This window comes from Aphelocoma coerulescens (assembly GCF_041296385.1).
Source record: "Aphelocoma coerulescens isolate FSJ_1873_10779 chromosome Z unlocalized genomic scaffold, UR_Acoe_1.0 ChrZ, whole genome shotgun sequence".
Classification (NCBI taxonomy): domain Eukaryota; kingdom Metazoa; phylum Chordata; class Aves; order Passeriformes; family Corvidae; genus Aphelocoma; species Aphelocoma coerulescens.
In genome coordinates this window covers 43,442,111-43,572,019 of record NW_027184085.1, presented here as the reverse complement: position 1 = coordinate 43,572,019, position 129,909 = coordinate 43,442,111, and the positions used below count along the sequence as shown (strand labels likewise).

Sequence of the window (129,909 nt, the reverse complement as noted above, 5' to 3'; positions counted from 1 at the left end):
GTATCACCTGGACTGAATGGGAGGGGGAGTAGGTGCTGAGCTAAAGTCCTGAGGTGAGACTGTTTTGGGTTTTGGTTGGTTTTTTTTTTTGTGATATTACTCCATCACTGTGGTTAAAAGTGCAACCAATTACTTCTAGAATTTCACTGCTGCTCCACAGCTAGACTTAACACATCAGATGGCCAGCTTAGAATTGCATCTTCAGCTGTCCAGTAGCTCCCAGCTGCCAGAACCAGGATGGCCTTCTAAATGTGGCCTTAGCTTGGCATAGTAACTAAAGGACTTTCTTCACTGGGAAAGTGTGTCCTGGAAGGGACAACTAGGAGAACTGACCGTGGAAAATGCAGTTAAATGTTGCGGTGGGTTGACCACGGCTGTAACATACAATGTTACTCTGTTGCTTGCTCGGTCCCTGCAGCACGATGGGAGAAAGCAGTGAAAGGACAAAAAAGCATTGATATAAATTTAGTTCATTAAGCAAAGAACGGGAAAGAAAAAAGCAAAGGCAATCAGTTACCAGCAGACCAATGCCCAGCCAATCTCCAAGCAGCAACTTCTTCGGAACCACACCCACCCCAGTTTTATTGCTGTTACATTATATAGTGTGGAATGTTTCTTCAATCTGTTCAGGTCAGCTGTCCTGGCTGTGTGCCCTCTCATCCTTTTGCCCAACCCCAAATGACTGCTGGGGTGGTAGAGTGGGAAACAGAGAAGGCCTTGACCCTGTGCAAGCACTACTCAGCAACAGGTAAAGCTTTGTGTTATCAAAACAGTTTTGGTTGCAGATCTAAAACACAGCACTTTGCAGGTTGCTGAAAAGAAAATTAACTTCATCCAGCCTAACCCGGTATACAGGTCCACTTACCCAACAGTTAATCCAAGACTTGCTCCCTGCATTTCTGTACAGCATCTTCTCAGGGTGGTTACTTCTTTCTGAAAGGGCTTTTTTTTGCAGTAGGCAATTAGCCTGCTTCACAGTGCTCCCTTTCATGGAGGGAGCAGGGGATGTTAGCTCTTACTCTTTCAGCACATAATGGGGATATAAAGCAGAAATGAGCCCTTTCTGTATTAGTGTTCTGGCAATTGAGCAGCCAGTGTTGGAGACAACATACTTAATGTGCCCTCAGGGCATGCACTTTAGTGGTTTGCTCTGAGTGGTTATGATGTATTCTATGAATGTATGTTATAGAGTCAGAATAAAATGCATGTAGCAGACATATACTCATCACCATCTAGTGAGCATTTAGTTCAGAGTGCATATTACATGCTGTATTGAATATGGCACAGTCATTTTAAGAAACAATCTTAAAATTTATAAGTAGATACCTAACAGCATTCCTGTTTTTTAAATCATGGCTTGGCCTGTGCAGATACTGTTTACTAAATCTAAATATCACTAGCCCATTGTTTCTTGAACAGCTTGTGTCACATTATCAACACTGAAATCCTATTTCATCTTTGTGAAAAAAACAAAAACAACAAAATGACCCTCGTGTTTCCCAACACAAAACCCAAGAGAGTTATTTGAAGCATTTCTTGCACTCAGCTTCTTTGTTGGGATGATGAAAGTTTACTCTAAATATTTCATTTTCAAATGCTCTTCCAACTATTTCATCTCTGCTGTTATTTCCATCACATAACAAGATTATGGAGACTAGTAAATCTATATTTCTTGTGTTCCGTAGCAAATACTGTTCTTGAGGTACTTTTTTCTTTTATATTTAAAGAGATGAGAGAAGAGGTGAAACATGCCTCTTGTGATGTGGGTCATGTATAAAAGGCAAAATTTCTGGTCTGGGATGGAGCTGTGATGAGTCTTGCAATCTGATACAATCAAGCCAAAGCTCCTCAGAGACTAGGATTATGAAAATATTTCTCGGGACAATTGGTAGCACGAATTGATCTGAAAATACCTTTTTGGAGGCTAAACTATGTGGCATTCGACAGACATCTGTTAAAATGGAACTAGCAGAAAACCAGCAAACACCCATCAGATTCTACTCCCCTGTCCTCACTGAGGTCAAGTCATCATATTTGAGTGTGATGAGCAGAATCTGGTGTTAGAAGCATTTGGTACTTTTCAATAGAAACATGGGACTTGCCTTAGAACCAAAGCTGCAAGAATTCAGAGTAAAAGTACCAGCTCACTTTAACAGAACTAGCCTGATTTTGTCAATGGCCTCTCTAAGTATGTGACTTACAAGTAGATACCTAACAGCATTCCTGTTTTATGCTGGCAGCATAGGGGGCTACTGTTCCTCAAGTGTACCACCTCTCCTCTCTGGCTTGAGTGGGAATAGGGACACCTTATTTCAGGAAGGTTTGGTGAAATTAGGACTTACTTATGAAATTAGGAATTAGGACTACTTATGAAACCCAGCAGAAGTCGTGCACTGACTGGAGTTCCCACTATAACCATGTTTTTTAACTCTCAAATACCACGTGTGCTCCATGTTAGTATTAGCTGGGTCCCTCCCTGCTGCTCAGACTGAAACGGGAGAGTATCTCATTTGAAAAACAGCGCCACAGACAATTTCACAGTGTCTCTTTGGGGAGTGAGGGAAGAGAAAACAGAAAGGTAGTTTTGTTTCTAATGTAGGCTAGAAAGCAGCTGCCAGAAGTTAGGTGGAGCCATGGAGAGCAGGTAGAAAATATTCCACTGAATTTTTGCAGTAGTTAAGAAAATTCACATTCCAATTCAGATATCTCACAGCAACATTTCCGGTGTCCTGCTTTTATTTTACTCTGGAGCTCTTCAGAGCAAAATGAAGGTGGAGTCCTATACCTGCAGAAGAAAATTATTTCTATATAATGGATTGTGTTGCTGATTACAGAAACTACCCTAAGGAAAAAGGAAAATCTTCTGAACAGATTTTAAAGGCTTGACAGTACTTGCATTGTCATAGTCCATCAAAGCTTCATCTGGAAATGAATTTTTCATCCTACTTCACTCATACTTCTAACAGGGCAATCAAACCCCTGGACTGGCTTAGTGATTTACATTGAATCAAGATCAACTAACAAGTGCTCCTTTTTCCAGTGGAATGCCACCTCCTTTGAGAATGGGAAAAGTAAATGTGACACTGTTTATTGTTGTCTGGAGAACTTAAAGTATTTTATACTGCAAGCTGTGAATGCAAGAAGATAAAAGAAATTAACAGTGCTGATCTAATCTTAGATTTTCTGTGTAAACTGACATTGTGCCAGGATACTGATGCAAAACTGTATTTTAGTCTAAGAAATGTATAGATTTTTTAATGTATCAAAATAAAGTTTTCCTTTTAAGTAAGAAAGAAATTTCTATGTCTTCCATGCGGTGTGTGTAAGCCCTGCTCTTCTTAACAATACAATCTCATGTTCCTGAGAAGCAAGCCAAATTTTTGCTGAAGTTTTACTTTACTCTGTCCCTGCCCTTTAGTTGAGTAGCTGCAGTAACACTGGACATACTGTCCTGGTGCCAAGAAAAGCATTCTGATGTTAATGTTTTCTGAGATGAGCGTGTGAATGGGGTTTGGTAGACCAAAGTCAGGATATTTTTGCTGTCTTTCTTCTCACTGATCCTCAGTGATCCTCTCACATCTGCTCCTCAGCTTCTCTCCAGCGTGTTGGAAATTGCCCCTTTAGGCCAACAGTGTCACCCATCACCATGTTCCTCAGCCTCTCTGATAGGCTACAGGGTGTGCTGAAGGTCAGTCACGTACAGAAGCTGTTGGAAAGTTCTTCGCTGTGGAAGGGGAAGTTGTGGTCACACATGCAGAGAAGTCCTTGCTCATACCCAGGAAGCAGGACTCTCAGGGCTCATAAGGCTCTCTGGAGCATACTGGCTCATAACCTATGCTTTGCCTTACCAGGACAGCTATGGGGCAATGCACAGTAGGGAGGCATGAAGGAAATCTTGTTATGCATTATCAGCCATTCAAGTTGCATATCCCAGCACAGCACCTCTTGTGGCACTTCCTTGTTCTTCAAGGTCCTGTACACACTCCCCACTGCACAGCTGTTCTAATGAGCTTGGATGTCCAAAGATGAATGGTGAGTAGAAGCAGTAACAGAGGCACATACAGTCATAAAGGTTCCTTCCCTTCTCTATCCCATAGGCACAGCAGATTTCTGCTTTTTGCTGCCGTTTTCTTTTTTTGCACTAATGCACTAATAAGCCAAGCTGAACCATGTCTTCTGCTTCTATTACTCTTCACTGCAAACCACTTCAGTACTGCCTTTGCATAAGATGATTTACTTTATCTGGAAACTGCTGCTGCTTAGGCTGATGCCGTTGAGGCCGACCAGTCAATACCATCAGGAGGAAAAGGACTGGACAGCCCATCGGGTAGGACCTCTGCACACAGGCAGGGTCCCATGCTATGAACCCAAAGTGTTCTGCTGCGTGTCAGTGTTCTGCAGTTCCTGTGAAGGTATGTCCCCTTGGCTCGGAGTGTCTATTTCATGGTTTATTAACAGTGAAGCTGCTTGGCTAGATGGGCTTAGTTGCCTGGAGCAAAAGAGGCTCCAGAGATACCCTTCATCAGCAGAGGTGTTAGGGTCAGGAGGCACAAAACATACATGTTGTAAAAACCCTGTCTGGTTTCCACTGTATTTTGCCTGTGTCAGAACTGCAGAACAGGAATTGTTTAGCTTTCTTCACCTTCTCTAGCAGTGAGGGACTGAAGTACTGTCTGCAGAGATTGGTGCTCTGAAACGAGTTTCATGACTTCCAGGAGAAAAAAAAAAAAAAGCAAGCACCTAAAGGTGGGCTGCAGAAGGCTAGGGAGAGAAGCACATGCAGAGAGAACAGAATGGGACATGGAAAGGAAAGGAAGGAAAACTTCAGGTTACTGTGGTGGTGTGTGGAAGAAAACTGCTCTCCTGCTGTGAGCAGGGACCTGGAGACAGAGGACTGGAGCTGCAGATGCAGGATTTTTCCTTCAACCACACAGCAGTTCCCACTGCCAAGACATTCTGCATGCAGTGGGCATGTACCTCCGTTTACTTAGCCTTGGGACTCAGTCCCTGGCACTGGCAATTGCAGAACAGCACAGGCAAATGCCTCCTCAGATCCCTGCTCCCTGAAAAGCCCTGCTGTCCCACTGGAGATGAAGGACCAGTCTGCTTGCTAGCAACACAATACAGGTCCTTGGCCACTGAACAAGCTCTTCTGCGTGGAGAGGATGGGGCCCTCTCTATGCAGCATTTAGTGTGCAGCAAAGGGGATCCTTCTCTGAGCCAGGGAGCCCAGATCCTGTGCTGCTGGAGTCTGGCATGGCTCCTTCTCTCCACCGCAGGCCACTAAGGAGCTGACCCAGTTTTAGTCCCTGGTATTTAGATGTTTAATGAAGATTAGCTAGTGCCTAGGGAGAGATTATTTAGAATTTCTAATTACTGTTTAAATTAAGAATGTGTGAAATGGATGGAGCTTGCACTCCTGCACACAGAAAACCTAAAAAAGCTGGTTTTCTGACAGATTACTGCAGATTACTGCATAATCTTCATCTAGTGCTTACTCTTGTTTACCTTAGATACACTAAAAATAAAATGGAAGAAAATACAGCACCAGAGCATATTCTGAGACCCTTGCCAGAGCAGTCAAAGCTAGAAATAAAGCCTGTGACAGAAGCTACTGAATTGTAGTATCTCACTACCTCAGCTGACAGTAATCAAGTGGGAGACAAATAAATGGGTGAGCAGGTATTTCACACTGCAGTCCTCTGAAGAAGAAATCACAGACCTGAACCCTGTGCCCTAGGAAAATAAAAATGCTGCCACGTCTCAGAAATAGTGATAAGATGTCCCCTGTTTTTCCTTACTTTTCTGATAGCTCTTACTTGTATTCTAGTTTTAACTATTAAGTCCTGAACACAAACCTTAGACAAAGAACATTTGCTAGTCATTGGCAATGCCAGATGAGTAGGGTGGTCTGGCTACTTCTCCTGATTGCAAGGGCCTGCTGTGTACCCCCACCTTTGCTTCCAGGTAAGAAAAGGATGGCTCAAAGATATGGACACCTGCCTGGGGCCAACACACTGCTGCTCCACCACAGACCTCCTCTGTAGCCTGGGACCTACACTTGCTCTCTTCATGCCTCGCTTTCTTCAAGGAAGGGGATGCCATGAAGGCCAAGTACATTAAAGATCAGTCGGCACTCAGATACTGCAGGAGGATGGATGGATGGATGAAATAGGGGCAGGTAAGGCTATGTGTGAAATTGGGAGCTAAAAATGCCTCTCTGCAGCTGCAAGAGGCAATGAATTGGGTGGAAGTTGCAACCCGTGCAAGGGAGATGATACAGATGTGAACACCTCAGACTCATTCCTCTTCTGATAGTTAAAATATCTGAAAACTCAGTCCTCCACTAGAAAATCATCTCCAGTCCTTTACTGGGTCTTGGTAGTTCACTGTGCCTGCTTTCTGCAAGAAGAAAAATCCACTTGTTGGAAGGGTGCTGGGTCTCTTTCAAATCTCTCAAAATTGCACTATCTCTAGTGACAACAAGAAACCTAACTTTAGTACCTAGTGTTGAACATTGCTGAATGAAGGAAAAGCATTTCAGAGCATGAGTTTGCTGCCTGTTCTGAAAGGTTGGGTAGGAGGGCTGCGGAGGAGTTCTTCCTTCTTATGGTCACAGAAGCTCTACTGCCTCCAGGCGAGGAGCATCACAGCTTGCTTTTGAAAGCTGTGGTGTTGGATCTCTGCATTATGGGACAACATTAGGACAAGAAAACCTCAGAAGGATCTGTATTGCATTGCAGCAGGAGACCAGCCTGCCAGAAGAGCATGTGAGGTTCATGCTGTTTATGATGAAGATGAAGCTTGACAGCTTTATAAAAATATAATTTTCTCCCCCAAAAGACCAGCATAAGTGCTTGCAGGTCTGAATTTCCCAGAAGATGAACAGTTTGAAAAGCTATTAAGCTTCTTGAAGAAATAATAAGGAATCAAAGCTTGAATGAAGAGTGTAGGAGAACTATACAGTGTGCTCATGGGCCAGGGCCCCCCACCGTTCCATAATCACCATCTGAACTTAGTTTAAGAATAGCACATAACAAGGCAAGTAAAAAGCACACATTGAGGTTTTGAGCCACAGGGGCAATGAACTCTTGTTTGAAATAAGCTAAACATTTGATAATGTGGTCACACACTGTGGTGGGGCTCCAGAAGGGCTCCAGCCATGACATGGTGAAGGAACTGGGGGGAAGGAGGGAATGGACTGATGACCTGCCAAGCCAGAGGCAGGACATCAGTTGGGGTAAGTCCCAGCAATGGGGAAACCTTGCTTGGTGTCCAGGCTGCTGTGGGCCAGCCTTCTATTTACATGTACCTTGTAGCTCTGCCCACGCCCATTAAAGTCCTGCAGATCTTTTCCAGCTAATCTTACTGGAGGGATCAGGGTAGAAAAGCAGTTAAGTATGGAAAAGGCAATGGAAAAGCTAATCTGGAAAGGGCAGTAAAGTAGCAATGAAGTGCCAGAACGCAGAGACCCTCCTCTGAAGTGGAAAGCTCAGAGGGGATCCAAGAGCATTATCTATACCATGCTTCTGGAGGGATGGCAGTGGAGTGTTTCTTTGCAGGGTGAGTATTTGTGCTTGCCTTTACCAATTACAGCTGCTGTAATGAACACAACTGTTGCTGGAAATAAAAAAAAAAACAAACCCAAAACTAAGTTGCTTTGGCTAGAATTAAGCATTTGCATGGAAGTGTTTGGAAAAGTCCTATGAAGACAAATGATCTCTTTCTGTCTGATCTCATTGGATTTGCAGCAGAAGGAGAAGACTCCCTTGAGTGTCTGCAAGGGGGAAGAGCTGTCCTTGCTGCTTGTTCTGATACAAAAAATGTTAAGAAGGTCCGGTAATAAATGATGCAGTGCTGCAGGCTAGGACACAGAGCACCTTGCTGTGATAGTGCTAAAACATTAGGCACGGGGTACTGAGTATGTCATATGTCCAGATATCCCTATGGTGTGCTTGTGCAGGTGGAAGCTGTTAAAACTTATTAGCACTTCACACTGAAGTAGTCTACTCTTTGGAAAAAAAAAAGAGCAGCTGCTCCTGAGCCAAAGGGTTAAAATTTTTGTATCACAAAACCTAGACAAATACAAAATTTTTGTTTTCGCTCTTGCAGATGAGTCCTGCCAACTCATTCAGCCTAAGGGCACAGCTCAGTACCAGGCATAGGCAGCATCATAAGCCTAAACAGCAACAGCTTCATCTGCTATTCTGTTCCTTCCTTTGCAGTCACAATAATAAAATCCAGGGGGAATTAAAAGTATCCTGGCTGCAGAGCCCATCATCCAACCATTGTAATATGACTGTGAAATACAGAGCCACAGACTAGCAGGCACAATTAGCTAATAAGACCGGTGCTCCATCATAACCCCATTTTAAACAGGCTGCTGATGGAGTAATTTTGACACCAAAATAGCATCACAGGAAATGCATATTCACTGAAACTCATTGTGCGTTCTATTAAGCAACACTACAAAGAAGCCAGCAAATGATTTTCACTGGGGGCTGTCAGCAGGAGCAATTTCTCTGCTCAGACCCATGCTGATGAGAAAATTTTCCATGTCCCCTTCCCCCAAGCAGAGCCAGAATGGCATGGTTACACATGCCAGCTGTGAAGGTTTTAGGCTGCCCACAGCTTCCCTCACAGACCTCAACTGGGAGAAACACCATGGCTGTTCGGCAGCACATTGGCTCTGCCGTATCCTCCATAAATAACTCAGCTCAGCTCAACTCAGTGCATTGAGCCATGTTTATTCCTGTGGGGCACTAGGCCTGTTCTTACCCCTACGCATGAAGATCAGGAAACCAAACCAGCTATGCTCGACTGTTTGAGTCAGCTCCTAGAAAATGGAGGACCAGCAGCTCAGAGCTCATTAGGGAATGTAATTTAATGTTCTTTAATGCCCCGACAATGTACAACTGCTTCTCACAGCATGCATGGATGCACAGCACTCCCTGGGTTTGGAAGCTCCCCAGCAATGGTGCTCCCTCTCACGGTCCTAACTGGAGACAGGGCAGCTCTCTGAAAGGAAAAGGCAACATTTTTTTCTGCTCTAATTTCTCCTGTAAGAACAAACTGCTCTTTTATATCTAATCTAGGTTTTTAACAAACCAGCAAAGGGCAGTTCATCTTATTAGAGCCCATGACATGAAATCTTTCACCACAAAAACAATCCTAGTGCAATGAAGTCTCCAGTCTTCAAAGGCACCTCTTGGGCCAGCTCCAGCCCTGGAAAGCCTTATTCTGAGATGAGATGTGGTGCTGCAGCTGGGTGGTATGGCTTCCAGTGACCCTTCCTGAGACCTGTTCTCAGTGCCCCCTCTGCATTCTGAGCCTGCCCGGAGGGTGGACTCACAATGTGCCAGGGTTGCTGTGAGCTTTGCCAGCCTCTTGCCTAAAGGACTGTTGCCAGCTTGATGACTTTCTGACAGATGTCAACCCTGTGTGCCCCACTTCTCTCCTCCTCCAAGGCAGGGCTGATTTGTGTCAGCATTTGTCCCCTCCACAGCCTGTGGTGCACACACCTGACATGATTTTTTACTGGACACAGCCAGCCTATGAGTGCTGCCAGAAGTGTGAACAGATGAGAAGCTCACCTCCTGACTGGCCCAGTCCAGAGCCAGAAGACTGTGCACAAAGCACTGGCATTGACAGTACCTGACCTCCCCCAGCTCCTGTCCTTTCCTCCTCCTTATCAGACTGCAACCCAAGGTGATGCACCAGAGGTTATTGCTCTCTGGGAGGTAGCAGAAAATTAGCATTTGGGGCAAAGGTGATCTGCTGCCTCCGAGTTTCAGTTACAGTAAGTGTAGGACAGGATTATAACACCCTTTCATGCTCCCCAGCTTCTTGTCCTTAAGGAGATTTATGGCTCATCAAGCCCAAAAAGTGCTGTGGTTTTTTTCCTGCTGCGAATCTTCTTTTGCTGTGCAGCCAGAATTCACTGCAAGATCTGAGAAGTTAAAGGGTCAGATCCTTCATCCATTACTGCTTCCTGAAGTGGTCACACAAATATATGCAACACTGCCTTCACAGAAGTGCAGAAATGTGACTTCTAACCTTTTTATGACTCTCTTTTTCTCCTTGAGGATCACATCCCTGAATCACCTTTCTTACCTCACCTCAATCGCTGCAGTCCTATTTTTTTCTATTCTTTGAACAGACAGTTGATCTTCATGCCACACATGAAACTCACCCTGTGCTTTTGCTGTCCACATGCTCAGCCACTTCCCTTCCTTGAAGGAAGGTGTACACTGTACACAGATGCTTTCTTGAGCACTATGACAGTCTGATTTCCATTTCAGGTCTCTGGCAACAGCTGCACCCTCTCGAGGAGCTGTGGAGCTTCTTCACTGATCAGGGTGGCCACCTTGGGCATGGGAAATCTCCAACTAATTGCAGCATGGTTCATTCTCCCCCAGAGAGCAGGCAGACACTGTGGGGAAGTGGAAGAGGACTGGCTAATCTCTTTCTTTACTAGAAAGTGCTGATGATGTTCGGCTGCAGTCATAGCTGGCTGTCCTAGGGAGGAAGATGTGGGGCTGTCACCAGCTGCTCCTCAGGCTTTCAGACCACCCACAGCTCCCAAAAAGAGAGCCAGGGTTGCTCTTGAAAGAAATAAGATGAAGGTGTATTTACAAACAGACTGTGTGATTTGTAGATAAGGAAGTAACAGGAGAAACGATCAGTTTCAGAAAATACTACTAATTTACATGGACTGCTGCTCAGCCAAGGTCGTGCTAAATTCCTGAACTTAGAGAATAAGAACAAAGATTAGTAGAATATGAATATCATTTAATATACAAAAAGGGGGTTGCATCTTAAGAGAGGCATACAGTACACGGATCAGGAAGTCCATACCTTGCAAGTACCTTAGCCAATGGGGAAAGGAAGAGGGTGATGCTACTGGGAAATTAGGAAAAAAAGGAGGCTGCATCCTCCAACAGTTTGAGACACCCCAGGGGGAAATGCCCCATGGCCTCTCTCTTTGTTCATGAATAAAGTTACAGGAATCCTCTGTCTCCTTTTTGGACATAAACCTCTGGCAACGTGATTTTTTCTGCACACTGTCCATGTCACAGCCTCCAGCTCCGTTGCGCCCAGGCTAAGGTCTCTGTGTGCACAAGAGCTTCCTCCTCTGCAAAGTTTTCAGGTGCCAGCACCCCTGTTCAATGTTAACTGGAGGGTAAAAATGGCAGGTCATGGACTATGTTCGGTGCTACAGCAATCCTTCTAGGCACTGATCACAGGCAGGTAACCCACTGCTCTCCTCCAGACAGGTGGACTGACGAAGACACAGTGCCATCAGCTGGGCATTTGCAGAGTCCGGGCCACTTTCCTGCCAAAAGGCAGGGGCTTCATTTTGGTGACTGCAAGCTTTTTTAGCAGACAACAGTGCGTGCAGAGCATATGCCTGTCGTAGGTGAGGAGGGCAAGCCAGTCTGCAGTGCAAAAGCAGGATTAGAAGGTGCTGAGTAGGGCAGCACTAATTCTTGCTAAGAAGCAGCTTTAGGGAGCCTTTTGTCCTTCATTCCACACCTTGCCATCCACCAGCACTTACTTGCCACATGAAGGCAGGCATGGCAGCAGCAGTGCCACTGGCACTAGCAGCAGTGTGCCATGGGGACAAAAGCCTTTGCCTGCAATTTGGGAACATTTTATAATGAAAGGGGAGGTGCAGGCAGCAAGCTGGATGGACATTATTCCTTAAGCTTTAACAGCTGGGGGACTGCAACTGACTCTGCAGCCCAGCAGAGTGCATACAGCCTTGAAAACCTCATTAATTATGCTCTTTCTCTTCCACACTGAAACTGGTCTTTCCAGTTGTGCTGGAGTATGCCAGCACATCTCTCCCTGGAGGTGAGAGCTCATATTTCCTTCTCCCCACTAATAATAATAGGCAACAGCAGAGCCTTTTCACAGGTGTGCTTGCTGTAATGCCATGCAAAAAACCTCCCTTTTTCTGCTCTTTCTCTTGCTGCTGCTTCTGATCCTCCCCAGTTTATCTCCTCACTCTGCCTGTCTTCTTTCTGCTCCTGGATGGCTGCAGGCCTTCTCAAAATCTGGTTTTAAAATATGAAGTGACTTGCGGACTGTGTGGCTCTGGGCCATGCCTTCATAGGCAGTGGCTGAGGAAATGTACTTATTCACTGCTTTTTGACATGGTCAAAGCTTATTCCGATAGACACTTTGGCATGAGAGGAGCAACTTCAGAAACTGACAAAATGATGTGGTTCGAAGAACTCAGCCTTCATCTTCATAGAGGGATGGCTCCTGAGCAATATACTTGTTTTTCACATAATGCACCTTCTGTTTCTTTCCAGCAGTTCTCATGAACTCCCTTGAGTCTGCTTTATTTGAAGGGTGTATAGCAGTTTATCCTACTTATATCGATATCTCTTGTGTTCTGAAGAATTCCCTCTGTCAGAGACAGGGAAGGAGCAGGAGGTGCATGGGTGGGGCGGAGAATTAAATTCACAGTAGTTAAGCGAAATTAAAGGCCAAATTCTAATCAGCTGGGTCCTTTTGAAACTTACCTCTCCCAACAGAAACAGTCGGTATCAGGGGAACAAAATTCACAGCAGGGCAGTGTCCCAACGACGGCACAAGCCTGGTGATACGTTTTAGTACCAGCACCGTGCTGAAGGCTGCTGTAACACCGTGAAGCTGCATTCCAGCCCAGTGGCTGTTTGTGGCTGGATTTCTGTCAAACGCCATCATTATGAAATTACTATTTCCTTTCAACACTGCGGTGTTGGAATTCTATTTTTTTCTCTTTTTTTCTTTCTTTTCTTTTTTTTTTTTTTTTAATTTTTTACTTTATTTTTAGAACGTGGATTAGTGAGCTCTGTGATAAAGCAAAGTAAACACATATACACAATACTCAGCCATAGAATGGCTGGGGTTGGAAGGGACCTCAAAGATCACACGGCAGGACAGTCCAGCCTCACATGTGATTGCAATTGTTGCGATCCCACATGACAACCAGGGTATGGGGACAGGCTCCCCACTGCGGGACACCCCGAACTTGAACCCGCCGCCCCAGCGCTGCTCACTCGCGGCCCGCCCCCGCGTTGGCTGCCAGCTCCCACTGAGCATTCCCAGCGGGCATCCTGGACGAAGGAGGGCTTGTGCCGCCGGCGGGAGCCTGCGTCCCCGTGCTGCTCGGGGGGAAGGGCGGACCTGCCCGTCTGTCGCAAAATGTGGAGTGTATCAAGATTGACTTAATGAGGATGTGCTTCGGCGTAAGATCTTTGTATACTTTCAAGCCTAATCAGCAAGAAAGGAGACGTAATCAGTGGAACAGGGAGCGGCTAGCATCGCCTGGTTCAGGACATCCGGGAACTAACAAGCTGTGCGGATGTAGTACATCAAGATGTTAATGTTACATACATTGATAACTTGGCAATACACTCAAGCTCCATGTATCCTATAGCTGAACTATGTGCATTATGATACTTAAAATCACGCCTGTAGATAAAAAAATCCCTGACCAGGTGAAAACCTTTCCCCTGAGCATGCGTAGAAATTATCTGGGGTGTATTAAGGTATGGAAATTTCCGAGTAATCGTGATAGCGGAGCTGTACTTGAGAAGTCACTGACTCCTAACTTGTGTGTGTAAATAATGTAGCGGCAAGGCCGGCACGGCGCGCTCCATCTCTGGAATACCACGGAGCTCGCGCAGCTCTGAAATAAACAACCAGTGCCTCTCCTGAGTGTGTAATTATTGGCTTGTGCCGAGGAATCCGATTTTGTGGAGAGCGCTCCCGCGGCCGGGGGCGCTGCCAGGGGCTCCGCCGGCACCCTTGGCGGTGCGGGGGGCAAGGGGCTGCCCCGCCCCGCTCGCCCTGGGTCGCAGCGGGATCCCGGGGCAGTGTCCGGCCGCAGGCTCTGCTCCGTGCCCCGTGCTCCGGGCGCCGGCCGTGCCGCTGGTGCTGCTGCCCCGCAAAGTAGCGCGGCTCTGGTGTAGCGTGCCTCCCTGTAGCGTGTATCTCTGTCGGCAGTAACTATGGTGCATGCATAGACCCTTCTGTTTTCTCACTGGTGTAGTTGAAGGGATCTAATTATAACAGCGTTTTTGTATGTTTTTCCTATGTCTGCTGCCTTATAGTTTCCTCTTTCCCTTACTTGCTATCTACCTCCTCGGGGAAATCACTGAGGAGCAAAGATGTGCCTGGCCAGGGGCTGGGCTTTCCAGTCCAGAGCTGGGCTGGAAAATGAGCAATAAAAAGCAGTGAAGTTTTGGTGCTGTGATTTTTTTCTCATTAGTTTTCTCTTTCAAACCAAAAGAAAAATGACCTAATCTTAGAGCCCATCATCCCTTCTTATTGAAACAATTAATTTCTTTAAGAAGCAGCAGAAATCTGTTTATATGTCTGCTTCCACCCTAAGTCAAGGACACCTGATCACAGTGATGATGTGGCTGAGCCCAGCTGCCCAAATCTTCCACCTGCCCAGCCCCAGATACCAAGCTGATAATAGGGAGCCCCTTTACTGAACCACCTAACCCCAAAAACCTGTGAGAAGGGAAAGTGCATTCTCAGACTTTAGAAGCAAACATAGGAAAACCCACAACAACTGTTGAAGCTCATACCTTACCATCTGCTCCAGATCAGGATTGCTGTGTTTCTCCAGCTTACCATGAAAAGCATGGTTATTGAAAGCTCCTGGCATCTTCTTTTTTTCCCGTTAAAATGGTAAGAAGATAGAGATATGTATTCATAACAACTGGCTTGTTTTGCTTCTGCTCTGAGTAGATGACTGTGTTAAACTGGGCCCTTGTGAATTCTGGCTGCCATCCTGCCTGTCCCCCTCACACCTCCCTCCAGCACAGCACCCATCTAAGAAGGATGTTTTTCAAGGGCTCGATTCAGATTTGTGGTTTCCACTGTCAGGGCACCATTACTTGATCCAGGAACTTATTAATGCTAGCCACAAGATTAGTCTGGTTTTTGGCTTTATAGGCAAGTCATGGAAAACCCACCCATAGGAGACAACCAGTGAGAGGACAACCCATGTTTGATGTCCTAACTAGTGCAACACGCTCTTATCTAAATGCAAGATATTTTTCCCAAAATTTACTGCTGGAAATTCACCCCCAAAGCAAAAACCCTGTGGTACTTGTAATCATCTCCTCCACAAGGCCCCTGTTCCCAATGGCACACCATAGCCTTTTGCTTAGAAAGGAGATGTTCTACTGGCCCTGTCAATGCCACCACTGGGTACAGTGTGCTTGGGGCCCCAGGGACATGATCAATATCTTTTTTTAACCCATGAGTTTTATTGGGTTTTTTTTCCCTTGATGCTCCTTGCCCTCTCACCAGGGTGGTGGGAGGGTGGAGTGAATGAGCAGCTCTGTGGTGCATAGCTGCTGGCTGTGGTTAAACCACGATGCCTTGTTATTTTGTGTTCCCAGGATGGAGGCCCATCCTTGTACACGTGCAGATGAAACAACTCTTGGCAAAGCAAAATTGCAAAGAGAACTCTCTCTGGGTTTAATATTCCCCTACTGCTAAACAGGACCAAGGGGATACTTTACTGGGCCCTTTACAAAGGCAAAATGTCCTTGTGCCCATCTTCCCTGTCCCCAGTGGGGAGGTAGAGAGTAAATACTCTGGCTTTAAAACCAGACAGGGAAAAAGTTGGTGCAGAGACTGGCCTGAAATGTCTGGATGCATTTGGCTACCCCAGTGATGTAGACAAGAAGCATTGTGAATGGCAAATATGGGCTGTCACGTCACAAAATTTAAAGGGCAGACCATTGTGGCTGACTTACATGGCACCTGTCACACTCATGCAGTCAGACTTTAAAGTAACAAATAATGCAGTTCTAAAATGAAAGAGAAATGTTTGAAAAAATGGCACTAAATTATTCTAAAATCCAGAGGCAAGAACAAGTGATGGGACAGCCCGTCCTACACAGAGGTGGATCCTGGGCTTTCCAGAGTAATGAAGAGGTTGTCATTAACCCACCTAGTTGATCAAGGGAAGCCAGTTAGTGTGATCTTTTTCGATTTCATAAAGCTTTCAGTGCTGTCTCCCACAGGACACTTCTGGAGAAAATGTCCAGCACACAGGTGGATAAACACATCCTGTGGTGGGTGAGCAGCTGGCTCAGGGGTCAGGCACAAAGGGTTACAGTGAATGAGGTGACATCAGACTGGTGACCTGTCACTTGGTGCGGTTCCATAGGGCCATATCCGCAGCCCTGTGCTCTTCGACATCTTCATAAATGACCTGGATACAGGACTGAAAGGGATACTGAGTAAGTTCCTTAGTGATATTAAAATGGGAGGAGCCATTGACTCCCTGGAAGGCAGAGATATCCTGCAGGGAGACCTTGACAAATCAGAGGTCTGGGCAACTAGCAACTGTGTGAAGTTCAACAAGGGCAATTGCTGGATTTTGCACCTGGGATGGGGCAACCCTGGATGTATTTATAGACTGGGACACGGGCTGCTGGAGAGCAGCATTGTGGAAATGGATCAGGGAGTCCTTGTGGAGGGCAAGCTGAACATGAGTCAGCAGTGCCCTGGCAGCCAGGAGGGCCACCCATGTCCTGGGGTGCATCAGGCACAGCATTGGCAACTGGGCAAGGGAGGGGATTGTCCCGCTCTGCTCTGCACTGGGGTGGCCTCACCTCGAGTGCTGGGGGCACTTCTGGGTGCCATGATATAAAATAGATATAAAGCTGTTGAAGAGTGTCCAAAGGAGGGAGCTATGAAGATGATGACGGGTTGAGAGGGGAAGCCATACAGGAGCAGCTGAGGTCACTTGCTTATATCAGCGGAGAGAAGAGGGTATTCAGCATACTAGAATCCAACTTCATGAGGAGAAGAAGGAGGTGCACACACTGATCTGATCTCTGTGGTGACCTCTGACAGGACCCGAGGGAATGGCCTGAAGCTGTGTCAGGAGAGGTTTAGCTTGGATAACCAGGAAAATGTTTTTCACCCAGAGGGTGGTTGGGCACTGGAACAGGCTCCCCAGGGAAGTGGTCACAACACCAGCCTGACAGAGCTCAAGAAGCATTTGGACAATGCTCTCAGGCACATAGTGTGATTCTTGGGGTGTCTTGTGCAGGGCCAGGAGTTGGACTCAATTATTGTGGTCCCCTTCCAACGCAGGATATCCTAGGATCCTTTTAGAACTTTAAGAGTCCTGTATATCTGATCTAACCTTGCCTTCTGTCAGTGTGAAGCCATTCCCTTGTGTTCTGTCTCTACATGCCCATGTAAAAATTCCCTCTCCACCTTTCTTGTAGGTACCCTTTAGGTACTAGAAAGCTGCTCTCAGGTCTCCCTGGAGCCTTCTCTTCTCCCTGCTGAAGATCCTCAGTTCTCTCATTCTTTCTTCAGAGGAGAGATAGTTCATCCCTCTCATCATTTTTGTGGCACTCCTCTGGCCTTGTGGAAGAAATCTTTGTCAATGAGTGTGATGCCTACTGCTGGCACTGTGTTTGCTGGGTTTTTTTGTTCAGATGATGGACAGGTACCTGGTAACTGCAGGAATAGCCTGAATTCAGACCTCGGGTTGTCTGTCAGTTGAGGGACCAGGGGCCATTGCTCTACAATATGTAATTCTGACTTTAGTTGGGAAAGACATTTTTAAAACCAGAAATGCGTCTCATTAAAAGTAGTTGCAAAGTAGTGCTTCCCCTCAGAGTGCATTTCAGAGGTGATGTACTTGGCAGTGGAAGTTATCAGTGATAAGACTTTTCACTGCCTTTAAAAAATCTGAACAAGGCTATCTCCTTTCAAAGCCCCAAGGGCAGCACACGTTCCAAGAGGTGATGGCATCACTGCTCTTTATTTCTCTCTCACTTCCAATTACTTATTTCCCAGCAGTCCAGCGGCATCTCTCCTGAGCAGTGCAGCTGGCCAGACGTCCGTCCTAATGGAGTAACATAACAAAAACCTCAGTCAGAATATAACTGGAGACGGAATATAACATATATATAACAGAATATAATTTTGGAGACGGAAAACGTAATGGCATCAATTGACAGCTCTGCACATTCAATTAATGCAAAAGAAAAATCAAAGACTTCTGTAGATTAAGTGTTTTTTATGGATGTATATAAATATATGCATATCTTTTTCATACAAAGGGATTCAGCAAGATTTGTTCATTTAAAATTTTTGTCATTTTTGGTTTTAGAGTTTTACATTCGATTTCCCATTTCATTGTGCAGGCAGGTAAGACAGGCAGTGATGGCACAAGGACAGTTGCAGTGGATCTGTAAGTGTAGGTTCTGGTTAACATACAACCTGGTCCTGCAGCCTCACATGGTTATTTCTTAGCCTTAGCCTTGACTGTGGTCATGATCCTAAACCTGCTTTTTGGGAGTATCTCACCCAACTCACTTTTTGACTGAAATCTGAATCTCTTCAAAACACATCTCTTTAAAAAAGCCACAACATAAAAAACCCCATCTATCCTGTGGAAGGAGTAAAATGATATGTCATCTTATGACTGACTGGCTCATCACAAACACCCTCCTCCACTGCTCACATAGTAAAGAACTGCATAAATAAATGTAGTTTATGTTTATATATAAATACATATAGTAAATAAAGTGTGTAAGCAGACATAACAAGCAACGTCAATCCTTGCAATACAAACCCGAGAAACATACTCATAGGCACACAATAGAGCTGTACAACTCACAAGAAGTTGAATCCGTAAACTCTCTGTCATCTGTCCTGCATACCCCGCCAGGGCAGACAAGGCTAATCCTTGAAAACACAAGGATCAATTAAAAAAAATGAAAATAACCTCCCACCCTACCAACGGACTGCAGTTCCTAAACAAAACAGGACTGTTGAATTCTACACTGCCTTTCTTTTCCCGATGAGAGCAGATCGCAGTGCAGGGCGCTGGGGCCCCGCACAAGCCTCCGGCTCAGGCAAGGCTGCCCTCTGGTGTTTCCCAGCAGGATATCCAGCCTACCACGGGGGCTGCGAGCCGGGGATGCCAACATCAGAGCGCTTCCCACACAGCCCTCCCTCCTCAGGCCAGCTGACCAGCATCACACGGCTCCATCACTGGGGAGTACCCCCGGCTCCCTAAAATAGGACAAGAGGAAGCAGCGACCAACCGTGCTGACTGACCCACCCCGCGCCCGGGTAGCACAGATCACCCGTGCCATCGACATCCTTCAAAGACTCACAGCAAGCCAAGGGGCCTGTGCCCACACTTGTCTGTGCAGACCACAGGGCTGTTTTCTTTCCCTTCTCCTGACTCTTTTCAGCTGCTTTCAGTAAAAAAACCTCTCATATATCTCCAAACAAAAGCAATTGATGTAGTTTTAAGAGGAATGGTGGAAGAAGGTAGCTCTATCAAAATATTTCTTTGCGTGAGGACAAGCGGAGACCTCAGGGCAGCCTTTGTTGGCCCTTCATGTTGATTAATTCATATTTACACTGCTTTGCTTCATTTGAATGGAGCTTGTTGTGATTTATTTCTCATGTATTTTCAGAAATGTAGCCCTGGCCTGCCAACACGGACAGGAATTCCACAGGCTGTAGTTTGGTTTCAAGTGTTTGTTCTATTCTTGTAGTAGACAGCTGGTTGCGTTGTGATGTTTAATAAATCCCCTTTTTGCTGTGTGTGTCGGTACGCAAGCAGAGCCTGCCCGCTGGGGGTTGAGACAAACCCCCCCCGTGCAGGTAGCTCGGTGTGCAAGCTGCCGGTGCCAGCCGCAGGTTGTGCCCTGGATGGCAGGAAGCCAGCCGGGAATGGGGGAGGACTCTGCGTCTAACGAAGGGCACGGGCCCTGCGGGGTGGGCATGAGGGAGAGATCATCCCGAGACTCCGCAGGAGCCAGTGGACACGGAGAGAGCCCGGACTGAACACCAGCGTCGGAATGCGCGCGGCAGCTCGAGCCGTCCTCGTGTCGCTGCACCACGAGTGAAAACGCTCCGAGAGGGGAGAGCTCTGGGAATGCGCTGTGGAAAACCTGCGGCCGAGCCGGTGAGAGGAACTGGTCAGACTGGGGGGGTGTGGGGTGTGCAGGGAGCCAAGCGGGGCGCCCGTCGGGTCACTGGAGCCGCCCGCTGCGAAGGGGCTGCGGTCCCAGCTGCGACAGTCCCCGTTTCACCTAGGATCTCCGAAGCAGGGAGGAGCCGAAGGGTGCGTGCTGAAATTTCCTGAGTAGATCCAGTATCAGTCCTAAGGGTGGACTCGAGCCCCTCCGCTAGGGCAGCATTTTGTTCAGATTTGGTGACATTCCTGCGGGGGAGTGCGTGTGTGTGGTTGAAGTCCCTCGGAAGGCGCACGTAGAGGGTGGGGAAGAGTTTTTTTGTCCGGTGCTGCAGCGTTATCCCAGGAGCCGCAGTCCCGCGGGGCGGGAGGAACGGCCGCTCTCACCTGGAGCTTGGCGGAGCGATGCCATCACGGGGACCGCCGATCACACCGATTCCCTTTCCTGCGGCAATGGTTGCCGGGCGATTCCCATATCCCAAGGTTTATTGCTGTGTCCGAAAGACGGCGCCGAGGACTAATTGAACGAATCTTACTACCGTGCATTCTATCAGTACTAATTAATGAATATTTACGCATGTGTAAATTCCATTTAAAGGACGTAAAATCAATTTTGAAAAAAATATCAAAATAAACCTTTTTGAGTGCACAATAAATGAAGTCCATCCTCGGGGTAGGGGGGTGGTTGGTGGAAAGATGTCTTGAGGAAATATTCATCCTAATCAAAAGAGACAAACAAAATAAAGAAATTCTCATGCAAAAGTGGATATAAGATAAAATCGGTCTTGAAAGGTTTCCAGCAGTCCATATGTAGGCTCTTTCTAATATGACTTGCAACCGTGGTTAATTGGGTCTGTGAAAAACAGACACGCTGTTATTTAGTCATTATTCTTAACCTCTGACTTGACTCTAGAAGAAATGAAGAGGCCCAGCGACAATGATGCAAAGAACTTGCATTTCCTGTGGCTCAAGACAGTATTTTTACTTGATTTTGGCTAACTTAATTTCTTTGCAGAAAGACATTGGAAAGAGGTTTCTAAGAGTATGCAGGGAGTTATTTAATTTTTGCATTATGTCTGCTCTGCTGTGTTGAGGAGATCTTGTATTTGTTTGGGGTCTTTTGGTTGGTCTTTTTTCCCTCCAAACTTGTATTTCTGTGTAGAAAAGCCTGATTTTATTAATGTAACATCAAGGAAATTATTTTCCATTTTCATTTAAATGGAAAATCTCAGGAACCTGTATTCATAATACAAACATTTTAAATAATTAATAGCTGTTTATTAAAATTTTAATCTTATTATTGCAAGTTTTTAGGTAGTTACCAAGAAATACTCCTGCTAGCTATTCAATTTGAAACAGTCTTTCTTGGTTATGATGGAATGCTATTACCATCTGGCAGCCTACTCAGTGCCTGTGTGAAATGGCTGAGTTGTCTAAGTGTGCTTTGTGTCTCAAGTGTTGCCAAATGAGAGAATGAACTGGCAAACTTAATAGCAGACTGAGCTCAGGAGCCAAAACCTAAATGATCTGGGAATTGTGGAGATGGGAGTAGCAGTGTGAAGAGGAAATCAGGCATGTTACAGATCAAGAGGGAAAAACAAATAAGAGCTAAACTGTGGCCTAATTCAGCATGAGAACAGAAGAAAGTGTTTGCTATGTTGAAAACATTGTAAAAGTGGTAACAATGCCTGAGAACATTCTGGTTTGAACTTTTCCCTTAAGGTAAGCCACGTTTTAAATGAGATTATTTTATATCCACTTCTGCTCTCAGACACTGACTATTGTGTGCTGTCCAACTTGCTCATGAATTGGCACTTGAAAAACTGCTGTACAGCAATTGCTTACACAGCATTATTTTACATTTCTCACTGATACTAATTATTTTTGTCTAGGCCACCAGTGTCTTAAGTTAGCTGAATATTTTACTCCTTTAGATCATAATACTGATTCTGCCTTTAAACTGCATAAGTTATTAGATTAATAATGCTGTAGGCATTAATAAAATACAAAACAGGCAGTCAGAAACATAACCAAAATACAAGCACTGCATATAGACAACAGTTCAATGTTTGTTAATTATATGATGTAATATTTAAGTACAATATTTTATGCTCAGTATCAATTTTTTTTTGTGGAAAATAAACATTCAATGTCAAAATACAGTTGTAGCATTTAGTGGCCATTATTTTCCACAGCTTACACCAGAACTAACACAGATAATCTGTTTGCAAGAATCCATCACTTCTGGCATGTAATTTCTTCCTTTACTTACCAGTAGCTATCCTGCTGAAAGAGAGTTCTCATCAAAACTGGGCTGAAATGACTGTAAGTTCCAGCTGGTTCTGTAAGTGAACACCTAGGCCCTGTTAAAAGGTGCTATAAAGTTTTGCAGGAAGAAGCAGATCAGAGAATATAACATTAGCACACCTGCTGGATGTACTCTCCTTCACTGCCCGTACCTGATTACATTTAAAAATTAAACTAGTGCCATAACACATTGAAACACAGTAACTGGTAATAATAATAATAATAACAATAACAATAACAATAATAATAATAATAACAACAACAATAACAATAATAATAATAACTAATGCTACCTTTATCTAGGGCACGTTGATATCTCCCACGGGATACAAGGTTTCTGAACTTGGAGTGAGATTTTAAAAGAGCAATAATATTTGTTACATAATCCATATAGATTTACTAATCTCCAGAAAAATACTCCAAAGTCTACAGGTGACAGGCATGGTAAAAAAAAAAAAAAAAAAAAAAAAAAAAAAAAAAAAAAAAAAAAAAGAGGCATTATTTTTTGTTTATAAAGCTATAGAAAAAGCTTCTAACACACATTTTTAGCTATAGTAATGCACTTAAATAATAAATATTGCACCTAAATATACCAGAGTGCTTTCAATAAACTATGCTGCACATTAAATCAAGTGAAATGAACTGCCCCCAAAATAATTTTATATTAATTGTAGGTTACATTTAGCTGTAATCTAAGAAGATTTTGACTTAGTTTTCTATACACTGTAATCAAGAACCCCAGACTAGATAAATTTTTTGTAACATATAATTTTCATGTAACTTTTCTAATGAAACAAAGAAAATCTCCCCAGTTACTGAGAGGGATTATATGACCAGATAAAGACATTAGAGTTGGTGCCAGGGGAGTGATAGTTGGTCCTTACCAGGCATTATAAAAGACATAGACTGCTATCAAGTCACTAAATTCAGGTTATCATATAACCTTAAAACGTACACATCAGTTGTAAACTCTTCAGAGCAAAGAATCTTTTTACTCTGCTTTGAGGGTCTTTCTGAGGGTAATAGAGCCCTTCAAAACATCCTTTATTTTAATTAAAAAAATAATTTATATGCCACTAAGCCATAGATCATTTATTATAGAATAGAATCATAGAATAGAGTCACAGAATAGAATATTTTCAGTTGGAAGTGACCCATAAGAATCATTGAGTCCAGCTCACTGTTCCTTTCAGGACTATCAAAACCATATGAATAAGAGCATAATCCAGATGCTTCTCTAATTACCTGTTGCAAATTAATTAAACTAAACCAAACTAATCTACTGAAAGAAATTACTTCAATAGTACTAAGGAACCAAAAGTACTTTGAAAGCTTGTTTCAGAAGGCGTGTGGACCCTACATGTAATTACATACCAAGTGGGTAAGTAGCTGAGCTTCAGAGCAGTATCAGTATTTTCACTCATTTCAGTCACCACAAGGTGGTAGCATTTCTGAGCATTACTCATACTGCCTGCCTTCTCCTTCCGAGCACAGACTTCTATAAAACACCAGCAGCCTGATTTTTAATCACAGAATGGTTGAGGTTGGAAGGCTCTGGATGTCTTCTGGTCCAGCCCCTCAACTCCAGCAGAAACACCTAGAGCCAGCTACCCAGATGGCTTTTGGTCATCTCCAAAGTGGGAGACTCAACACCACTCTGAGCAACCTGCACCAGTGTTTGGTAACCCTCAGATTAAAGAACTGCAACATTTTCCTGATGTTGTTATTGTTCATATTAACATATTAATGTTCAGGAGGAACCTCCTGTGCTTCAGTATGTGCCCATTGCCTCTTGTCCTGTCACCGGGCACTACTGATAACATCACAGCTCCACCTTCTGTACACACTGCCTTCAGGTATTTGTACACAGTGAGGTGATCCCCCTTGAGTTTTTCTTCTCCAGACTAAACAGTCCCAGCTCATTCAGCTTTTCCTCATAGGAAATAAACATCCATAAAGATCTTTGTGTTGGCCTGAACTCTCCACAGTACCCAAAATACTCTCCACGTGCTCACAACTAGACGCAGCATTACAGGTGTGACATCAACAGTGCCGAGGAAAGCGGAAGAAGAACTTCCCTTAGCCTGCTGGCAGTGCTCCTCCTAATGCAGCCCAGAACATAAATATTTTCTAATAATAAGAATAATATTAAAGAGCTCCAGGAAGCTCAGAGAAAAGTCTGGTCACTAATCACTGTGAAGATATATTACAGTACACTCTCTGCTCATTACTGTCTCAATTCTTCCTCACACTTTTCCCCTCTATAGTCAATTCTTTTCCAACATTCAGTCTTCAGAAAAAGTTAAAATAAAGAGGAGCACAAGACAACAATTCTGCTCCTGGTTTCACAATTAAAAGCCAGTAGCTTATTCATTTGCACAGGTGAAGAGCAAGTTATATCCCACCAGACTTAACTTAAAAGTTAATGTTTGCAAAATGTCTTAGAAAAGAAATTACATCTCTTTTGTTTACAGTTTAGTTCAAAATTGTAATTTAATTTCTGGTTTAAGGAATAAAAGATATGCTAATAAATTCCTCTCCATCAATGGTGGAACTACCTGCTATGCTTTTTAAGGCACCAGTACTTTTTTCACTATCAGTACAAATGTCTTGATAAACTAGGGAAGCAGTAAGATACAAAACATGTAAGGAACTAAATGTGATAAGGAAGACACTGTACCTACACAAGAGGAAAATATCTAATCAGCAACTTTGTAAAGAAAAGGCTGCATTGGCTAGAGTGATCAAATCAAAGGACATAACTTACAAAGTCAGCACGTGCAAACCAAGATTGTTTATTCTCCAGCAGCCTGCATAAAGCAAGCTCCCACTGAAGTTACACTGGGTGTAAAACACAATGGCCAAGATGATTTGACCTGCACAAAACCTGGTTCTTTCTGCAAGTTTAAGAGCTTCCCGAACAGTGTAGAGCACAGAGAGGAATTCAGCTATGTTTGTATTCCTCCATGAACATACAACCAAAAATGCTAACAGGTAGTTTTAATTACCTCTAGCAGCAGCAGTTCATACCACCCACCTAATTAAGCATGGCAGCTGCCTCTGGAAGTGCCAATCTCTTCCTACTAATGATAAAGTTTTCAAACCTGAGTGCTTTGAGTTGCACCTAAATCAGATGTACAGACAACAATGATGTAAAAGTCCTCAAAAAGGACTTCATTTGCACATGGGTCTTCCTTCATTCTCCCTTGGGCCTGCAAAGGCAGAGAATGAACACATAGTTGTGTGAGCAGCAGAGCATGCTTCAGCATAGAAATATCTCTGGGTGAAGAGCTCTCAATACCTGAACAGTGAACCAAACAATACTTTAAAGGTAAAGAGAGCTGGGAATTGTGAAACACTTTCAATAGGAACTCTTAGACTGCTGAGGAGGTTGTGAAATAAATGTTGTTGGAAGTTGTTTTTAAAAATTCATCTCAGATGTGCCCTAAGCTTCTAGCCACTGTATATCTTGTTATGGAGTTGAGAACACTCTACTGTACTTCAAAAAAAGCAGTCATCCAGCCATGATCAGCATTCATAGGAAAACCACGTACCTTCACACAGGCCTCAGGGATTGGTTGCATTTGCTGTTCTCACAAGCTGTATGTGTTGGTGAAATAAATATCAGGTATACCTTATTTGCTGTTGAATTTCTTTTAAACTGAAGACATACTAGATTACTTCTTTTGGCCTCTCCACACTTTATGCTTTGTATTTTTGTTCAAAACCAGGAGGAATTTTATCTCAGGACTAAAAGTAATCTCCTCTGTATGCATCAATAAGGTCTAGGTGACCTGCCAAAACTCAAGATATGTAAGGTTATTGTGGTAAGAATAGAAACAGATGGCAGAGTCAGGTATTTTTCCACACACTTTCATCTGCTTCACAGTTCAAAGCCTTCAGTCACCCCCCAGTGTTAATCTTTCTTCCATGTTTTCTCCTTCTCCTTCGGTACTTTACATAATGGTATCAGACTTCGGCATCTTGTCTGGTTTTTTTGTGTTGTTTCTTTCTTGTATCAGCAAACACCCAGTTCAAAACAGTAACAGTAACATTATTTTCACTGGTTATTTCAAATTCCTGTATAGATGACTTTTCTTTTGTTTTGGAGGAAGATATGCATTCAATTTTGAAAATGATATTCCTTAAGAAACTTACTTTCACAAAGGAATTCTCTCATGGACTGTACAAAAGCCTTAAACTAATTACAATAGTTGAAACGTAGTATTTAAGCCAGAGTCAAATTACCATTACAGAAATTAATGCCAAATATTATAGTAAGATTTTTTAGTACTGAAAAGCTTTTAAATATATTGTTTAGTAGCCCATGTCACAGATGGGTGTGGAACAACAGTGCCCTATCAAATAAGAGGACCCTTAAAGAAACTGGGGGACCGAGTATTTCATATGCAGACCACAGTATTTCTAGCAATAGGAAAAAAGTCCTATAAAAGACAAAAAATCCTTCACATGTTAACAATTTCAACAATAAATTGGGAGGGCACTAATTTCTCTGTTCAAAGCCTGGAAGCCTCTTAGGTGCAAGGATATTAGGACTTTTATTTGCTAATAATGCCAACCCTTTTTTTTGAGATCTGAAGAAGGAGGGTGATACTTACATGCTTTTGCCATGCTTTGGCCATGCAAGGAGAACAGAAAATCTCTGCAAAGAAGTTCAGAAGTAAGTTTGTTAATATCTGAATATATGAACCACAGTAGTATTTACGTAAGTGTCTTTACATACCACAAGCGATTCAGTCTATCACCTTAATGCTGCCTTGTGTTTAGCTTATGCAGCAGGACAGAAAGAGATAGACATGATTTGAATGTAAGCAAACTATTTGGCAAAGACATGCCTTACCATTTGTTCTCAAGAAACTTTAAAAATTTATACTTTTAAAACTTAGATCTTGTTCTTCCCACTGGTCACTTTTTCCAATATAACACCTCAGTGCTGATCAGGTTTTGCAGTCTGTCCTGCTCAGCAGCTGAATACATTTCCTACCATCAGTGTTCCTGCCCAAGTTGGTGTCATGCAGAGAACAGTCCTACAGCCTCCAGAGAATCCTTGTATTTGGGCTGATGTACAGCACCATAAATTCATTATCCTACTTTTCCCTGAACATGATTTAACTTGCACAGGAACCATCACTGCCTATGAACAAATCTGTTCTCTTTTGAGTTGAAAAGCAAGTTAAATATTCAACATGTTCTCTGGAAGATCAACTCAAAGAGAGAATATTACATAGGGTAGGGAAGGCATTAAAAGAAAACCCAGCCCTCCCACTCATTCCTCTAGAAGATACTGAAGTAGAAGTTTCTTAATATCCAGCCTCAAATATCTGGAGTCTTGACAGCTAAGCAGCACAGGCACCTGAAAACCTTTCACACCCTGAAACCTGAGAAGTTTTTAACCTGTGGAGGTATTAGGCAGTGCAGAAGCTCCAAGCCTCAAGCAGGTAAACAAACTGCCAGAAAACAGGCAAATGTTAAAAAAGTTCAGGGACAACTGGAGGGTTGCATGGCATCCTAATCCCCATTCTACATGCTGATTTCAAAACATTCTAATGGTTTTAGGTGCACTGCTGATATTACCTGGCATTGCCAGTGCTCCCTCAGGCCTAAAAACAATTGTTATTCTGTTTCCTTTCCTTGGACTAGATGAACTATAAAATTTTTACACATGTCAAAGAAGTTTGACTTCTTCTAAAGCTTTCTACAAATAGGGTTTTAATTAAAAGAACAGTTACAGAAATGAAACAAGAGAATTCTGTTACTATTGGCATGTTATACAAAATGTGCTATTTTAAATCAGAAGCAAGACAAATACAGGTGGTTTCAAAAGCTTTAAAGAAAAATTTTATCTTAGAAGCAGAAAAATATATTTATATTTAGAAGAAAAAACCTAAAGGGTTCCTTTGCAACTTGTTAAAAAAAATTCTATGCCATTTTGAAGAGTAGCAATAAGGCACATTTTACCAGATACACCTTGATTAAAATTTGACAGTCAACACCAAAGGAAGCTGCTGGGAATATATTAATGTTCTTCACACACAGCAGGGAGGAATAGTCATGAGCAAATTTCAGCCCAAGTATTCTGACCTGTTAGTACCTAAATATACTGAAATAGTACAAATCAAAGATTTAAAAGTTTTAGGATGAAGGATCATCTTTCCTTAATTGCAGATAGGTTACTTCCAAACAGACATAAAGAAAGATTTTTCAAAGTAAAGTGTTTGATATTTCTTTAGTTTACTAACGAAATACTGTGATTCAAAAATTACTATGATTCAAGAACCATGTTTATCCTGTCTTTAGAGGTCCTACAGATATATCAACATTCTGAAACTCCTCAAGTGAAAGAGAAAGGTGAATGTGAGTTTTAAACACCTCTTGGTTTGGTTTGTGGACTTAACACTTCAAAAATTAAAAAACATGGGGATATTTTAAATTTTAAATTGGAGTGTGTTTAATGTTGGATAATGCTTAGTTTAGTGTTTGTTTTACAAAATTTTTTGTTGTTTTGCCTTGAGATTTGTTTTTGCTTGGAGTATTTACTTGAATTTTATCAAATTCAATGTAACTCACCAAAGATTTCTTTCAAAGGTTTGGAGGAATATATTTCAATTAAACCATGTTGGCATTCTGTATTGTAAATAACTACATACACAGTTATTTTTAAACTAGATCACCCTGGAATATGGAGTAATGAGTAAAGCAAAGTGTTTATAAAGTGATTCATAGCCTTTTAAATACCAGAAATCTGATAGCAACCTGGCTCCTATTACTTTTTTTACTACACAGGTATATTGTCATACTCATTTATCCTCCACATAGGAATTAAAAAATTTCCCCAGAACTTTTTCTGAAAGCAACACCGTAATCAAGTTTAGAAATTCTTCCAAAATAACTAATTTATTTATTTTTTTTCTTGACCATTATAAAAATAACAATTGCAATATAAATTTTGGGCCCATTTAATAATAGATACTGATTTTGTCTTTGGTATTGTCTGCATCTTAGACCTCAGACATTTCTGCATATGGTGATAGTTATAGCTCTTGAAATAAAAGTGCTGAAGAAATGTAGATTATGTTCTAAAACAATCTCCAGCATAGGCTACTTCTTACTTCATGACATGTAATTCCTACAGTCCCGACTTTAAATTATAAACAAAGTTGCAAGGATTAGCAGTACAAATCTTCCAACATTGACAAATACTACTGTCACCTACTTGTACAAAACAGATTATATAAAACTTCTGCTTTGTGTAGAAGCTTATTTTCTACATACTTTTTACTTCCTGTTAGTTGGACAGATGCACTGCCATGTAAATATGAACAATACATATGCATTTTATGTAGATTACAATAAAGGGAATCTTTAGCAAAAAATCTCAGTGCTTTTACCTCTGGACATAAAGAAAAATAAAGCCAAAACCATAGCATTGAGCTAGGTACCTCAATAAGAAGATCAGGAAAACAAGAAAATAATAATGAGAAAAAATACCAATATCAATAAACTAAGAGTCTTGCCACATTGAGACAATAATTTTAAATATATGGTATAGACAAGGACCCAGTAAAAATGGACAGAGTGGGATAATCTTAACACAAGTACCACTTCCATTACAACACCCCCTAATCGTTTTATAGTTTGCCTTGAAGCCTGAGATATTTTTCAGAAAGAAGAGCAGCAACGGTGTGGCAAAGAGGTTAAGGGCCTTCAGAGACTGAGATACTTATGCAGCCTTACATTGAGGTTTGTGAGAGACATGATGGGGATGATGATATGTGGCTTATTCTGCTTCTGAGTGTTAGAGTCAGTAAATGAACATTTGGAGTCTGCCTGTGGGGAGGAGAAAGTGAAAATTATTTTTTTTAGCAATAAGTCTTTATATTATCTTCTGCCAGACCTGTCAAGTGGCTCTTCTACACATGCAGCAGTATTTAGCAATTTCAATTGAAAATACTTTAAAAATATGCTCTGTTGAAAAACAGTTTAAAAATAAATGAACTGTTCATTGTAGAACCCGTACTAGAGAAGCCTGTTGAATGGCTGATCCTTTACCTAGGTTATATTTAGAGATACCTCACACATAATTTTTCTAGTTTTGAAACTTCAAGATGATGATTATTGAATTTTTACTAAAAATTACTATGGAAACCTTTTTCAAAACCACTTGTTTATGAATACGATAATTGCAAAGCACACAAATTAAATAATTTTGTTATTATATAAACACAAAGAAAGGTGGACTAACCAAATTGTGAGTACAGCCAAAACTCCTTTAGAAAAGGGTTTTTAGCAACTCCCAGACACAAGCTTTTTCACATTGCAAGGTAAGAGCCCAAAATGAATAATAAGGCTTTAAAGCCCTGCAGAAAAATTGATGCAAACAAATACTTTATTTTTGAAGTATGTAGGCATAGTAAAGACTTCTGAACTTTAATTTCAGGAAAACAATTAGTATGAAAATTGGAATAACTCTCAAGCCTTATGGTGTAACCATGACATGTTGTTCCTCTCCTTACCACCACTGCCCTTCCCTGAGTTCTCACAACGTTTGGAAAGCAAAGTAATGCTGAGGGACAGGGCACAGGAAAGGGGACAAGATGTGCAGCACATCATTGGCCTTTCTGTCCTTCCTACTGCTCCTTCCCCCTTGTTTGTCTTCTTTCTTGCCCCCATTGTCAGAAGATGTCTAAAAAAATAAAAAAGGAAAAAGAAAAAAAAGTTAACACCCTCTCCCTCCCACAAGCTGTTGCTCTTTAACAGCTGAGGGGTCTTCAATGAGCTACTTACAGAAAAGAATGCATGATAGAAGAGACTTTTTGCTTGTGCCTGAGCCTGTGCTGTCTGGGCGGACTCTGTAGTCACTACCATAACCAAAGTGAAACTCTTCTGCAGTTTGTGTTTTTTCTTGCTCCAGCTGGGCAATTGTCTGCTTTGATTATTACACAAGCTAGTCCAGCAAAAAATTCCTGCCTTGACATAATGTAGCAATTGCAAAAGCAACTTGTAAGCTGATTTCCCCTGGCCTTTAGTTTTCAGTTAGGATGGTTTGCAAACAGACTGAAATGTAGGAAGGCATACTAACAAAAAAGTATTCCAGTGAGACAATTTTGGCTGGTCATTTTTGTGCATCATTCCATGATCAGCTGACCTGGAGAAATCTTCCAGAATCCCTTTTGCTTTCAGTGGAAAGTAGAGCCCACTACCTTATGTTAATGCCCTTTTCAGTGCTGTCAACACAGTGGTACCTGAGCAAACAGTATTCTAGTGAAGACAAAACAGGATTATCTTGACATTTATTAGTACATCACTGACCACTAACACTCATGCTGCAGGTGGTCTGTCAACACCATTGAGACAGAACTATGAAGCTGCAAATAGCCAATAGGCCAATTATTATTAGGTGGTTAATGGACTGGTGTACAACAGGCTACTAATGTAGATTTCAGCAAGTCATTTATAAAAAAATGGCCCCTGCACCCAGACATACCCTTAAAAATTTCTTTTTCAACACCTTGGCACGAAAACATTTTGCAACAAGATAATTCATATAGATACAAAAAGTTATTCAACTCTACCCAGATGAAGATTTTGGCAAGGAAGTCCATTCCAGAAATAAAAGCATAACTATTTACTCACATAATGCTGATTTTGAAACTGCCTATACTTGCCTTGTGGTTACCATGTTCTTTTTTTCTTTTATTGCCAGACTAGTATTTGAAGACACCTACATACTTACCTCCTCATTTTAAGATAACCACTTAATAACACAGACACACCCCAGGCAGTTAGAAACTAAGAAAATGGCCAATTTGTCTGAATGTTCATGGCTTAAATCTTACAAACACCATAAAATGACACACACAAAAGATTTTTTTTGGCATGTAGTAGTGACTATATCCCGTAAATGTAAAGTTAATTATATTAAAGTACCTGATTGAGTAACCTTATTTGTTCCTTGTTAACTGTTTTCCTACATTTGTTCCCCATTAGCCTCATGAGGTTTATCAGTCGATGTGATTGAATCTGACAGATCTCATCTACAGTTCATATGACAAGTTACCTGAAAGAACATAAAAGACTTTTTTTTTTCAGAAACACTTTTTAGAAAACTGCTAAAGATATGAGGCTCCACCACCTTCTTAGAACCTGTGAGAATCGAGTAACAGGTAGTGACGTAAATTTGCCCTAATGGCCCTGACCAGCAACAACTTGGGATGTTCTCCCCTCCAACCAAAGGCTCCAAAGAGTCTAAATTGAGGGCTGGGCAGGCCCTGAACTGAGTTGTCCTGCCCTGTGGATGGACACTGTCACATCACTGTCCCTAGTCCTGCCTCTGGCCTCATGTCCCATCCTGGATCTGATCCATTACTATGCTTTGTCTGGGACTGCTGGCAGCCCCTGTATTGAAGTACCCCAGACCATGGTGTGTTCAGGTGCAGCCAGACTGCCCTCTGGTCAGGGAGGGTGCTTCTGCAAGCAAAATTCATATGTGCCAGAAACTGTTATTAGCAGTGTTAACACAACAACACAGCAGCTTGATCCAGCAGACTTAATACAAGACCATTTTGATTTACAATCACATTGAACAGGATTTACGTAGAAGATGCTTGAGGAATGAGTCTCTTGCACCACAAAATGACTGTGGTTTCAGGATTCAGTAATGCTGAAACGTGTGCAGATAAGTACAAGTACCTGTAACTCTTAAGTACCTTAAATTCTTTTCTCTGTCTCCTGTTGTAAGTTTGCTTCTTGGGCTTTCAAGAGAGTCATTTTTCCTCTTCATTTCCATACCACAGAAAAGGAACATGTGAGAAGAAAGCTAAGAAAACGAGTGAAAGTTTTTGCTACTCAATTTAAAGAAGTCAGTATTTTAGCATATAGCCCAGTTATACCAGATGGCAAAGTATTTCTGAAAATGTTCCATACAGAAGACCTAAGTTCTTAAAACATAGAGGCAGTATCAGAAATGGGAGTACAAGTACAGGGAAGTACTTCCAGCAAGAGGAGGTCACAGGAATGAACTGTTATACCAGCTAACATTGATAATACTCTTGTCACGGTCATCAGATAAAATTTCTAATGCAGTCAAGCACGAAACAATGGAAGCACAAATAAGAGGCAGATGTTCTCTGGCGTACTGTTTAACTGTGTTGAAAACATGAAAGCTCAGAAACAGAGGCAAGTTGAAAATTATCTTATTCTTGCCTGAAGGCACAGAAGGCAAACACCCTGTTCTAATCCTTTGAAAGATGAGTACAGCAGCCCTTTCACCTAGAAATTCAGCATAATGAAAAGACTGAATACTTCCAACTGGTAGTTACTGAAAACACCCTGATCTGAAAGATGCTTATTTTAAAAAGTTTCTTTTAAATTAAAATTTGTCTCCCTAGCACATACTCACAAAGCAGAAGCAAATAATGGAAATGGTAGGCATCTAGCTCATGATTTCTTAGAGACAGTTACAGATAGTTGAAGTTTTGCTCATGATTTTCATGCCTCATCTGCTCCATACTATTTTGACATAGGCCAACATGCCAGAAAATTTCCCTGACAAGCACTGGAAGATCTCTTCTAGGATCTTATGGTATCCTAGTCAAAGCCAGGTAAGATTGTATAAAAGTATACTTTTGTTATTTGACGCCTCTTGAAAACCAAATTGGGATGCTGTGCTCCGCAGTGATAGTCTAGAACAATTATAAGAACAAAAAAATTAAGGTATAGAACTTCCAAAAAATGTTTAGGTGTTTTCCATATGAGTCAAGTTCAACTAGTGCTCAACAAAGTGTCTATTTAAAGAATGTGAAAATCATGGCACTTCATATTGAGAAGTCTGGTTCCTTCTCCATTCAGTTAATGACCTGTCTGGGGTTTCCCCACGCTTTCAAGTCTTCTCTTTTACCTTACACCTGAGACAGCACAAAAATATCATTTATAAAGGATTTGTATTCAGATTCTAATTTTCCTCTGGCTCTTATTTAATCTTTCTGTATAAATGATTACCTATTCTTAAGAGCCATGTAATGTATGCATCCCTTTGACAGGTCAGTGCTGTGTCCTATACCCGATAAGCAGGGCAAGAGCTGTGAAATGGGAAAAATCAAAAGCACTGGTTTGAGACTATCAGACTACAGTATGAAGTCGTTCTGCATAATTGTTCTGCCTCAAATGTATAAACTGGTAGCTTGGTTAATTCACATTGCTTCTGGATGACAGTGGGACTGAACCCAAACTCTATAATTTCAGGACCAAAAGACTCACTGTTGTGAACTTCTTCCATCAGCAGTCCACAAAGTAGTTCTAGGAGTGAGAAAATTTGAATATTTCAGTATGCTTCTTTGGAAGCTTGTGGCTAAATTTTATTGGGGTACTAATGCATATGGCTCCTAGTACAAATACATTTTCATGAATTCAGGCGAAACAACAAATTTACCTTTAGAGCCTATTCAAAACTAGGTAAAATTAAAAATAAAATGGGGCAAGGGGGTGTTAATGATCTAACTCATTAATAGTAAAGCTTTCTATTAAAATTTCTTCTACCTGAGATGGTATTTCTCTACATCTTTTCAACCTTTGAAAGGCTGACACAAGTCTGTTGACATGCTTTAGTGAATGACTTGAGACAAGACACTTTATGTAATGTAAGTATTTCAAATGAATGTCCTCACACAACTACAGAATAAACAAGCATTCCAAAACCTATAAAAATTATTTTTCATTTCCTATGGATTTGATTCCTAAATGTTCTCCTTTGATGGAAAACTTCCATAATGTCTGGTCTGCGCCATGACGACAACTTTAGACTTTACCTCCTCAGGTCTCTGTAATAACTGTAGTATGACTACACCATTCATTCCCCAAATTCCCATGGGACATTATTAGTCAAGGGTTAGTTTTGTGTGGCTTTTTCAGCATTATGATTTGCTTACTGGCCACTCAGACATCAAATTCTGATTTGCTTATTACTTGTTTGATTTTAGGTTTAAGATTTTAGCCTTTGCTAGACATATGTTTCACAGCTAACCTCTGGAAATTAATAGACACAATTACTTAGATATTATTGTTTCACTTTAATGGGAATGGAATTGAAGAGTGAGATATGAAGATCTGGAAATTGCATTTTCAAGGTATTTTTATTTTTAATTTAATCTCCTGGATTATATTTTAAAACACAATATATATTTTTAAATACATTTATTTAAGAATATAAAAAAAAAGAAGAATTCAATAGTGGTGGACAATCTGCAAGGCAATATTCAGAATGTGAGGCTGTGTTCTTCCTCTTCCATATTACAGCATTCTGACACTTTGAAAAGCCAGGAATCTATTTTTAAGTCATAAACTTTTTTTCTTCTAGGCATTTCTATTTAATCTCTTTCTGCTGTAAATTTCAAAACTTCTATTTCAGATGAAGAAAAGTCACTACTTTAAAATTACTTTAAGAGGAAATTAGAAATTAGATGACACTTCAGAATTTATGCTACTGTTTTCCCTAAGGGGACCCAAAAACTCCATAAATCTAAAATACCTTATTTAAAACAACTTTTGTCGTCCCCACCCCCCCCGAAACTGATACTTATGTCACTAAAATAGCCCAAGCAAATTCCCTTAGGCATATTAACCATGTTCAGAGTTAATAAAAATAAATGTACAGCACCATATTGTGTTATCTGGATATTAAAAGGCATAATGTGCCAAAATGGTAACATCAAAACTACAGGTTTTTTATGCTACAGAAGCATTTCTGTAATCAGTGCATATTTTCTTGCAATATTGAGATTTTGTTACAGGGAAATGCTTTATCTTTAACCACAAAAAAAATCCCCAAAACTTCTCACATATGAGTTCCACCAGTAGAAAATTAAACTCCTTTGTATTTCACTATTGGGTCATAGCATACTCTCACGCATCAAAATGTTTTTCTGTTGAAGTGAAATTGAGCAGAATAATTACAGCATACTAAATAATTCAGGGCTCAGTGGTTTTTCTGTGGTATGAGTTTATGCGTCCTGCATAATGTCAAAAGTAAATTAAATTCCAGCTCATGACATTTAACAAGAAGCTGAAGAACAGGTAGTTTCTTGGCATACTGCTAGGGTTTTATTTACTTTAAAATAAATATCACTACATTTAAAATACGAGAACTTTCTAGAGGTTTTTTTGAGTTAACCTTTGCAATAGTTTTAATCAAGGTTTCTTCGTAGTATGGACGTATCACTTGCAAGTGCATGATGTGTTAGTAATTTTATTCTCATAATAACATACATTTTTTCCCAGACTACTATTTTCCCAACAACTTACTCAATGCATATGGCAACTCGTTCTCTTAACTGTTCATATGTTACACTCAACAACCCATGCATGCAGATAGTTGCATCTTCACTGCTGATATTAACTAGTTAACAAGAAAAAAAATTAATTTCTTTGTGAGCTCTTCAAATTCTATGCTGTTTACTTAAAAAAAAGAAATTAACAAATGTGCATGTGTTTCCATTGGATTAAGAACTGAAACGATAGAGAGGAAAAATATTGAAGGTGAACTTAACTAATTTCTAACCCACCTCCTAACTTTAGGTGCTAGATCAGCTACCATTTCACTTAGCCTAGAATAGAAACTGCAGATCCTTATGTCTTAATCTGTAGTTGCTTGTGTAACCATCAAACCAAGGGTCTAAGAGAGCCTTAAGGTGTAAGGTTAGGCATGTGGCTTGACTAAATAACCCAGTTTGGGGACATTGTAAGAGATTAATCCCATATCCCCAGGGAATTCTGGCACAGGCAGGGTTTGAATTGAATTCCAGCATGGCTTCACCTGAGTTATGTGACTTTTTCATTGCTTATTGATATTTCTTGGCTTGCCTTACCCATTTTTATAACAGACCAGAAAATTATTGGAAAACAACTCATGCATTAGAGAATTGTCCTGTCTCCCTTCAGGAGGATACAAGAAGTAAGTTATTGCTGATGTTTACAAGAAACTTGGATACTGAATAGAGAGGACTGATATAATTCCTCTGTAGAATTAATGGGAAAAGAGACAATTCAGAGATCACAAACCCACAATTTTGCTTTGAGATGACATGTTGCAGAGTCATACCAGAGTCTTTATGTTAAGGTCTTGCTCATCATTTCAGTTCTTGGGGATTAGCAGCACTGATAAATAGCATCTAAGCCACAAAATTCTTCCTCTCTGTTCTTGTGACATGACTTTGGTGACATACTAGTCAGAAGTCACTTTAGTAAGTGCAATGTTGCCTGGCTGATTTTTTAGCTCGCAGCACAGTATATTTAAAATATATTTCTCTCATCCACAGGCAATTCTTATTGATCTTACTTTTGTGCTCCATCAATTACCTATTGCTTTTCCTCTCACTCTCATCCATACACCCAGAGCTTTTCATTGACCTGACCTGCCTTGCCTTCTGCTTTCTTTCTGCCTTCTTCAAAGCAATCTTTGCAAACAAGAGTATTTTTCAACCTCTATTTTCCTTCAAATCAACACATAAATATGCATCATCCTAAGGAGTCACGGCCTTTCCCTTTATTCATTATTTATGCATATTTCTGCAGCAGTTAACAGCAACCAAACTCCAGTCAATCAAATAGCTACAGAGAGTTTTTATATGTTAAGCACATGTTAATGCAGCATTTACTCTACCTATTAGTTACTTTTAAACAATTTGTGATAGTGGCCCTTTGAGGTATCTCCACCTAAGAAAAGTAAGCTGGAACTCTGTAGTCTCACAGAATGTCTTTCTGGAAGAAGTGATTCTCACCAGCTGAAAACCAAAATATTTCTGTCTTCCTGTAAATGTACACCTAGCTAGGACAGAACATACACATCCACTGTACTTTCCAAGTAAGGAACACTGCAGTATCAATAAAAAACTGTCAGCCTACTGAGAGTACTGCCTTTAAAGAGGCATGAAATCTATTCATAACCTAGTTTTGCACTATTTAATTTGCTTGAATTTGTTTTCAGTGCACGTCCAGTCAGTGTTCATATAACAGACCTGTGTCTGTACATTCTTCATCTCCTCGATCTTAGTGGTAAAACAGAAAAAAAGTACTAGAGAGAGTTGGGAATACAACTCAACTCTTCAAGTGTCTGCTCTCCTTCACTGCTTCGGGGCCAAGCCTGCGGGCGGGGCCAAGCCCCGGAGACCAGGGGGTCCCCGACTTCGCGGGGCGGGACCGGCCGGCAGAAGCCACCTGCCCCCAGCGCCTCCCACCGCCCGCCCGGGACCGCGCCCGGAGCTCCCTCAGCCGCCTGGGCCCGGGGCGAGGCTTCCTACGCTCGGCCGTCGCCGCCTTCCCTGGGAGTCAACCCCGGGCGGGGTGAGCGGGAGATCGCGCCTTATGCAACCGGCTCAGGGAGCGGCCGCCGCCGCCTCGCCGGCAGCAGCAGCCCGGCGCTGTCCGTGAGTCCCGGGGCCGAGGGGGGAGAAGGTGTCCGGCCTCAGCCGTGCGCGGGGAGCGCAGCACTCCCGCCCCGCTCCCGCCAGGCCGTCCGCAGGTGCGGCGAGGCTGAGGCGGGCGGGGGCTCCGGCCGTGCCGGGGCTGAGGCGGGCGTCGGGCGCCGTCGGAGCTCGCTGTCTCCCGTGCTCCTGAGCGGTGTTGGCCCGCGCGTCCCGCTGTAGAGGAGAGGGCGGGAAGAGCCTCAGCCCGTGCCAGCCTTCGCCTCCGCGCCCTGCCGGGCCGTGTGCCCGGCCGCCCGGCTGCGGGGAGATGCGTGGCTGGGACGACCTCTACCCTCTCCCAGTGCCGCCCTCCTGGGTGCCGGGGGCTGCCGTCGGGATTCTTTCCTTGCACTTCATCCAGAAACTCCTCTTCCCCTACTTCTGGGCCGACCTGAGGTACCTGCTCAAAGTGTTCACCTATGGGCTGAGAGTGGAGATGTACCGGCTGCAAGGGAGGGTTGTCACCGTCCTGGACAAGTTTGTGAAGCTGGCAGAGAAGCAGCCCCACAAACCGTTCCTCATCTACGAAGGGACCGTTCACACCTACCGGGATGTGGACCGGAGGAGTAACAGGATAGCGCAGGTCTTTCTGCAGCACGAGGCTCTGAAGAAGGGAGACACGGTGGCCTTGCTGATGGGGAATGAGCCAGACTTCATCCACGTGTGGTTCGGACTGGCCAAGTTGGGCTGTGTGGTGGCGTTCCTCAACTTCAATGTCCGCTTCAGATCTCTCCTGCACTGTGTCAGTAGCTGTGAGCCCAAGATACTGGTTGTGGGAGCAGGTAGGGTATACTCCCCATTCCTATATCCAAAGCTTTTAATGTCACATCTCCCACATGTCTGGCCCTCCAGATCCTTTATTGGAAACCTGATATACAGATATTCACAGAATCACAGAAATACAGGGTTGGAGCAGGCTTCAAGATGATACAAAGCTTCAGCCTCTCAGGCAGAATCAATTTTATCCATACTTTGTGAAAATCCATTTTTTAAAAAATGTGTATTGCAGGAGAGTTTTCAACATCTAAGTACAGCCTGTTATCAGTGTTCAGTTGCTTCAGTAGTAGCCTAAAGTGTCTCTGAAAACATTAAAATTACCTATTAAGTATAATTTTCCTTTACTTCTCAAATAGTAAAATTTAATCTTATTTAAGTAATGTACTTTATTCTCTTGTACTATCTCCCCATCTTTCTGTTGATCAAACACACTGTAAAACTGGAAAGTCTAAGCTTGAACTGTACAACCTCTGCTGTTCAACTGTTTGCAGAGGTATGACAGTTTTCCAGGAGTAAAGTTTTGGGAGTAAGGCACATAGGAGGTTGATTCATAAAAACCAACTTACTGTTGGTGTTGGATTGTGGAAGAAATTGCTGTGTTTGAATCTGGATGGTAGTGTGTGTGGTGTAAGTTTCTTGAGTATTACATTTTTATTAAATGCTTCAAAAGAATTTAAAATCTTGTTGTAGGCATCCTGGGCATTGTACGTTCAAATTTGGCTTCAATTAGATAGATGTGTAAACTGAAGACAGATCCAAAACATAAACTTGCTATAGCATTTATGATCAAATGAAAATTAACCTGCAGTGCTCAACAATCACACAGAACCTTGACACTTGGTTGGAGGAAAATATATCAAAATATTGCATATTAATGTCATCCCATCTCTCTAAAATTAATGTTTCAAGTTTACTTTGCCTTTTTCTGTTGCATACCTTCTTGATTTTACTCCTGTTACACAAGTTGTTGGGTTTTGCACCCATGATACCCGAATGACAGAATTTTCTTCCATCTGTTTTCTGCTGCTGTGAATTTGTGTTTTAAAAAATGCATTTAAGATTTTTCCCTTGCATATTTTTAAATTATAAATCTTGTCGTTCTGATTCTGTATGGTATGCTGGTTTAAGATGCTTGGTAATTAAAACAAGCCAATTTAAATATAATCCAAATACATGATAACAAGACTTCTGAACTGACAGCTTTTCATTTTGCCCTCTTACTTAATTTTTTAAAAAAATCTTGTTTAGGCCCCTTCTTAGGAATATGTACTTTTGAGTGTATGGATTGAGGAAGGGAATTAATGTTCAGGAACTTCGTGCTCATTGACTGTGGCAAGGGAGAAACTGTGGATCAAAGCTTGTATCTAACAGAAGTTTTTATTTAAATTAGAGGTAACTAATGGATGAAAAAAGCATTTGCAGAGCAGGGCAAGGAACTGTGTTTCTCCACTCTTAATTTTCTACCAGCAGCTGATAGTAAGAGCAACCATGTTGAGCTAGGTTCTTCTGGGAGTCTGCCTCTGCTCACAAGAGGTGTGTGCAGACAGATGGTACAACAGAGATACCAACAAATTAGTCTTTCATATGTTGTTTTACATTTTGGACTTCTTACTTTATTAGTGACTTTTAGTGTCTGGTTTAAGTCTGTCAGTCCCATGAGCCTTCTCAGTACTTTTCTTCAGGACTTAGAGGTTCTTTTTATCTCTATCTGTGGAAGAAGTTAAAGTTGCTAGGTCCTCAGCTATTGACCATCTCATATGGGAGCCTCTCCAAAGGAGTATAGATTTAGCAAATGAAAGTTTATACTTAGTCCAGTGACTGTGAGGCCTAACTCATACCGCTCTTGAAAGAAACATATTGTAACTAATTATTGTAGATAGTAATTTTCCCCTAATGTTTATAAAAATTGCAGAGCAATGTTTAATACTGGGGTTATTCAGTCAGTTTCATAATTCTTAGAGGGCTATTAAACGTCTTTTCATCCAATTTTAGTGTGAGTTTCAAGGGATTCTTCCTCATCAATAGACATGAGTTGTGCATTTTCCTATTGTGGCACCATTTTCACAGGAGTGTGGATAGTTTGAATGTAGTATTTTTTTTCCAAAGTATTTACACTAAAACCAATCAACTTGTTGTCTAATATCTATCATTGCCATAGACAGGCATTGTGTTTGGCAATTAAAATTGTTTTTTTTAAATCAGAGAATAGTGTGTAATGGCAGTATTTCTGGATAGTGAAATTCTTTTAAAAAATATGTGGGTTTTTCACCCCTCCACAAAGAAGCACAGGTTAACTTGGCAATTCTATTTCTTGCAATAGTTACAAACTAGATCTTCAGTGTTTTGGATGACCTTTGATCTTATTCACAGACTGCAGCACAGCAGATATTATCCCCTTAACAATTTGACTGCCTGTGCTCAGCAAGACCAAATTTGCTCTTGAAATTCTTGTCTGTAATAGCACATTAGAACAGGAACTTGTATAGAGGTTCTACTGTTATATCATGCTGTGTATCTAGTTAATATTAAGGTTTCATTTATGCTGAAGGGAATCTTCCACCTTTGGCTGTTATCTGAAACAATTCCCACAGATAATTGTTTATGGCTGAATCTTCCCTGCTCCCAGTGATGTAGTGTAGCTGCATCCCAGTAAATGATGATGTAGCCTCCCTTTGTGTGAGATGATTGCATCTTGAAGCTTTTTTTGTACCTAATTTTCAAAAATGCTTTTATTTTTTACAAATGTGATACCTCCAAACAAATAGGCTGGATACTATTTATGGTTGCATTTTCTTCCATACCTTGTTCCATTTTTTCATAGGGCCTCTTGTAAAATATCACTCTCATGTGCCATTTTTTACTCCTCACTTTTGTTGTGTGCCTGCATGTTTTTCAGACATTGTGGTTTGGTAACCTCGTCCAATTAGTATCATCTTGTCTTTGCTTCAGCACTTGGAATCAGACTTTCTTCTGGTCTGACAGTTCTCTCATACTCTGATTCCTTTTTTTTAGTTCAGAGTGTTTCAGTAGTATTTAAGTTTTGTGGGTTTGATTTTGCCTTAATGTATTCTATGAACCCAGCAATTGAATGTTTTATTCTTAAGTTTCAAATATAAAAACTTCATTATTTCTTCCTCTTGTTGATTTCTTATATGCAATCAAGTCAATTTTTTGTCTTCTCATCCAGGGTCTGGTTAAATGGCAAATACAGATTCTATGATTTGCCAATATTTACTCTTTCTATTCCTTTCCAGTAATTCCACTTTCCCCTGTGTCAGAGAGAGTTTTTTACTTTAACTACCCTCATTTGTCTGCTATGTTCCCCAAGTATTTAGCTCTTGCTTTAATGTGTTACTTAACTTCTCACACTTGATTCCCAGAAACACTGTCTCCCACCATTTTGGAGAATGTTTCCTGAAAGAGATTTAAAAGCTGGAGTTTAAAACTTCATTTTTAATAAAACAGTAGTTAACTAACTTGTAAGTTAATGAGGAACTTGTAAAAGAGAAAGGAAGAAATATATGCTCTGCTCTTTCAAAAGGTGTTCATTCTTACTACATTTGTTACCAGACTATGCCACCCTTAGTTGTTTGAAAGCTGCTGGTTAAACAGAGGAGGTAAGGTACTGCTTAAAATGAAGATATCTTTTAAGGAACTATGTCCTTTCTGGGGAATATATATTTCTATTGACTGAAGTCTTTCTTGAAGAAGGGATTGCATTGCAATCCCTTTTGTATCACTCTATCTATTACAGTGTAACAGCAATACTACTATTTTTTTACAGTAGTACAGTACTGCTGTACTACTAAACAGCACTTGCAGTCCAGTGCGCTGCCAGAAATGCACAAATGGAATTTATTTGCCAGGGCATCTCTAGTCTGTTCCTACTGGGAAGAGTTCAGCTCAGAGTAGGACATCGCAGATTGCCATCATGACTTCTGGTGCAAGGATTCAGGTGTTAAAGGATTGCTTTCTAAACTGCATGAGATTGATTTACATCAGTCCTGATAACAAAGCCTATTAAGGGAGTGTACATGCCGCGTGGACACGTGTGGGCAGTCTGCTCTATGTGGCTCTGCTTGAGCAGGGAGATCAGACCAAGATGACCTCCAGAGGCCCCTTCTATTCACAGCCATCTTGTGATTTTGCAGTTCTGTACAGAGGTAGGTCTCCCAGTTGTATTGCAGTTTTCTGGCTAGGGTTCTTTACTCTTGAGGCACTAGCAGTGCTTTCTGCCTCTGCTAAGTGTATTCTGAACTAGACAGAAGCATGTCTACATCCCGGAGAAAGAGAGTTTTTTGGTATTTGTAAATTAAGGTCATATGATGTTACGTACAAGTAGAAGTCTCATCTCTCATGTTAGTCACTGAATGAAAAAAAAGAATGGATTCTATCAAAACTGCCTTTTCTTATCCATTTGGAGTAAAGAGCTATTTAAACCTAAACATTTAAGACAAGGGGACCATAGAAGACATGTGGAAGACACCCTTACCTGCTCTATTAGACACCATATCTTTTTGATCACTTGCTCTTACTTAGTCTCTGTCTTGTCCCAGATGGTCTTTGAGTGGAAAAAAGAGCCAACTGTGATTTGCAAGGTGGTTTATGTTTTACTACCTTTACTGCCTTCAATGATGCTTCAAGATACCAACACTGATCCTGAGCCACAGCTGACTTTTCTACTATTATTACTTTGTGACAAGGCATGCCCAGTCACTTGGGGGATCAAGTACAAGTGGCAACTATTTTCTGAGGCCCGACAGTGTGGGGAAGAGTTTGGACTTGATATAACTTCCTGAGCATATCAGCCAGGGTACACATCAAAATTATGTAAGAACTGTTTCATAGAGTTTTCTTTCTTAGTAACTTTCTGTTCAGTACAAGCTGATCTCATAATCTAATGTATTCCTTTCATCAGTGTGGGATTGCATCCTTGCCAACAGCCTGCATGATTTCTTTGCTAGAAAAGAACATAAGAAACCTTTGTGCAACTGGAAGCCTGGGACAGTAATTCAAAATATATTTTCCTTGCTTTCTCAAAAGATGTAACTGAGTTATGTATTCATGTGAATATAAAGTAACAGTTTTTTTGAATAATAAACTTTTTTGAATAATGCTTTAAAAGTAAGAGAAGAAGAAAAGCAAACAAAAGTGGAAAAATGTATCTATCCTGATCAATTCCAGCTATTTTTTCCCAGTAGAAGCCAAATACCAAATGGTGGACATTTGTATGCAAACAATGTAAACAACACAAACGGAACTTGCCAAATTTTATATGAGCAGACATTTCTCCCAAAACAAGTAACCCAAAATCTGAATATACTTTCATAAAAAGTAAACAAGTACTTGAAAGAAACTCCAAGTTTACATAGCCGAGTTGCTTTACTGTAATTGCTTTTCTATATGAAGTACACATACAAGGTAGCTCTTGAAATATTCAAATTATAGCCCTTCTCAGAGGGCTGTGTCTTCCTGACAGGTGGAAAAGATTATATGTAAAGACTAGACAGCCCTACACAATGTCTGGCACAGAAGTTTTCTGTTTGGGGAACAAAATGTTAGTTGACTATCATTAGAATTATTATTTGGAAATAATGTTAGTACAGTTGAGAGTCATCTACAAACACCTCACCTTCTGTGTGTTCCAGAAGTAACTTTCAGTTTCTGGCCTTTTGAATACAGCTGTTTTAAATTACCTTTTTTTTTATTCAGGAAATAATTTATTGTTTCTGCTGTTCTCTGCTATCTACTGAGAAGTTTCTTTCATGTTAACGTTTAATTACAAGCTGTTCACATACTGTTCCAACTACTAGATTCCTGAGCATAGAAGAAAAATTATGCTGTGTAATTATTTAATAGTTCAATAGTAGTAAAAAACTCAGAGCCATTGATTTTAAGAGTGAATGTTTAGAGAAACAATAAACAGCATGTATGTTTAATCTGAAGATTAATCTTAACTTCTTTGGGTAAATATGTTTCAGTCTACTAAAAGGGAGCTGTGTCCTCATGTCATTCTTGAATCTTAAATGATGATATGTCTGCAGGGTTGAGGTTAATAGTTGCCATCTTTCTTCCTTTGATGCAAGAAAAGGGGAAAAAAATAAAAAGAAGAGGCAAGTCCTCTTCTTTCTGACAGACTTGCATTGTAGATGGAGCCAGTGCATTAATAAAGAATGACAGAGAATGCTGTATTCTCCTACTACTTTTGAGAACAGAAATAGAGTTCCAGCTGCTTTTAACACCTCTGTTTCTTATGCTAGGTTCTCAGTCTAACTTGCACCTACACAAGCTATCCTTAGTATATTTGAGAGACATATATGCATAATAGGAGGGAAAAAATCAGTATAAGAAGGTAATATGTATATAGTTGCTCCATCACACTTGATTTATGAATAGGTGTTAGAAGTAGTACAGTTGTATTTTTCTGTTTATTGCTTGAAAAATATACCGTAGTTCTATTATACAACAGCAAGACAGAATTAATAGGCCAATGAACCTTGACATTCACAGCATCAGGTTTCCTGCAGTTAATACTACTGTTCTTAACATTATTTTTTATTCACATTTTTTCACTCTGTTGCTATCTATAGTGGGGCTGTACTCCAGTGATTCAAACAGGAGGCTATCCATCTTTCAGATTTATAAAATTGTTTGGGTGATTCTTTCCTGGAATCATTCTGCAGTAAAAGAAAGTTTGAACAAAAATTTTTGATGTTACACTACATCAGATCGATTTGCTACATGTTCATAAGTACATAAAACTTGTACTCTGTAGGCTTTAGGTATATAAAACATGTTTAGCTGACGATAGTAGGCTATATATCTGCAGTTGCAATACAGATTAGTATGTTATTAATTAGAATAACTACATCAGTCTGTCATTAGGAAAGGAGTTTTCTGAAAGATTAAAAATAGTTGTTTTGATGTAAAATTTATGCATACAGTATATTTGTGAAATGAGTTACGATTTGACACCAGGATTTCAAATGCTGACTCTGGCAACGCCTCATTGTGAGGTTCTGGGTAAGTCATGTCAACTTTGTTTGTTTATTCATCTATAAAACGGAGATAATAAAATAAATTTATACCCACAGGAATATTTGCAAGGTTAATTATTTAGACTGAGATGTATCAAATTACTTAAGTGTAAATGAATTCTGCTGAAAGCAGTATTGCTCTTGTTCTTGATGTGTTTCCTGGATTAGTACTTTAATGACTGTGCAGTCTTCTGAGAAAGAGATGCTGTAAAAATGCTTCAAAATATAAATACCAAATGGATTATTTAAGGACTGGCCTCTATATATATTTTTTTCTTTTTATTTAGTCTGGGAACCTCTCTCATTGTTTCTTTCCTGATAAGCCAACAAAATAAACCTCAGTTAAATTGCTGTTTGTTTTTAAATTTGTCACTTCTATGCTTTTGAAAAAAACCCAACTTCTCAATGGGAGGTTGCTGTTGAGGGCATCCAAGGAAACCTGTACTGTAATTACCGCTTATGTATGTATTTGCATTGCATTTTCAATGGATTTCTTCAAGATTTATTTGAAGTTGAAATTTAACCACACTTCATTCTGGTCTTAACAATGACTAAGGGTTACCTGAAATCATGTGGGCAATAGGAACTAGTAATCAAGATTCACAGGTTTGCCTTGAGAGCTAGTTGACAATTTGACTATGCGGGATCAGCAGTATTTTTAGCACATTATATCCTGTTTTCAGTAAATTTTCATTCTAGTCCATTGTTATTTTATAGAAGCTCTTTATATCCATGGAGGTGACTTGCATTTCTCTTTCTATTATAAAAAGTAAAACTTCAAGAGGAAAAACACTTTATTCTCTAGTTTTGTGAAGACATAATGTAAGTAACATTATTTCATGTTAATTTTTAAGATTTGCTTGGGACATTAGAAGAAATTCTTCCTAAACTAAAGAAAGATGTTAGTGTTTGGATTATGGCCAAAGACTCCACGTTTCCAAGTGTGCATACCCTTTTAGACAAAATAGAAACTGCATCTGAAGACCCTGTTCCAGTTAATCGATGCTCTGCCAACAACCTCAAGTCAGCTGTTCTGTACATTTTTACTTCGGGAACAACAGGTACAGGTCTGCTAAAGAGTCTTTGTTTTCCTTCAGCGTTCATCTAGAAACTTGATTTTTCTGAAACTCTGATATCTCAATAGAAAAATGTCACATGTCTCATCTAGAAGCATTGTTATAGAAAACCACATGTATTTCTTGTAAGTAACTGTTTCTATTTGGTGGTTTACAAGTTCCTCTTCTTTATTTTCTCTTGTCACACTGTACAAATACTATGGGAGTCTTTACCTCTCGTTACTTCACAGCTAAGGCATTCATGAAACACTGCTTTTTTGGTCAGTTTACAGCCATAGTAGATAGTATTTTGTGACCATGTAACACTGCCTAGCTAAAACTATTAAGATTTTACCTAGAACTTTAAAAAACAATCTTGAAACAAGGAAATAGACATTTGTTTCTCTTTCATTAAATCATGGTTCATGCATGTAACTGTAGAGACAGAAAATAGCATTACTAGCCTTTTAGTTTAGAAACTGAATTAGATGTCTGAATTGTGCTCCAGCAGCTAAAAAGCTAAGACTTAAAGAAACTGATCACTGACATGAAAGACAGCATTATGTTTTTAATATGAGTAGATTGGCATTCTCATTCAGTTGAACACAACAGTTTTAGTCACATGAAGATTGAAAATGTGTGTGTGGTTTGAGGCTTTGTTTCTTCATACAAATAATAATTCAATTTATTTGCTTCAGGTTCTCAAGAAAAGGTAGGAAATAAGAACATCAGTCTCCAGTAAAAAAGTTAAGAAGTTATAAATATTGTCAAGAGATGAGGTGTTGTTTGTAATGTTGCTAATAGAAATATGGTTGAGCTTGCTTGTTAAGAGTTGGGAGTTGAATTTAGCTAAAAAATACTACAGAGTTGTCCAGGTGGGATGATTTTGTTCTTACAATTGCAATCAGAATATCTGTGTGATATCTCAAATTTCAGTTATGTAGAATTCAAAATATTTTTGAGACTTAGTATATAATACATTATTTTACATTGAATTTCTATTATATACTATGTAACTAAAACAGTAAGATTTGTTTGGTCTGAAGAGTATTGAATAACTAATTCTGAGTAACTGAGCATTTTTTCCTGTTTTGATAAGCCAGTGATTAAAAAACTAGTTAAAACTAGCTAAACTTAGTTAAAAGGAGTATTTTGTACAGTCTATAATAGTCCCTCTGTAAAGGCAGAAACAAAAAACCCAAGACTGAAAACTTCTTGCTATAAGCAGTTCATTGGCAACATAGGCATATTCCCTTTTCTCTTTAGGGTAGAAAAGTGGGGTAGCTAGTGGAGTAGCCTTGAGGTGTAGCTAGACTTTGCACAGATTACACTTTCAGCTCTAGCTAAGTCTTCAAATGAAGGATAGCTTTACTAGAATAGGTGAAAAAACTTTATGAAACATTAAATTTCTGAAAAATTGAACAGTTCTCACTGTTCATCATCAGCCTGACTCAGACTGAAATTTATGTGTTTGAGAACATATATGATGCAAGATCACATCCCCTACTCAAATTAATAGGTACCAGAGTAGTAGCCCAAGAAGCCCTTGCATGTGAGTCTGCATGTTGCTGAAGAGAAATGTTGTGCTGAACCTGAAGAAACTCATTCAGAAGAACCTAGCTGATGTGGTCTTTTCACTGATTTTTTATTTTTTTTTTATTAATTCCTTGTAGTCTTCATAGAGCTCTAAAACAAATAGAAAGATTCTTACATAAGCACCTGCTGTGTGTTCCACTCCATGTAGATCCCATACCTTTCTTATTTATCTTACAGTCACTGTGACTCTTGCCTTAACAAGACCTGGTGTGATGCCTCTTTATATTAAAAGAAGTCCATATGTAGAGTAAATGTTTTTGTCCCTTCTTACACTATATAATTTGATAGCAGGCAAGCCACTGAGTTTCTTCTTATTTCCACTTACATGAGTGGATGTGACATCAAACTAAGTAGCAAAGAGATGAGGTTACAAACTGGCTAATCTTTATGTGTGCAGAAACATGCAATATTGTATTAAACAGCCAGTTGTCCATTTATGGCCATCTGAAAAGACGGCTGACAATTTGGTTACAGAAGAAAGAAATTGATTCTTTTATGATTTTAGAGACTTTATACAGGGATTCTCTTTAAGAGGAGCCTTAATGCATTATTTTGTTGTTATTACAGGTCTTCCAAAGGCAGCAGTCATTAGTCATTTGCAGATTCTTAAAGGAGCTGCTGGACTGTGGGCTTTTGGTGCTACTTCAGAAGACATTGTTTATATTACTCTGCCTCTTTATCACAGTGCAGCTTCTCTTCTTGGCATTGGTGGATGCATTGAACTGGGTAAGGCTTGTTTGATTTTGTGGTTAATAGAGAATTAATTATTATAAAAATGTATAGAACACACTTAGGTTCACTACCCCTAGGGAAAGTAATGCTTCGCTCAAATGAGTCTTTTTTGGAATAGCTGTGTATTTTGGGGAGAGGGGGAGTTTTGTAATAACAAAGGATCTGTACAAAGCTCTCTTTGTGGAGAAGAATTAGTTATCATAATTTGCATCACAAATATTTTAACTTTTTAATATTTAGGTAAAAAGGAACTTAAGGACATACGCAATATTTTGGCAGTGTGTATGGTGCATTAGTATATGTACAGTCTAAGCATAGTACAGTAGAATAGACTTAAAATGTATTTTGGTGAACTTAAAATATTGACAAAGACATTTATAGTAAACAATCAGCTTTTTCAGATATTTTTAAACCATCTAGAACCTTTTTCCATTTAATTTTTGTACTGTTTTGACACTGACAATAAAACACATGTATTAATGAAATAAGGTAGGTGTACTCCCTGACTCTCTTATAAAAGATTTATTTGGAACTCCATGGCAAATATTTTCTGTTTCTTTAGGCATCAAGTACAAGTCAGAGCAAGGCAAAGATCATTATACCACATAGTTCTCTGAACGAGGCTGTCTTAGTTCCTCAAATGTTCTGTTTTATAGCTAAGCTGCCGCACAGAGAAATTGCCTAATTTCCTTTTCCTTACTGTTTCCATAAAGGTGCAACCTGTGTGTTAAAAAAGAAGTTCTCAGCCAGTCAGTTTTGGAGTGACTGCAAAAGGTACAACGTGACTGTCATCCAGTACATTGGAGAACTTTGCCGTTACCTTTGCAATCAGCCAGTGGTAAGTGGAGTCACAGTGATGCCTGTTTGTCTGTCAGTGCATTTATTGTTCTTAATGTGGGTATGTTAAAAGGGAAATTGAACTGTGTTGGGCATGTCATTCTGCCCTTCTTTTTATGTGAGGTTCTGCAAATATTTGGTGATATGTAGATGCTTAATAAAAATAATGGCTTGAACCATGAAGAACTAAAAGTATTATAAGGAGCGACTTTGAGACTAAAAACTGGCTCAGTATCATTTGGTGAAAAAATACTATTTCATGGAATTTCACAAGGTAAGTTCAGAAAACCAGGATTACCATTTGATGGCTTTTCTGAATTTTCAAAACTTGCATCTGAGCATGTCATTTTAATAAATGACTTTGCACAATTATCATTAAAAACAGCTTTTATTTCAAATATTAAATAAAAATAAATAAAAACCTCCAAGTGCCTGTATAACATTAAGCAAAAAGAAAATATCCTCTTTTAATTTAACAAAATATTCAGGATAACTGAAAGAATTTTGTGAAAATATATAGAAGTTGGATGTAATGCAACTGTTATCTCTTTGAAAAGCCTCCCTTTGCCACTATCATAATTCCATTTTGTTATTTCAAAAAAATAATCCGTGGTTTATCTCCTTTTCAGTGAATTTTATTAAAATTTCTCATCCCTTAGAAAAAGGTATCAGTAACTCAAAGTATTTAATCTGAAAACTATTAACATTCTCCTTAAGCAGTATTCTAAAATAAGAGAATGCAAATTAGTCTTGTTTTCCAACAGAATAATAATTTGCATTAATATCTTGAGTTGCTGACCAAAGAATGGAAAAGGTCATTGGATTGCTTTTCCCTTAGGAAATTTTTCAAAAGTATGTTTAAGCAATGTAGTTGTGGGTCATAGATCCTACTGCACTATCCATGCATGCCTCAATAAAGAGGAAGTTCTTGAATTAAAGGAAGCATGGCTGATGGCCCAGTGAAGGCCACTGGCAGTGATGAAGAAACAGAATAATGATAACTTCTCTATCTAATTTTTTTTGTTATTTTTAGGGGTTTTGTTTGTTTGTTTTTAATTTTTATTTGTTTGGGGGATTTAAACTTTATAGTAAAATATACAAAAAATTCCTGAATAACAAAAAATCAAATTAGAGATCATAAGAAAAATCAAGGCATAGGGGAGGCATAGTTTTTATAAATTGTGATTCTTTCCTCATTGTAGGCTAACTTGATTTTCGCAAAGTCATTTCCCTTCTCTCCAAAACTTCACAATTTTTGCCATGTTCACAGTCTGAGATAGAAATTGTTCCCCTTTTCAGTTCCCTTACTTTACAGGGAAAGCATGGCTTTTTTTCCCCACTCCTTTTTATCTTAAAGCAAGAATTATAGATTAATATACTTAATTCCTGAAACAAACTCTTCCATTTTTAAATCCTTACCAAGTCACCATGAAGTTAAAGCAATTTTAAATTGTGCAAATAAAGTAATTTATACCATCCTTAACTATTTATATAGTTATACAATGGTTATACAATCATTAACTATTCATTAACTGTATAACTGTTCTATTTGTTAATTTACGTGCATACTCTGTAGGAGCTGGCATGTCTATTCTGTGAGGCTTCTGTTTTGCTTGCTTGCTAAGCCTTCTCCAGAAAAACTAAAATTATAAAACAGATTGGTTTGACAGCTAGGTACTTTAAGAAAAATATTAAGTATTTGTCATGTTAAAACTGGCAGAGAAACATGTTCACACAAATAAGTGGAAGGTTTTATGATATGTTATGCAATGCACTCTTAGTTTTCAAGTAAGTAAAATAATTTCCTAAGTTGGTTTCTCTATTTAAGTTTCATTAATGTCGAAGTACTATATATGCTAGCAGCTTGAGAAATATATGTTAAGTTTAAACTTCTTTGAAGATACTTTGTGGGTAGTGTTCTCAAGATTAGAGTGCTACAAAGCCCTTCTAATCAACACAGATTGAAACCATAGTGAGTACCTTATTTTCTTAATTTGTTTCTTTAACACTAAACTTGAAATAAATGGTATATTGCTTACAGCTGGAGTCCACACTGTGGCCTCTTATTTCATAAATTTTGAATTGAACTTTGGGCAAGTCTCTGTGGTAGCATATTGACTCTTGGCTGAGCTTTCCTTACTGGTTTTGTCTTATTTGGTCGTTCTGCCTCCCACTCACATCTGCAACAGCTCTTGAAGACTCTTGCAGTAGGATTTTTCTGAGGTTATTCTGCATCCAGTTTGGTTTAGTAATCTGTTGTCTGGAAAGAACATTAGTTAGAAAAGGAAGTTGCCTTTTTCCTTAGGTACAAGTACAAAAAGACCTGGCATTATGTGACATTCATAGATTTTGCTGGGCTTTTAAGTGAGCAGTCCTCATGCCTGCCCTCTTCCAAACACTTTTTCTCCAGTGTTTTGAATATAGTGAACATACGATGACCAGCATTGATGGCTAATAGCCATCAGTAGCTACAAAATGGGTCCTGCTCTAAGCTACTACCGTGACTACTCAAGTGAAAAAGAATATTCAGAAAACTGATAAGTTGGTCTTGCTGGCTGACATTGCTCAAAGTCTCTATTAACAGTGATCTGCAAAGCTACAAGAGTATGGCATAGCAAAGCTCCCTGTATCCTCTTCTTAGCAAAAGCCTTGGAAAGCCTTCTCTACTAATCTGTGGATATGTTTTCCTAGAGGCTTGCAACTAATTTAAATTTTAACATCTGAACTGCAAATTAAATCTTCCAAAGGCAGTTGCAGATTTATTTAAAATTTGACGTAATGATCTATTTAATAATGCATTGCATCCTGAGGCTTTTGGAAAGATAGGAATGATAATGCAGCATCTCTTTCCTGCTTTTCTGTGGAGAAGACCTGAATCCTGAAATGTGTTACAAACAGAGTGTAGAAATCAGTTGCCTCAATCATTATGTCCTGTTTTCTACTTTCATAAGCTGTGATGCAGTATGACAGTATTTGTATGATTTGTGATACCTTGCATGAAATAGGTGAACTCTCTATTAAAACCAGTTCATTTCTACTTGTATTCAAAGTCTGTTTCACAAGTAATTGCATAATTGCTTAGAATTTCCCATTTAATATGTGTCCTGGTTTATGTCCGCTTGGTATTGAGACAGTGTTATCCTCCAGCATCAGTAACAATTCTTATTTCCTTGGGGTTACCTAAGAGTATAAGACCATGTATATCAGCTTTCAGACTTTGTTTTGTTAAGCTGAGGCAAGACAATCTCTCTACTAGATACAGTTTGGCCAAGGGATCCCATCTTTGGATGGGATTAAGCTCTCTTAAGTGACTTAAGATGCTTAGGGATTTATTTTGTTAAAACTCTTCTGTGTTAGAACAATAGTAGTTTAGAAGGAGAAAACAAGGAATTCAATGCTACTGGGATAAGGAAACAGAATGAATATTTATATCCCTGCAGTTGACTCAAGTATTGTGGAAAGGGGTGTAAGAATGGGGTTTATCTAGTTGGACAGCACTAGTCTCTCACCTAGAAGCAGTTTTCCTTAAAGGAAGGCAATTTAATAGTCACGTTAGCAAGGAAATTTAGTCAGCAGACACTTTCCTACAATGCAGATTTTACTTGTAATTACATTTTATTCCCCATTAAAGTTTAGCTCAATTTATATTCAGTATTGGAAATTGTTCTTTTTAATATCCTTAAAATGTAGAGTGGAAATTTGTCAAGCCCCTTGCAAGTTTTTGGCATAAAGATTTTATTGAATACCCCAAACCAGTAATGTGTCACAGTTACAAACAACCACATCTTTACCTTCCATGAGAAGGCTCCTAACAATTTTTACATGTCATTAAAATTTGATTTATGGGGGGGAATTTTGTAATTTATTTATTCTTCTACTGACCTATCCTTTAAAAAAAAAATTGAAACCATTTGCATGTGTCGTAAGACATCATTATTAATCCAAGGTGTTGCTGATTTACTGCAGTATTAACAGTGCCTAAAATGAAATTGAACACTGTTTTTACATACTGTTAGAGAAAATAGAACTTTTAGACTAAGAGTATATCCAGCACATCTGAGATTGAAGCTTAGAAAGAGCCATGAGATTTGGAAGCTGGTATTTTTTCCCTCTAGACTGTATCAATTGGTCTTATAAAAAACAGACTGTATGTCACAGCAAACTTTGTGCTTTCAACTGCCATAACCACAACAACAGTATTATTTTTAAAAAGTGGCTTTATACATACATTATAAACCCACCTGTTTTTCCTACTGCCTTTTGATACTTATATGTACTGGCATACCTCTCTTGGTATCATCCACAGATGATCCTGTGTCTGTTTTCTCATTCTCCCCACTAATAATGGTAAAGGTTTTCAGACGTTCTTTGTGGAAAATGTCTTCTGTAATGCCCGAGGAAGCATTAGTTCTTCATATGCAAAACAGCACTGAAGGCTAGTTACAATGTCAACTACTGGTTCTAGCATGGTGGATCAAGATTTTTCTGAGTCTTTAAGAGGTTGTACAACTTGACCAGTTTATCTTCTTCCAGCTTTCAGTTTTTCGTAGACTCGCCTTTGGGGTTAAACTAGTGGAGTCATGCAGAAAACGTCCTTATATTAAAGCCTGGAAATCACAGTCATGCTTTCACAAAGGGAAGCTTCATATTCCTCACAGAATACTGTGTGCAACGTGCATTGCAAGAAATAATCTGTGTGTGCTTTAATTCTCTGAATTGATCTTTCAAAAGTTGTCTGTAATTTGTTTTGACTAGTGTGCTCCTGGGGCAACCACCAAAACCAAAACAACCTACTTCATATTACTGGGTGGAACACAGACAAAAGTGACATTTTTTTGTTGGTAGATATTTTCTGAGGAAATGGGAGTACAACTAAACAAAACATTTAGAAGAGCTAAATGAAGAAAATTTCTTTTAGAATATAATTCTAGTAGATTACCAGGAGATTGATTATTAAAAATGGGGTGAGAATGAGCTTACTATTTAGTATCTCTAGTGAGCTACTAAATAGTAAGCAAGCAGTTTCTGAACTAAGATATGTCCTTTTCCTACTGTTCCTGTTCTTTCTTATGGTGCATCTCTTCATACCCTTCCTGTTTTCTTTTATTTGTATTTTTAAATTTGGGTATGTGTTTTGCAAAAAATCTAGTTGCAGTTTATAATTATGCATTACTAAATAATGAACATGGATGTGCATCTTGAAAAATGTATTCCATCTATAACAGTAGGATATCTCCCATCTTACTGTCTTCTAAACTACCTGATGCCCCTTTTTCGGGGCTAATGTATCAGTAGAGGAACTGGTGAATGTGTTGTTACATACACACCTTGTAAATACTTGAATCCAAATCCTGAGTCATCCGTCTTACCATATTTTATAATTAACAGATGTTTGCATTCTCAGGCCCTGAGATTGCTTTCCATTTCATCAAGGCCATGATACAGAGAGCACTTCATGCCCCCTTTCCTTGAATTATCTTTGCTTATCTCCCTTTGGATTTTCCTTATGCAAAAATAATAAACGTAGGACAATGAACTTGTTTTCTTGTATTTCTTTAAAGCAGCTGCTCAGCACATTTTTTATGTAGCTGCAATTATGAATCCTTCTTGCACCAGTTAGTATACTGTTGATAGCACTCTAAAAGGCATTTACCAACAGCTTAATCACGTAGATAGTCGAAGTGGTTTATTAAGAACACTTAAGGAGAAAAGACTGACGGATGAAAAATCCCAGGTATGTGGTATTTAATGTAATAAGGCAGATCTTGACTTGTCAATTAATTAATATACAAAAGAAACAAGCACGCAAGATGGAGACATAGTGTGTCAAACTGATTTATGATGTGTGCAGATGTTTGGTACACAGTTCAAAGATCTTGGCAGAGTGAATGGAAAAGAATTCCAGGTATATGGTAAGAATGTGTTCTTGCTTATTAATGCATTGATGTCAATAAAAAAGGCATTGAAAAAGTGCTTCACCTTTGCTGTTAGAAATAAGTGGATATATACTGAACCCCCATTTTATTTCAGACTCACTCTGAATTAAGAAAATAAAATCACAGTGCAGGAAAATAAACAGACAATTCTAGAAACCTTGGAAAGCTGTTACAACATTCTATTCTAAAATCTCTTGTCCTAACTATCTGTGGAGAGCTATTAATACATTCAGAAACATGAGCTGTAATTGCATTATCACAGGACGTGCAATTTGAACTTATTTGAACTTATTTTGTGGTAGCTGACCAGGGGAAGGCACTGAGTGCTTTGTGAACGAGATATTGTGAGGAAATACAGCTTTTAGTGTAGGAGGTGTTAATTTGGTACTGTGTTTTTGCAGTGGGCTACAAATACACATGCACACAATTTCTGCATGCCAACTGTTGCAGGGCAGCTGGCTGACATGCCACAGCTTGATCAGGTGTCAAGAATGGCACAGGGATAGCAGAGCTTTTCTGCTGGAAGAGAGATGTATTAGGTGACTCCTTGGAATTCCTTCCACTCCTTAATTCTATTTATTGCACCAAAGGGAAGCTGGTTGATGAAATGCCATCTAAATATGGTGGAAATTCAAAGCATGACTATTTGGTCTAGTCAGTTTAAAGCATAAGTTTCTGCATATTTGTTTTATGTCTTTTTTCATTAGGACACCCTAAGTGTTCATCATTCAACCATGTTTTTGTAATTTGTTGGAATTATCATCTCTTTTCCATTCTTTCTCTTACTTGCAGCATTTTATTTACTGCATAACTATTCAGCCACAGTGCCCATGGATACCAACATGCCTGTCCTAAGAGCTGGACTTTGGCAGTGATAGGACAATAATATATATGATGATGTTTATGTTAAAAGGAGGTGACAGATATTAGAATGGCTAACTCACTTTACTGTGGCTCACTTTACATTGAAAGCTAGTTACAGATAAAGCTAAAATGAACTAATATATTAATTATAAAAATAGATAAAATATAGCTATATTAATTTACTCACGTGTAAAATGAATGTGAATAAAACTCACTGCTTGAAGTTTCCCTAATTTTAATAATTTTTCATGCTTATTAAACCTGCTGGGAGATTAAATTACACATAATTTTAATTTTTATGGTTGAAAGACTGTTAAATGCATGACAGTTTTAATGTCTTCACCAGAAAGCCCTGCAGTACTCTTCAGGGAATCTTGTATCAACAGACAGGTGCAACTATGGTGAGCTGACTAGATCACAAATACAGCAGTTGTAGCAATGCAGTCTAACATTGAATCTATCTTAGTTGTGAAGAAGGGAATTACTGCCCTACCTTTTTAGAAAATTTGTTTTCTGTGATCAGTCCTTGATAACATCACATACCTTCTTTATATTTTTGCAAAAGGCCTGAATGCTGTAAGAGCATCTCTTCCTAAATTGAGATGGCCTTACATTGTATTGTTGATGTTGATGATAGGTGCTAACATTGCAAGGAAAGTAGGATGATGACGTGTCAGGTCTACTCTGCATCTTTTCCACTACACAAACAACTTCCTGCCGTATTAATATAAACCAGCCAAAGTAATGTGAGGAACTGAAATTCCTGCATTTATAAATGATGGGGTATTTGTTCTTTTGGGAAAAAAACCCAAACACCATAGTCCATGTAGGCCACTGTCTTCTAGCTCATCCTGGTTTGTGTCTTTTCAGCAAACAGCTGTCAATGCTTTTCTTTTTCTTAAAGTATAAATAGTAGAAGCAAAGTCACCTTGTTATTAGCTTGTTCTCTAGAGGTTTTGAATGTTCCTAGCCTGATGAAAGACTCAATTACTGTGTGTATATATGCATATATTTGTATCTTCTGTTCATTGTGGAACAAAGAATTTCCTTGAAAGCATCTCTTGAGCTATTTTTTGTATCTTAGCAGAGGCAGTACATTTGAATAATTCAGTGGCATCAGCAAGAGATAGCTGCAGTTTGGCTATGGACACATTCATTTCAGATTAGCATTGAAATTGCAAGGAAAGTAACCCACTTTGAAAAGTTTTATGTTGAGCTGACAGGAATATTCTCTAAATGGTGGCCAATTTTCTTGAGGGGAAAAAAAAAATCCATTAAAAACTTTCCCGGTTAAGTTCAAAGTAACACTGAAACAGTTTATTTAAAAAATTAAGAATATTATTGCTGTTCATTGACAAGATAATGACTTTGAATATGTGATGTAACAGATGCTATTATTTCAAGTATATGAAAACCTGCACTCTTGCATTGTGATATTGTGTGTGAAGTAGAAAAAACAAACCACTGAAAAAATGACATCTGTGGGCAACTTTTAGATACTTTGTTCCAGGCTATGTCCGAGTCGGAGTCATAATGCTATGTAATGCAGCACTTGTTAATAATCATTTAGCATGAAGTCAGTGAAGTATGTGCTTATGTGTTTAGAAATTACTTTTGCTTCTAAAGATAGGAGAAGGGGAAAAGCAAAAATTGGGTTGTAAAAACAGAATTGGTAGCGACCAGGGCAGGCTGGTGAGTGATTTAGTTTTGAGGTAAAATTGCAGAATAATGCCTCAGACTGTAATCTGTCAACACTTACTTGCATCTAGTGAAATAGGTGCATTCCTTCTGCAAAGTCTTACTTTGCAGAAGACTCTAAAGATGAATGAATACATTTTTATCTTCCTGTGAGTTACTGATTTTGAAGAGGGAAGAAAAAAACATAGTTGGTCTTTGTGATTTAGAGGAGCTTAAAATTCCATCGTGTTTGCAATTTTTCATTACAGTAGGAAGAATTCACATCCTCATGAAAAATTTAATTTCTCCAAGACATAAGTCTCTGAGGAATACTGCTGTCTATGTACTCAGTAGAGGCTTTACTGTTTTTAACATCCAAATTATTAAAAAGATTCCTGTTTCACTCAGCTGACCAGATCTCTTGGCAAAAATAATATGCTGTGATTTTATGTGAGACTAAAGGTGTTGAAATGGATGTTTAATATAAAGCCATAACTAATTCATACTGGTTTGGTGGGGGGGGGGGTGAGGATGCATAATAGAAAAGTAGAAAATAGGGACTCTGTTTTCTGTAGTATATGTATGCGAATGTGTACATACATATATATGTACATATATATGTATATGTATATATATGTATGAAAAGAGGTGTTTGCATACATATATGTGAGTGTAGGTAGATAGAGGTATGTAGAGACAGTGTTGCAGTGGCAGAGTGCTATGCAGTTCTGAAGGTATGTGGTAACAAATTGTACCTATGTGCTCTCTCACTTCTAGGGAATTCTTTATTGCCACTTGAAATGACTAAAAAGCAAGTTTTATTTTAAACTAGATGAAATTTTAAAAAAATAAACCCAAACAAACCCAAACAGTATAGATGTTTTGCCCTCTGGTACTTCATCTTGAACATGATTGTATTTTAAAGGTAGTCCGTGCAATCTCAATGTTTGGGAATGTGTTAATAAAATAAGAACATCTTACTGAACTGGATACATACTGTTGTGTTCATTGTGGTCAACAGGGGAGCTGACAGCAGTAAAGACTCAAGATCACTAGAAATAATATATTCCAGTAACATTGAACAACCTTGCAAGTCTTAATTGAAATTGAAAAAAATACAGAAGATGACTCATATGCAATATGTGGGAAGGAGCATATTTTTTTACAAGTGTGTGAAATCTAATTGTTTCCTCATAATCAGTCTGAAGACAAGAAAGTAACTATTCATCTTTTCTGACTTTAATCCTGTGACAGAAATAATTCCCGTCTTTCTCTGTTCTTCCCAATTTTTAAATTTCTCTGGGGAGAAACAGACTGAGACAATAGAACTTTTAAAATATGCAAGTGTTTATATAAATTATTTTAGTCATAATTCAGGAAATAATTTATTCAGCAAGAGAAGAGGTTTTAGATTGCAGCTTACTACTTTGCAACTGTCCACCAGCTGTGCCAGCTTTCTTTAACTTCTTGAGTGTTATTTTTCCTTCTTTTCATTTTTTTACTGGATATATTTCGAAGAAGGTACATTTTATCTGCAATGTATGCAGAAATCAAATGCAATTATCAGTATACTATATTTTAATATTTTTTTTTTCTTTTTTTAACAGAAGGAAGGAGAAAAAAATCACAAAGTCCGACTAGCAGTTGGAAATGGAGTAAGAAATGATGTATGGAAGGAATTTTTAGACAGATTTGGTGCTGTTAAGATCTGTGAGTTCTATGGTGCTACCGAAGGAAACATTTGTTTCATGAACCACACAGGAAAAGTTGGATCCGTTGGACGCACCAATTTCTTTTATAAGGTGACTATTTATTTACATTCTACTTAGTTAGTGGTAGTGCTGAAAAATTGTGTTTCTTAGTTTGAGTACAGTTGTAAGTCCAAGATAAATTTTCTAACTTGATTATTGCATGTTAGTTGACTCTCTGTAAAATCTTGGCAGCCGACCCAGTTATACTCTCAGCAGTAACACTGAGATTTTGCATAGAGTTTACAAGAATCAAAAAGGCCTTGGCTCTCTTCTGACAGTTTTGAGTAATCTGACAGTTGCCAAGTATAGTTTCAGGTCTCTACTACATTAGAGGACAAAAGAAAAAGTTGGATTTATACCTAAGTTCTTTGTGCCTAAGAACTCAGCATCAGAAATAAGCATACAAATGTCCTATACCGATTTACTTTTCTACAAATTATAGTTAGAAATGTGTTTATAGAGTATATTTATATTGCATATTGCTATGTAAATATTTTGCATAAATGGGAAAGAATAATAATATCCTATAATAATTATATGCAGTAGCATATAGAGAGATACAAATCGAATAGATATTTTATACCTAGGTGCAATTAAACATAATTAACTCAAACTACATCTAGTCTGTATCAGTATTCAGAAATGTCAAATATAAGACAATATATATATAAACTCTGTTGATTTATTGTGACAGAGAATACTTGGCAAGATTATTAATTTTAAAATGCTATACCCCTTTATCTAAAGTCTGCTATATGTGTTTGCTGTATTCTAGGTTACTAAAACCAGAAAAAAAACCCTTCTGTATTTCATCAGCTTTGAAAATGGCAGTCATATGTCTTGGGGAGGAGGATTACATATTATTTATATCACACATTATGACTTTCCTCCATCCTTCTGAGTAAATGAAGAATTTATTTCTGCTTGAAATTCCCAGATAGACTTTTTCTTTTTGATCCTATTAGTATGACCTTTTAAGTGATTTGAAAGTCCCTAAGTAACACATGTCCCAAGCTTTAGCTAATAATACGAAAGATGTTCAGTAAGCCTTTTTGCAAGGAGACTACATATTTATAATTTTGTTGTTGTTTATGCCAGTTTTTACTCTTCTTGAAATAAATAATACATCACGCATTGCCTGGAATTTTAAATGGACTGATACCTATATATATAAAAGTCCTGTTGACTTAAATGACGTTTGTGCTCCTTAGGAGAACTGATAGCAAAATGTCCTGACAAAACTTCTTTTTAGAGAGTGATGTAAAACCGTTGTTTGGAAATACACTGGAGGTATCTTCTGATGACATGTAAATAGGTTTCTAGGCAGCATATGTTCCAGGGTCCACAACTTCAATACTCCATCACCTCATTACAATCACTACAGACTCTTTACACTTTGGGGCCAGAGGAATTCTTCACTTCTAATATAGGAATTCAGACTGAAGGGAAGAATCTGGAACCACACAGAAAACACCCCAGGAGCTAGTGTGTTGCTCAGAAACCACGGAGAGCTCAGGAATTTAAGCAGATGACTCCATTGATTCCCTGTCCTACATGTCTGAAGCTCTGTAGCAGGCATGGTGGCCATCCAGTGCTGATGGATATCTCCAGAAGGGTCCAGAACTGCTACAGCAAACCAGGAATCTGGAATTTAGGGAGTAGTAGGTGAACGAGGACCCATAAAGCTGATGTTAATTTTTGTTTCAGACTTTTCTAAGCCATATTATCTTACAAGATTTTGCATGTGTTCCAAACCTGAGTAAACCTGTCTTCAGTATTGCAGAACTTTTGGCAGAATTTTGACATAAGTCATTAACCTTTTGGAAATACCATGTAAAGTCCACAGCAGATAAAGACTAAACTTGGAACTAGCCATGTATTTATTTAATCATCTGTATTTTTAATCAAGTAGCATGGTGATTTTGCATGTGGCATTAAACAGGTATTTTAAGGCCATAGGTAAGTTAATTTTTACTATTTTAGGCAATTGTTATGGAGGGTTTTTTAAATACATTTTGCAGCTTGCAGATTACTAAACAATGCCTTCTGAAGTGTAGTTGTTGTTTGTTTTACTTCCGTCTAAATGACATCCACGAGACCAGTAGTGATATGTAATGGAGAGCAGCATTATTTCTGATTTGCTGACCTGTGAATGATCTGAAGTTGGAAAGAATATCTGTCTCCTGCTGTAAAGTAGACAAGGGCACAGACAAGGCCCAGCTACCCAATTCCTAACGTTTGTTGTTTCTTCAAAGACATGCTACAACAGCTTTTGAAGCATTCTCTTGACACACAGGACAACATTCTCTTTCACACACTTTCTAGGGATTTCCTAAACACTTATTTCTTAAACTGGGAATAGAAAGAAAGGGAACTGAGAAAGTGGGAGGAAGAGGCTTGTGTGCTCTTATATATGATACGCTAAAGGAGAAGGAAGAAACTTGCTCTCTTCCTACATCATAATTGCACAACTAGCAACAAAGTAAATGCAGTACAAAGCCCTATATGTACAGGTATTGAGAGTATAGAGGGAATAATAGCAGAAAGGTTCAAAGTATAACATTTTTAGCAGGGAAAAAGGAAAATAAATAGGTGTGCATTCCTGTTGTAGGTAGTGACAATGGTACAGTTTGTAAAGGTGAGATACAGATAAAAGATACAGCTCTTAAAGGCAAGCTGAGCTCCCAGAATGAGCCAAGTAACTTCTCTGCCAGTTACTGCTAAGGGCTGGGGACAAATGCTTGTGATAAATATTAAGGTTCTGTAGAACACATTTATTTTCATAAAAATATTGGAAGACATAAGGTAATAAGAAATGGATGAATGTTACAGCAGTTGCCAGAAGTCACTGTATTTAAGATGTTAAGTAAAAGCAGTGCTCCTGTTTGCACTTGTTTCTTTTCACACTGTGTTCTTTATATGAGGGATTGGTTCATGTGATTGAAAGCCTCCCTGTAGAATATGAATAAATCTTTCAATAAAGATGTTTGCATAGAGTCAATGAACAGAGAAGTAGAAGCCTCCGAATAGCTTTTCAGCTGGTAAAACTTAAAATGTTTTACAAATAGATAGTGTATTGATTAACTCAGTAATATAATAAATTACTGTTTAATCTTTGCATCTGACATACTATGTATCTAGCTAATGTTAATAATCAATTTTGTTATATATGACATACATTATGTATGTATTTATATAAATGTGATATGGGAAGAATCTGGGAGACTCTCAGTTGTGTCTATGAAATATATATAAAAGTCTCTCACTCTTTAAATTCTGAGTGATGGCAGACAACAAAGAAGCTTGGGATTAGTGAGATCCAAGGAAGCTTATGAGAAGGGCTAAAAATAACACGTGGCACGTTCACCTGAAAAGCATTATGTAAAAAAAAAAAAAAAAAAAAAAACAAACTTTATTTGTAAATGTAATTTTTCATTATTTTAAGCATAGATATTCAAACTATCACAGGAATCTAAGTCTCTTACTCAAAACTGTGTAGATAAAAATCAGCTTTGAGCTGAGAAACACTTAAATCTTACAACATATCTTAAATAATTTCAGCATATAAAATGTCTTTCACACAGCCATTCAGAATTAGTATTATGCACTTCTTCATGCAGTAATAGAATTTGTGGCAGAAGAGAAATCTTTTAGTTTAAAAGTAAACAAAGCTAGTTTTAAGCAAATTTTAAGGTCCTGGAGAAATCTGTTTACAAGAAGAATACTGATTTGTAAATCCAAGCAATGGAAGCTCCTAAGTTCATAGGCCAGTGAAAATTAATGTTGTTTCTTCTCCTTTGACTAATTTTGAGCTAAAATAATGTACTACAATTGTATTCTAAGGTATTGTTTTCTTACATGTCATGTAAGAAAACAATGTGATTCAGTTAATAGCAAACGTAGCTTAAAAGATTTGTTTCTTGGTTTTGTTTACTTTGGCTAACAACACTGTGTGGAGGACTTACGCATCTGCTCTTTAAAGCATAAATAAGGCATTACAAGTATATTTAAAAGCTGTCTCTAAGACACAATGATATTATGCTCCAAAACTTTTTTCTTACATTTTAGTTTTCAAAGATGCTTGAAATTAAATCTAGTACATGTAATGCTTTGTTTTAGAAACAGATATTCTCCCAGAGAATTCAAAACCACTTCATCTCTAAAACAAATAATAAAGAGCTTGTGATCTCTGTTTTCTGATAAAGGTTCTCTGAGCATTCTCTGTGAGTTGAAACTTTAGGAACGTCAAAACTATTTTCAAAACAATATTTAAATCCACATATTTCCAATCAATTGAAAAAAAGAAAAAAGGGTGAGGTGAGGGAAGCTGTTACTAGATAACATCTAGGCGGCATAGTAAGAGACAATAATGTTGCATATTTACTCATTATAAGTTTCAGCTAGCTAAATTATGCTCTTTTTTTGCTACATTTTTGTTGTGCTTCAGAGAGTAAAATGTAGATTAAAATGACAAATGCTGCATGCAGTACTCTATGAAAATAATATGATAATGCTTCAACAGCTCAGGTCCTCGTCCCATTAAAATTTGAATAATGAGTTGAACCAAATGCTAGTCTGTGCCCAGACTAAATACTTTGCTTTGGAGCTTTCATTTTCTAGTATTTAATACGAAAAGCAAGCTGCTTAGAATCATAGAATGATTTAGCTTGAAAAAGACTTTTGCACAGGCACAGCTGTTTGCACAGTCTCTGTATAGTTTCATGATGCATATATAATACAAGATGTGGTATTTTCTTTTAATTATGTATTTTCATGACTACTATTTCAAAAACTTAATTGGAATACACCTCATTAATATTCTGAAGTTGTAGGCAAAAAGTATGTATACAACATACTATAGTCATATATAATAGTCTCAACAGTTTTTAGATTATCTCAGATACTGAATTACAGTTTCTGAGTATTTATAACAACTTAAAATTCTTCATTCTTTCAGAGCTCAAGAGCTGTATCTTTTCAAAATACTACCCTGTATGATGTATTATTTTAAGCTATTCTAATCAGACATGAAAACACAATAATGTTTCATTTTATACCATTTCATTCTTATTATTTATATTTCTCACTGCATTTGGTCACATGAAACCTATTAAAGTAATAAATATCAATGTAAAAAAAAAAGAAAGTGAAAAAGAGTAGCATTTAAATGTAGACAGCCAGAAGAAAAGACCCACTCCCATTCTGTTCCTCAAGAATAATCAATTATTTTCTAATTGAGGCAAACATTTTGGCTCTCAAATTCTTGACTTTGGTAAATGGTTTAATCTGAGGTTAATAAAAATAATTATCCTTCACTTAATTAGAATAGTGTCCATTCTTACATCATTACTTTTTTGCAGGCTATGACCTTTTTCCTTTGATCAGCTATTAAAATATCTTTTTATTTCAGACTTAGGGTAAAAGAAAACACAGTGCTGAACATTGAAAGGACTCAATGAACCAGTTTTGTCCATATGAGACTTAAATTGTGGGATTCAAGTTGCTCTTTATTCAGGCTTCTTTGAGAAAAATATTATTTGATATATTTACAACAGCATATCAAATTAGGATAATGATGCAACTCTTCATCCAAATTAGTGGCAAAAAAGGAAAGAGATTTATGTTTTAACATCCTACTCTTTACTTCAGTCACTTTCATATAACCTTCCCTAAGTTACATTGCATTTCTTTGTTGTGAAGAGTGCAGGTGTATATTCATGTTTTGTAAAATCGTTCCCCTATTGCCAAGGTTTCTCAGGAGAAGATAATTACATATCCTTGGTTTCACTAGTTGTTAAAGATTGCTGATGCATTTCTTTTTGAGAAAGTGACACAGAATCCCAGGCAATTCTAAATTGTCTCTTTAGAATAATAAAGAGACAATTCGGACTACTGCAAACACCATGGTCCAAATGGTATCAGGCATAAGGTATCTGTCAGTGTCTCATAAAGGTCTGGTTTGGATTCATATCACAGTAGAAAAATGAAGTGAAATAAGAGTCAAATGCTGTATATTCAAGAAAGAAAAAGAAAGTATTGCAGTTGCTAGTTTTGATAAGAGTATCTTGTCCTCTCCTTCAGTTTGCTTGGAACCATGGGATTACATATCCTTCTGCTGGTGCTCGCTCCTACCACCATACAGAGAAAGTGAGAGGGAAGAACTGAGGCTAGCTAAGCAAGAGTAAAGCCCAACAGGAAGCAGATTTTCCTTTGTGAGGCCTTTCACTTCCCAGATGTTTCCAGTGCCAGAAGACCCCAAGAACACTTCGTACCAGCCACCATCATTAAATGTCACTTAAATACTAGAGATACGCTCTTACTATGCTGACTCACATAGCTCTTCCGCTTATGATGTGGATCCTATAACTTACTTGTAAGAAAATTAACAAAAGGAAAGTTCTGTGTCTTCATTTACAAAACTGTTTTGATGTTGCTTACCTCCAGAAAATGGCATAAATTTACATACAGAGTATTTTCAGTTTTAAATGAAACTTCATTCTTTCAGATCAGCAAGACTGGAGTACACGTTTCCTTATGTGTATTTACTGCCACCAGATGTCACTGTGTAGATGAATAACTGATGACTTCTTCCCTTTTTTAGCTTTTTTTCCCATTTGATTTAATCAAGTATGATTTCCAAAAAGATGAGCCAATTAGAAATAAGCATGGTTGGTGTGAAAAAGTTAAGAAAGGTAAGTATGTATTTTAATAGGATATTATGGCATATTGATTTTAATAAAAATACTTCAGAGAGTTGTTTCAAGGAACGTTGCTATTGTGTTACTGCAATTTACCGAATCAACTATTACTCTTTGCTCTGAAAAAAAAGCAATATGATTTTCGATCTCAGATAAAACAGCATTAAACACATCAGTGCTGATCTCAGAAGCACTCAGGAGATCCTTGGATATATTCACAGAGCAGAAGAGTTATGCTCAAAAGTGATGCTATGGTATTATCTTTCAAAATATACCTAGTGACATCTGTGTTTTTAAAGGAGACTAACATAAGGAAATGGTTGCCTAAGAGATCTACAGGAAGCACTGGTGGATTAGAGCAAATGCTTTTTGATGAGAGATTAAGTGTTTCTGACTACGTGATGTGATTCAGCTTAATAATTAAAAAAAACCCACCAACAAAACAAAACAACAAAAAAACAAAATTGCTTCCTTATGGCTGTCCTCAAAATATTTATCATGATTACAGAATCGTGATTACACAAATTTTTCAGACTGTTTATCAGATACTGGAGCATATATTGAACTGTGGGAAGGTAACAGCTGAAACTGAAGCTAGAGAAACTCATATTGAAGGTCCGGCAGACAGCTTTAATAGGGAGCTGAAACACAATTTTCAAAGGAGTTATGAGATTCTCTAACAGTTGGTAATCAAAGGTGGGCAATTTGAAGAAGATATGTCCCCAAAAGCTGAGACTTTATAGGAATTTATCTCTAGGGATGCCAGACTGACCTGTGAAGGGAACACGTGCTCTAATTAGACACTTGGTCTAATTTTTTTCCAACTACACCACTCAGTCTAATACAAAGTATTATCTCTGTCTATAATCTTTGTTTTTTCCATGTCTTATTTCTTCAGAGCATTATGGCTGCAATGATACTACCAGTGAACTAAATAGTTCCACTTTAAACATACCAGTTTATGAAAAAAAAAAAGGCACAGCTCTTTTTTAAGGAGGCAGTCTCAAATTAAAAATTGTGACTACTTTTGGAAGCATTTTGATATATTTTCATATTTATAATTCTTGTCTCTGATACAAAGTAATGTAACTATTAAGATTTATTGTTCAGAACTTGCTCCCAAAAAGGTTATTTAATACAATTGTTCCATGTTCTGCAAACACCTTGATACTCTACATGCATAACAGGATAACCCTTTCCTCTATGCTCCCTACGTTTTGAGGAAAAAAAATTGTATTAAAACTTCTATATTGTACTCCAAAAAGTAAACTGATGATGCTGTATCACTTAAGAAGTCACAGAATCATAGAATATTCTGAGTTAGAAGGGACCCAGAAGGATTAAGTCAAACTCTTTAAGTGAATGGCCCTCACAGGGATTAAACCTACAAACTCAGTGTTATTAACACCAGGCTCCAACCAACTGAGGTAATTTCAGTGTTCTCAGAACTTCTGAAAAGAGGCTAAATAGGGACATAATGCCTGGGTTGAACACCTACTTTTGATTAACAGTAATTTTTCATTAGGAAGCTGATGAAGCTGAGACTCATTGGAAATTCAGTAACGTGTGGGGAGTAAATTCAATATTAACTTGAATTGTGCACTTTCAGAGGATAATAAACTGCTAATGAGCTTAAAATTGACAGATGACCATTCTGGTAGAAACCTGATGAGTCACCAGGAAGAAATACAAGTGACTGTGAATTTGAGTGGACAATATTGTAAGTAATATTAATGTCAGGTACAGAAATGGCCAATGATGTTTTAGATTTATATTCTTTCAACTTCTCCATATAGGGGAGGCTGGTCTTCTGATTTCCAAAGTCAACGCGAAGAACCCCTTCTTTGGTTACGCTGGCAATAAAAGACACACAGAAAAGAAATTACTCTGTGAGGTATTTAAGAAGGGAGATCTTTATTTTAATACTGGAGATCTAATGGTTCAAGACCATGACAATTTTCTATATTTTTGGGACAGGATTGGAGATACCTTCAGGTATAATTATTGTTTCTTCTCGCATTTCTTCATTAAAGATATACAGAATAGAATAATGTGGTTATATTTGTTTTTGACTGGAACTATCCAATTTATTGGTATTGTGATGTAGTTTATAATGATTCTGAAGTGGATGAAAGGGGCTTAATTTTGTCACAAGTGTTCCTTAATTAATAGTCCTGTGGAGTTGAATGGCTCATTTTCAGAACAGTTTGTAGGAATTCCAGCTCTTTGAACACTTTTCAGTAAGCATATAACTAGTGATGCATTTGATGTGAGCAAGGAAGTTGGGTATTGGTGTTGAAAAAAATGTATCAAATAGTAGAGCTTGGTCACATTTGATACATTTATATACATGTAAAAAGCTTGGAAACAATTGTATTGATCTTCAATGTCCCCTACGTGTTCTAATACCCAGTAAGGTTTGAATTGCAACATTGTCTTCTGGTGATCCAATTCCAGTGTGACAAGTGTGAAAAAATTTGAGGTGGTGTTAGTCTGAAATGAATGGAGTTTCTACTAAAGTTAATGTTTTTTTAAAGCGGAGGTGTTATGGGATAAAATTATTTTTTCACACATTTTAGATGGAAAGGGGAGAATGTTGCCACTACAGAAGTTTCTGATGTCATTGTAATGTTGGACTTCATACAAGAAGCAAATGTTTATGGTGTGTCTGTGCCAGGTAAAAGCTTTAGTTACACGTTTTTCTTCTCCCAGGTTAGTTGTTAACCCTCATAACTCTTGTTATTTTGTGTTTCAAACATATGAATCATGTTTGATTGATTCATCTGTTTAATACCCAGCTAAAATGTAGATGCAGATAATGAAAATACCACTCGATTGTGAATGAGCCAGTAAATCATGCATTTTTTGTCTGCATGCAATGAGGAGTATTTTTGAAAATTTTCCATGCATAAATTTGTGATAGCTATATAACCTAAATTAAAATATAAAGGTTTATTAAATTCACATCTGTGGAAAATCTACACACGTGTCAAATAAAATACAACTTCAAAAATTAACTGTAATGTAACTCTAAAGGAAAATGTGTGAATACATTTTTCTATCTTATTTCACTTAGCCTCATAAAATAACTGTAAACAGCTAAGTTATGAAACCAAGAAGAAAGTGAAAAAGAATACAAAGAGAAAAATGAATTTGTAAGGAAAAAAATACACTAATTTCTTCTTAATAGGTTCTTTTCTTGTTATTTTTCATGAGATCATATGGGCTTGATTCTCATTCGTGCTAAATCTTTTTTAAAAATATATGCTAGGTCTCTCTGGGATAAATATACATTTCTGTATGGGAGACTGTTTGATGCTGTTCTTTGCGTTGGTGGCTAAAACAGTGTTGATAACTTAACAGTGCTTGGCTACCACTGACTGGAGCTTGCACAGATCCAAGGCTTTCTCTGTGCATGAAAATGCTGGGGACAGCAAGAACTTGGGAGCAGATGTAGATGGTACAGTGGTCAGAAACTGACTAAAGATATTCCATATCATATGATGCCATGCTTAGTTATTAAAGCTGGAGGAAACGAAGAGGATGAGAGGTTTGTGATTGTGGCATTTGTCTTCCCAAAAAAGTCCTACATTCTCTGCTTGAGGCCCTGCCATGGAGAAGGTAGCTGGACACCTACCTGATGATGGGAAATATTGAACGATACCCTGGTTTTGCTTTGCTTGTGCATGTATCTCTTCCTTTCCCTATTAAACTGCCATTACCTTAACCCTTGAGCCTTCCTTTCCTTCACTTCCCTTTCTGTCCCATGGAAGAAGGGATGGAACATGAAGCTGACTGGATGTTTGATTGTTGGCAAGGATAAACCCATCACAAAGTGATAAAGGAGTTTAAAATGAGAAAAAGTGTCACTTAGCTGTATTTTAAAGCCATACAATAAGAAAGATCATAGAAAGAAGACTGTCTGAAAATCAGACTCATAAGTATGAGAGACACTCATTTTCTATACAACACTTACCTGTTTACCTACTCAGTTTATCTGACTGTCTTGATAATTGCACTTAAAGATAAACAAATCAAGTTCCTTACAGATTTTGTAGCATTACCAAAAATTAAACCACAACAAAGATAAGGTTGGCAGAACATATCTGGTGTTACTAGTAGCTGATGGTTAAAGTGTGCAGTTACTTATGATAGCTGACGTTCATTGCTTTTACATTTTACCCATTTTGTTCTTTCCCAAAGATGCACAGTGCTCTCCTTTTCCAGACAAAACAGTACGAACTTTTAATCTCTCTCTCTGTTAATTCAGATCCACAGTTTTGAGAAAAGATACTGGCAGGAGAAAGAGACTAAAACAGAAATGAAGACATAATTGGCTAGTCCAGGAAAGAGGCTCATCACTCTTGTTTTTGAGAGAGGAATGTTGTTGATGTTAATCCACATTTATCAATTATATCAAGCATGGAACTCCATTTACTCTTAACCGCCACATTCATTTACAGCATCATTGCTTAACTGATCACTTGAATGATCTCCAAGTACATGTAATACCACATAAAATAGGAATGAGATCTTGCAGCTTTACTGAAACTCACAATGATATATGACTTGGTTTGTTAATGAACTACAGTACTTTTTTATATGGTGTATCACTACAGTGTCAACTTTACTGACGTTACAAAATTCTCATCTCTTCCTTTTGCACAGGTCATGAGGGAAAAGCTGGAATGGCTTCTCTTATTTTAAAGCACAATGCATCATTAGATTTGGAGCAGATGTATAAGCAAGTAGTGACCTATCTACCAAGTTATGCTTGTCCCCTATTCTTAAGGGTCCAGGTAAGCTGCATTATTGCACTGTGTGTACAAACATCTATATCATTTAAACACGGAGATGGCTAAGTGAATAACAAAAAGTCCTTTTTCATGTATCACTAGATTAGTTTTAAACCTGGTCCTATTTTCTGTTTTCATTAATGGAGTCCTGGAAAGGGATTACACAAAAAGTCAATAAATTTGCAGATTATGTTTAAATGGGAGAAATTGTACAAATGAGCAAGGACAGAGATCATGCAGAAGGATTTGGGGAGATCAGAACATGAGCATGGTGAAAGAAAAAGATTCAGATTTAAAATATGAACAATTGCACCAGAAGAAAAGAATCTAAAATCCATTTTATTCAGTGAAAATGAGAGAGAAATAGAGCTAAAGCAGGAGACAGTGACTGTGCACAATAAAATGAATGTTATTTTCTGTGTAACAATGACAGATGTTAAAGCAATTGAAAGGATACTAGATAAATTGGAAAGGTGAATAAAAAATGTATGTTATTGTTGTCACCATGGTAATCAACAAAGTCATCCTTATTTGTGCACTGCTTTGCTCTAGTAACTGTCCAGTTAGTGGGGAAAAATAGTCCCTGCCCCAAAGAGTGTAAAAATGTAAATACAATACAGTGGACTACATAGGGCTAGGAAAAAATGTATCAAAAGCATACAGTATTGATAATCATGATAAATGAAGTCTGATGAGCATTTTCTGGTGTTTTGCAAACATCATGATAAAGACAAACAGAAAAATGTTTCTGAATATGTTTATGAAGGAGTCCCCTATGTTTGGGGAGCAGATAAAAAACAGTCATTGTTTAAAGAGTGAAGGTAAGTTATGGAAGTTGTTGTCCTAGGCCACCCAGAGACTGAATACTGGTTCAGAATAAAGAGGGGAAACAAAAAATCTGTGAAAGACCTTGAAAGTGAAATATGTGTATATGTATCTATCAATCTATCTCATAAGTCCAGGAAGATATCTTTTGCAGCAACATTCAGATATGAGCAAGCAAGATTAGACTTGAGAATGTTGCAGTAGTCAGTTTGTGAAATTATGAGAATCTAGTCTAGATTTATTCCTGTACAGCTGTACAAAAAACCTTTATACTGGACAGAAGGAATCTGAATCTTGGTTATTGCATTGATATCAAGTATTTAGAATTTAAATTAAAATTTAAATGCCTTCATTACAGATTAATTACTGTTGGTACAGCTGTCATTAACCAAGAAAGAAGGTAGTGGGTAGAACTTTTGAGGGAAAAATACTGAAAACATATTAAGCTTGATCTGACATATAATCATATTTAGAAGATGTCAGAACATTTCTTAGACCAACCAGAGCACAGGTAGATAAAATCAGTAGGTATGCCTGGGGTAGATAAAATGGCTCTTTGACTTTTTTTTTTTGAATATAATACTTAATTTTTTGTATTCAGAGATGGTTTGGATATATATAAAAATATAAAGACAGAAGATAAGGTGATTGAGAGAGGTCATAAAGTTGGGCTGAGTATAGGTAGTCAGAATAGAGAAGACAGTCTCACTAGAGATGCCTCCCACTACTTTTTCAAGGGATACCATAGCACTGAAGCGGTCTGAAAACAAAATGAATGGTCAAGATCCATCTTTCTTTGGACCTGGCTGAATATCAGTATGGCTGATTTAGTATGTGATTCTTTCAACCCCTTTTTTAAGGTGACAGTAGTCACAGATATAGTGCATTTCTTGAGTTTTATCATTAAGGAGTTCTTGGTAGTAAGAGGTAGTAAGAAACTTTATGGTGTGTAGTTTCCTTTTATAATGTGCACAGTGAAGAAGATCGATTGTCTTGGGCATGCTGGGGCTACAGCACGTGTGCCACTACAGAGACACTGCACAGGGATGCAGAAAGAAATGGGCTCTAGCTTTTGTCATCCACATGTCTGGTGTGGGTCTGTAGCAGCACACAAGCTCCAGTTTTCCAGTACAATGAGAATAAACTTACAGCAAGTAAGACTTTGAAAAACAAATGTGAATGTGAGCAAAAGAAAAGTAGCTTCTTTTTCAATAATCTATCTTTCTCTCTGCTATAGGAAAAAATGGAAATGACGGGAACATTCAAACAACAAAAATTTCAACTTGTGGATGAAGGTTTTAATCCATCTACAATTACTGATCCTCTTTATTTCTTAGACAATTCTAAGAAAGCATATGTCTTGTTAACCAAAGAATTACATGAGATGATCTTGTCTGGGAAAATGAAGCTTTAATGAATTGACCAACTAATAGGCTGTTAAGGGACAGTCAACAAGCTATTGTATGAGAAAGCAATAAAATTCATCACCAGTATTTATACATAATTATCCAGAATAATGTTTTTTTATATTTGATATTTACATTCTGATATGTCTTATATCTTTACTTACTTGATCATTATTTTTCAGTAATCATTTTTTACCTCTTGAGACAAATTTCTAAGCAAATAACCTGTATAACTGAAATCTATTTTACATTAACTTTGGGATATAAATGCTGAATCTGATACTTTTTCTTAGTACTAAGTGAACACAAATGATACATGGTATGATATATGGTAAAAAAAGGATCAACATATAAACATATTGTGTCATATGTTGTGTCTACAGGGAGAAAATATGCCAGTAAGATTTTTTTTTTCTGTAGTTTACATACTTCTGAATATGTATTGTAAGAAGTAAAGGCTTGACAGTGGTTGGAACTAAAAAACTTTTCTGCAGAGGACTTTTCTGATGGGACATAAAAGAAACTGAAGCAGACAAAAGTGTTCCAAACAAATCCAAATACTAACATCACTGCTGAGCTTTTTTTCTGTCATAATCTGTGCTATTTCTTTTGTTAAACTGGCTGTTTGGACTGTCAGATTCTGAAGACAAAGCAAACTTTCGTGAAATGTTTAGCAACAGATCAACAACAGACAGAGAAAATCTGCACACTTAATGGGGAATTTCATTTATATAGCATAAAAAGAATTACTGCAGCACTTTGTTATGCATATTGATTAACAAAAAGCTGCCATACTCTTAGTAATGATTACTAGATATCATTATTTTATGAGAATAGAATATAGTTGAATTTTTAAAACACTAAATTTTATTATGTTCTAATAATTGCTTTTTCTAAGTTTTAAAATAAAGTATAAGATTATTTAAACCAAATACCATCCTGTCTCTGTTTAAGTCTGATTGCACAAAGTCTGTTTTCCAGCCTCTTTTGATACTTTTTGTGCCCAGTGCTGTCTTCTAATGCATCGTGATGCCTGCTTTGATCAGCCAGAAGGAGTATCAGGGAATACTGAAAGGGTGACTCTCTCCAGCACTGGGCATCCTAAGTCTCTCTCTTCCATCATAACAGTGGTGTGAAACTAGGTTCTCATGAATGAGTAGGATGTAGCACACTTTAAAAATAATTTTCTTGTGTCTTTCTACTTTTTTCATCTAGCAAGACATTAGAAGCTGTGTCAATTATTGAATCTTTGGTTGTCACTTTAACTGATTTTCTTAAAAACCCAAACCAAGGATGCAGTGAAAAATACGTGAGAATCATAGCTTACTTATGTTTTTGAATACAGTATTCCTTACAGGACCGACAGTATAAATAAGCAAATTTACAGTCTTGCAATTTAGAAAGCAGTGAGACGTAACAAATACTTACCCCAACATCATGCTTAATGGTAGATGTTAATGTAAAATACATAATGGAGAATGAAGATAATTGTTGCATAAAAATGGAAGGGGCTCACTGTGATCTAGCACGTCCTGAACAGTCCCCCTTTTTCTGTTTCTTTAGGCAGTGCCCAAATGGCTGGCTGTAGCTGAAAGCTGGGGCAGGGCACATTTGCCACTTACTGAGACAGATGGAAATGCCATTACCTAGTCAAGAACTGCAAAATTTAAGAATGAGGTATTTATTATAAAGGTAAACCCAACTTTGCATGTTAGGCTGTGATTTTGAGCAAAGGATTCATTGTTGAAATCAAAACTACTTTAACTCTTACATAGGTGTATACTTCAGGACCCCTTTTATTGCAACAATAAAAATTACATCCTTTCTATGGAAAATAATTATTTTCTGATTTTTTTTCCAATATGGCACTCTGACACGCACAGTATTATGTTTAATCTTGTAGTATAATACTGAAGAATTCAGTGAAATCAATTGCTTAGCTTTGGTAACATATTTACCACTTCTAAAATTTATTTAGCTTTATAATACTTTGACACTATATATGACTAGCAAAAAGGTTCTACCTCTTAAATGCAACAGAAATGAGAGGGGGAAGAAAGACATGAAAAAAGAAAACACTTTTCCCTTAAAAAAAACCAGAAAGAAACCTAAAAACTTGTTCATGAGTGTCACCATTTGGTTGCTTATTTTGTAAAGTATCTAAGATAAAGCAGATTGTTTCTGTGAACAGTGGTTGGGTGAGAGAAAGCACCAGAGAAAGAACAGAGTCTTTCATGCTCTGTCCACTACAGGATCAGCCAGCTGGTGTTTCCAAGCTCTTGGGTATGTTTTCAGTAACACTGGGAGTCTTCTAACACAGCTGCCTTGGGAGCCTACAAGCGTTTGTTTCCCAGCTGTGACCACTAGTGAAATACAGAATTCCAGCTACTCCCGTGTTTTCTGTAGTATAACCAAGACAATCTGGGCAATCTGCCTGTTTTCAAAGGCCAGTAAAATAGTTCTGTTCCATGCACTACCCCAAGAAATAGGATGTCTGTGACATCAAGAAAATAATACATAGGCTCTGAATTTCCTAAGGGGAAAACAGTATATTACTCTCAATCCAGTAGTTTTCTTTCCTTTAGCCAGTAGGTTGGGTGCCAGCAGATGCACTGAAGCATCTTGCAGCAAAATGTCACATTCCTCATGGATACCTAAGTTGTTGAACCAGCACTGCAGTTAGGAAGAATAATGATGGTGCTCATGTCAGACACCACAAAGGGTCTTCCTTTCAGAATGAAACAATATTAAGACTGACCTGTTCATTTCTTAACCTTACACAGAACAACATTTGGACTAGCTGAGGTCTGAGGGTTTGAGCATTGCTGCAAAATGATGCCCCAGTATTTGTCTGGGAAAACTAATTTCATGTAGTAGGTAGTAAAGAAGCAGATGAGGGGTGGCCAGGGTGTGGATGGAGAGTTGCACTACTAATCTCATGTATTAAAAACAGAAGTGAGAGAAAGATTAAAATAAATGAAGGTAATTATTTTTGAGATTTAATGTATATAAAGTTTTCCTCTGTGTTTAAGGAAGGTCAATGATGAAAGAAATGTTTATTAAAAAAAAAAAAAAAAAAAAGAGGCTGGCGTTACCGTGCAAAAAAGGTAATATTCTGAAAGTGTAAACACATACCCACTCTCTTGTCCTGGTGAATCTTGTACAGTTAGTACAGTTATAGTCTGTATTAATTTTCATAAGTCTTTCTCAGGATCCCCAGAAAACAGTGAAAAAATACAAGCAGATCATGGCCTGAATTTTATTATCCTCATCCGAGGCAGATAAATAGAGCTTTTTAAGAGAATTGTCATACCTATAACAGCCACCATAAAGAATGCATTTCAACTGACATACAAATTTCCCACAGATGGCATACAGAAAACATCTACTGCTGATTTTGCACCTTTTTTTTTTTTCCTGGAGGAAAAAAAAGAGGTAAAGGGAGGAGGAGCAGTCTTTCCTGCATTTTTTATATCTAAAAATACTGGATGGGTATGGGAGAAAAGAAAAAAAGTCACTCTTCTTAAAAAAAGAAAAAAGAAAAAAGTACATTTTCAGTAGACTGTCCCCAGCTTACAATGCAACTAGTAATTTGATGTGCATTATCACAGCAGAAATAATGACACATACCAGTATGTATAAAATTTATTGTCAAGATTAATTTAAAGAAAATAATATCTTTCAGTGTAATATCTGCTATCACAAAAATTAGATGCAAAGACAGCCAAAGAAAGTTTGATGTGATTAGCAGCAATTTCAGAAATAATAGTGCAATATGTCTTATTAGCATTACTGTCAAAAACTGACAGCATAATGTGGCAATTAATTTGGCCGTAAGGGTAACGTCAGAAGATCATCTGATTGTGTCCTGACACTCAGGAGTTAATACCTTAAACATTATACCCTTAATTAGACAAATAGATTATATGATTTATGCCATAATTTTAAATAAACTGGGTCATTAGCAGAGTGAAATGCAATTCCTATGTCCCTAACGAGTCTGAGAATCTTCTACCAAAGTAGACTTCATTGAGTTTCTCCAAAGACTGCAATAAGCCCAGCTCAAATCAAATGGTCAAGAATTGCTTTTGCAACACAACAAAGCAGTCCTTGTTGCTGCCTTGCAGTAGGAGGTACACTGATCTATTCCCATTTGGAGCCATTCTGGCACCATGAGGTTTGCATACCTCCTGTTATTCCATAGTCCTGCATTACAAGTGGGAGGGTTTGCATTATGTCGGCTATATACATATATATATACACACACATTTATAAATAAAAAGGGCACTTACACTGGCAGAAAATCACTTATTGTGTCTCCTTTTCTTCATGTAGCTGATACTACTATGCTGACAAAAATGATGTTTCTTACAAGTATGTATAGACAGTGTTACCAGCATAGGACTGTCCAAGTCTGGTAAGATGCTTTTTGTGGTGGTTCTGGGTTTAGAACTCAACTAAATATCTCGGTTCACTTAAAAACCAACAAATCAACCAACCGACCCACCAAATAACACCTCCAAAACCAAACTCCACATTATAGCAAATTGAGTAAAGAGTATTCAATTATTTGAAATATATTTTGTAAGAAAAGAGTCAATGCCTTGATGGGAATTCTAATATGAAATATTAGAAATATTGCTCATTCAGTGCAAACTGTTGAGTACATACAGATAAACAGAATTGTCAGACTCTTAACAGTGCTTATGCTATGGAAGGGCATATATTTGGTTTTAAAATACTGCCAAAAAATGTGGATTTGCTGCAAAACCACACAACTTATTTTTATATATAATTTGCCTGATAGAGTTCATTACTTACCTATTTTTGCCAGGCTTTCATGCATCATTGTTAACTATATATGGCAAAAATACGTAGCAACAGGTGCCTTTATGGGATGGTGGATGACAGAGAAACTAACTGATGGCTTTTGGAGTAATGACAAGAGTGTTATCTGTGATTCAAAAAAAACATGTTACCATGATTACCACAATTTCCATTCATTTTCCCGTTTATTCTGCCTTTCTTGTTTATTCTTTTCTCTTTGCTAATAACAAAACATACTTGCATTCCAAATTTTTTTAAATTGGTAATATTAAGTGAGGAAGTCACTGTTGCTGAAACTAGTCATGTCACCTTAGAATTCTGTTGAATCCAATAACACGTACTGACTTTAGTAATCTGAGCACAGTTTTATACTAGATATGTGAAATGTTACTGTAGGAGGGTTTAAAACAACATTGGACTTGTTAAGCTATTGGTATTGAAAGCATAGAAATTAAACATGCAGGCTTTAGCCATTGAAAATCTGGAAAATTACTTAAATTTTTCTCCAAACACAGGACACAATCACAGTAATTTTAAAATTGATGAGATCATTAAATACTTGCCTATCTACCCAATTATTTCAGAACTTTTTTTTCCAAAGTGATTTCTACTAGGCAGCTTACAGTACTTTTCTAAATACATGTGTCTTCTACTATATGCTAATAATTTTCTTCACTGGGTGGGCTGTACTTTAATAGTAATACACTTGATCAGTACTACTCCTTTTTTTTTTTTTTTTTTTTACCAGACAAGCTTTTTTCACAGCTTTTGCAGCTTAGGCAGAAACACCTGTGCTATACCAGTCCTAGCTCATAAGAAACTGTGATGACAGATTAATTTGTGCCAGACTGTATTCCCCATGTTTGAGGATTCAATTTTACTGGTATGGAATAGCATGAAGATGGATCTCTGGGGAGGCGTGCCTGCGCATTAGCTCACTCTGACAGCTTCTTGCTCTGAAGGAATATGGGAATAGAATGCTACCTCAGATATTGCTCTAGTTACATTTGAATGATAAGACTTCCCAGTAACTTAAGAAAATTCATAGACAGAAAAATGGACATGAACATCAAAATTGTCTTCTGATATTTAACTTTCTTCTATCAAGAAAAACTACCAGCTATCAGCTTTTGTGGGTGCATAAAGAGCTAATAATGTCATTCATTAAAATGTCAGAATTAAAAGGTATTTATTTATTTGTCTGCTTCTAAAACAAGCATGTAGTTTGCCTTTCATTTCACTAACATTACAATGAAAATCAATGCTTCTAGAATACAATTCTATTGTGGTATTAAATGAATACCATGTGTGTGGCTGAAAAAGACATCTCTTAAATATCTCCATCAGCTGCATTTCATAGTGCAAACTTTGGAAAAAATTTCCTAAATTTTAAAAATAAAAGTTTTAAAGAAATCCCAAATTGGCAGTAAACACTGTATATCCTAAATGAGACACTGCAATTTAGGGAGTTGGAGTGGATTAAACCAATCAGATAGAGTGAGATACAGGGAGAAAAGATTAGGTTTCAAACACTTTACAGTCTTCTGGTAGACTTGTAATTATCCCTGGCTATGTAAATTTTCACAAGAAAGTGGGATTAAGTCCTGAGAAATTAAAAAAAAAAAAAAAAAGTGAGAAACAAAACACTAGCTATAAAAATGTGGACTGTGCTCCAGATTTGTGAGTGGATCCTTATTTCTGCAATAATCTAAATGAAAATCTTGGATACAAAGAGACTAAGAGATTGTAATTTTGGAAAAGTCTGGATTAAAATTCCAAAGGTATGGCACATTTTGAAGTCCTAATACTCAGTGCCCTTCCACCTGTAACCTTCCACCTTTACCATATTTTTTATTGTTCTAAGCATATATATATATGTGTATAAATATATATATATATTTATATATATATTTATATATAAATTTCTATCCGATTGCAGACGAACAGCCTTTGGGGAGGTCTTATAGAAGCCTTCCAGTATCTGAATGAGGCTTCAAGAAAGTGTGGAGAACGACTTTTTACAAGGCCATGGAGTGATAGGACAAGGGAAAATGGCTTTAAACTGGAGAAGCATAGATTTAAACTGGATATTAGGAAGAAGTTTTTTACTGTGAGGGTGGTGAGGCACTGGAACAGGTTCCCAGAGAAACTGTGGATGCCCCATGCCTGGAAGTGCGTATGGCCAGGCTGGATGGGGGTCTGAGCAACCTGGTCTAGTGGGAAGTGTCCCTGCCCATGACAGGGACTTGGAACTAGACAGTCTTTAAGGTCCCTTCCAATGCAAACTGTTCTGCAGTTCTGTGATACTAAACAAGAGAGACCTAAGTTCCTGCTTCATTTGCAGCTATCATGCATCAGGAGCAGAGTTGCTCATTTCACAGCTGAGTAGCTGAAGGAAATGGAGTTGCTGCAGGCATTGTTTCAGTGCCTAGCTCATGAGCTCAAATGCTGAGTGAAATTCACAGGATACCACAACAGAGCCTTAAAAAATGTGAGGGAAGAATTATAAGCCTGCAAATAAGATCCACAGAAGTCATCTCAAAGAGCAAGAACTGCCTAAATTGACTAGTAGGGAACAGTGAGAAGATTATGTCTTAAATCCATCTCCTGTCAGCACGTAGGCATCTAATTCTCATTTGCTGGGAGCACAGAGATAATTGAGCTCTCACCTAGAATTACACAAAACCAAGTTTTTTTGCAAATGCTTGTAATTCTACAGATTGCCATGAAAAATGTAGCCATATACGTTCAGCTCAGTTTCTGTACAAGCATTTAATTAGAATCATAAATAAAAGAGAGAAAATAATTTATTGATAACATGTGAAAGCTCTGCAATCAGTTATATATCTCTGCAGTAACAAAGACATATTCTGTCACAAGATAAGAACAACCTCTTGGAGTACAAAAAAATAACTCCAGTTCCATTTTGCTAGCCACAAAAATCCAGTATTTGTGAAGAGAAGCTTATATCTACCCAAATTCCCATAATCTGCCATTAACAAAGAGGTTTTGTTGGGAAATTTGCAGATAAAAGCAATATGAAGTATGATTCACCATTGTCTCAGTCTGATTTTGGTAGATCTCTGCTACAACGAGGAGTCCCTATGCCATTTTTCAGGTATATTCTGAGCTAGCTTGAGATACTAAGTTTTCTCCAGAGGTACAGATTATGTTTAAAGACACTCCTCGTTTGCTGTATTAAAATGAGAAATGTGGCATACAGAAAGCAAATGTTTGTGAAATATTTTTGAGATCACTCACTTTGTTCAGCTAGCTCATAATATTAAACACTACCTAACTAAAATGTTGATCCTGTAGTCTGTATTTTTCTTGAACGTCTCTATGTGATGTTCAGTACAAGTTCTTCTTAGACAACTTTTGACCTAGTTAAGATAATCTCTGCCGTGCTTTCGTAAAGAATAATGTCAGAAAAGGACTTTCTAAAAACTGCTTGTAGACTGTCTCGGTTTGAAAGACAGGTGTCTGCTAAGGAAGGCAGAAGCCTCCCTTGAAGTGGCAGATATAACCCCTTTCCCTCTGAGTTATTATGATTTTGAAATCAAGGGTCTTTAGGCAAAGATGTGGGAAATAGGAATAACAGTTCTTTACTAGATATAGATATAGATATAGATATATAACCAGTCGAACAAAACAACAACAACTCTGGCAGTAACAGCAAACACAAACCCAGTCCCAGCCTTCTCGGCTGTCGGGCCCTTTCCCCTCGGGTGCAGTTCCGCTCGCAGCCGGCAGGGGCGCTGGCGGCTCCCAGTGAGCAGGGCAGGTGCGATGGTTCCCCCGTGGCTGCAGGGGGCGCTCCGGAGCGAGCTCGGGGAGCATGCGGCACCGGTGACCTGGGATCCCGGGGAAGGATGGAACAAAAAAGCTTCACACACCGCTGGGCAGCCGATCCTGGACTCCCGGAACAGCAGGCTGGAACGGCAGGCACAAACACAAATCCTGGGTGGCAGACGAGATGTATCCAAAAGGGGAACCCCCCGGGGCTCCAGGCAGGCAGGGTGAGCACGGCTACAACGCAGCGAAGGCTCGAAACAGCAGCGGGGCAGGGTGGCCACAGCCCAGCCTCCAGCAGGGCAGGGAAAGCAGCCTTGGGATCCCGGTGTTGTTTCCAGCAGAAAGGAAAGACGCCGAAAACGGGAACCAGCAGCTCTTCTCTCCGCGGCTTCTCTCTCCAGACGCTGACAGCGAACTCCCAACACGCCCAGGTGAAACAAAGAGTAGCCAGGCCCACCCCACCCCCAAACCCCAAACGGGCTGCTTTTGTCTTAAGTACAGTCATTTGTCCCCTAGCAACATGCATATGGGAGAAAATTCCTTTAACAGAAAAAAAACTAGGACTAAACTAAAACCCCAACATAGACAAAACATTTTCCAGGACAGATTGAGGACACTCAGGGAATTACCAATAGCTTTTTATTTACACAGCCGGCCAGTGGGTGACCACAACCCTCATGTTAGCTGTGCTGTACATGCTTTGTTGGCAATTTCCACAGTTACATTCAGAACCTGTATATTCAGGCATATTCAGAATTTAAGTGGAAATCATTCTTTCTGCAACCCATTAATCACAGTATCTTGCTTTCTGTCACCATCATCCTGTCTCTATTTAAAAAATTAATACTCCAAGTATAGGAGCCAGCAGTACATTAAAACTGCACAGTGAAATCAACAGAAGCATTACGCTAGATAGCATTGTTGCATTTATTAAAAGGCCTGTTGCATTCAATAAAATATTAAAACGAAAATGTATGACTTGTTTTGATGATATTCTGTTGTAAAAATAGTTCTACACATATGTTTCTTAATCTGCAAGAGAATTAGGTATTTGCTGTGATATTAAGATTGGAGTCACTAAGAAGGAGTTATTTGAAAAAATTATGTCATTTCCAAAACTGCAGCTTTTAAAAACCTTACTACAAGCTTTTCGAACAAATAGAGTTTGTTTTATAACTGCTAATTCACACATCTGGCAGGTGCTGGTCATTTCAGAGGTTCTCACTGCAAATTCTCACATTACACCGGGCGACACAGACAGCTCAAAGCCATAACCTTGCATTCAGCACTGGATTTCTGCTTTTGTTTCCTTTTCTGAATCCCAAACAATCCATGTAGTCATTCCATTTTTAAATAAACCCCAAATATTATTAAGAAAAATGGAAATTATTTCAGCTATTGAAATTCTTAGTAACACTGAGGAAACCATTAAGTGGAACCCACAGAAACACACACAGGAAATAATATTATCCCTGCATATTCCATTGCATCATTCTTTGTTAATGAGACCCTGTCCAAATTAATGATGTTTTTAGTCTTAACTTTCAAAAAATACTCTTTTTGCAGCCCGTCATTGAACAGTCACAGAAACCCTATTCCTCGTGGTAGAAATCCCTGCAAAGAGCTTTAAGAAAAACAAAATGCTTTTTTTTTTCCTTCCTTGCTTCAGCTTTTATTTGTGTGCTACAGCAATAAAGCCTGACTCCAGAAACAGTGTTGCAACTACTAAAGGTCTCATACACATTTATGTATGTGTTTGCAAAATGGGTCAACTGCCAGGCTGCTTCACTCGTATGAATACGACCTATTAATTGTGCAGGTGGCGGCAGACCTGGAGTGACGATGAGGTTATTCATCCTGATCTCTCAGAGATACTTACAATGGATGCTAGCTAAAAATATCTGTGCTACAGACCTCTTCTTTCTCCTATGTTCTGTTATTCCATTTTTTTTTTTAAAAAGCTACTTTTAAGGTAACAGGAGGCTACGGACAATTTTTTGGTAATGCAAAATCACTCATGGATTAAGGAGCCCTGGAATTAAACCTATGAATCTCCTGAGAAATGAAAACCACATTCTGCTAATGCAGAAGTTTGTTAGGCAGATGTTCCCAATGACAGTAATCAAGTTAGAAAGCTTTTGAAAGAGCTATTGAGTTAGTAAATTACATCCTCAAAATAAAATATTTAGAACTGGGAAACTGAGGACTGGAGTGACTGATTTAAAAATAGATAAAATGGAGATAAATGCTGACAGTAAAAGAACAGACAGAAAATATTTCTTTTCTCTTTAAAAACCTTTGACAGTTTCCTCTCTCTTACAATTGGCTGATACATTTCATATCAGTGGAACTACACTTTCCAATGTAGGTCAAAGCCTGCCAAAGAGGAAAGCATGTCAAAAGAAAATGCAAAGGCACAATGTGATAGAAGCACCTTGTTGATTTGGGTAGCTATTCACTTTGAGAAAGGAGCAGAGGGCAAGAATTCTGTTGTATATAAATTCACATTACAGAGTTTAGCTGTAACTAGTTGTGGTGGTTTTGGTCGGGGTATAATTTATTATGTCATCACAGTGTCAAGTATGGGGCTGTGTTGTTGATCTGCGCTGAGCACAGGGTTGATAATATAGAGATGTTTTTGTTATTGCTGAGCAGGGCTTGCACAGAGCCAAGGCCTTTTCTGTTTGTCATACTGCCATGATGGCAAGGAATTTGAGGGTGCATGGGAGGCTGGGAGGAGACACAGCCAGGACAGGTGACCCCAACTGACCAAAGGGGATTTCATATCATATCCCACGTATATACACCACATCATGCTCAGTATATGTACTGGGCGGAAGAAGGAGGAAGAAAAGGTTTGGAGGGATTTGTCATTTGTCTTCCCAAGTAACCATCACATGTAATGGGCCCCTGCTCTCTTGGAGATGGCTAAATGCCTGCCTGCACATGGGAAGCACTGAATGAATTTCTTGTTTTGAGTTGCTTGTTTGTATTCCTTTTGCTTTCCCAATTAAACTGGCTTTACCTCAACCCACTGGCTTTATCTCAACCCCTAAGTTTTCCAGCTTTTATCCTTACAGTTCTTTCCCCAGTCCTGCTGATGTGGGAGTGAGTGAGCGGCTGCGTAGGGCTAGGTTGCTGGCTGGGATGAAACCATGACAGTAATCTATTTTTATTTTAAAAAGTTGAAGGCTAATTGTTCATCTGATGATGTATGTGCCAAATCTATAGCATACTTCATGCTTCATACTTCATGCTACACACTACACAATTACAGACCTCATGTCAAAACCTTTTGTGCATCAACAGGCTCTTCAATCTGTTTTCACAGGGGTCTGGCACCCAGCTGCGGGGGAAGAGAGGGCAAGCTGCCTCCTAAGGCCCTTCCTGCCTTTGATAGGGAGGTGCTTCTCTCCTCAGACATTTGAGTGATCTTTGATGGATGTTATGGGTATCACTGAGCCCTGACGGTACCTTGCTGATTCTAAGCACGAAACTAGGCAAGGAAGGCTAGAGACCAGCATGGCTTAGTAGGGAACTGCTGGTCAAAATAAAAGGAAAGAGGCAAATGCATAAGCAGTAGAAATGACAACAGGTAACCTGGGAAAAGTATAGGCATGAAGTCCGGTTGTATAGGATTGAGTGAGGAAGTTGAGGAAGACCAAGGCAAAGCTAGAACTGAACCTAGCAAGGAATGCGAAGAATAACAGGAGGGTCTTCTACAGGTATGCTAACCAGAAAAGGAAGGTCAAAGAACCTTCCCATGTCCTTATAAATAATGCTGGAAAACTGTTAACAATGGGTGAGGGGAAGGATGATGTACTCAACAATTTTTTGCCTCAGTTTTCAATGGCTACCTCTGTTTTCACATCTCTCGAGTGGATGGACAGCAGAATGGGGACTGTGGGAGCAAAGTTCCTCCCATGGTAAGCGAAGATCTGGTTCATGACCCCCTGAGGAATCTAAATGCATGTAAGTCTGTGGGACCAAATGAGGTGCATCCCAGAATCCTGAGGGAATTGGCTGATGTAGTTGCCAAGCCACTCTCCATGGTATTTAAAAAATCATGGTGATCAGGGGAAATCCCAGGTGACTGGAAAAAGGGCAAGAAACACTGTACCCATCTTTTAAAAGGGTAGAAAGGAGAACCCTGGCAACCTCACCTCTGTGCCTGGGAAGACCATGGAACAGATTCTTCTAGAAGCTGTGCTAAGGCACATGGAGAACAGGGAGGTGATTCAAGACAGCCAGCATGGCTTCACCAAGGGCAAGTCCCGCCTGATCAACCCAGTGGCCTTGAATGATGGAGTGACCACGTTAGTGGACAATTGGAAGGGTTAAGATGTCATTTATCTGAACTTCTGTAAAGTCTTTGACATGGTTTCCCACAACTTCCCTATCTCTAAATTACAGAGAGATGGATTTGACTGGTGAACTGTTCAGTGGATAAGGAATTGGTTGGATGACCACATCCAGAAGGTGGTGGTCAACAGCTCAGAGTCCTGACAGACATCGGTAACAAGTCCCTCAGGGGTCCATACAGGGATCAGTATTATTTAATTATAATCTTCATTATATTCAGTATCTTCATTGATGACACAGACGTCAGGATTGAGTGCACCCTCAGCAAATTTGCAGATAACGCCAACCTGAGTGGTGCAGCTGAGACACCTGAAGGACAGAATGGCATCCAGAGAGATCTGGACAAGACAGAATTCCCACTATCCATGGGAATCTCATGATTTTTAACAAGACCAAGTGCAAGGTGTTGCACCTGGCCTATGGCAACCCCTGGTACCAGCACAGGCTGGGGATGAACAGATGGAGAGCAGCCCTGGGGAGAAGGACTTGGGGGTGCTGGTGGGTGAGAGGCTGGACATGACCCAGCCATGGGCACTCACAGCCCAGAGAGCCAAATGTGCCCTGGGCTGCATCCAAAGCATCGTGGGCAGCAGGGGAGGGAGGGGATTCTGCCCCTCTGCTCTGCTCTGGTGAGACCCCACCTGGAACACTGCATCCAGCTCTGGGGTCCCAGCACAGGAAGGACAGGGACCTGTTGGAGTGGGTACAGAGGAGGGACACCAGTCTGTTTAAAGGGATGGAGCATTTCTCTTATGAGGAATGGCTGAGGGAATTGTGATTGTTCAACCTGGAAAAGAGAAGGCTTCTGGGTGACCTAACTGTGACCTTCCAGGACATAAAGGGGGCCTACAAGAAGTCTGGAGAGGAAACTTTTACAAGGATGTGACAGAACAAGGGGGAATGGCTTTAAATGGAAAGAGAGTAGGTTTAGATTAGCTGTTAGGAAGAAATTCTTTGCTGTGAGGGTGGTGAAGCACTGGAACAGGTTGCCCAGGAAATTGTGGGTGTCCCACCCTGGAAATGTTCAAGGCCAGGCTGGATGGGCATTTGAGCAACCTGGTCTAGTGAAAGGTGTCCCTGTCCAAAGCAGGGAGCATGGGGGTAGATGACCTTTAAGGTCCATTCCAATGCAGGCCATTTTATGATTCTGTGATTCTATGATTGTAACCCTGACCTGCTGTCCTGACTTTGGCTTGACCTGGGATCTTTCCTCATTGCTAGAGACTGGGCTGTTCTTAAACTGCTCTGCTTTTCTGGTCTGACTGCTGCTGGACTGTGTCCTTGATGGTTAAAGCACTGCCTCAAACTGGATTGCTCCCATCCCCAGTGCCTGAGCAGTATTTTCCTGGTGGAACAGCCTACACATACAGAGCAAACCCTTCACAGAGAGTCAGCTATTTCTAGAATCCCAAAACAGACAGTTCAGAAGGTTTTGCAGCCCATAAAAACAGGTGTATTATGAAAAATGCCATTAGTAACTATTCCTGGAGGTTTCTTTTAATTTAAATAATGCCGTTGGCTGAATTTAATGTCTTCAAAGAGTTGACTAAGAACTAAGCTAAACCGGAGAGGAAAAGGATAGTTATTGCAAACTTGGTTCTGCCTTCAGACTGTGACAACTCAATCAACTCATCTTTGATAGCTGAAGAAGAGCTTAAATGTTCTGATTATTAAAATGTATCAAATAATTTCCTTTCTCTAATCAGTACACTACTGCTTTAGTTATTACAAAAAGGTCACACAGTTTACAATTAGAAGCAAAGTAGGTATTAAATTAATAAAACAGTGATAGTTTGAGAAAATGAACAGCGTTTGTGATTCCATGTACAACACTTACAAAGACAGTATAATTCAATAAATTGAACTACTCTCATTTGTGGAAGAAGTGTCCCATTTTACCAAATGCCCTTGACACAACTTATAACTTCTAGCATGGGAAAGGCTACATATATATAGAACTACATCAGGTTTGTACTATTAGATATTAGTTATATGAACACATAGGTATACACTTATTACAGCTATTGTTCAAAAAAGCAAAAGCCATGACAGCTGGGGACAGAAACCGGATGCCAAAGCATGAAGACAACAGCAGAGGTGGCAACAAAACTGGAAAGGAAGAGGACCTGGAAGCCACTCATTCACGAACAAACACCTAATTTGCAGGAGAAAATCTTCAAAGTTTGACAAACTAGTTCCTTGGGGAACCTAGACTTGTCTCATAGCTTCCTAGATCTTTGTCCAGTCAACTAGAAAGACTGGGAAGGTCTATAACTGCTAAGATGTGACTAGATGAAAAGATACCACCCGATGAGTAGTACACAAATTCTTCCAAGTATGAATGCAAAAGGTTTGTTGAGATTGTGGAAACTCTACAAATGCCCCAAATGGAGCATTTCCGGGTTATAAACAAAATAATAATAAAAAACCCACAACAACAACAAAACAACAAAGTGGCACCTGAATGTGTAACAGGATTACAGGACTAAAAGAGTTATGCTGAAGTGGAGAGAAACAACACAACCCAAAGGAGGAAGGACTTGCACAGAAAATTCTTTCAAGAGTGGTTTGTGACTAAAGCTTATTTGATCTAAAAATGTGCCAGTCATCAAAGTCATAAAATTAAACTGTGGATCAAGCAACAGGCACAGTAAAGACAACACTCAAAACTATGGAAACTGGTGTCCCATGTGACCAAACATTATTAGTTGAAAGGAAAATTTAAGGAGAAACTGAATAACCCCCAAAACCTAATATATATAAAGATGATGGAAGAGTGACTGCAAAAGATGCAGATCAATTAAATCATAAAAGAAATGCTGTAAGTTTTCAGGCTTATCAGCCTGCAGACAACAAAACAGATTCTAAGATCTCTGCCACTGTCATTAGCTAGTCTGACACCAGGAGATGAAAAAGGCCCTCTCCTATTTGGTCTCTGTTTGACTGGTAAAGCATGTTTGTACACTTACATCAATGACACTGCAAATCTTTTGGTAATAAACATATCTCAAAAGGAAACTTAACTGAATTTTTTGACCAACATCTGGTGCAATTCCAAATTATTCTGTGCCCTGAAAATATATAGTCACAATACTTAATCTTGAAGAACTAATTACCAAATTCTGATAACTTTGTCTGCTGTGTTTTGTGATTCAGACAAAGGCAAAACATACTCACTAAGACGGTGCTTAAACAGAATTACCATACCACATTTAATGCTAGTAATGAAGACACATGTAATTATTTATATTGGTGGAAATGTGGGGCTACCATATCTGAAAATAGGTCTAAGACACTTTATCGTCACATATCACTGTGAAAACAGTTGTATGACTATCCGTGAGTAAGCTCTTTATATATTTTTCTACATTCTACCTTTATATATTTCATGAGTAGAAAGCTGGGCTGGTTTATCCAAGAAAACTTGAACATGGCTGCCTCATAATAGCGTAAATGTTCCCAACTTAAATCCTTTAAATTCCTACAGAAAAAACCAGCTGAGTTTGGTAATTAAGCTTCTATTGTAGCATCATCATTTTAATAAAATTTGCTTTAGCAAAAGAAAGAAAAAAACAGTTTAAATTCAGCAGAGTGCTTTGACAGTGGTATTTTTTTCCATAAGAACTTGAATTTTCACATTTTTGGTACTAGTAAAATAAAAATAGGGTCTTGTCTATATTTTAGCTCTGCCTCATGGCATTATATTACAGTCGGACTCAATGATCATACTGGTCTATTCAAACATAAACAATTCTATGACTATGATTCCATGGCTACCATTGTCACATTCTACTTACTATCCTGTTCCAAGTGCTGTTATAGATAGGAAAGGAATTTAGGATATCAAAATACAGCCTAAATGACATGATGTGGTTAACACTGAATTTCTAGCAGAAGCAACATTTTTCTTTATTGTGTACAAGGACTGATGACACATTACTTGCAATGTGAAATGCCAAAGAGATGTGTTACAAATGCTGTTACACACCTGTGTTACTCAAACTGAGAAAAAAGTACCATGTTTGCTTTAAGTTAATGTAATGGGGATCATTGGATATTTTTCCTCTGTGGTGCATCATACTCTCCTGCATTATAGTCTTTTCTTTCTGTGAAGCAAAAAATGCTATGCTGGATTTTGTAGGTGAGCTAAGCCTCATATTTGTAATAGTGTGATACCTCTGCAGCTGCCACAGGAGCTGTATGATTAAGAGACACATGAAAGGTTATTGAATCCAACTTACATACAGCTGGTGGTGCTAGGAAAGCATGCTTCCCAAGTTTGTATCTCAGGGTGATCCCTTGATAACGGAAGATGACCAAAGCCGGCAAGGAAAAACAAAGTCTGAAATCTGCTTGCTCCTGAAGTGATTTCCTCTATGGGCCAATACTCTCCAAGCACAGGCAGCTACTCAAAAAGAAAGAAAGAAAGAAAGAAGAAAATTTAAACCACCTGTGAAAAGACTGACTGTGAAGCTGTGGTGTAAGAGAGAGAATTTGAAACATGAAAAGATCCAAGGCAGTACAATATGATACAAGCAGAGACAAGACACAGACCAAGGCCAAGATTACCTGTCACTTGGTAAGGACAGATGGGTTGTGTGGTAAGGAAAGCAGCTATGGCTGTTGCCTTTTTGTGTGTGCACGGACCTGGCAGCTGTGCTCCTCTGCCTGAGAGACCTCATGCAGGGAGGGAGGATCTGCCCTGCTCTGCGTCTCTGGGTCCTCGACCTGCGGGGCAACAGCGGGAGCAATGGTCAGCTGCAGTAGAAAAACCCCTCGTTATCCAGGTTTCGGATGAATGCGGGTACTGCCTTGCCAGTTCCTTGTCATTGCATAAATTTAATCCTGTTAGCAAAACTTTTTCTGTTATTTAAGTAAGCTTGAATCTGGCGAACATACTAAAATACATTATGTGTTCTGCATAATAATGGAGCGATTTTTATCCAGTTGTATTCATTATAGACAGCAGTTGTAGAAAAGTAAGGACTTGCTATGGCCTATTTTGTTAATACAGATATATCTATCTTGCTATAATGGAAAAAGGAAATCCATTTAAAAGGCACCATTAATCCACAAAACCACTACCCATGCTATGTTTTAAAAGTATATTAAATTTTGGAACTGCACTCAATTAAAATAAAGTACAAATTAAGAAATGGAAACCAATTTAAGTCACAGAAAATAAATAGAATTCACTGGTGTATTCAATTTGTCACCTTTTCTTTTGGAAAACTGGAACTTAATCAAGTCAGCTAATGACTAGGCCATAAAATTGTTCACCCCATATTCCTCTACTGTAGCAGCATTAATGGCTGTTTGTATCAATAAATTAAATCTGCAGAACAGTAAGCATGGACAAATAATTAAAATAAGCCCTGAACCCTGGCTACTGGACATTTTTTATAGCTGACAGGTGGAATAAAGTTATATATAATTCACCTAATACTCCTAAATATTCACCTCATTTTAGAGGTGAAAATTTCTTTTTCTTCCCAGCTAAATATTGTCCTATGCAGGATGGGATCCAGTGTTTAAACCAAACGCAGTTGGACAGGCTCTTCACTCTTTAAGAAGTATTTCTTAACCACAGAGATGTGTTCAGTTAGACTGAATACATAAGTTTTACACTATCTTCTTTGGAAAGGAGGTGGAAATTCTGTATGAAACCACTGATTTCACTGGCAGTAAGAGAAGACAGAAACAATGAATATTTTAGACTTGTGATTGAATCCTTTTAAAACCTTAGTATGTGTTATTTCTGCCTAGACACAGTATAACTTCAATGTTTTTCCTGTAATGTGCAGGTGCCATTACACATTTGTTTCTTAGGTAGTGTATAAAATAATCACTTCATGTTGCTTCAGCGTCTAGTGAGTACACAGGTGAGTAAATAAATAACTGCAAAAGACTACTTATGCTTGCAATTTTCACATCAAATCATATCAACAGAGTATTTTCTAGTGAAAAAATCCAACAAACCAATAAACTAGTGAAAACATAATTCTGTCATTTAACAAAACAGCTCCAAATTTCTGTTTTCAGTAAAGCCTGAGAACAACTTTCAAAGAATCATAGAATGGCCTGGGGTTGGAAGAGACCTTAAAGATCACCTAGCTCCAAACCCCCGGCTTTGAACAGGGACACCTTTCACTAGACCAGGTTGCTCAAGAATTCCATCTAGCCTGGCCTTGAACACTTCCAGGGATGGGACATCCACTGTTTCTCTGGGCAGCCCGTTCCTCACAGTAGAGAATTTCCTCCTCATACCTAATCTAAACCTACTCTCGTCCAGTTTGAAGACATTTACCCTTTGCACTGTCACTACATGCCCTGTTAAAAGTCCCTCTCCATCTTTCTTGTAGGCCCCCTCCAGGTACTGGAGCGCTGCAATTAGGTTACCCTAGTCTTCTCTTCTCCAGGCTGAAAAATTCCAATTCTCTTAGTCTTTCCTCACAGGAGAGCTGCTCCATCCTCCTAATCAACTCTGTGCTTCAGTTTGTTGATATTTAGCCAGGCAGACATGCATTAACCTTGATGGTGCTGCCACTGCATTGGCATAGTGCATGAAAGCATCCACTTGTTTTTAACAGAGAGTATTTTCCTTCTATGCATGTATCACACGACTCAGATATTTTTCCCCAAGCACACTTTAGTATAACAGAAAAATCTGGTAATTATGGCAAAAATACGGGCAACAATTTCAGCTGTCAGTCATTCCTGGAGTAAAAATAAACATAGTAGAGAGCACGAAGCTGGGAAGGAAAAAACACGGGGATGCGTTCTATTCTGCTGACTTCCCCCCATCCGTGGATGGAGCTGCAGGCTCGGGGCCGCTGCTCGGGCACCTCCCGCTCTTCAGAAACCGGCAATTCCGAAAGAAGCCTCGTGCGAGAATTGAAGCTACCAGTTCCCCGTCCAGATCGGGGTGGATCACTCTCCAAAGCAACCGGGCACGTTTCAGGCTCTACCAACAGGTTTCCTCCCCAGCTTCCACGGGACGCGGCCGCGCGTCCCCGCTGTGGATGGGCCCGGCGTCCGCCCGCGCTCCGAGCGCGCCCTGCCCCGCGCCCCCCGCGGCGGGCTCTGCCCCGGGGCACGACCCTGCGAGGGCCCCGCCGGCCGTGCTGGGGCCGCCACAGCGGCGGTGTCCCTTTGCCCCGCTCTGGGAGACACGGGCTCCCTCCGCCGGCCCGGACGAGGGCGGGAGCTCCCGCCTGGGACTGCTCCTCTCACCGTCCGCCTGAGCAGCGAAGGCACCGTCTCCCCCGCCCAAAGGAACCCGCGTTCGCCCCACAGAGGCGCCCGGCGGCGCCCTCGACCCCGTGGGGTTCCGGGGCAGGGCCGAGCCCCATAGCAGGGAGGAGGAGCAGGAGCAGCCGCGGCGGGGATTGGGGCCCGCCGGCACCGCCCGGCCGGCCTGGGGGAGGAGGCGGCGGGAGGAGGAGCGGCGGCAGGGACCGCAGCGAGCTGGCGGGGCTCGGCGCGGCGGTCCCTGAAGATGGCGGCGGCGGAGCCGGGCGCTGCTCCGGGCGGCGGGGGCTGCGCGCCAGCGGGCGGCGGCTCCGTGCCCGTCCTCTTCTGCTTTTCGGTTTTCGCGCGGCCCTCCAGTGTGCCCCACGGCGCTGGCTACGAGCTGCTGATCCAGAAGTTCCTCAGCCTGTACGGGGACCAGATAGACATGCACCGCAAGTTCGTGGTGCAGCTCTTCGCCGAGGAGTGGAGCCAGTACATCGACCTGCCGAAGGGCTTCCTGGTCAACGAGCGCTGCAAGGTGCGCCTGGTCCCGCTGCAGATCCAGGTGAGACCCGGCGGCGCGGCAGTGCCGGCCGCCACAGGTGCGTGTGAGGGCGGGCAGTCCCGCCGCGGCAGCTCCCGGCCCCTTCCGGGAGAAACGGGGGATTCTGGAGCGGGCTGGGACTGTGGGCGCAGCCCCCACAGCCCGCGCTGACTGGCTTCTCCGTGGAAACTTTTGTTTTTGTAAGGCGGGGAGGCAGGTGCGCTTTGCGCCAGACGCGTGTGGTAACTGGGCTTTGCGTTCAGAGAGCCAGAACTTACTTGGCGTCATGAATGGGAAAACAAGTCAGGTCGCTGAAGTAATCGATGCTCTCTGTTAAATCAGGCGGCTAGTGCTACCCGGCCTTAACCGGAGGTAATGCTGCAAGGTAGAAACTCAAGGGGTGCCGGTGACGTGTGCTGTGCCAGAACTCGGCACCTTGGATTGTAGTTCGTCAGGACCTCTGTACCCCTCTTGGCCTCTAAAAGCCCTTTTCGACATACAGGTTTATAGCTGTATAGTTCTGTAGCCACAAACCAGGAAGCCAGACTGCCAGACAGACGCAGTTACAGATGTTCTCCTATGAAGATACCTTTATGCCCACTAGAGATTGGTGCAAGCTGTGCTGTAATACTTCCATTCAGAACACATTGCTTCTTCCTTTTTCCAGTATCCAAGAATTCAACTTAAAAAAACTCAACAAACCAAAACAAATCCCAGTAATAAGCTCCACATCATTGTTGTTTTCATTCAGAACATTCTTTTTAAATTTATAATTAAGAAGTTTTAGTTTGTCTAGCTGACGTTTCTAAGAAGTTGGAAAAGTGGTATCATAAAAGCTGAAACATTGATTGTCTCTCTTAATGTTTTCAGAAATGGCTAATAAATGCTGTTTGTAAACTCTGCTTAATCATAGTGTCTTGTACCCATAAACTCTCAGGGTGGCCTGTTTGCTTACACTGTACATCAAGAATGCCTTTGGAATCTTTTTTTTTTTTTCCTTAAGTCTATGAATGGAAAGAATGGTTGAGAAGAGCAAACTAGTTTAATAACTTATTTTATTCTTTATTATTAACTCTCATACACTCATCATATTCAGTTTAAAACTTTTTCTGTGTTGTAAACAGAATTTACGGGGGCCCAATCAGAAAAACTGGAAAGGGACAGTGTTTCCAACTTGCAAAAAGAGTTGATACGGGTGCTAATTAAAGCAAGGGTTTTAAAAACAGAATTTGTGTAATCTGGGCATGTAACAGTGTTGCAGGTTAGAATTTTGATTCTTATTTGTGCACGCATAACACTACTCTGCAAAGACTCTCTGGCAGATGCCTTCTGCACTGAAACTGTAAATGCAGCCCAAGCATTTGTAGCAGAACATATCTGTTGGAATAAAGGTCAGTATTGAGACAAGGAAGGATACATCATTCCCAGGGTGCAAATGTGCTAAACAGCTTTGGCTGCAGAGATTCAGGATGAACCAGTATTTTATGCATTATTTCCTGTTTGATTGCCTGTCTATACCAGTCCTGATGTGACAGTTGCAGCTGCTGATATGAATAGGATGGTATTTGTGGGTTATTCCTTGATATGTTTCAGCAGCTGTGAATGAGCTGAAGACATCTCAACTGAGACATTACAATGATGTCAGTCAGCTTGCCTTAAGCCAGAGACAGGTGCTCAGAGATCACTTGTTTGAGGAATATTTGGTATGATACAGACACAGCTGTGCTTTTTAAGACCTTTAGGACTTAGTGATGGGAATATTATACTTGCTGTATATTCATTCAGGCATTGCCACTTATATTATATGCCCTTTTTTCCCTTCACTCCCTCCCTCCTTTCCTCCCTTCCTCCCTCCCTCATATTTTATCTGCAGTTACACACAACATTGATTTGTTAACTCTGTGTGTGGCGTATTCAGTTGAATCACTGTTTTGGATGTATGTTTCAAGAGGGACAACTTTTGCTTGCTGCTGTGATTAGACTTGCATATTTAGGAAGATATTTTTGGTTTGAAATTAGAACTCACAGATGCTAGCATCTGTATCCCTAGACAATAATTTCAGTGTTTTTATATGCATGTTTTTTGAAGCACATGTATGCATTTAGTTGGAGGTGGCATTTTAACCTTTAGGGCAGCTAGTGCCCATAAGCTCTGGAATGGTATCCTTCTGTTTTGATTCCTGTGCAGACCTGTCATAGAAGGATGCCTTTTGATGCAATAGCTCACAAAATGTCAGCATCAAATGATGTTTGACTGGGCTGTTTCAATTTCCAGTCCCTGCAGCTGAGGGGGCCAGTAATCCCATGGAGAAATTGCCATATGCTGCCCTTGGAAAGCCACTCCATGAACTCAGTTCAAGGCTTGGTCTTTACTGGGACATTTGCTCCCCAGTTGTTTTATGCCTTTGTACCATCCTCATATATGTACATTTGTTTATTTTGGGTGTCCTGACATGAAACAGCCATTTAAGGTTTTGATGGCCCCACAGTGTTAGGCAGGCTGGTGGGGTGCGCTACATAGTGATGTTCTGCCTGGCTGCCACTCCTCAACTCACATCGCTTCAACCACAGACTTGCAGTGAAGAGGGACATTTCCTCAGGCCTTTCCCAACTGGAGGGACTGAGTACTAGCTGACAGGAGTCATCTGCTTTTCATAAATTTTCAGTCTTTTAGAAGTCTTTTAACAGAATAATATTTATACTTTGGGTGAGAGAATGCAGGACCACTTTAATCTCCTCTAAATACTGTTAAATAGTGCTACAAAAATGTTTGTGTCTTGCTGTAATGTTGTAGCTGCCTTTGGAGGAGAGAAGTAAGGAAAAAGACCTTGCTGATATCCAAAGAAAAGACAGCTATATGCACATTACAGCTGTGTTATAGAGGAGTTCAGGCAGCTTTCAAATATATAACCAAGAGAGGCTATTTCACAGTTGCTGTCGTAACTTCAAGGTGACTTCTCCTCAGCAGTACTTGTGCTCTATGTTTACAAACTGGTAAACCTTAAGATACTGAATCTAAAAGGGTAAAATTATTGCTGACATCTTTGCATAAACTATTTCAGTATGGGTTTTTTGAGACAGGTTGCATCTTTCTTGAGAAAAGCTGCTTGCAGAATGATAGTCAACTGTTGCAGAATGATAAGGTAAATAAAATGTAACAATTTGTACACAGATTTTCACTCTTATTGCACGTATCTGATATTGCTCAGATAGTTTGGAACTATAACTAACATCAACTCAGGAACCCAAGTCCATTTTCCGAAGATCAGGAAAAACCAGAGCATAAATTGCAGGGGAGTTATTTGGGGTTTTTAGGGTGATATAATTTTGATATATTAGTACATTCCTAAATAAATGAGTTTTTTGAAAAGCAGCATGTGGAACCTTAAAACAGGAAAAAAAAAAGGCTGAAAATACGGAAAGAGGATTTTTTTCCCTCAAATCCAGACTCCTTCTTTGTATATCTTTACTCTGCAGCAAGCATATTAGTAATTTAAAATTTTGCTGAAGACTTTTGTACTACATTAGTTATATGAACTTCATGTGCTTTTTAAACTAAATCTGTCCTTTCTAAATGCTGAATTGCATGTAAAAGGCTGCACATTGGCTTAGCATAAGATAAATATTTATGTTTCTAAATTGAAACACTTGTAACCTATTTTTCTCCTGAAATACATTAAACTATTTTATTCAATCTTTTTTCCTTTGAAAGATAGGCAGCAAAGTACAATGAATCTTACAGATTTCGTTTTAGAAATACAAGAGAAGAAAAGATGGTAGCTTCTTTTTGTTGTTGTCTTTTTTATGCCATTCTTGAAATACCAAGGCTTCAACATCCTTCGGTCTGCCCTTTTAGTGGGTAACCTTGGTGTGAGATTTATGAGGTGACTAGTGATGTCAAATGGGATTATTCCTTTGCTTCCAGGTTCTTGTTCATTAGAAATACTGTGAGGAAATTTCATTTTGTATGTATCATGATTTCCTGGAGTTTGAGCAGGGAAAGTACAGATAAAAAGCCAGTATATGTGAATATTTTTGTAAAACTGAACCTGTAATTATAGGACTTCATCACAATCACATTTTGTCTGATTAATAATAATCAGCAAAGATTAAATAGATGTGAAAAATCACCTCTCCTTTCCCACCTAGGTCTTTTCTAGAGTAGGATTTAAAGCTGTATGTAACTCGTGACAGCATACCTTTAAATCCTGGTCTGGACAAGGTCCTAGAGATGACTTCTTTAGCTGGGTAAAAGAGCTGCATCAGGTTACGTGGCCATTTGATGTACCTATTCTGGTTGTGCTGTAGATAACCTTCAGTTGGAGGACAGAAAATCCTAACTAAGAGAAATGAAGTGCAACAAATGGAAATGCTTATATACTATTGGGAGGAACCTCAGGTCATTTGGATTTTGATTTTCTTTTTTACTTTTCTTTTGAGTTCAAGTTGTTTAATGTTATTGTGGCTGAGTAAGTGTTATATTCAGGGTGGATTCAGGCAGGTACTCTGTGGTTGCAGTGGCTCACAATCCTTGCCCAGCCTGCCTCTTTCCACAGTGAAATCAAACAGGTGTTGATGTGCCAGCCCAGGGTTTGATGTTTAGGTGTAGTTTTGCCCTCACCCCAGCTCTTTGGGCTGTAGCACTGGGGAGGTCTGGGTCATTTTCACTGTCAGGAGATGGGAAGTGGAGGTGTCACATGACCCTGACACAGCATCATTGTAGAAGAGGAGGATGGCATTGAAAGCAAGTGAGTAGTAGGATTTACATAGCACACTGAAGAACCAGTAAACTAAACCTTTCCTTTATACATGGCGAATACTTAGATGAATTTACTTCTGGACTGTGTTAGCTACTATTTATGAAACTTAATTTCAAGCTGCTTTCTGCTGCTCTGTGTCCTTTCTAAATCTGCTCTTCCAGGCACCATCAGCAAGTGTTGACTCTTTGATCTTAGCATCTATTTTTTCCAGTTTCCTCTTGTTCTGACACAATTCAGACTGCAAGTTAATCAGAAATAAATATGAAGACCAATATATGAAGTATTTGTGTTAGATTTTTTAAAAGCTTTTATTTAGCAAATATATAGTTGGCACAACTTTATTTTAGAGTGCTGCTGGTATGAATCTGAATACATAAATTAAATCATATGAAACCAACCTGACAATAAAGAAAAGCAGTTATAGTGCTTTTGCTACAGGTGCCTGTGATTTTTGACATAAACATATGAGATTCAGTGGAAGTCTATAAGGATACTCCCTGCCCTGAAAGACAATCAGTTTTCTTCTGCACTTCACTGTCAAATCAGAATAAAGTTGAGTTATGCTCTGTAAGACGGCTTCCAAATCCACTGTTTTTAATTATTCCATTGTCCTAGTCTTTGACAAAACTTAGGGCAAATACTGTTTTTGCAGAAGATCCCAGGCTGGAAGGACCTGCAAGCATCTAAGGAAGCAGAATTCGGGTATTTCAGGACAAGTTGGAGAAACAGGGTACAATACAATGCACTGCAAAATGGAAGTAGCAATGTAGAAATAATCAGCTACACAAATAAAAGATGAAGGAGAGTTTAAGGGATGATTTTTAAGTTCAAAATGCACCTCAGGAGTCTAAGTATCATCAATTATGAAAAGAGAAAATAGTGTACTGGAAAGTACAAAATAAACAGGGCCTGAAAGAGCTGTGAATTGGCTGATATTTGAGGTCCTGCTAGTGCAGTGAAGTAGTATGGGCAGAGAAACACTGCTGTGATAGTAGTATTGAGTGCCTCATTCCAGACTGCAATTTAAAAACTACCCCAGGGAGGACCATGAAAATAATTTGAGTTGTAGGAAGAAATACTAAAAGCATTAGATATATTTTAGAATAAGGAAGGGGAGGGGAAGGCCTAAAGGGAGACGAGGTCTGAGTCTTGAGGTCTGATAATAGGCTTTTCACATGGTTATCCATGTGAAGGAGGATTGTAATGCTCTTGTGGTTCAAATTCACCATGGACATAACTAGAAATAACTCTTAAATGGCAGCAAAGGAGCTGTGAATGAGAAAACACTGAAAGATAAAGGTAATAGAGCTGTAGGATGAGTTTTATAGGAGGTCTGTTGCTGATGGGTCAGACCATGTAGTTATCTGTGAAGAATATTTGTGTTTGTTTGATCCTTCTGTGGGGCAGACTATGCAGCTTCTTGAAGACCTTCCTACTCTATTCACATTTGTTCCTCTCCTAAGGACGGTAGTGCCATCTGCTGCGTTGGCCGAGGAAGGTGTATACTAAGGCAGTAGATTAACTTCACATAAACCATTCTACAGTCCATGATGGTTTGTGATAGTTCAAAAAGATCTTAAAAAATTACAGAATCACAAAATCAATTAGACTGTAAAAGAACTCTGAGATCAAGCCCAGCCTATGACTGAACACTGCCATGTCAACTAGGTCATGGCACCTTCACCATCTTCAGCGATGGCAACTCCACCACCTCCCTGGGCAGCCCATTCTAATATCTAGTCAGTCTTTCTGTGAAGAAATCCTTCCTGATGTCCAACCTAAACCTCCCCTAGTTCAGCTTTTAAAGTGATGGAAAGATTTATAGGAGAAAATAAGTCTTTGCTTGTTGTATAAATGCCAAGACAAAATAACACATTTTATGAGTAGGAGCCCCACTTATAAATATTGTCTTTTCCAATTATTCTATTTTTATTGCTGAATGGTGGGAAAGTTAAATGTCATGATTGACTTCTGTGATGGTAGTAAGTGCCAGAGTTGAAATGGGTCACAGTAGGTGCTCCCTGTGGTGTTGAATTGTGTGTTAGTACTGCCTGCCAACTGCTTTTTGCATTGGTCAAGCACGTAGATGGATGGTATTCAAGAACAAGGTGGTTATTTAATTTTATGTTCAATCTTTCTTGGTTCCAGGCCTCATTTATTACCTGGTGTAGAGTTGCAGAAGTGTTATTTGGGAAAAATATCTTGAGGCTGCCTTCCCTAACCACTTGATCAAATCAGCTGCTGCATTGCTGAATGCTGAAAATCTCCAAGGATGGAGATCTCACAACTGTGGTAACCTTTTTCAGTGCAGCTGTACCTTCCTGGTGCCAAAGATTTCCCTAATGCCTGTTGTGATGCTCTTCTGTCTTCTGTGGTATCAGTGGACCCAGTGTTACATCATCTGCACTCTGGTTGTTACTGCATTTGCCTCTGTAACTGCATGTATTAATAGGGTTGCTGTTTGGCTCACAAGGACTGGAGGAACCATGTTTGTGAATGCTTGCTGCTTTGGCAGTAATGGTGTAATGAATCTGAGTGTTGAGGGAATTTAGCATTTACAGTTGTTCTCATACAAATAATTTTCTCAACAGTCTGAACAGGCCATTGCATATGTTTAAGCATGGCCATTATTGTAGATTTCAGCCTTGGGAATTGAGACCAACAGCATTTTACTCAGGAGAGATGTGGTGAATCAGTGAAAATTTCGAAACGAATATTCATGGATTCCCAATTCCTTGGTGGTGAGTTGACCTTGGCTGACCAGCAGATACCCCACCAAGCTGCTCCATCACTAGTCCTCAATAGGACAGAGGGGAGAAAATATGACAAGAAGCTTGTGCATCAAGGTAAGGACAGGGAGGGATCACTTGCCAATTGCCATCATAGACAAAACAGACTTGGGGAAATTAGTTTAATATAGTGCTGATCAATAACAGACCAGAATAATCAGAAATAAGAGCAAATGTAAAAACACCTCTTCCCCATCTCTCCCTTCTTCCCAGGTTTAGCTCTACTTCCAACTTCTCTACCTCCTGCCTTCAAGCAGCACAGAGGGATGGGGAATGGGGTTTATGGTCAGTTCATGAAACTTCACCTCTGCACTCATCCTTCTCACACTCTTCCCCTGCTCCATCATGGGGTCTCTCCCGTGTGACATAGTATGTCATGAACTTCCCAAGTGTGCATCCTTCCCACAGGCTGCTGTCCTTCACAAACATGCTCCAGCATGGGCTGCTCTCCACAGAGTCAGAGGTCCTGCTAGGAGCCTTGCTTCAGCATGGGCTCTCCAGAGTCACAGCCTTCTTCAAGGTGCATTGCAGGCCTTCTTCAAGGCTCTGCTGTGGAGTCCTCCATGGGCTGCAGGTGGATCTCTGCTCCATTGTGGATGGACACCCATGGGCTGTGGGAGCACAGCTGCCTCACCATGGGCTGCACAAGGGGCTGCCAGGGAATCTCTGCTCCAGCACCTGGGGCACCTCCCGCCCCTCCTTCTGCACTGACTTTGGTGTCTGCAGAGCTGTTTCTCCCACATACTCTCACTCCCCTCTCACAGCTGCTGTTGCACAGTGGGCTTTTTTACCCTTTCTTAAATATGTTAGCATAGAGTTGTCACCAGCATCACTGATGCAGCAGATCTGTCTTGGATTCAGCTGGCATTAGTGCTCTCTCGACACGAGGCTGTTTCTGGCATCTTCTCACGAAAGCCACCCCTGCAGCCTCCCCTTACTACCAAAATCTTGTCACCTAAACCCAATACATCTGCTCTCTTCAGAAATACATTCTTTTACAGATTTTGTAATTTTGTTTCAGTTTAAAACATTACAACCTCAGTTTGCAGAAAATGAAGTGTATATAATTAATGCGTACTTCCCAGAAGCTCGCTATTTAGTTCAATTTATCTGTCTGCTGAAAAGCTCCTGAATGGATGTAATTTCTTTTGAGTTGCCTTACAACTAAATGATAGTATGTAGCTATTTTCTTTCCCTGTAGCTTCTACTTTGGTTCTACAGGTAGTGCAAGTAACTGATTTATACAAATACAAAGCACTCTTAAGTGTAAGAAAATGAAATATTTGATTTATTTTTCTTATCCCCTCCCTTCTACCCCAGTTGGTAGCCTGTACGAGGGAAACTCTAGGAGATTACTTTTTCTTCATTAAAATGTATTCAGTTCAGTTTCTAATATTTACAGGCTTCTCTGCTTTCATTCTAGCCTTTGGACTTACATCAGACTTATGCTGAAACATGTCATAGACAAATCGAATTGACTACACAATGGAAGTATTGAAAATATATGTACATATGAAATTTGAAAACAAGTAGAGGTCTGAATATTTTTTTAAACTTTAATTTATCCTGAGTCCATATCATTTCCAAGAACTGTGGATTTAAAAATGAATTTGAAGAATGTAATTTTGCTTTTGTTACTTTTTCTTTTTTTTTGCTGTACTTTAGGCAGTATTTTCCTCTGCCCCCTTCAAAGTTCAGAAATTTCCATGTATGTTTATGTTGACTTGTGCTTCCCACCTAATAAAATCTTGATTATGTATTGATGACTATACCATACTGTTCAGTATTAGCTATTCATTTGAATTTAGAAACATACCAAAATCGGGCTTGCAAAAATTTTCTCCTATTTTGACTCAAAGCAACATAAATCCGTTATCTGGCAGACGTAAGGCAGACTGTCATTCTGCTGCATTTCTGAAAGGTGTCCACCGCCATGGAAACATTACCTTTATTTCTTTTTTCAGATTACTACTTTGGGCAACCTGACACCCTCAAGCACTGTTTTTTTCTGTTGTGACATGCAAGAACGGTTCCGGCCTGCCATCAAATACTTTGGTGATATCATCAGTGTGGGCCAACGACTGGTATGTTTGCTTTTTTTTTTTTTGCTTGTACTGAGTTTTGATCACTCATTGTAAACTATTATTTTATAAACAGTCTAAAAATTACTTAGTCTTAGGTAATAACAATGCCTTTGTTATTATTGTTCTTTAATAATTTTTTTTTCTTTATGTTTTCTTCTCTGTCCCCTTGCAGCTCCAAGGTGCACGGCTCTTGGGAATTCCAGTTATTGTCACTGAACAGTATCCCAAAGGTCTTGGCAGCACTGTGCAAGAAATTGATTTAACAGGAGCTAAACTTGTGCTTCCCAAGACAAAATTTTCGATGGTGTTGCCAGAAGTTGAAGCAGCATTAGCAGAGATCCCTGGAGTCCGCAGTATTGTCCTCTTCGGAGTAGAAGTAGGTGCCTTACCGTTCTTATATTGGTTTTTGGTAACATCTGTTGGCCCTCAAAGGGGGCATTGCTTTCTGTAATTAAAAAAATCAACTCAATTTATATTACTTAGAGCTCAGATATCCTCTACAAAATAAATTATTTTTGTGTTATCTTTAATATTATCTCATAATAAAATTTGAAATGAGATACTTATAAACTACAGGCACCTGTCTCAATCTTAGCTGGCATTTAAAATGCATATTGAGTTCCCTACTAATGCCAGGGGTAGAAAAATACATATTTGAACTCTAATTATGTACTCTAATTTGGGATTGTGTTACTTTCATTTTATAATAATGGTTTGTTGGTGGCTTTTTTGCCTTTGATTTCTCCCCTGTAGACTCATGTCTGCATCCAGCAAACAGCATTGGAATTAATTGGCAGAGGTCTGGAAGTTCATATTGTAGCTGATGCCACCTCATCAAGAAGTATGATGGACAGAATGTTTGCTCTTGAGGTAAGTTTCTTAGTCAAGGCTTTCTTCACTTTGGGTTTGTATGTTAAGTTCCCTGCTTATTGTAAGCTAACAAGGAATTTCTAAGGACAAAGCAGTGGATAAATGTCGATTTTAGAAGAGGTGAGTGCTCTGATTCTTAAAATAGCATTGAAGATGGAGAAGAATTACTGCCTTTTTTTTCTTCTTATGATTTAATATGCGTAACCCACTTTGGGATATATGGAATTTAGAAGTGATTGTTTCATATGATATAGGTTACTCTGTATAAACATTATCATTTTAGCATATCCCTTTATGCAGTGTTATCTCTCTAGCACAGTAAAAGTGCTATAAAGCTTTTGGCTTTGTTGCTCCAAAGAACAGGTGTTGAATTTATTTATTCAGGTGTGGAAATTCTTGAAATGCAATGAAATATAGTAAGTGATCCTGTTCAAAGCTCCTTCTTCTATGTCTGTCCCTCCTTCTGCTTTACCTCATCAGTGCAAATTAAAGCTTAATCTCAAGACCCTGATTATAGTGAAGATTCCCCTCCCCCCTGCTTTTAAGAGCTTAGTCAAACTAAATGTTGAGAAAGTGGATAAAAGTAACGAGGATTTAAAAGCACATACAACTATGTGGTAACAAATTCATGCAGATGATTTTTTGATGGTGTACTCTTAACTTGCCTACAGGCATCACTGTTGGAAATCAAAACCTGATCTATACATTAAGTATTGCAATTTTTGCTTCAGGCTTTAACAATTATTTGGAAATAGAAACTAATAATAACCACAGCATGTTATACTTTTTCACAGATTTTGAGAGGACTTAATTTCTTAAAGGCTAAAGAGAAATCCCCAGCATATAGTGATTGATGAAACCCATGACTTTGATTAAGTGGAAACCTAATGTCAACTGTCACATAGAGCATAGGGACACAGACAGAGTACAGGAGTGACTGAAGTCATGGACTTCCCAAATCAATGTGGTGCAGCAGCAGTAGGAGACAAAACAAATACAGAAAACCTGAAATCTGTCTGCCTTATTGTGTATGTTTTTGTACATTTATCACACAGTGTCTGTAAGCATAGAAGTTGGGCCAATGTAATAGAGGTTAAAACAGTGACTAGCTAGCTTTGCTTTACTTTCTAGTTAAAAAGGTATTGATCTTAAAAGTGTGATTGCATACAAAAGCTGTAAATTTTTCTGGTTTTGGTAACTTTTTAGTATGCCTTTGCAATGCTTTCTCAGTAAGCAAAAGAAAGTGTTTTGCTGTGGTCCCTTATGTTGTCAGTCATAATATGATTCAGCAAACACTTGCTGCCCTGCAGTGTTGAGCCAGCAGTAACACCTTCTCTGCTGCACATGGCAGCACATACCAACATTGTCCTCTTTTTGTGTTACAGAGCCTCGCTTAAAAATGCTACTGAGGGATGTGAGCTAGAGCAAGCAAGACATGGGCATGCTTGGGAGGAGGAGAAAGGGATGTGTATTGGAGATGTCCATAATCCTGATTGACTGTGGCATTACATTTCTTAGTGAAGTGGGCAGCATACCAAAGTGTTGGGTAATCCTGCTTTGGTTTCACCATAGAGCTCACAGTTCCTAGTCACATTCTTTTAATGAGTGAGTCTAACATTGTCTCTTGTGCAAACTGGTGAGCTGAGATGAGTTTTATTGATCAGGGTTCCTGGACCCTTTTCCTTACCTTTCTGGGAAGATGAGTGTAATATGTACCTTTTCACAGTAACACAGCCCTTCTCTATTCATAATGACCTTTCAAGAATAATAAAGAGTGATGTTGCGGTGATAACAACTAGCTTCCTCAGTAACCTCAAGTAACTCCCATCTGGTCCCACCTGCCCCTTCAGTTCTCCACAGTTCCCATCACATAGCATGTGTTTTGATTGTGCTGGTGATGAATATGCAAATATCTGAGAGGGTGTACTAGGAAGTACAGTCTGACTTAATGGATATCAAAAGCTTTTGTGTCTGCCTGGATAACAGGTTGTCTCCACTTCTGTTGTGCGCTTAAAAATGACAGCAGACAACATCTTGTAGTTAAAAAAAATCCCCAGAAACCAAAAAAAATCTCAAAATTTTCATTGATGAAAAACCTCAGCCCAACAGTTCAAGGTTATGACTGTTCTGAATCTCTGCCCTGTGTGGTGAAGATGTCTTATGCTCGTGCATGGTCTTGGATTGGGACAGTTTAGTCTGCTCCTGCTGGATTTTTTTTCTGTTCTTCATATTTTCTACTTGTTTCTGCAGTGTGGATGCAATATACTGTTGATACTTTCCTTCTTGTCAAAGACAGCATTCTAAAAAAACTTGTAATTTCCTTGGAAATCATCCAATATACTTAGCAAATGCATCTCTTAATTTCTGCTAATCTGAAATCTATAAAAATTATATGTAGTCCTTGAAAAGGTATAAGCCAATGCCAGCCTCTTTGACATGTTATGGTATGTTTTGCTTTTAAAAAGAAGATGTTCTCTCTTTTCAATCAACATTTCACAAATGGCAGTGATTTTTTAAGAGTCTGGGGTTTTTTCTCATCCATACTAGTGAAAACCAAAACCTCTGTATTCTTGGAGAAGCTTATCTTGAAAATATTACCATGATATTTCATTTTAATCTTCCTATTTTTCTTCTTCTTTGTATGTGTGTGAGGTCTAACAAATATGGTTGTATGGACTAGGAGAGCTGAGGAAGGTAGCTGCTTTGTTTCATCTTAAGAATATTGCAAGGCTTGTTGCTATTACGGCAGGCAGGAAGCATTGACTTCAGTAAATCGAGCCTTGTTAGTTTGTTTTTATGTAGGCGGTAGTTACATATACTTTACTGGCTGGTCCCTTAAAATTAATAACTTTCCCCCATCAGTTGCTTTATAATTGAACAGCTAGAAAGTCTGGAGCTTCTCTTTGCTTTAGTGGTTACAGTTGAAACCTATATGTGCATATCTCTATTCTATGCCATTTGCCCATTTGCTCATTCAGGATCCCATTAGATTTGGTGGAGCATGCAGCTGAGTAGAAGATGATGTAGGGAAAGCTGACTCCATGAAGAATTTTACTGCCAAAGCATCTGTATGATGTCTGGGAAGATGATGGGGGGGCATGGGTCGGTCAGCTTTAGCTGAAGATACCTTTGCTATGTAAGCAATAACCACAGTTTTAAAAGTCCAGTAACTTAACAGTAAGTCCTGTGCCTTGGCCTATGTGAAGTCCAAGCCCTGTTGAGTTACATACTTAGAAGGTCTAGCAGACCTCTTTTGGTCTTGCTTTCTCTGCAGCTATGCATTTTATCCTGTGCCTGTGAGAACTAACTCTGGAATTACTGCCTGTAATGAAACGTCATTTAAAAAGAGCTGCTGTTGTGCCAGTATGATTTATAATGTCTGTAGAAGAGATTTTCCTTCTGTCTCCAGAGATTATTGCTACTAGTGTGCTCTGTAGTCCAACAGCTGGTATGTAACAAGGACCGAAGAAGAAATCTTTGTGATTTCTAGCTCTTGCTTTTAGGTTGGACCTCGCTATTTTGTTTTTCCCCAGGCCTTTCAAATCTGCATGAGAGTGAAGAAAGCTGTTCTCTGGGTCATACAAGGGGAAAGGGTTGTTTTTAAGATGTGTGGGGCTGCTGCCTGTTAAATGTGACTTGGGGAAAGAATCCCGTTCAAGGAGAAAGCAGTATTTGTAATCCAGGGCAACCTTTTGTCATAGGAAAGGCTAAACCCAGTCAATTTTCACCCTAGCTTTATAAATGATACCACTAAGAAATGCTGGAAAGGAATTGGCTGTGCTTTTGTTAATAGGAGATGTTTTTAACAATGCTATCTATGTCTTTTTTTACAAAATACACTCATTCACATTTGCAAATATCTTACATTATTTCCTCTCTGCTCTTTTCTTTTTCAGCGTCTTGCACGTACTGGAATTATAGTTACTACTAGCGAAGCAATATTGCTGCAGCTGGTAGCTGATAAAGAACATCCAAAATTCAAAGAAATCCAAAATCTCATTAAGGCAAGTGCCCCTGAGTCAGGGCTCCTTTCTAAAGTTTAAAGTAGGCATGGAGGAAGCAGATCTCACTGTCCTCTTTAAAGGGGAAGGAAAGCTATAAGCGCACATGTACACCTTCTTTTGCTCAAAGTTTGGTAGGAGTGTAAAACTTAAAATTTACATACTTGTGCTTGCCTTAGCAAAATTGTCTGGTTATATGTCTGGGTGCCAGTGTGTTCTCTTTAGTTACAGCTGTCAGAGGTTTGACCCTTTTTTTGTCAAACTTCTTTCTTTATTTAAAAAAAAAATAAATTAACAGAGGTGCCTGCTAGTCCATACTATACACTGATTGTGATTGTAATGGCTCAAAAAACCCCATATTTCTGTGGCACCTCATGCTTTGCAAGTGTTCTGTGATGTCCTGTTTTACTTTTGTATTAATAGAAGATAATTACGTATTGGATAAATGTGATGTGGTACGCTTTAATGTTCTATGTAAATGAAGTATTTTATTAGGGCATAAATTAAGACTGAGTAAGATATATGAACTACATGTGCGCTTCTGTTCTCTAGGATAAAATTTAAGCACTTTGCTTCGTAGACAAGACACATAAATTAGGCAGAGCTGATGTTTGATTGCCCTAGGTAGCTGAAGTCTGCATCATGACTTTTGACTATACTGAAATTGACTGTCCAAGGCTGTACTTCACTTAGGTGTATACAAACAGAAGACTGTCATGTAATGAGTTCTCTATAAACAACTGGTGTAAACTCCTTCAGAACTTGCAAATATTACCAAAGCTTTAAATTGGAAATGCTAAGGATGTTTAAGAAAGAAAACTTTTCAGGTTCGAGTGCTAAATCTACTAATATGTTTAGATATATTTTGCATTGTTTTACCCCCAGTTTAATTAGATTGAATAATTCTATCCAATTTACTCAAGAGGGCTCTGAAAGAAGGCTCAGCTTCTCTGGGTTTTTGTGCATTTTTTTGTGGGCTGTAGTTGGGTGGAGTTTGAAAAGAATCTGGCCCAAAACCATTCTTCAGGAAAATAGCATCATTAACATAATGATATATATTTTTTCTATCTAGAACTAATCTTTTAACATGTGATTGTTCATAAAGGCACTTCCTTCATGTTCTAGGGGATTAAACAATGTTGTATAAAGTTTACAGTGTGCCTGAGACATTTATTTTTTTAAAAGAGTACTAGTAGATATCATACTAAACACTGATCTTTTTGGTAGAAAAGCTGTTAAAGTACATGTATTGTTTTAAATTCCTTATTCTCCCCACAAGATGGCTCTAAAAGAATTGTTTCATAAATAAAAATTGTTTCAATTGTTTCATATAACCTTTATATGTTCAAAACAAATAAAGAGTTAACATTTGCTGTCTCTCTTTCGCTTGTGATATTTATTGAAGAGCAAATCCTGAAAGCTGTGTTTGCCATGGACCTTGTTCTAGTTTGTACAGCTGTGGAAGTTCTATGGATGTCATGGGAATTTTGTGTAAAGATCAAGGGTGGATAATGTTGAATGATTCTTGTCTTCTGAATCTAGTTACAATGTTATTTAACGCTCCAGAATATGAGGAATGAACATTATGCTTCAAGCTGGAGGCTGGGATGCAAGTTGTGTTAAGATCCATTGTCCTATATCACTGACCTACTTTTAAACTTCTTTTCTGGTATATTAATCGTGTTTCATAGCAATATAAAGTTCACTTATATAAATCAACAGCTGCACACAAAGATACTATAAATTTCTTACGAAATAATGGGCTTATTGCCTTCTTACCTTTATGTGTTGATGGTATCAAGAGACAGTAGCTGAAGGGAAAAACTGTAACATTTTTTTACACAGTTATTTTTGGAACAATATCAATTGCCTCAGTAACAAATACATGGATTTTTAAGAGGCAATGACGTTGGTACTAAAATTCTACCATTTTCATAAAATGTAAGCTGAAAGACAGATGTCACATCTTCCTTCACATTCCTCTTTTGACACAAAGGGAGTCATTGGGTAGCAAGATGGCACTAGGGAAGAAGCTACAAAATACATTGATATTCTCCATGATGATTCTACTTTTTTTTTTTTCTCTTTTCATTTGCACAGCCTTCTGTGGCACACTAGATTTTTGTCAAGGTCCTTAATTTGTGGGTTTTTTTCCCATAAGCTTAACTAATAAGAATTCAGAAATACCCAGTGTTATCTTATAGAACTGAGCTCTTAGGTGTGAATTTAGGGGCAAAATAAATTCCTCTTTTGTTAGATGGGTGCATTATTCAGCATCATGTGGGTCATTCAGATGAGATTGTAAGAGTGTTTAAAAAGAATAGAAAAAAAACCTGCCATATTTCTCTTATGTATAGTAAGCTTATTCAAAGGACATAATTTCCTTTACTTCTTCGTTGCTCTCACTCATCTGTATTTTCTGTTCTCTGACAAGTGGGTGTTCCCATGCAGTAGAACAGAAGAAATGAGCTGTTTGAGAAGAGGTCTGTGGGCTATTGCATTATCTAAAGTACTGTTTTGTCCTGCAAGGATAGGAAATAAATTAAGGAAATAACAAGGAGGAGGATTGCATAAGGGTATATTCAGCTGATTGTGAAGAAGCCTTCTGTCAAACTTTTCTTTATTTGAAGACTTCACCACAGCTATGGCTAAGCAATACAATTGTCACCTGCTCTAGATGGCTTCAGCATCATTTCTCTTTTCTTGGGGAAACAGAAAGACACTTCTTGATGGAGAAGGGTGGTTTATTTTCCCATGTAGGAGTTCTGGTTCTGTGCAAGGTTGCTGATACATCACTAACAGATTGTTTACCTCACTGCACTAGCTGATGTATAAATGCTACACTGAGTATAGTAAGATAAGTGTGTGATTAGTTTTCATCTGCTAAATCCTTACAAAGATGAATATTTTTTTTTCTTATTAGGACAATTTAGGTTTTGAGTTTAAAATGTGATCCTGTTTATTCACAGAACCATGGTCCTTTTATTATTTTTCCACATGAATGATAATTTTGTATGAACTAAAGCAAGTAGGGTTTCCAGTAACCTTTACAAAACCTGAAAACAGAGAATGAATAAAATATCGGCTGTTGTAAGCCAATGTTTTCTATTATGGCTGAAGAAATTATGCTGTGGGACTGTTCCACCATCATATTTGCACTTGCCTGTCAGTAGCTCTCAGGCAACTGTTCACTTAAATAAATTGTGCTGCTTATTGAGTATGTTTCCTATTAGACATAGGGTGGTACCCTCGCTCCACCCCACGCCCTGCCCCCATATTTATTTCTTTATCTAAACAATTACATTAAGCTTTTGGAGAGAAGAATTCAGATCAGTCATTTTCTACTGCTACAGACTGTTTTCCTCTTCTGTAAGAGATGAAGGCTGGATACTGTGTTGCTTTAAAAGCTTAGTTTCAATGGACTTAATTAATTAACAAAGTAATTAATTGAGCTGTGGAGCCCTGAAGACTGGCAAGTGAAGTTAAGGATGATTTCCTTTGATAAGGGGTGATGCTGACTAGTAGTGCTTTGTAGTCCACTTGTTCTTCAGAGTATTTTTCTACCACTATAAGTGCTATGGCAATGGCAGAAGATGGCCGTGATTTCTAGAATCTGGGGTTTGGGGGTTTTTTTTTGCTTGCTGGATAGATTAGAGATAAAATGTACTAAATAGGTATAGCAGATGTCCTTCAAATAGGTTTAGAAAAATCTTCTCTGCAAATGGACTATGGCAGGAAATCCATGAAAAAAAAGTTCTGTTTTGATTGTCCAGTGCTGGTTTCATCTTAATAATTGGAATACTTTCATCAAGCTGTTGTTAGTCCTTTCTGTAATCTCAAGTAGTACTTCTGGTACAGCAGAGATTGCAACTGATGATATATGCTGCTCCTCTTAGATAAGACTGTGCATATACATAAATATAAGGTGAAGTGTGGGGTCTGGTCTTTTATTACTCATTTGAATTGCAGAACTTAGTTTTCCATATGAGATAAAAGAATATTTGCAAAGGACTGCTGTGAATGGAGGGAATTTATTAAGTATTAGCATGCTTAGGTCAGCTTAATAGACTTAGTAAAACCGCCAGGGTTGGCAGCTCTCCTGCCGCTGACAGCATTAGGCTTTACTTTAATGAAAACCTTTTATCTGCTCAAGAGAGAAGATTGTGCAAACAAATGAAGAGAGCAGTTAATAGAGAATAGATGGTGAAGTGCAAAGGCAAAACGGAAAAGAAAAAGTTTTCTAATTATTACTGGCTTGCCTTTTTTTTTTTTTTTTTTTTTTTTGCATAGGGATGTTAGGAAGCTGGAACATTGTTAATATAGAGTTACATACCCTAATTTTCAAAAACTGAGTAGGTCACAGCAGTCATTGCTTCTATCTTGCTGTGCCCTTTATTTCCTTCCTGTACTGATTTTTCCTTTTTTTCATTATAACTGTCTGAAAAGCAGATTCTGCTAAGCTTTTATTTTATCTGAGTATCACAAAAATTGCCAGCTGGAAGGGCAAATATTCTGTTACCAAATAAAAAAGGAGAAGGTGTCAGAGACAGACTGAAGATCACCACATACTTGGCACTGATATTCCCACGGCAGGTATTACCTGCACTATGTCTTGAAGAGCAGGAATATGTACAACTGAGACTTGGACAAATGAAAACTTTTGAAAACAAAGATAGCTTATCATAATTGGGATGTTTTTACCTGTCTAGCACATAATTTTTTACAGCTAAAAGATCTTTTTATACCTGAAATAAAGTGAGTTAAAACTAAGCTGGTGCTATTCATCTTGCACGACTGGGAGAAGGCAGGATTGTTAGGTTGAGCCAATATGCCAATGTGCCAGCCTTAGTTCAGCTAAACTCTAAAAGGTGTATTTTAAGATATTGTTCAGGCATCTAGAAAAGCAGATGTTTGACTACGACATTGTTTCCATAGTTCCTAGAGGCTTATTAAAATTAAATGTTATGCTGACATTATTTTGAAGTTCAAATATTACAGAATCTTAGAATGGTCTGGGGTGGAAGGGACCTTAAAGATCATCTACTTCCAACCTGCCTGCTATGGCCAGGGACTGTTTCTACTAGATGAGGTTGCTCACAGCTCCATTCAACCTGGCCTTGAACACTGTTTGGGATGGTCGGACATCCACAACTTCTCTGGACAACATGTGCCAGTGCCTCATTACCTCACAGCAAAGAATTTCTTCCTAATACCTACTCTAAACTTGCCCTCTTTCAGTTTAAAGCCTTTTCCTCTTGTCCTATCGTGCCCTTGTAAAAGCCCCTCTCCAGCTTTCTTGTAAATCCCCTTTAGGCTCTGGAAGGTGCAATGAGGTCTCTCTGGAGTCTTCTCCAGGCTGAACAACCCCAACTCTCTCAGCCAAGGAGAGGTGCTCCCCTCTAGACTTGCTCTAGCAGATCTTCACCATTCTTATGTTGGGGGCCCCAGAGCTGAGCACAATACTACAGCTGGGTTCTCTACCTATTTGTGCTATTTGTGTCCCAGTAAAACACATCAGGCATTGTACTTTCAGATTTTGATCCAGAATTTAAAGATCTCATTGGGTATGTTAATAATTTCAAAGGGACTTGAATTGAGGCATTGCAGACAGGGAAGACTTCATAAAGTCTGTTGGGACAGCAGAGTGTTTAACCAACTTGTGGCATCAGTGTTTCCACTTTAGCTGTCTGGATAGCTTAAACCCACAAACTTAGAGTCCTTTCAGCCATTATCTATTTGTCGCTTGTGTGTGTATATGCACAGTGTCATTTTTTACTTTTCTTGTATTTGTACTCAGGCACTGGAAATCTTGGGGGTTTGGCATGTTGAATAACTCTGCTGGATGTTCCTAATAAAAATTATTTTATCCAAGGAATATACTGATTTCCATGTTGTCTGCTAGCAACTTCAAGGCTATGAAAAAATTCTTACAGGAGAAAGACAATTTAAATTTGGGCAAAGACGGGAAAATGTTGTCATGAAAAGCACAGTAAATACAGATTTAATGCTCTTGGTGCCTGCTGCCTCAATACTCAAGGTGCCATTACTTGTAACACCTATCCTGTGCATGCATAGTTTTATTAGTGTTTAATAGATGTGTTTGGGATAATAAGTATGATTTAAATGAGCGGTTTCACTAAAATTATTAAAATCACCAGAAAAAACATATCATAGGAGGTATATTACTTATAATCTAGTAAGACTGTGCTAACCAGGTAGACTACAGTATTATGTTGCTGTATGAAGTTTCTTTATGCAAAACCCCACCCATGGTAAAGATTGTAACTTGTATTTCTACAACTTCTATTGCAAGCGTTAGTGTATTAAAAATTCCAAGGGGATTAGTATACTAAAAATTCCAAGATACATCTAGAGTTAAAAGTGTACAGTCTTACTCCCATGTACTACGTTGGACTTCTATGTTTTAATTCAATGGGCCAGGCTGTTGGTTTTTTGTTTGATTGGAAATGAGTGGTTTGCTGAGCTCTGATGTAGCAGCATGGAGCCCAGGATGTCATTCTGCACTCAGCTGGGACTGAGGCAGTCAGCTCTGATGGTGCTGATAACAGTGAGCTACTTGATCCATGGGTGGCAGTGACTGGAGGTGACTAGAAGTATCAATGCCAGGACCATCCAAAGGCTCAGAGCAGGCTTTGCCAGCTCCAGGAGACAGACCTTTGCAATGCACAGTATCAGTCACTGCACGGAGACATTGCAAGAAGCCTGTGAGAGCAAAGTAGCACGTTTCCTCCTAGGAAGCAGAAGTAGTTGAATGCTTTCATCTCTCTCCTGGGGTCACAATGAAGGGAGGAGAAGCTAAAGTCTGCTATGGAACCACTCTTCCCTCCTCAGTGATAAACATCTCCTCATGATTATCTGAAGGTCAAGCAGAAGACTGAAACTGAAAAGCTAAAACCATCAATTTTAGTGTTTTAGGCAGTTATTTTATTTTAATGAGTACTCAGGAGGATACTCAATCTGCAGGAGTTGAGCCCTGCAGCAAATGACAGTTCAAAGTCCCCCAAATGCTGAATATTTACCAATCTCCAGTCTGTAAAATGAGATGGGGTTAGAAAATTTTCCTGAAAAGTCATGATTTGCAGAGTCACTGTATTATTATATTAAATGCTTCTTTCTAATCATGTATCTATGAAACATAGTTTCTCCTATAAAAAGTGCCATATGTTCATTCCAAATGGCATATTTTAGTATATTTTATTAGTATTAAAAATTATGTTCATATTATCATTAGTTTAAAACAATTGGGTAACATATAGCAGGTTTACATAGTGTACACTGATGTGAAGTGAGGAAAAAACAGGAAGTAAATGTGACTTTATAGTGACATTCACACAAAATAAGGTTCTTAGTGAAACCCCACTGTAATATTTTTGGTGCCTGATACAAACCCCTGCTCCCATAAATACTTTCAATAAATGTGTCTTCTCTTTTTCTTGCATATGTAGGGAACAATAAGGGATCATTCCTTACTGGAATAAAAGCCAACAAAGAATTGCTGAGTGCATAAAAAGTGGAAACAAAAACAAAAAGTGCATATGCAGAGAGACTAAATCTTCCCAGGAGGGTTTTTGCAGGCATTCGGGTAGTGTATGGGACAGTATTCTATTGCTTATCTCACATCACAACCTGTTTCTGAATACCAATAGAATAAATGCAGTAGAAAACATTTAGAATAGTATTTTCAAATGTAACTTGGGTTTGAATACATACTGGAATTTATTGAAAATCTCCCCTTCAGATATTTGGGAACTAATTTTATTTAGATTCTTAAAAAAATTCAGTTGTTTAAAAAATGTGGGATATTTCAAACTATTCAATTTTGGACTGATCCTCCTTGGTCATCAGTATTGTAAATCTATTACCTGCATAAGCACACAAGTAAATGTTTATGAAAATCTTTGCCCTTTCACAGGTATATATTTCTGTTATTAAAGTGGACTTCTTTTCATGTCATCTTTTGTTCTGTAGCTAAGAGGCAAATGAGATGTTGCCCCCTGGGCTGCTGATCTTCCATTGAAGTTGCTGGACATCACTCTTGATACTTAGTTTCTTTGAGGATGGCATTCTGGAATCCAGATTATGACGCCAGTTTATTTGGGTTAATGATTTGATTAACTCGTGACTAATCCCCCTGATTGCAAAGAGATTAGCCATTTCATGGAATGAAATAGTTTCATCACGTGTTCCTTAAAACAAGCTAAAATGCTCTCTATTACTGCTCATCACAAGTCCTCAAGATCTTCCACTTTTTCCATGGTCTTTAGTGAGTTATGTTCTTTTTTTCCCAGGGAAAGTAAATAATCTTTACTTACCTGAATAATGTGTGGAATAAACAGAAGCAATTACATTCTCACCACCATAATATTAATAGTTATTTAGCAATTGTTATTAATACCAAAAGCATTTTTTTCTGAAAATGCTAGTTGTGCTCTCTTTATTGTTACATGCAACCTTGCAGAGACTCAATTATTCTTCTAGTCTTTTTAAAACCTGATGGAGTCGAGTCTTCTTTAAAGAGTGTTACCTGTTGCTGCTCTGTAAGACAGAAAGGTCACATCTGCATTACCACATTGCATCCTTGGAAAAAAATCAATAGTATTCAAGGATCAGTGAAAAGGGAGCCCAGAAAGTTGCTAGGCAGGCATTATTTGCTTCCTATGTTCAGCAACATAATAAAAGGTTCAGTCTGGCTAGGTTTAGTTGTATTAAAATGGAGAGCTCAGTTGGTCACAGTTGAGAGACAGCTTGGAAAGCTGCTCCTTACTGTTTTCCCATTGTTAGCTGTTATTTTCAAACTGAAAGGCTGGTGTCTGGCTGTGTCTTATTTTGAATGTTGTAAAAATTTAGGAGTCCCAGGCACAGGCCAAATATTTTGTGTGAACATAATTTTTGAATGGTTGACAATTTTAAACTAGTGGGATGAAAGGAAATACTTGCTCTCTAGAAGAGCATAGGGGGATAAATCCTAGGAAAAAAAGAGAAAGCCATCAAAGCTTTAAGAGTTACAATCACAAAAGAAAGAGACATCAGCCAAGAGTGGCTTCAAACAGGAAATTAAAGACAATTGCAAATTGTCAGAAGAATGTGTTTTTGAAATATTCCTCCAGTGGAAATGGCAGTACAAACTCTGACTATTTCAAATAAAATATGCATGTGTTTCCTGCATATCAAATCCTGCTAATAAACAGAACTATAAGATATATTTGCTTCCAAAAGTCAGTAGCTGATTAAAATTCAAATGGTGAGCCAAACTGAATATTTGCCATTTCATGGTGACAAGCATTTTGCATCTGCACAGACCACCTGAGGCTGGCAGGCCTCCTTACACTTGCATTGAGATCATCAGTGGGTCAATAGTGCTCAACCAGCATTGTTTCAGACAAAACTCCCAACAAGCTAGAACACTTTTATGAGAAAAAAAATCAGTCCAGGAGCAGAATCCAAATCCCCTAATAGGCTCAATAAATATTAAAGTTATAAATAAACTTTTGTTCCTGTATAGATAGGTAAGTCATTTAGCAGTTAAAAAATATATAATTATTTTATCACTTTTTAAAAATTTGTATTTATGTGGCAGGACAGTATATTCTGCCAGATCCAAAAGCCTGGGGGAGGCAAGGCTGCAAGGCAAGGTCCCTGTGTCCAACCAGCAGTGAGGCTGGAGATGCGTTCCCAGAAGGCAGAAGAACATAGAGTGTATGTACACTCCACATACCGGCAAATATGCACATCCAGACAGACATCCAGAGTGCTCACACAGACACAAACTACATGGAGGCTGTCATTCCACTCCCCTCTCCAGGGGAGTAGGATAGGGGTCAATAGGTGACAAAATACACACATTTGTGGATGAGGTGTGTCCCTCTGGCAGCTCTCTTAGACCCTGAGTCTGCCTAGCCACCGCCCCTCGATCGCAGTCTCCCCAGCTGCTAACATTAGGACACACACCCCCTGGGGTTTCAGCATCACACCAGCTGCTGTGTGTTGCACACACACACACACACACGTGCACACAGAGCTGGCTGGGACTCCTCTGTCCCCACAGCCAAACCCCATGTGCTCTTGCCCTCAGAGGACTCCACGCCCACTTACTCCTGTCCACCTCACCAGATGAAGATTGTCATCCAGCATGATCCTCGCTGGTGCTTGTACACCCACTCCCACCATGGATACTGCCCCACAGATATAGGTCCCTGTTCACCCTCTGACTCCAGCTGCTGCTGGAGAGACTCCGTATGTGTGCACACAAGTGCACATATGCAGCATACATACACACACACAGATAAACACAGAGCTGTCAGTGTGACAAGGCAAAGAAGGACTCTGGTGAGCAGCTGGGACAGGCAGCATGGCCTAGGAGCAGGGCATGGCTGACAAGCACACCCACTGGCCAACTACTTACCTGTCACCAGCCCTTTTTGCCCCCTCTCTCCTCATTTTCCTGTTCCTGGTCCTCCCCAAATCACCTCAACCTCAGACCCTTTCCCAAACATCTCATAGTAAATCCTATGGGACCCCAAGCTGCTCTTTCCTTGCATGAAGAACATGTCCCCAACCCTTGGCAGCATCCCCCCACAGTCAGACTCACAGAATGATAGAATCATTAAAGTTGGAAAAGACTTCCAAGATCTTTGAGTTCAACCTTTGACCAAACACCACCATGTCAACTAGACCAATGCACGAAGTGCCACATCCAGTAGTTTCTTGAACACTTTTGAGGATGGTGATGCCACCACTTCCCTGGCCAGTCCATTCCAGTGCTTAACCATCCTTTCAGTGAAAAATTTCTTCCTGGTGTCCAACCTGAACTTACCCTGGTGCAGCTTGAGGCTATGACCTCTTGTGCAGTAGCTAGTTGACTAGGAGAAGAGATTGATTCCCACCTGGCTACAATCTCCTTTCAAATAGTTTTAAAGGGTGCAAACATCTTCCTTGAGTCTCCTTTTCTCTAAGCTAAACACCCCAGCTCCCTCAGCCTATCTTCAGAGGACTATATCTCCAGACCCTTCTCCAGCTTTGTTCCAGTCTCTGGACACTCTCCAGCACCTTAAATTCTTTCTTGTAGTGAGGGGTCTGGAACTGAACACAGAACTCAAGGTGTGGCCTCACCACTGCTGAGTACACAATCACTGACAATCCCTGCCTTGGTCCTGTTGGCCACGCTGTTGCTGATACACGCTAGGATGCCACTGGCCTTCTTGGCCACCTGGGCACACGCTGGCTCATGTTCAGCCATTCTGACGAGCACTCCCAGGTCATTTTCCATAAGGTAGCTTTTAGCCAAGGTTTTTCTCAAGCCTGTAGCACTGTGTGGGGTTTATGTGACCCAAGAGCAGGACTCAGCGCTCGGCCTTTTTTCACCTTATGCAACTGGCCTCACACCAATGATCCAGCCTGTCCGGATCCCTCTGCAGAGCCTTCCTACTTTCCAGCAGATCTGGGCTACCCCCCAACTTGGTGTCATCTGTGGTCTTACTGAGGGTGCACTCAATACCCTCATCCAGATCATCAATAAAATATTAAACAGGACTGGCTGCAATCCTGAGCCTTGGGGAACCCAATTAGTGACTGTCCAACAGCTGGCTGCAGCACCTTCTACCAGTCATCCAGACATTTCTTAACCCAGCAAAGAGAGCTCCTGTCCAAGCCACGGGCTGCCATCTTTTCCAGGAGAATGCTGTGGGAGACAGTGTCAAAGGCTTTACTGAAATCCATGTAGACAACACGCACAGCCTTTCCCTCATCCACGGGGTGGGTCACCTGGTCATAGAAGAGAATCAGGTTGATCAGGCAAGACCTGCCTTTCCTAAGCCTGTGATGGCTGGGCCTGATCCCCTGGTTGTCCTATACAGGCCATGTGTCACATGCAAGATGATCGGTTCCATAACCTTCCCGGGCACCTATCAGGCTGACAGGCCTGTGATTCCCTGGATCCTCCTTCCAACCCTTCTGTAAATGGGCAACACACTGGACAACCTCCAGTCATCTGGGACCTCCTCAGTTAACCAGGATGGAAGATAAATGATGGAGAGTGTCTTGGTGAGCTCTTCTGCCAACTCCGTCAGTTCCCGTGGAGGAATCCATCCAGTCCCACAGACTTGTGAGCGTCTAAGTGCCACAGCAGGTCACTAATGATTTCCCCCTGAATTGCAGGGGGTCTGTCCTGCTCCCTGCCCTGTTGACCAGCTCACGGGGCCTGGGAATAACTGGTCTTACTCTTAAAGACCAAGGCCAAGAAGGCATTAAGTACCTCAGCCTTTTCCTTACCCTTGGTTACAATGTTCCACCCTGGGTCCAATAAAGGATGGAGGTTTTCCTTGGCCCTCCTTTTGTTATTAATGTATTTATAAACACACTTTTTATTGTCTTTCACAGCAGTTGCCAGATTAAGTTCTAGCTCAGCTTTTCCCATTCTAATTTTCTCTGTACATGACCTAAAAACATCCTTCTACTGTCCCTGAGCTTCCTGCTTCTTGATCCAAAGTTCATATACTCTTTTTTCCACTGAGTTACTGTTAAAGCTCCCTGTTCAGCCAGCTCATCTATTGGCACATGGGGATGGCCTGCTCCTGTGCATTTAGAGTTCCTCCCAGCCTTCCTGGACCCTTTTGTTATTAAGGGTTTTTTCCTGGGGAACCCTCTGAACCAGTGTCCTGAACAGGCCAAAGGCCACCCTCTGAAAGTCCAAGGTCCAAGCGTTTTGCTGATCCCCTTCCTTACTTCTCCAAGAATCAAAAACTCTGTGACTGATTCCATGGTCACTGTGCCCAAGATGGTCTCTGACCACCACTTCTCCCACAGCCCTTCTCTGTTTGTAAACAGCAGGTCTGGCAGGGCATGCCTTGGTAGGCTCCACACTCTCTGGGAAGTTACCTTCCACACTCTCTGGGAACCTCCTAGACTGTTTCCTCTCTGTAGAGGGATTCCTTGTGGAACAGGGGCATATGACACCCCAGGACAGCCTGGGCAGTCTGGGCACCCCAGGGTTGCTAGGGAAGAACCCCTGAAGGGGCCTCAGGCTGCAGACAGGCTTGAAAGACACCTGGTAGCAGGCAGCCTCAAAAATCCTTGGCAAAGTTACACACTGGTCAGCTCCTCTGCTGCTTAGAGGCTGTCCCATGGGGATAGGGCGTGAATCTTTGTAAAGTAGATAAAAGTGAGTGTAAGTAAACAATAAAGGGAGCACGGTGCTCAAATCGTATCGGTGCTCGTATCGTGACTCCGGCTGGCTCCCCTGCGCACGGAACCCACCCCCCGCTAAACCTCTCCACTGTGCTATGTTTCCAGCAGACATTTGGCAGGTTAAAGTCTCCCACAAGAATGAGAGCTAGAGGTCATGAAACATCCACTGATAGAATATTTCACTTCTTCCTGGTTGGGTGGTCTGTAACAGACTGCCAGCAGGATCTCTGCCTTGCTGGCCATCCTTCTGATCATCACCACAGGCACTCAGCCTCATCCCCACTGTCCCTGAGCTCTGTACAGAGGAAACCCTCCCCAATGCACAGAGCCACCCCATGGCCTCTCCTTCCTCGCCTGTCTCTTCTGAAGAGCTTATAGCCATCCACTGCAGCACCCCAGTCATCCCACCACATTTCCATGGTGATAACTACATCATAGCTTCCTGCTGCCATTGTTTGTTACCCATGCTGGTTGCATTGGTGCAGATGCACTTCAGCTGGGCTGTCGATGTCACCCCCAACAACGGCGTGTCAACCCAGGCTCATCTCTAGCTAGCTTGATCTAGTCCCTTTCCCTCTTTAAGCCAGCTCAGTCAGCACTGCCAACTCACGGGCTAGAATCCTTTTCCCCCCTTTTATACAGGCGAATCCCACTTGTCTGCGGTGGGCCTGATGCCACAGAAATTATCCCATGATCAAAACAGCCAAAATTTCCTCAGTGACATCAATCTATAGGAGAGAGTGAGAAGCATGGCCTGGTGGTGTTCCTGATAGCTAGGGATGGGTTTCTTGCTGGATGCTGACAGGAATCGTCCTGTGACTGTCCTGGGAGGGTCATGGCAAGGTGGTTTGTCCCTCAGGAGGCCTTGTTTTGGGTTCCTGCCTGCCATCCTGCCACTGGGCTCCTCAGGGCTTGTGCAATGGGCCTCTGATGGGCGGGTGCAGCCAGGACAGGATATTATTTGGGGAATCCCCCTTCTGCCATTGTCACTCTGTGCTCCTTGGTGGGTGTGCCTACGAGCTTTATCATGTAGCCTAACAAAATCAGTTCAGTAATCAGATATTTACAACATTCCATACATAAAGAAAGCAAGCACTAAAAAAATTTGATGACTAATTTTCTTTCATCTTTCAACTCACATGCCTGTGAACACCCATGTAATAGTACCGGAGGATGACTTGTTGCATTGTAGTCTTTCATCTTTGCTTGAAAGAAAGCAAGTAAGGATGACAAAAGAAGGAAGCAATGCTTTCATTTTTCCAGGGTTATTAGCTCTAGTAAGTCTACCATTAGTTCCTCCATACTGTCTCATTGTTGGTTTTTAAGAATTGACTCTCTTGGCATAGTTTACTATTGTCTGAGAAGATGGGAATAGTAATTAATTAAGTATTCAACCTGGGGAAAAATTGGATGCATGACAGGAAATGATGAACTGGAAAAGCTGGGTTGAGCAGGCAAGGTTGATAAGAGACTTTAAACCCATTAAAACAAAATGACATTTGACAAAATCAATCACATTGGTACCTCTAGTCTTATGAAGGAAAACAGAAATCAGTTTGGTTCCCTTCAATTTTTCTTCTGTTTTCTGAGTACCTGAGATAAAAGGAAGGTAGAGATTGCTTGCTTGTTTCATGTTGGCTTTGTAATGAAGATTTCTAATTAATACTTAAATTATTTTTAAACTATGTTAAACAGTTATTACCTTTGAAAGTAAACCTGTATTTCCACATGTCCCAAATATGACAATGACTTATATTGAATATGTTCTTTCCCATGACATTACAATAATTCTGTTTTAAGGGTATTTTTTTTCAGGATTATGCATCTTTGGATTTTTCATATGTAAATGGAAACATCTTACATGTCATCATTAAAGCAAGGTACCACATTTTGAAGTCTTAGATAAAAATAAATTAATTTTCAGCAGAATGTGACTTCAGATGCATTAAAGCAAGCCGATTAAACTTCAGGTATACTGCTTTTCAGCCTGACTTTTTTTTTTTTTCTTTTCATATTTCAAAATTACATATGCTCCTGAACATTTTAAGTAAGTACTAGTGTTTCTTTGGGACATCTCATTGCAAGTGTAGTTTATCACATAGGAAGGTCTAAATCTGATTTATTCTTTACATTCATTCCTGACTTGCTCTTTCTGCTTGGCATAGGTAAAGCCTATTTACTTGTAGCAGTCCAGAATTGAAAACTCTGAATGTTCAAGGCTAACTATAAAACTCCTCTGTTTTCTATTTTTGAATCCCCCCTGCACGCATGCAAGCACACGCACACACTCACGTGCTTTAACTGGGGGGTTTGGTGACACTTCATAGCATTTTAGTACTTCTAGAATGTCTCGGCTTCAGAAGGCAGTGTCCCTCCCAGCAGATTATAGAATATAGCTCCATGGCAAGGGGTTGGACTAGATGATTTTGAAGGTCCTTTCCAGTCTAAACCATCTTATGATTCTATGATTATTCATTTACCTTCACAGCTTTTTGCACAAAAACCCCGATGCTGCAAATCTCTGGTGTAGTTTGCTCTTAACTGGAATGATTGATGATCCCATTAGCATTGGTTAACTTTCAATTACAGTGCCTTGACAGGGATAACAACTACATCTTAACAACTTAACTTAGTGATAAGGCCTTAAGTACTTTTAAAAAACTTAATGTCTATTATAAATCTTTATGTTTAAATACAAATTCTGCTTTCCACATGCTGCTCAATTTTGCGACATATTGGTTCTACTCTAATGTGGCATAACACATGTGTCACTAGGACACTTGTAGCGTGCAGCCCCCATGCTAATACCTCTTTTGTGGTCTTGCAGATGATAACAGTATTTTCTGCTGTCTTTACAGAAGCACAGCTGATTGGAAAATGTAGCAGCACGGAAAACGTGAATCCACATAATCTGATTGTGGACAATAGATCATTCTGACTCTCTTAACTAAGCAGCCATACAGGGGAGACGCTTCAGAGTCAGTCTCCTAACAGCTGGAAGACATAGATAGGTATACATCAGGCTACAGGAGGTCTGCTTCAAGACTGACCCTGAAGAAAACGTGATCTGGAAGAGTATTAGATAGCAGAAGCAAACCAAGGAATGCACAGTTGTCCCCTTTGCCAGTTTCCCCAGCATACTGTAATGGAAACTCAGCAGCCAGCCAGAGGCAACATGTGAGGAGTTAATATGGGAGAGACAGACGTTGTGTTTAAAGTGAAGTTTAGCAGACCAGTAGCCATGGGGTTACCACTTCTCAAAATATGGATAAATATGATAATGGAGAGGGGACTGATGATCACAATGTTGTTATTCTGCTTGTTACTTTGTAAACAGTCTCTTGAACCACTTATCAAACAGTTACGTTATCCTTCCACTTAGTTATGGCAACTCACCACAATTTCTTGAATTTCAGAGTGATATTTCTTTTGGTCAATATATTTGATGGTGCTTTTGAGGATTTTAAAACCATGAATTAATAGATGCCTAACAAGATGTGAAAAAATATTATGATTTCAAATTTAGACAGAGTGGATGCAAACAACAACTTAAAGAACATTTTTTAATGTTCTTTAATGTAAAGGATCGCACATGCTCCGTCTGTAATGCACAGATTTTGATCTTAAAATTTAATGAGCATTTAATGAAAATTTAATGAAAATTTAATGATCTTCTTTTTATGATGAAGAGCTAGGCTGCCCACACATCTTAAAAGCAGTAATTTTGTACTTAAGATAAGGTAACTGAAGTTATTTTAACCAATAGTTGCTGTAATACATGAAATATATATATATAGTGGACAATAAACTATTTCTCACACACTTCCAGAAATTAAAAAGAATGTGCTCAGAGCTGCATAATCAACTATGGTTGGATTGTGATATCCAAAGGCCGACTGCATTCTGTTAATAAAAGTCACAAGGGCCTTGAAGGTATCTGCTCTCAGGATAATCTTTTAAGTGCACTCTTAGGTTAATCAGTAACCATGTGAGCAAGACACTCTGGAAACGGGCACATGCAGTACTTTGGAATACATTAAATGCTGGAAAGGTGAAGAGACAGAGCAAAGTACAATTGGGCAATGCTTTGCAGGTAAATTTGGATTCCAAGGACAATGCTTTTACAGGATGTATTTAACCCTTGGAGGTATAACCTGCCCAGGCTTACAAAACATCCGTATTTACAGATAAACTAGTGTGATTTGTAGATGTTTTCATCTGGGACTTCAGTTTGGGCATCTTTACAGCTGGACGTGCCAAAAAGGCCAGATTCAAAGCTCTGATGTGAGGTACAGTGATAAACATGCAAGTGTGTTTGATGTAGTAATATGATTTCTGAGAACAGAGATTTCACATAGAGAAGACCAGTCCTTAAATTCTCCCCTATAATGTTAGTTTATTTTTATCCTTTTTTTTTCCCTGAGAAAAGATGTAGAATCTGATAGTACATAGTAATTTGAAAAAATAGGATTTTATTAACCTTGGGAGAAAATCTCACTTTTAAATTCCTTAAGAGCTCTCTCTGTTACCTTGTGCTGATTTGGTTTTCTGTGATTTCTTTAAATAAAAAGATACTATTTTTTCTACTGGAAGATAAATTGGAAATTAAAAAAAAAAATAGGAAAAATCTACTTTTTGTTGCCACCATGCTTGGCCTTCACTAGAAAATTGTTTTCTCTCTGGAAAATTTATTACAAGGAAACATAGCCAAGATGCTTTTAGCTTATGACCTGGCAAAGAAATATTGGTGGGAAACAACATATTCATTGCCAAGATGCAGTCAGTAAACACAGGCTGGAGGAACATGAAGCACCTTAATTTCTTTATGCATTTCAGAGGCCACAAAACGATTTAAGTATCTACTTGTGTACCATGACCTAACAACCCTATAGAGACATTTCCTAAAGAAAAAGCTACATATAAAAACAAGCTACTCTTACAAAACTGTCCTGGTATTTACTTCCTCCCTATTTTAAGAATGTGTATCAAAGGTGCCTGAAGGAAAGCTTTTCCATTTGAATAGTGACGGAATTGATACACTGATGCCAACTATGCTTGGTTTCTAGACATAATAATAAATGTGTGTGGGAAGCAATCAGATAGCACATATTCTTTAAAGCATGACATGTTCAGTGTGTTTTGTACAGTGTGCATTTATGTGTCTGGTCTCTGCTAAATGAGACCTGTACCTTGTACTACCAGCCACCTGTCTGCCACAGATCTCACTTTTGGACATTAGGTCCCAGAGCACCTATTTCCTTTGTAATCACTGTCAAGGGTCAGGCCATCCGCATTACAATAACAATCCCTCCTTTAATTTTGTCTAGGAAAAAAGAGCTAAAAACTTTATCCACACTTTCATGGTGACATGGATGAGATAAATAGGAACCCAAGAAGGATTTTTCTATCAGAGAAAGGGAAATGGTGCAAAAAGGAGCCTGGAGTATGTTGTCTCTGAAAGTTGCTCAGAAGTGACTGTTCTAAGCCTTCATCTAACAGCTTTGGTTAAAAGTTGATTTGAGGTACAATTAATATTTAAAGGGGCTTAAGTTATTCCCCTGTTTTAGATAGAGACAATGAGTACTCTTACCTTAAATCTTGCATTTCCAGACCTCTCATTGCTGAAAAGCTCTTTCACTCAGAAATATCTCACTACATTAAGTAAGAGCTTTGTCTTCCCTCTTCTCTGGGATGACTTCTTGACAGAGTATCAATCAAACCTGAATGTTTTCAGCAAGAGAGTTCTGGTGATCTGCCTAAAGCAAAGGCACATGCAACGAATAGGCAATGTTGTGAGGGATCACATGGTCTTCAATGGCTAAAGAATGCAATCTGTAAATTAGAAGGTTTTTTTTGCTAATGTGAGGTAACTGAACACAGAAATATTTGAGCATCAATTACTGTTGCTTTGTATTATTAATAGTTTTCTAGTGGTAACTGTTAAGGACTACTTGGCACAAACTTCACAAAATTCCCATGGCTTTGTTTTTTAAACAATTTCTAGTAAACTTGACACATACTATTCCAGTAAAGGTCAGCTACTTCTTTTGTTTCAGGAGAAATATATCCAGCAGGTGGTTATTTTCTAGTATTCATGCTATATTTACACTGAAATAAGAATGGCATATTTCAGGGAGGTTTCAAGCATCCCCTGACGAATGCAGTTAAAGGAGTGGGAGGTCCTACATGTATTTCAGAAGTTTACCTTGAGTTCTGCTACTTTTCAGCTTTGAATTGTAGAATTATATAATATCCTGAGTTGGAAGGAACCAATCAGGATCATGAAATCCAACCTCTGACCCTGCGCAGGACACCCCAAAAATCACACCATGTGCCAGAGAGCATTGTCCAAATGCTTCTTGGAGAGGCTTCTTCTGTCAGGCTTGGTGCTGTGACCACTTCTTTGAGGTGCCTGTTCCTGTGCCCAACCACTCTCTGGGTGAAAAACCTTTTCCTGACATCCCACCTAAACCTCCCCTGATTCAGCTTCATGCTGTTTACTTGAGTCCTGTCACTGGTCGCAAGAGTGAAGAGATTAGTGCCTGCCCCTCTCTGTGAAGATGTTGAAGACCTCAGTGAGGTCTCCGCTCAGTCTCCTCCAGGCTGAACAGACCAAGTGACCTCAGCTGCTCCTCATACAGCCTCCCCTCCAGACCCTTCACCATCTCCATGGCCCTCCTTTGGATGCTGT

General features: G+C 39.3%; 2 protein-coding genes and 1 long non-coding RNA gene across 8 annotated transcripts; 2 read left to right on the top strand and 1 right to left on the bottom strand.

Moving 5' to 3' along the window:
• Positions 1–38,595: 38,595 nt before the first annotated feature.
• Positions 38,596–75,584, top strand: SLC27A6 (solute carrier family 27 member 6). 3 transcript variants are annotated; one of them, XM_069002191.1, is made up of 10 exons: positions 38,596–39,545; positions 47,432–47,638; positions 49,796–49,954; positions 50,674–50,798; positions 60,885–61,076; positions 67,627–67,717; positions 69,520–69,718; positions 70,303–70,400; positions 72,392–72,522; positions 74,582–75,584. In XM_069002191.1, the coding sequence occupies exons 1-10, from the start codon at positions 39,032–39,034 to the stop codon at positions 74,756–74,758; spliced, it is 1,893 nt and encodes a 630-aa protein (XP_068858292.1). In that variant the 5' UTR covers positions 38,596–39,031; the 3' UTR covers positions 74,759–75,584. The 3 variants fall into 3 exon arrangements, with proteins under 3 accessions (XP_068858292.1, XP_068858291.1, XP_068858293.1); XM_069002190.1 differs by having other exon boundaries at positions 38,597–39,545; positions 60,882–61,076; XM_069002192.1 differs by lacking the exon at positions 47,432–47,638 and having other exon boundaries at positions 38,597–39,545; positions 60,882–61,076.
• A 6,819-nt stretch (positions 75,585–82,403) lies between these two features.
• Positions 82,404–95,046, bottom strand: LOC138103015 (uncharacterized). 3 transcript variants are annotated; one of them, XR_011147637.1, is made up of 3 exons: positions 94,968–95,046; positions 92,304–92,462; positions 82,404–92,139 (listed from the first exon to the last, which is right to left on the bottom strand). It is a non-coding gene; the product is annotated as an uncharacterized lncRNA (long non-coding RNA). The 3 variants fall into 3 exon arrangements; XR_011147636.1 differs by lacking the exon at positions 94,968–95,046 and adding an exon at positions 93,195–94,310; XR_011147638.1 differs by lacking the exon at positions 94,968–95,046 and adding an exon at positions 93,195–94,310 and having other exon boundaries at positions 92,382–92,462.
• Positions 94,424–111,386, top strand: ISOC1 (isochorismatase domain containing 1). Of its 2 annotated transcripts, XM_069000946.1 has the most exons (5): positions 95,166–95,532; positions 105,025–105,144; positions 105,317–105,520; positions 105,898–106,014; positions 109,911–111,386. In XM_069000946.1, exons 1-5 carry the CDS (start codon positions 95,233–95,235, stop codon positions 110,055–110,057), a joined length of 888 nt encoding a protein of 295 aa, XP_068857047.1. In that variant the 5' UTR covers positions 95,166–95,232; the 3' UTR covers positions 110,058–111,386. The 2 variants fall into 2 exon arrangements, 1 of the variants encoding a protein (XP_068857047.1); XR_011147635.1 differs by lacking the exons at positions 105,898–106,014; positions 109,911–111,386 and having other exon boundaries at positions 94,424–95,532; positions 105,317–105,408.
• The last annotated feature ends 18,523 nt before the right edge of the window (positions 111,387–129,909 follow it).

What these genes read in the sequence shown, in the direction of transcription:
- SLC27A6 (XM_069002190.1), top strand. Translation starts at nt 39,032, where the DNA reads ATGCGTGGCTGGGACGACCTCTACCCTCTCCCAGTGCCGCCCTCCTGG. An exon ending in TGGTGGATGCATTGAACTGG is followed by an intron (nt 49,955 to 50,673) that starts GTAAGGCTTGTT and finishes GTTTCCATAAAG; the next exon opens with GTGCAACCTGTGTGTTAAAA. An exon ending in GTGTGAAAAAGTTAAGAAAG is followed by an intron (nt 67,718 to 69,519) that starts GTAAGTATGTAT and finishes TTCTCCATATAG; the next exon opens with GGGAGGCTGGTCTTCTGATT.
- ISOC1 (XM_069000946.1), top strand. Translation starts at nt 95,233, where the DNA reads ATGGCGGCGGCGGAGCCGGGCGCTGCTCCGGGCGGCGGGGGCTGCGCG. An exon ending in TCAGTGTGGGCCAACGACTG is followed by an intron (nt 105,145 to 105,316) that starts GTATGTTTGCTT and finishes GTCCCCTTGCAG; the next exon opens with CTCCAAGGTGCACGGCTCTT. An exon ending in ACAGAATGTTTGCTCTTGAG is followed by an intron (nt 106,015 to 109,910) that starts GTAAGTTTCTTA and finishes TTTCTTTTTCAG; the next exon opens with CGTCTTGCACGTACTGGAAT.